Below are 128797 nucleotides of genomic sequence, written 5' to 3' on the forward strand. Positions count from 1 at the left end.
CCCTCCACCTGGACCCCTCCCTCTGGATTCTTACCTTCTCTTGATCTTTTCATTGAGAACTGTCAACGAGACATTAGTCGTCTCAATTTCTCTGCTCCTCTCACCCATTCTAACCTGTCCCTCTCTGAACTTACTGCACTCCATTCTCTCAGGTCCAACCCTGACATTGTCATCAAACCCGCTGACAAGGGTGGTGCTGTTGTTGTCTGGCGCACTGACCTCTACCTTGCGGAGGCTGAGCGTCAACTCGCAGACACTTCCTCCTACCTCTCCCTGGACCATGACCCCACCACTGAACATCAAGCCATTGTTTCCAGGACTGTCACTGACCTCATCTCCTCTGGGGATCTCCCTCCCACAGCTTCCAACCTGATAGTCGCCCAACCTCGTCTCAATTTCAACAAGCTTCTATCTCCTTCCAAAATCCACAAACAGAACTGCCCCGGTAGACCGATCGTCTCAGCTTGCTCCTGCCCCACAGAACTCATTTCTCGTTATCTTGACTCCCTTCTCTCTCCCCTTGTCCAGTCCCTTCCCACCTACATCCGTGATTCCTCTGACACCTTACGTCACATCAACAATTTCCAGTTCCCTGACCCCAACATCTTCCTCTTCACCATGGACGTCCAATCCCTCTACACCTCCATCCCCCACCAGGATGGTCTGAGGGCCCTTAGCTTCTTCCTCGAACAGAGGCCCAAACAATCCCCATCCACCACTACTCTCCTCCGTCTTGCTGAACTTGTTCTCACGCTGAACAATTTCTACTTCAACTCCTCTCACTTCCTCCAAATAAAAGGTGTGGCTATGGGTACCCGCAAGGGCCCCAGCTATGCCTGTCTCTTTATGGGGTATGTGGAACATTCCTTGTTCCAGTCCTACTCCGGCCCCCTTCCACAACTCTTTCTCCAGTACATCGATGATTACTTCGGTGCCGCTTCATGCTCTCGTCGGGACTTGGAAAAATTTATTAATTTTGCTTCCAATCTCCACCCCTCCATCATTTTCACGTGGTCCATCTCTGACACTTCCCTTCCCTTCCTTGACCTCTCTGTCTCAATCTCTGGTGATAGACTGTCCACCAATATCCATTACAAACCCACCGACTCCCACAGCTATCTCGACTACAGCTCCTCACACCCCGCTTCCTGTAAGGACTCCATCCCATTCTCTCAGTACCTTCGCCTCCATCGCATCTGTTCCGATGATGCTACCTTCAAAAACAGTTCCTCTGACATGTCCTCCTTCTTCCTTAACCCAGGTTTTCCACCCACGGTCGTTGACAGGGCCCTCAACCGTGTCCGGCCCATCTCCCGCGCATCCGCCCTCACGCCTTCTCCTCCCTCCCAGAAACATGATAGGGTCTCCCTTGTCCTCACTTATCACCCCACCAGCCTCCGCATTCAAAGGATCATCCTCCGCCATTTCCGCCAACTCCAGCATGATGCCACCACTAAACACATCTTCCCTTCACCCCCCCTATCGGCATTCCGTAGGGATCGCTCCCTCCGGGACACCCTGGTCCACTCCTCCATCACCCCCTACTCCTCAACCCCCTCCTATGGCACCACCATATGCCCACGCAAAAGATGCAACACCTGCCCCTTCACTTCCTCTCTCCTCACCGTCCAAGGACCCAAACACTCCTTTCAAGTGAAGCAGCATTTCGCTTGCATTTCCCCCAACTTAGTCTACTGCATTCGTTGCTCCCAATGTGGTCTCCTCTACATTGGAGAGACCAAATGTAAACTGGGCCACCGCTTTGCAGAACACCTGCGGTCTGTCCACAAGAATGACCCAAACCTCCCTGTCGCTTGCCATTTTAACACTCCACCCTGCTCTCTTGCCCACATGTCTGTCCTTGGCTTGCTGCATTGTTCCAGTGAAGCCCAACGCAAACTGGAGGAACAACACCTCATCTTCCGACTGGGCACTTTACAGCCATCCGGACTGAATATTGAATTCAACAACTTTAGGTCATGAGCTCCCTCCCCCATCCCCACCCCCTTTCTGTTTCCCCCTTCCTTTTCTTTTTTTTTTCCAATAAATTATATAGATTTTCCTTTTCCCACCTATTTCCATTATAAAAAAAAATAAAAAAAATTTTTTTTTACATCTTTTATGCTCTCCCCACCCCCACTAGAGCTATACCTTGAGTGCCCTACCATCCATTCTTAATTAGCACATTCGTTTAGATAATATCACCAACTTTAACTTTAACACCTATGTGTTCTTTTGTACTATTGTTGTTGACATCTTTTGATGATCTGCTTCTATCACTGCTTGTTTGTCCCTACAACCACACCCCCACTCCACCTCTCTCTCTCTCTCTATCTCTCCGCCCCCCACACACACACCTTAAACCAGCTTATATTTCAACTCTTTCTTGGACTCGAACTCAAGTTCTGTCGAAGGGTCATGAGGACTCGAAACGTCAACTCTTTTCTTCTCCGCCGATGCTGCCAGACCTGCTGAGTTTTTCCAGGTAATTCTGTTTTTGTTTTTGTTTTGGATTTCCAGCATCCCCAGTTTTTTTGTTTTTATTTATATGGCTAGTCTAGTTCAGTTCCTTTTTTTATATATTCATTCATGGGATATGGGTATCGCTGGCTAGGCCAGCATTTATTGCCCATCCCTAATTGCCCTTGTTCAGAGGGCATTTAAAAGTCAACCATATTGCTGTGGATCTGGAGTTACATGTAAGGATGACTTATTTCCTTCCCTAAAGAACATGAGTGAACCAGATAAGTTTTTACGACAATCGGCAATGGGTTCATGCCCCTCATCAGACTTTTAATTCCAGCTTTTAAATGAATTCAAATTCCATCAGCCACCATGGTTGGAATCGAACCTGGGTCCCCAGAGCATTACCCTGGGTCTCTGAATACTAGTCCATGGTGGGGGATTCTGCAATGGTCATGCCATTGAATGTTAAGGAGCGATGGTTAGATTCTCTCTCATTGGGAGATGATCGTTGCCTGGCACTTGTGTAGAATGAATGTTACTTGCCAATTGTCAGCCTAAGTTCAGATATTGTCTAGGCTTTGCTGCATTTGGACATGGACTGCTTCAGTATCTGAGTCGTCGCGAATGATGCTGAAAATTGTATGATCATCAGCGAACATCCCGACTTCTGACCTTATGATGGAAGGTTATTGATGAAGCAGCTAAAGATGATTGGGGCAAGGACACCATCCTGAGGAACTCCTGCAGTGATACCCTGGAACTGAGATGATTGACTTTCAACAACCACAACCATCTTCCTTTGTGCTAGGTATGACTCCAACCACTGGAGAGTTGTTCCCCCCCGCCGCATTGCCATTGACTCCAATATTGTTAGGGCTCCTTGATACCACACTCGGTCAACTTTTGCCTTGATGTCAAGCACAGTCACTCTCACCTCACCTCGAGTTCAGCTCTTTTGTCTATGTTTGAACCAAGGCTGTAATGAGGTCAGAAGCTGTGTGACCCTGGCGGAACCTAAACTGGGCGTCAGTGAGCAGGTTATTGCTAAGCAAGTGTCACTTGATAACGTCGTTGATGACCCCTTCCATCACTTTATTGATGATCAAGAGTAGACCAATGGGGCAGCAATTGGCCAGGTTGGATTTGTCTTTTTTGTGTATAGGACATACCTGGGCAATCTTACACATTGCTAGGTAAATGCCTCTGTTGTAACTGTACTGGAACAGTGTGGCTCAGAGTGCGTGAAGCTCTGGAACAGAAGTCTTCAGTATTATTGCCGGGATAGTATCCAGTGCCTTCAGCCGTTGTTTGATATCATGTGGAGTAAATTGAATTGGCTGAATACTGATATGTGTGATGCTGGGAACCTCTGGAGGAGGGGCAGATGGATCATGCACTTGGCATTTCTGGCTAAAGCTTGTTGCAAATGTTTCAGCTTATCTTTTGCACTGATACCCACCACCATTCACGACTGGATGTGGAGGACTTCAGAGCTTAGATTTGATCCATTGGTTGAAGAATCGCTTAGCTCTGTCTATCACTTGCTGCTTATGCTGTTTGGCACACAGGTAGTCCTGTGTGGTAGCTTCACCAGGTTGACATTTTTTTTAGGTATGCCTGGTGGAGCATGCCCTCCTGCACTCTTCATTGAACCAGGGTTGAACCTTTTGCTTAGTGGTAATGGTAGAGTGGGATCTACACCGGACCATGAAGTTACAGATTGTGGTTAAGTACATTCCTGCTGCTGCTGATGGCCCAGAGCACCTCATGGTTGCCCTGTCTTGAATTGCTGGATCTGTTTGAAATCTATCCCATTTCACACAGTGGTAGTGCCACACAACACAATGGAGGGTATCCTCAATGTAAAGATGGGACTTCGTCTCCACAAGGACTTTTGGTGGTCACTCCTACTTATAATGTTATTCGACAGCTGCATCTGCGGCAGGCAGGTTGGTGAGAATAAGGTCCAGTATGTTTTCCCTCTTGTTGGTTCCCTCACCACCGACTGCAGACTCAGTCTAGCAACTATGTCCTTTAGGACTTGGACAGCTTGGTCTGTGGTGGTGTGACCAAGCCATTCTTGGTGATGAACACTGAAGTCTCCCACCCAGAGTGCTTCCTCCAAGTGGTGTTCAACCAGGAAGAGTACTGATTCATCAGCTGTGGTGGTGGTGGTGGGGGGAGGGGGGGGGTGCACTTGGTAATCAGCAGGTTTCCTTGTCCATGGTTGACCTGATGCCATGAGACTTCATGGGAGCTGGTGATGAACACTGAAGCCTCCCACCCAGAGTGCTTCCTCCAAGTGGTGTTCAACCTGGAGGAGTACTGATTCATCAGCTGTGGTGGTGGTGGGGGGAGGGGGGGTGCACTTGGTAATCAGCAGGTTTCCTTGTCCATGGTTGACCTGATGCCATGAGACTTCATGGGAGCTGGAGTCAATGTTAAGGACTTCCATGGCAACTCCCTCCCAACTATATACCACTCTGCCACCACCTCTGCTGATGGATCATTCACTCGACAGGGATGGTGATGGTGGTGTCTGGGACATAATCTGTAAGGTACGATGCCATGAATATGACTATGTCAGGTAGTTGCTTGACCAGTCTGTGAGAGCTCTCCCAATTTTGGCACAAGCATCCACATGTTAGTAAGGAGGACTTTGCAGGGTAAACAGGGCTGGGTTTGCCATTGTTGTTTCCAGTGCCTAGATTCCTTTTGAACTTCCTAGTGGTTTGATACAACTGAGTAGCTTGCTAGGCCATTTCAGAGGGTGTTTAAGAGTCAACCACACTATTGCAATCTGGAGTCACATGTCAGCCAGACCAGGTGAAGACAGATTTCCTTCCCTAAAGGAAGTGAACCAGATGGGTTTTTACAACAATCAACAATAGTTTCATTGTTACCATTAGACTTTTAATTCCAGATTTTTATGAATTCAAATTCCGCCATTTGCCATTGCGGTACTTGAATCCAGGTCCCCAGAGCGTTACCCTGGGTCTTTGGATTACTAGTCCAGTGACAAAACCACTATGCCACTGATTATAGGGTGGGAAGCTTTACTGAGATTATCTCTGGAGAAGATCAGTGAGTCAGAGAAACAATGGCTTGATGTTTGGTGGTGATGCCACCACGTTATAGTCCCTCAACCCCGAAGAGCCTGCTTCTACCTCATTCCCAAAATCCAAAAACAGGACTGTCCTGATAAACCCATTGTTTCAGCCTGTTCCTGTCCCACTAAACGTATTTCCTCCAATCTTGACTCTATTTTTTCTCCCCTTGTCCAGTCGCTCCCCACCTAAATCCATGACTTTTCTGACACCATACATTGAACTGTCTCCTTTTCACCATGGGTGCCAATCTCTCTACTCCATCCCTCACCAGAACAGTCTGAGGGTTCACCACTTCTTTCTCGAATGGAGGCTCAACCAGTCCCCAGCCATCATGACCTGCCTCCGCTTTGTTGAACCTGTTTGCTCATTGAACAATTTCCCCTTTAACTCATCTACTTCCTTCAAATAAAAGGTGTTGCTGTGGGTACCTTCCAGGTCCTGGCTATGTCTTCTTGTTGCAGGATATGTGGAACTTTTCTTGTTCCAGTCCGACTCAGACCCCCTCCCTCTTTTTCCGGTACACTGATGACAGTATCTGTGCTGTTTTCTGTTCTCGTCTGAACTCGAAAACTTAATCAGATTTACTTACAATTTCCACCCTTTTCTCACCTTCATGTGGTTCATATATGAAGGAAAGATTTTTATGAGGAAAGACTGGAGAAGTTGGGACTGTTTTCCTTGGGGAGGAGAAGGCCAAGAGGAGACTTGATACAAGTTTTCAAAATCATGAGGGGTCATGACAGAGTAAATAGGGAGAAACTGTTCCTGCTCGTAAACGGATTGAGAACCGGAGGGCAGTTTCAAAGTTAAAAGCAAAAAACTGAGGATGCTGGAAATCCAAAACAAAAACAAAAATACCTGGAAAAACTCAGCAGGTCTGGCAGCATCTGTGGAGAGGAGCACAGTTAATGTTTCGAGTCCGAATGACCCTTCAACAGTTAACTGTGCTCCTCTCCGCAGATGCTGCCAGACCTGCTGAGTTTTTCCAGGTATTTTTATTTTTGTTTTGGCAATTTCAAAGTGATATGCAAAAAAACTTTTTCACACAGCTAGTTAAGGTTTGGAATGCACTGCTTGGAAGTGTGGTGGAGGCAGGTTCAATTGAGGCATTCAAGAGGGCATTGGATGATTATTTAAATAAAAACAATGTGCAAGGTTACAGGGCAAAAGCAGGAGATTGTCACCAAGTTAAAATGCTGAGAGCCGGTGCAGTCACGATGGGCCGAATGGCCTTCTTCTACATCGTAACAATTCTGTGATTCTGATTCATCTCCAACTCATCCCTTCTTTGACTTCCCCACCTTCATTTCTGGGGACAGGCTACCATGTATAAATGCATAAATTATTATATTTTAGTTTGGAAATTGATAAATGAAAGAATGCCTGGTCTGAGGGGCTGACAGACAGACCTGGGGACAATGGAAGGCCCATGATATGCTAGTGAAGAAAAGTTAAACAATGGAAGCCTTGTTAATTATCTCTCAAGGAGACAGTCTATCTCTAAATGCCTGGGATAGGGCTTAAATTATTCATGTATTCTCCCGAGATCAGAGAAAGATTCAAACTTTAAAGGTAACTTGTAAATAAGGGAAGGCTTTGACATGTCCATATACTGTTCAGATCAAAGGAAAGGTTTGGAATTAAAGATAATTGGTTTGCATTTCTATCTGAAAGCAAACTCCATCTGTCACTTACCAATGGAGACAAGATGCCAGTGAAGCCCAACGCAAACTGGAGGAACAGAACCTCATCTTCCGACTAGGCACTTTACAGCCTTCTGGACTGAATATTGAATTCAACAACTTTAGGTCTTGAACTCCCTCCTCCATCCCCACCCCCTTTCTGTTTCTTCCCCCTTCCTTTTGTTTTTTCCAATAATTTATATAGATTTTTCTTTTCCCACCTATTTCCATTATTTTTAAGTCTTTTATGCCCCCCCCACCCACACTAGAGCTATACCTTGAGTGCCCTACCATCCATTCTTAATTAGCACATTCGTTTAGATAATATCACCAACTTCAACACCTGTGTTCTTTTGTTCGTTTGTCTGTGACATCTTTTGATTATCTGCTCCTATCACTGCTTGCTTGTCCCTACAACCACAACCCCCCATCCATTTCTCTCCCCTCACCCATCCACCACCAACACCACCCCCCCCCCCCACCCCCCCCCCCCCCCCCCCCCACCTTAAACCAGCTTATATTTCACCCCTCTCCTTGGATTCACCTAGTTCTGTTGAAGGGTCATGAGGACTCGAAACGTCAACACTTTTCTTCTGCGCCGATGCTGCCAGACCTGCTGAGTTTTTCCAGGTAATTCTGTTTTTGTTTTGAGAGGGAAAGGTTCTTTGTTTTAATACATCTCTGTTTTCATAGTCTGTGAGGTAGTCAGCCTGGGAGCAGTCTGTGAAAAGACACAGACATCTGCCAACAGCCAGGACAAGAGCAGAGAGACCCTCAAGAACCAGGCATGTTTCTATGGGACACTGTACAGGCATTGATAGCAGGGTCCATACTTAAAACAAAAAATAAAAATTTGAGGAATTAAAGACTTCCAGATCTGCCTAATGAAGCTACAGGAAGAGATCGGCAGTAAAATCCTGAAAGTAATTGCCAGGTGGAGAAATTATGGAAAATTAGGGTGAATCCCTGGGAGCTGAGATACACATTGGTTTGTTTCCAGGAGAAGCAAATGGACACTCAAGAAACTGTTAACATTTAAAAAATGTTCTTGGTTGAAAAAGTAGAATGGGGAGAGCTCTGTTTGAAATTTTGGCTTAAAGTACAAGTGCTCACAAGGTATATTAAATTAGTAGTACTTGTTCTTTTTCTTTTATCAGTAATAGTTTCCCCTATTAAAATGTGAAATTTTGTTGCCTGGCATTTTCATTTAATAACTGGGAATTCAGACTTCTTGTTAAAAGTTACCGGTCTGCACTAAGATCATAACACTAGTAATATTTATTATAAGCCCACCAACTCCCACAGCTAGCTCGACTACTTCCCCACACCCTGCTTCCTATAAGGACTCCATTCCATTCCATTTTCCCAGTTTCTCAATCTGTCACTTATGTTCTGATGATGCAATTTTCCACAACAGTGGTTCTGATATGTCTTTTTCCTCAACCAAGGATTCCTCCTTATTATGGTTAACAGAGCCTTCAAACATGTCCAACCCATTTCTCGCACTTCTGCTCTCACCCCCTTCACCCTCCTTCTGAGAAATGAGATAGGTTCTCCCTAGTCCTCACATTATATCCCACCAGCTTGTGTATCCAATAGATCATCCTCTGCCAATCCCACCTTTTGCGTAATGCCACCAACAAACACATCTGCTCCTCCCACCGGCATGTTCCACAGATCCAGAGGTGGAGGCACAGTGGTGCACAGTCAAGAGGGAGTTGCCCTGGGATCCTCAACATCAACTCTGGACCCCATGAAGTCTCTTGACATCAGGTCAAACCTGGGCAAGGAAACATCCTGCTGATTACCACATAATGCCAATCCTCACTTCAGCTGACGAATCAGTACACCTGCATGTTGAGCACCACTTGGAGAGAGCATTGAGGGTAGCAAGGTTGCAGAGTGTACTCTAGGTCCAGGACTTCAATGTCCATCACCAAGAGTGGCTCGGTAACACCACTACTGACCAAGCTGGCCAAGTCCTAAATGACATAGCTGCTAGACTGGGTCTGCAGCAGGTAGTGAGGGAACCAACAGGGAAAAACACACTTGACCTCATCCCCACCAACCTGTCTGCTGCAGATGCAGCTGTCCATAACAGTATTGGTAGGAGTGACCACTGCACAGTCCTTGTGGAGAAGAAGTCCTGTCTTCAATTAAGGATACCCTCCATCCTGTCGTGTGGCACAATCACCATGCTAAATGGGATAGATTTTGAACAAATCTAGCAATGCAAGACTGGGGAACCATGAGGTGCTGTGGCCCATCAGCAACAGAACTGTACTCAATCAAAAGCTGTAACCACATGGCCCAGCATATCCCCCACTCTACCATTAGCACCCAGCCAAGGGATCACCCTGATTCAATGAAGAGTGCCGGTAGGCATGCCAGGAGCAGCACCTGGCAAAACTAAAAATGAGGTATCAACCTGGTAAAGCTATTAAGGATTGCTTGCAAACAGCATAAGCAGCAAGTGATAAACAGAGCTAAGCGATTCCAAAACCAATGGATCAGATCGAAGGTCTGCAGTCCTGCCACATCCAGTCGTGAATGGTGGTGGGCAATTGAACTACTCACTGGAGGCGGCAGCGGCTCCACAAATATCCCCATCCTCAATGACGGGGGAGCCCAGCACATCAGTGCAAAAGATAAGGCTGAAGCATTCGCAACAATCTTCAGCTGCAAGTGCCAAGTGGATGATCCATCTTGGCCTCCTCTGAGGCCCCAGCATCACAAATGCCAGCCTTCAGCCAATTCAATTCACTCCACTCCATGTGATATCAAGAACAGCTGAGGGCACGACATACTGCAAAGGCTATGGGCCCTGACAACATTCCGGCAATAGCACTGAAGACATGCTGTGCTCCAGGACCTGCCAGCCCCTTGCCAGTCTGTTCTATTACAGCTACAACACTGGCATCTACCCGAAAATGTGGAAAATTGCCCAAATATGTCCTGAACACTAAAAGCAAGACAAAACCAACACGGCCAATTACCGGCCCATCTGTCTACTCTCCATCATCAGTAAAGTGATAGAAGAGGTCATCAACAGAGCTATCAAGCGGCACTTGCTTAGTAATAACCTGCTCACTGACAGATTGCTTTCCACCAGGGCCACTCAGCTCCTGACCTCTATACAGCCTTGGTTCAAATATGGACAAAAGGGCTCAACTCCAGAGATGGAAGTCAGAGTGACTGCCCTTGACATCAAGGCAGTATTTGACCCAGTGTGGCCTCAAGGCACCCTAGCAAAACTGGACTCAATGGGAATCGGGGAAAATTCTCCACTGGTTAGAGTCATACCTAGCATAAGGGAAGACGGTTGTGGTTGTTGGAAGTCAATCAACTCAGTTCCAGGATATCGCTGCAGGAGTTCCTCATATTGGTGTCTTAGGCCCAACCATCTTCAGCTGCTTCAGATGAATGCGTGGCTGGAGAGATGGTGCAAGGGAAAGGGTTTTAGATTTATGGGACATTGGGACAGTTTCTGGGGGCAATGGAACCTGTTCAAGGCGGATAGGTTGCACCTGAACCAGAGTGGGATCAACATCCTTGCTAGTGCTGTTGGGGAGGGTTTAATCTAACTTGGCAGGGGGATGGCATCCTGGGAGGAGGTTCAGCAGGGGGAGATGCACAAATTAGAAGAGAGAGCAAGTGAGTCTGGAAAGCATAGAAATTATCCACCAGTTAAGGCACAAGGGAGCTTGGCAAGGTTGGATGGTATTTATTTTAATGCAAGGAGTCTGACAAATAAGGCAGATAAGGGCACAAATTAACACATGGAAGTATGATGTCATTGCTGTCACAGAGACATGGTGGAGAGAGGGGCAGGATTGGCAGCTCAATATTCCAGGATGTAAGGTCTTCAGTCAAGGCAGTGAAGGAGGTAAGAGAGGAGAGGGTATCGCAATATTGATCAAGGAATCAATTACAGCAATAAGGAGGGATGACATCTTAGAAGGCTCCTCAAAAGAAGCCATATGGGTAGAACTGAAAAACAAAAAAGGAACAGTTACATTGCTGGCAGTGTACTATAGGCCCCAAACAGAGAGAAATAGAAGAGCAGATATGTAGGCAAATTTCAGAGAAGCCTAAAAATAGTAGGGTAGTAATAGTGGGGGACTTCAACTTCCCCAACATTAACTAGGTTAGTCATAGTGTGATAGGTTTAGGGGGAGCGGAATTCTTAAAATGCATCCAGGATTTTAAGCCAGTACATAGATGGGGCAGTCCTGGACTTAATTTTAGGGAATGAAGCCAGGCAAGCGGTATAAGTATCAGTGGGGGGAACATTTTGCAGATAGTGATCATAACTCCATTAGATTCAAGGTTGTTATGGAAAAGGACAAGGATGGGCCAGAAATCAGAGTTCTAAATTGGGGGAAGGCCGATTTTAATAAGATCAGATATGATTTTGCCAAAGTGGACTGGGAGTACAAAGCCAATATATTCCACTAAAGACAAAGGGTGGGCCCAACAAATCCAGGGAACCGTAGATGTCAAGGGATATACAGGATTGGATAAAGAGAAAAAGAGAGGCTTATGGCAGATACCAAGGGCTCAAAACAGCGGAAGCCCTAGAGGAGTATAGAATGTGTAGGGGGATCTTAAAAAGGAAATTAGGACAGCAAAAAGAGGGCATGAAAAAACAGGTAAAATAAAGAAAAATCCAAAGTTATTTTAAAAGTACATTAAGAGCAAGAGGTTAACTAAGGAAAGAGTAGGGTCCATTAAGGACCATAGTGGTAATTTATGTGTGGAGCCGGAGGATGTAGGTAGGCCTCTAAATGAATACTTTATGTCAGTGTTCATAAGTGGGAGGAACGACATGGGTATGGAAATCAGGCAGGACTATGATATAATTAAAGAAATTAGCATAGAAAGGGAGGAGGTCCTAAGTGGTCTGGCAGGCTTAAAAGTAGATAAATCTCCAGGCCTGGATGAAATGTATCCCAGGCTGTTGAGTGAGGCAAGGGAGGAGATAGCAGGGGCGCTGGCAATTTTCAATGCCTCTCTGGCCACAGGAGAGGTGCCAGAGGACTGGAGGACAGCCAGTGTGGTACCGTTATTCAAGAAGGGAGGAAGGGATAAACCAGGGAACTACAGGCCAGTCAGTCTAACCTCAGTTGTGGGGAAATGACTGGAAGCAATTCTGAGGGATAGATTAACCTACACTTGGAGAGGCAGGGATTAATCAAGGACAGTCAGCATGGTTTTGTTAAAGGGTCATATCTGACCAATTTGATTGAATATTTCAAAGAGGTGTGTAGATGAGGGCAATGCATTTGACGTAATCTACTTGGACTTCAGCAAGGCTTTTGATAAAGTCCCGCATGGGAGACTGATAACGAAGGTAAGAGTCCAAGGGATCCAAGGCAATTTGGATCAAGAATTGGCTGAGTGGCAGGAAGCAGAGGGTGATGGTCGAGGGGTGTTTTTGTGACTGGATGCCTGTGTCCAGTGGGGTTCCACAGGGATCGGTGTTGGGCCCCTTGCTGTTTGTGGTATATATAAACGATTTAGATTTGAATTTAGGAGGGTTGATCAGTAAGCTCACGGATGACATGAAAATCGGTGGGGCGGTAAATAGTGAGGAGGATAGCCTTAGATTACAGGAGGATATAGACAGGCGGGTCAGATGGGCTGATCAGTGGCAAATAGAATTTAATCCGGATAAATGTGAGGTGATGCACTTGGGCAGGACAAATAAGGCATGAGAATAGGCGATGAATGGTAGGATCCTGGGATGTACTGAGGATCAGAGTGACCTTGGTGTGCATGTCCACCGATCCCTTAAGATAGTGGGACAGGTAGATAAGGTGGTTAAGAAGGCATATGGGATACTTGCCTTTATTAGCTAAGGCACAGAATATAAGAGCAGGGAGGTTATGCTGGAACTGTATAAAATGCTGGTTAGGCCACAGCTAGAGTATTGCGTGCAGTTCTGGAATCCACATTATAGGAAGGATGTGATTGCACTAGAGAGTGTACAGAGGAGATTTACCAGGATGTTGCCTGGGCTGGAGAGTTTTGGTTATGAGGAGAGATTGGATAGACAGAGGCTATTTTCCTTGGAGCAGAGGAGATTGAGGGGGGACATGATTGAGGTGCATAAAATTATGAGGGGCATAGATAGGGTAGACAGGAAGGAACTTTTTCCCTTAATGGAGGGACCAATAACCAGGGGGCATAGATTTAAGGTAAGGGGCAGGAGGTTTAGAGGGGATGTGAGGAAGAATTTTTTCACCCAGAGGGTGGTGAGAATCTGGAACTCACTGCCTGAAAGGGTGGTAGAGGGAGAAACCCTCATAACATTTAAGAAGTATTTGGATGTGCACTTTCAATGCCATGACATACAAGGCTATGGGCCCAGTGCTGGAAAATGAGATTAGAATATTTAGGTACTTGTTTGACAGGCGCAAACCCGATGAGCTGAAGGGCCTGTTTCTGTGTAGACCCTTATGACTCTATGCTTCATCAGTGGCCTTCCTTCCAATCATAAGGTCAGAAATGGGGATACTCGCTGATATGAATGATGCTGAACAGCGTATTATCAAGAACATAAGAACCAGGAGCAGGAGTAGGCAATTCAGCCCCTTGAGCCTGCCCTGCCATTTAATACAATCATGGCTGATCTCATTTCGGCCTCAACTTCAATTTCCTGCCTTTTTCCCATAACCTTTCTACCCGTTACTAATTAAAAATCTGTCTATCTCCTCCTTAAATTTATTCAGCATCCCGGCATCCACTACACACTGAGGTAGTGAATTCCACAGATTCACAACCCTTTGAGAAAAGTAATTCCTCCTGATCTCTGATTTAAATCTACCACCCCTTATCCTAAAACTATGGCGTATTGTTCTAGAATGCCCCACAAGGGGAAACATTCGCTCCACATCTACTTTGTCTATCCCCTTTAGCATCTTTCTACATCAATTCGATCTCCTCTCATCCTTCTAAACTCTAGCAAGTATAGCCCTAAACTGCTCAATCTCTCCTCATAAGACCAACCCCGCATCTCTGGAATCAATCTAGTGAACCTCTTCTGAACCGCCTCCAATGCAACTATATCCTTCCTCAAGTAGGGGGACCAAAATTGTGCATAGTACTCCAGGTGTGGTCTCAACAATGCCTTGTACAGTTGCAACAACATTTCCCTATTTTTATACTCTATTCCTTTAGCAATAAATGCCAAGATTCCATTTGCTTTCCATTTTACCTGCTGTACCTGCATGCTAGCTTTCAGCGATTCATGCACAAGGACACCCAGATCCCTCTGCACTGAAGCATTCTGAAGTTTCTCTCCCTTTACATAATGTCACCTTCTTATTCTTCCAACCAAAATAGATAACCTCACATTTATCCACGTTAAACTCCATCTGCCAAATTTTGGCCCATTCACCTAACCTGTCCATTTGTAAATTTCTTATTTCTTCATTGCAACTTACTTTCCCACCTATTTCAGTGTCATCTGCAAATTTAGCTATAATACCTTCTATCCCTGAATCCAAGTCATTAATATAGATTGTAAATAGTTCGGGCCCAAGGACCGAACCCTGTGGCACCCCACTAGTTACAGCTTGCCATCCAGAAAAAGACCCATTTATCCCACCTCTCTGCTTTCTGTTAGCCAATCCTCTATCCAAGCTAATATATTACCTCTAACTCCGTGTGATCTTATCTTGTGTATTAATCTTTCGCAACTGGTCAGATACTGAAGCAGTCGATATCCAAATGCCACAAAATCTGGACAACATCCAGGCTTGGGCTGACAAATGGCAAGTAACATTCGCGCCACACAAATGCCAGGCATTGACTGCCCCCAACAAGAATCTAATCATCACCCTTGATGTTCAATGGCATTACCATCGATGAACTCCCCACTATCAACATCCTGGGGGATACCATTGACCAGAAACTGAACTGGACTAGCCCTATAAATACTGTGGCTACAAGACCAAGTCAGAGACTAGGGATCCTGCAGCGAGTAACTCACTTCCCGACTCTCCAAAGCCTGTCCGGCATCTACAAGACACAAGTCAGGAGTGTGATTGAATACTCTCCACTACCCTGGATGAGTGCAGCTCCAACAACACCAGTGAAACTTGACACCATCCAGGACAAAGCAGCCCGCTTGATTGGCACCCCTTTCACAAACATTCACTCCCTCCACCACTGATGCACAGTGGCAGCAGTGTGTACCATCTACAAGATGCACTGCAGGAGCTCACCAAGACTCCTCTGACAGCACTTTCCAAACCCAAGACCACTACCGTCTAAGACAAAGACAGCAGACACATGGAAACACCACCACCTGGAAGTTCCCCTCCAAGCCACTCACCATCCTGATTTGGGAATATATCGCCATTCCTTCACTGTCACTGGGTCAAAATCCTGGAACCCCCTCCCTAATAGCACTGTGGGTGTACCTACACCACATGGACTGCAGCGGTTCAAGAAGGCAGCTCACCACCACCTTCTCAAGGGCAATTAGGGATGGGCAATAAATACTGACCTCGCCGGCGACGCCCATATCCTGTGAATAACAAAAAAAAAATGGGACTTGGGAACACATCAGCTATGATCTAAGATAACTTACTCCTGTTCCACATAAAGAGATGACAACGAGAAAATAAAAGTTAGCAATACCGAACTCATCAAGTCTACAAAATGGGGAAATTGTTGAGGTTTTCCACTCTTTTTAGTTGTGCTGTCACTATCATTTGAAGTGTGCAAGAGGACAGGTTGGGGCTTGGTCATGATGATCCTCACACTTAAATATTCCAACAACACTCAATGTCAAGCCACATACATGAATACTTGGCACAGATGGAGCTGTTGCCCAGTAAGCAATAAACGCTGCAGGAGAATTTTGACAAGAGGTAAACAAGGCTCCAAAAATATAAAAACAGCAGTCCTGCTGTTAACCCTTAATTTAACTCTTTGAGGGGAAGGGAGCAATCTGAAAGAAATAATCTAAGATATAAGGATTTTTCTAACTAATTATTACATACAAAAAGAGTTCCTCTTATAATGTTTTAGTTCATATGTTCAACTTCATTCACTGTCAAGATAGGAAAGTCTTAATCTTTCAGTTTATAATGCTCATCAGGATCAACTTGACATGTTAGATTTCCATTTTTTTAAACTTGAACCTTTAAGGGGAGGGCAGCAAGGGATAAGAGCTACCAACCTTTCAAGTATATTTATCTATTTTTATTCAATGTCTTTACTATCAGGTGCAACGTGCGGATTTAGTGACCCAGCCTTGCCCTCTGCCTCCAAAATACATCTTTTTGGTCCCAAATAGACTTTGAATGATTTGAATTTTTCAAGACTCAGTCAATAGACATTTTTTAGATAAGGGTATCAATGGATTTGAATTAAAGGTAAGTAAAAGAGGTAGAAGTGAACTCCAATTATGACCAACAGTACTGTCAGGTCACCAAACGCCAGTTACCAAAAGCAAGATCATAGCAGAAAGATTTACTTTGAACAGTATGTACAGTGTCATCTTTGTACACAATTTACATCTTAATTACAAAATGTAGTTGCAGCTCCTGAACTCAGCAGCTTAGCAATACAGTTTCTGCATTGGAAATAGATCAGCAATATTAACATCTAAACAATAACATAAATGATGATGATGTAGGCATTAACTGGATTCTTAATGAAATGGGGTGTATCCCATTGTGCTGAATGCAACATAAGCACAAGTGTGAAGGGGCACCTCAGGAGGACACAGACCTAAAAATAAAAACACCAAGAGGATAACTGATCAAGATGCATAGTTCTTAAGAGTTGCCAACCCTCCAGGATTGTTCTGGAGTTACCAGGAATTAAAAATTAATCTCCAGGACATTGCTATGAGCAACCAAATAGAAAAATCATAGGGGCATTTAAAAAATGATTTTTTTGGTTGTTTTCCCATAACACTTCTGTTTACTGGCTTATGATAATATTAGAGACAGGGAGGGAGAAGGCTGTTTGACAGTTAAGAATCAACCGATCAAGAAAGTAGGAATCTGTTCATGTCCAAATTGGTGAGGGAATGCAGTGCGTCCTGAGGATGTGTGTGTCAGGTATCAATTGCAGGAATATGGGGAGTGGAAGATTTTGGAGACACTGGGTCATGTAATGAAATCTCCAGGAGTAAGCATAACCAGAATTGGCAAATTTAATAGCTTTGGAAAGGCCCACACAAGATGGAATTAGGCTCCTGACCCTTGACCAGCAGGCCTGCTGCTTATTCAACTTTCCAAGGAATTGAAAAAGTCAACATATTAATCAATTTGTAAGGTTATTAAAACTGACATGAGCACAGACACTTGGGTGGTCACAGAAGAAATTGTCCAAATGGAGAACTCTGAAAGCTTTTCTCTGGAGCTCCCTCACCAGTTTGTCGTGTCACCGTGGACTGCTACACAGAGGGAGAAATGGCAGGCAAATAAAAGTTAAACTTTGTAAAGACAAACAAATAACCTCACACTGCGCCCCCCCCCACCCAAGTTCATGATTCTGCAAAAAGCATATACTCTTTCACACAGTCATTAATGGAATGGCCAGATTACTACTTCCTCTTCCTGAACAGTAGATTCTTCCATTATTAAATAGTGGATTCAGCACAAATCCACTTCAGCCTTTAATTCCAATTCAGCACCCCATGGACTATGGGCAACCATCAATCCAAAGACATGACTGTTAATGCCTCAAATGATCTTTTCACTCTATGTCATGGATCTTACATAACTTATGATCTGCGGTCAGGCAAAGTTTAACTCTTTCTTCCTGAAGCAATGCACACAAAAAAACATGCAATTAAGTTTTAGTATATACTTTGTGCTCCAGCAAGTACCAGGAGAAAACCAAGCTCTATGAAAACCAGAGGGCCTGGGACAATAGACAGGGTTTCAGAGATCACTGTTCAGGAGGTCTGAGGCAGTGGGAGAATCAAAGATCACTGCTCTGGATGCTGGGTTCAGGAAGCTGAGGGCTCAGATTTCACTGTGCAGGGGGCAGGGACATTGAGGGAACCAGAGGACACGGGTGGGGTGTGGGTTTAGAAAGAGTGGGAGATGAAGAGTCACTGTTGGAAGGAAGGGGTTGTCATGGACAGTGAGAGATCAGAGGTCAACTCAGGGGTGAGGGTGGGTCCGAAAGGTTGGGGGTCCAGGATAGCGCGAGATCAGAGGCCACTGTGCGGAAGGTTGCATGTTCAGGGACAGTGGTGGGGGCAGGAGTGGGATTCAGAGGCCATACCTATTTTGCTATTTGGTTTACCACAGTAGAAATAGGGTGGTTACATCAAGCAGTGCAGCAACCTGCTCACTTCATACAAGTACAATACTGGGCTGCAATCATGCAGTAGAAACAATTCTGGACCTTAGCTGACCAAATTACAAAACACCGAAACAGGAAGCAGGTGCAGAAGTGTTGGGAAAACAATTGATCCACATAAACCAAACTAACATGTAAATAGCTGAATGTTTGTAGTACTAGGGTTACCACATATAATTCTTTCAGTTGATCAGTTCTTTCATGGGACTAGTGGATTCTATGATTCATGAGTGTATCTTTAACTTGGCCACTGTGTATACAGCCAGGAGTAGTGAGGTAGTTCCTCGAATCAAGATACATCAAGAATTTGCTATTCATTTTACAGTCAACATTAATGAGTGGGGTTTAGCTAAAATCATCAGTCACATAGACACTGCCCCAATATACAAAGCTGGAAACCTTATGTTCTCCTTGGAAATATGCTGTGTTTCCTAAGGTTACAAGATCTTCAGGCTATGTATGCAGTGGCTTTCATTAAACTGCAATTGAGAATTAAAAGAACACTGCTCCTCCCAGAAAAGACTGAAGATTGCTGCTGCAGATGAAATGCCTGAAATTGGAGTCCTGTATCCTTAGCACTGGCTAACACACTCCCAGCTACTGTTGAGAAACAAAACAAAACTGTGCAACTCTTGCAAAATCAAGCAAGCCCTGACCCCAGTAACAGTGGCAAAGGGCTTGGGCAAATTACATTTCAGTGCTATGGTTACCACTTATGTTCAAAATTTAGTTCAATAGCACCATCCAGTCAGTTGCCAAACGATTCTTTAGTTTCCAACAAAACCTGCCAATTTAGCTGACTCAAATTACCATAAGGACAATGAAGGATGGCATAGCATTCAATGTGATCAATCCATTCAAGAACTGTCCTACTGAACTTAATTATTTTGTGAACGTTGTGCTCAAGGTGAAAGATGTTAGTGCTAAGAAATGGATCATTTTCCATTTTGAGCATGTAGCGTCACTATCAAGCAGTCTTAGATTAAGTACTGCAGTTACAGAGTAAAGCTCTCTATTCTATCCAGTTATCATGTCTCAGCCCCAGGTCTAAGAGAGAGCCCACTTACTGCAGTAGTGCAACATTCTTTTCAATTTCCCCATACTATCAATTCTGCAAAGTACTGAATGACATTCTCAATTTTGTGTCAAATTCAAGGCGGTTTTTCATTGAACCCATGCCATCCAAACAATAGAATCTAGACTACCAAACTTATTTCAAGTAGGGTGATTACAGCACGTGGGCAAAGGTGTCAGTCTGGGCTGGATATTTACTCAGCTTCCAGGAGCAAAGCCAGCATCTAACCCACAGATCCCCAGTACCCCTATTGAATTTAATTATCACGACTCTTCAACTTGTGGAAGTCAAGTCAAACACTGCACAAACAGTGTGGAAACAGATCAGCAGCAGCAAACCGTGAAAACTGGAAAAGAACTGCACAAACCACTGAGCGGGTAATGCTTCTTCTAAACAAAGACCTGTTTTCCCAATCACAGCTTTAACGATTGTGGTCATTTCAAGTCTGTACTAATGTTAGTTGTGAAACATATTCACTTATACATGCTAAGTGTGAAGGATCACTGTCAACAGCTGGACAGCAATCACCATCGACAGCTGGACAGTGATTACTGCTAACAATGAAACAAAGTTCATTTTAAAAATATGCTTTCATAAATAAAACTTGCTTTTGAATTTGACCATTCATTGTTGCTGTACTGGAGAATACGTGCAAACCATGTTCCTTCACTCTCGAAAGCAGAGTCCAGATAATTTGAAAGTCTGAAAATTTGTCCTAGTGCTCTAGGAACAAAACTCCACTCTCAAAGTTCTCTCACTGATTAAAGTTTCCATATCTCTGTTCAATTGACAATCACAATTTCAATTAAAAACAACACACACACACAATATCCTGGAACACTATTCAAGGCTTCTTATTACGAGCAGTGATAGTCGGCTTCTTTCAGAAGGTGCTCTCAAGCAAACAATGGCAGCCACAGCCCGTGGGGCACACTTCCTGGGTCCGAAACCATTCCATCATATGACTTGTATGGCCACCATGCCCACAGGTGAGACAGAAGTTGGCAGATCCCCGTACAGCAACATGGCAGATGGCACATTGGAAGGTGAAGCCTTTGCAAATAGCACACTGTGTTCCTCGTACTTCACTGCGGCAATGACAGCAGTACACCCCAAACTCTGAAGGAGAAAGCAGATAAGAATTTAACTGTGCCCAAAATATTATTATGCAAAGCAGCCCACTATTGTTCAAATCTTTGTGTCCTAAGCTCAGTTTCAAGTTGCCTCATCTTCCAGAAAATAGAACAAATATAAGCTACATGATCAATCCTTGTAACCATTTCTTCTCCGTAATTAATATATTTAGTTCACCACCACTTCCTGTATTATGTAGCATTCTCCCTCTACCAGCAGCACTGACATGTCCTTCTGTTAGATTGAAGATGTTGGGGGAAAGCTGAGTCCACAACATTGAGAGTTATTGGTGAACAGAGTCTCATGCAAACAGCAACCTGTACGCTTGAAGTGTGTTGTGTCTGGTGGTACAGCACATGCTGGGGCTCTCAATTGCCTAAATTAGAGGTGTGCATAGAAAACTAGAGGATTCCTGCCACTTTATTCAGCAAATACCGCATGGCCAGACTGTTATTTTCAGCCTTCAATGCAGACTTATTTACAAGGTAATCACAGAGAAGTAAAAAGACACAGCAGGAAATTGAGTCTGCATTGCCTAACTTGTACAACACATAAAACTTTTTAAAACAACAGAGAAGTCCTTGCTATTTCCATTACTTCCAAATGAAAAAGTACATAAGGAATTATCTCTCAGGAGAACTATTGGCCCTCTGGCAACTGAGGCACTGTGAACAGCAACTTAGAGACCACTGTGCTGACCCTCAAAAACAGTTCTGTCCTAAATATTAATGTAGGCTGATTTGATGATTAAATAAATTCTTCTCAATTGTCAGGCAATTAAGATTTTAACTTTTTCCCCTTGCTTAAATCGATAAGCTGTGAGCAGTATCTCCTGACAATATGATGCATTTGCTTTTGATTCATCTTAGAATAAAGCTCCCCTGATGGCTCAACATTTTATGGCTAATGTTTTTTATTCCCCATCCAACTCAACTATTCATTTTAATTTCAAAGCAGAATGATCCAGCTGCCAAACATGCTTCAACCTATTCAGTCTGAATATAGATAGTGACACTGAGAACCAAAGACTGTCCGCCTCTCACTGAAACTGGCTTTTTCTGAATCATTGTGGATGCTAGCTCCTATCACAAAGGAAAAGGATCGATTACATATCAGTTCCAGCCATCTGAAGCTGATTTTTACTGAATTGAAAGTCATGTGAAAATATTAAATGTAGAACTTATGCTGAATTGAAGGACAATAACAGCTCCGTTACTAACTCAAATATTTAGTGCAGTCTGTAGGAGGGCATTTGCCAAGGTTATTCAGCAGCAGTTCAACTCCCCAGATCACAGGGCTGAGTTGCAGAAATGTAGCTTTCAATAACCCAAATATATATTCACAAATTTATTTTAAACAGGAACAGGGATAGGCCATTCAGTCTATCAAGATTGTTCCGCCATTCAGTTAGATCATGCCTGATCTGTGATTCAACTCCATATCGCCTGAAGCCCTTACCTAACAAAAATCTTTCGAACTCAGATTTGGAAATTTGAATTGACTCAGCATCCACAGCCGTTTTGGGGGTAGGGGGAGGAAGAAGAGAGAGAGGGAGACAGGGAGAGAGACAAGGAGGGAGACAGGGAGGGAGACAGGGAGGGAGACAGGGAGGGAGACAGGGAGGGAGACAGGGAGGGAGACAGGGAGGGAGACAGGGAGGGAGACAGGGAGGGAGACAGGGAGGGAGACAGGGAGGGAGACAGGGAGGGAGACAGGGAAGGAGACAGGGAGGGAGACAGGGAGGGAGACAGGGAGGGAGACAGGGAGGGAGACAGGGAGGGAGACAGGGAGGGAGACAGGGAGGGAGACAGGGAGGGAGACAGGGAGGGAGACAGGGAGGGAGACAGGGAGAGTCCATATTTCCACTGCCTTTTATGTGGAAAAGTGCTTCCTGATTTCAGTCCTAAATAGCCTAGCTCAAATTTTAACTTGGCACTACCTTAGTCTGGACTCACCCACAAGAGGAAAAGCCTTTCTGTATCTGTCTTATCAAACTAATTCATTGACCTAGGATTTACCTTGTGGCTGTAACTCGGGAGGTTAGAGCTGAAAATGCCATTCCACTAATGTCAAGTTATGCTTAAATTTTTTCATTATAATATGCCGGAACATACAAGTGGCCATAAATTGTGGACCAAGGAAATATTTAATTTCCACAATATATCCCTTCTTTAGATATGAAAATGAAAAACTCAAGTGACTCAACTATCATTCATACACATTAGGCACAAGAGGTTACATCTCTGGCAGTGGCACAAATTGGACGATAATGAGTTGGTCGCTCACTAAACAGTGTCTGATATCAATTCCAATATAGTCAATGGAACCAAGAATCAAGCACTTCATAGATTCAGAATTATACAGCACAGAAACAGGCACTTCGGCCAATCGTGTCCATACCGGCCATCAAGCACCTATATATTCTAATCCCATTTTCCAGCACTTGGCCCGTAGCCCTGTGTGCTATGGCATTTCAAGTGCTCACCTAAATACTTAAATGGGTGACGGTCCCTGCCTCTACCACCCCCTCAGGCAGTGTGTTTCAGATTCTAACCCCCTCTGAGTGAAAAGATTTTTCCTCAAATCCCCTCCAAGCCTCCTGCCCTTTACCTAAAATCTATGCTAAAACAAAAATACCTGGAAAAACTCAGCAGGTCTGGCAGCATCTGTGGAGAGGAATACAGTTAACATTTCGAGTCAGCGTGACTCTTCAACAGAACTAAGGAAAAATAGAAAAGGGGTGAAATATAAGCTGGTTTAAGGGGGTGGGCGGTGGTGGGACAAGAAGAGCTGGATAGAGGGCCAGTGATAGGTGGAGATAACCAAAAGATGTCACAGACAAAAGGACAAAGAGGTGTTGAAGGTGGTGATATTATTTAAAGGAATGTGCTAATTAAGGGTAGAAAGCAGGATGAGCAAGGTACAGATAGCCCTGGTGGGGTGGGGTGAAGGCATCGAAAAAGGCTAAATGATAGAGATAAAACAATGGATGGAAATACATTTAAAAATAATGGAAATAGGTGTGAAAAGAAAAATCTATATAAATTATTGGAAAAAACAAAAAGGAGGGCGAAAATCGGAAAGGGGATGGGGATGGAGGAGAGAGTTCATGATCTAAAATTGTTGAACTCAATATTCAGTCTGGAAGGCTTTACTGTGCTCCTCTCCACAGATGCTGCCAGAACTGCTGAGTTTTTCCAAGTATTTTTGTTTTTGTTTTGGATTTCCAGCATCCGCAGTTTTTTGCTTTTATTTTAAATCTATGCTCCCTGGTTATTGACACGTCTGCTAAGAGGAAAAGTTCCTTCCTATCTACCCTATCTATGTCCCTCATAATTTTGTATACGTCTATCAGGTTGCCCCCTCAGCCTCTTCTCCTCTAAGGAAAACAACCCTAGCCTATCCAGTCTCTCTTCATAGCCGAAACGCTCCAGGCCAGGCAACATCCTGGTGAATCCCCTCTGCACCCTCTCCAGTGCAATCACATTCTTCAATAGTGTGGCGACCGAAACTGCACACAATACTCCAGCTGTGGCCTAACTAGTGTTTTATACAGCTGTGTACAAAGGGCAACTGATCCAATATTGGCAGCATTGCGTCACTGCCTCAGGTGAATTTCTACCTCAAGGCATTAAAAAACCTGCAATCAGAGAAGCTTTTTAATTTTTAATGTGACTTCCATCCTATGTAATTTCTGCTTCTTCTAATGGCAGAGCAAGTCAAGGATAATTTTTTTAAAACTCAAAAATTGCAAAAGAAAACCAGAAAAATTGCTTTTGCCTGTTGCACCTGAAAATCCAGAGTTGATTTTAAGAGAGCCCATGAGCAAGCGCAGTTGCAGGAAACTTGTACATGAGGCTATGTAAACTTGGGGACATGAAAATTTTATTGGTGGAAGGATTGATAGACAATAGTGAAATTTTGACAAGGTTCAGGTGTATTGCAGTTCTGTGCAACTCCCTGTTCCCAATATTCTGAGATCTAGGGTAGATATTCTGAGATCTCTCAGGTCGCATATTTGATCTACGTGCATCCCTGAGCAGAAATACGCAAGGAATTCAAGGCCATCATTTTGAACACCTTAGTTAGGTCAGACCTCAACCTTCTGAACTCAAGGGAATTCAACCAACTTTACACAACCTGTCCTTATAATTTAACCTTTTAAGACCTGGTTCAATCTGGTGAATCTGCACTATACCTCATTCAAGGCCAATATGCCATTCCTGAGGTTTTGCTGCAGACAGGGCGTGATCAGGACTCTGTACAACTGAAGCGTAACTTCCTCCTTTATGTATTCCAGCACCCTTGAGATAAAGACCAACATTCCATTAGCCTATTTGGTATTCGTGTATGCCTGTTTTGGTGATTCATATGCCTGGACACCCAAATCCTTTGCTCCTCCACAGTTCCTCATCTTTCACCAGTAAGAATTTGCAACATCACCATTATGAATTAAGGAGTGACCTTTTGTAGATCAGCCCATTCAACTTGAACGCACTTGAGCCATAAATAACAAGCAATATCATCAGGGCATTCACCAAACACAGTAAAATCATATGGGTATTGAGCATTGAAGTACACCATTTTGAGTTTGCACCAACAAGCATAAACCCAGACCAAAATGAAGCTACTGCTCTACAATCTACACTTACCAATCCCCTTGTGAGGGTCAGGAGGGAAGGAGACAAATTTCAACACCTCTGCTCGCTTCTCTCGCAGGCCCCAGCGATACAGGATCTCCCCATAACACTTCTTAAAGTCATCATATTGCAGCATATTGGCTGGGTCAAGTAACCTGATGATTGAGAAAAGGGAGGTTAAATCACAAATTCAAAACTATACAAACAATAATATCTTGGCATGAGAAATACACTGCCAGGTTTTCCACTTAGTGCTTTGGTTTCCCCCCCCAGTTTCTTCTCTTTGCCCAATTGAATCTTCCCATGTTATGTACCGCAAATTTGACAGGATAAAAGTGCTGTCCCAGGGACTCTGCAAATGATAACAGCCAGTGGATTCTGGAGAAGCACAACACAGGAAAACACCCTTCCCTCTCTGCACAGATACCCCTGGCTTCAGTCCTTGCTCACAACGATGATGTTGAGATAAGTATTTCAAGATGTAGGGATCATGATGCAAGCCATATGCCATATCACTCAATGTTGCTGTGCAATGCTGTTTTGTACAACCCAACACATAAGTGGCACTCTTTCAGAGACCACTGCCCCTCTTTATCATCAAGATCATTAAACTGGAATGATGATACAGTCAGTGCTAATTTTTATTCTTTGAGTTACACTATATTTACTAAGCAGTTGAGAACTAAGGAAGTCCAGGAAAAGCAGACACATCAAAGCAGCATGACACAACTATGGTTCAAACTTCTTTTCATGCCCCACGGCCTATTTTCATTCCTCCAATATAACTCCCATCAAAGCACTCCCAGACCAAATACAAATTGACCAGAATTAAATCAATGTGATAACCAGGTCTTAAATCTTTCTTCCTGCCCCACCCTTAAAAAGGTCACAACACTCAGGGCTCCCTTGATGATTCAACTAGTTTAGCCAGCAAGTAGTTGAACCACAAGACCAACATGGAATCAGGTCTGATACCTGGGCTGCACTAACTGATTTCTGCCAACAGAACTGCTATGATTGGCCTCATCAGCTTGTTTAAGATTGGACATCCTTGCATCTGATCAATATCCGCCAACTCCTCCTGGAAAGTGGACTTCTATGCACAGCATGACGGCAGGATTGGGCTTTCATATGATGCCTTTCACAGTAAAATAGTTTTCACAGTGAACTATGGCCAGCCTTTGATTTCCATCTTTGAATAAGATACTGAGTTGTTAAAAGTATGTTCCTGGATCCCAGTAAGGAGTCAAGGCAGACAAGAAGGAGGGAAAACATTTTGTTAAAACCAAAAAACACTAAAATAAAGCTTAAATAGTTAGCTACCATACGTTTCCCATATTTGTTTCATACCATATAAGGCAGGTAAAGTGCATTTACTCACTTTTTGTTCTTTTCATGTTGCTCCTTCTCTCGTTCTTTTGGATCAGTGTAGATCTGATTTCCATAACGATAGTCATCTGGTGACTCGTAGCACCAAGAGTTAAGGTGTTCTGATTCCCTGCCCACTGAAACAGTGTTAGCGTATTTGTTATACATTAACTGAGATCAGTGCAGCAATAACCCACTGGGTGAGGCCTGAAATTCCTCAGCCAGATTACTGAGCCTAAAAGTCTTGTACAAGCCAATGGCATAAAGAAAAACACTTAGAGCTCAGGGCTATAGTGCAAACATTCATGGCGAGCTTCATCCCCCATTAAAACACTCAGGGTTGGTTCATACAGCAAGTAAAATAGATATCAGCAGTATAGGAGCAGACAGTGGCTTATTAACACATCTGTTGCTGAGGATACCAGGCTCAGTTTGAATACTGAAAACTGGGCTGGACTAGGTTACATGCTGCAACACAATTGGCAGATTCAGATTATAATCACAAACCATGCAATTACAGTTCTCATTATCCCCAAACATTTGGCTAACTTTGGAAAATTACTTTGCAAGTCCAATTATAGCAGCAATGAGCTGCTAAATTGTTTTTGGTGATTATGAATGGCAACTCTTGCAAGTCTGGAATGAGGCACCACAATGGGCTAAAATTTAAAGGTTAAATACCAGCTGATTCATGTGTTGAAGTCCTCTGAAATATCAGTGAACAGTGAGTATCATTACTATAGTGACATAGTGGAATTATATCACCCTGCGCTATCCCATTTGGTGGCGCCAGATGTACAAATATTGAAAAATAAAGGTGGTAACTGTACAAAGAACAGAACAGGTTTTGGAGAGATGACATTATGATGTACTATAGGATAGAGCAGGGTGTTGTAGAATTTACTCTGATGTACTATAGAATAGAACAGGGTGTTGCAGGGAATACAATGTGATGTACTGTATGTTAGGTCAGGATTTGTGGCTATTACTCTGATGTACTATGGGATAGAGCAGGATATTTTAATTTATTTTGCTGTTTTCCACCATTGCAGAAACCACCTGTTGATGGCAGGAATGAGATTTAATTGTCTCCCTGGGCATCCTGTTCCATCCATTCCAACTACCCCAACAGGTCAGAACATATTTACACCCAAGCCACTTGTTCATATTGCTCCATTCTTCTAAGGCTGCTTTACCTATGTTCCATCCAGCAGACCAGACGATAGTTTCAGATGTGCTCGAGTAGGATCCTGAAGAGGCATATCCTGACTGAAAGAACAGAGAAATTTTTAAGTGCTGTACAGAGCAGGGCTATGGAAACACCACTGCTAACAGATTACAAATGTTCATTGGACACCTGCTCATTAGAACTTGAACTCAAGCCACAGACAACATTCAGTAACGTGAAACAATGTTCAGTTCACTTCCCCCTCAAACAGAAAATTAACTCCTTCCCTGCCACAAACAAATAGACTTCGCGATTCAACCCTTCTTCACCCAAAAGGAAATTTAACAGATACAATATAGATGTAATACTTACCCTAAAGGCTGAATTAAACCCATCCCTGCCCCAAATTAAAACGGACTTATCCCCTTGCGAACACATGTGCCACCATATCCAAGAAACAATGGCTAGTGAACAAGCAATGCTGAATGGAAAAGTTTAAATGCTGCTACTTCAGGATTCTTAGACCCTGGGTCAAGTTGTCTCAGGGGAACTATTCAGTCTGGAAGCATCTAATAGGCTGGAAGCCCTTGCTTGGCCCCAAAGTATTCACTGCCATTACTTCTCAACACCCAGAGTTGTGTTCATAAGGAGGTCAGGCCCAACACAGGCATCGAGCATCAGCAACACTTCAAGGCTAGATTCAGTCACATAACTTCCTGTCAGCTTCTTGGTCTCTCCATCAGTCCATTGGGTTGTCATGGGACTTTTATTATGACTAATCGAATTTAAGCTATCATGGCTAGTAGCAAGCAGCTGTAGCACTGGCTTGAAAAATACGGAATTACTTCTATACAATGCAATTTAAAGTAGGAACAGAATGTGGTACATACCCCAGATCAAGCTAGTAGGAAATACACACTTACATAGTGTAAAAGAGGGGTGGAAGTAGAAGTGCGCTGGTAGACCTGCTGTCCTACGCTGCCGTAGTCCTGAGGCCTGGACTGGGCCTCAAACACACTGCATAGCATGGCTAGAGTCTGAACATCATGTATTGTGCTGTAATGAGTCAGGCTGTGAAGAAACACAGAACTAGTTAAATATAGATCAATAAAGCAGTGCAGGAGAAAGAACTAGGCTTCTCTTGCTCATTAACAATCTAGGTTGCACACTACCCAGGTCAGCTGAATAAAATCATAAGGATATAGACGAAGGTGAGCATTTGCACACCTAGCTCATCCTTCCATTGAAATCTACAAAATACGTAGGAACTCTTCATTATTAAATTGTGAGGGGTTAACAGAGTTTGGTTTATAAGAAGATAAGAAATCAAAGAATGAGTAGCCTATATGGTCCCTCGAGCTTGCTCTGCCTTTCAAAAAGATTATGACTGAACTTCTACATCATCACTATTTTTCTGCTCTATCTCCATATTCTTCAATTTCCTTTGTGCCCAAAAATCTATCAATCTCAATTTTGAATACACTCACCAAACAATAGGACAGTAACGGTAGGGAATTTCACCTACCCTAATATTAACTGGAATATAAATCAGTGTGAAGTACAACATTCTTAAAATGTTCAATACTAAATGTGTGGGGAGGGCAAACAAGGTGGGGAATACACAATAAATTGTAGGATATTGGGAACTGTAGAGGAACAGAGGGATCTTGGAGTGTAAGTCTACAGATCGCTTAAGGTAGCAGAACAGAAAGATAGGGTTAAAATGGCATAAAGGATATTTCTCTTTATTAGCAGAAGTATGGGTGCAGAGGGTTGTGCTGGGACCTACAGGGCTATGGTCTGAGAGCTGGAAAGTGAGATTAGGCTGGAGAGCTCTTTTATGGACAGTAAAGCTATGATTATCTGAATGAGCTCTTTCCGTGCCGTAAATTTTCTAGGTTTCCATGTTTCATCGAGTGAGCATGTACAGCCCTTTAGAGTAGAGAATTCCTAAAATTCACAGATTGGAGTAAAGAAATTTCTCACCTTAGTCCTGAATGGCCAGTCCCTTATCCGGCAACCATGACTACCAGTTCTAGACTCTCCACCCATGCGAAATAGCCACTCAGCACCTACTTTGAAAAGCCCTCAAAGAATTTTATACATTTCAACGCACTCACCTTTCTTTTATACTCCAAGGAATAGAGGCCCATTCCACTCAACCTCTCTTCATAAGACAGCCCTCTCAATCCAATGATCAATCTAGTGAACTTTTGTTGCATCATCTCTAAAGCAAGCATATACTTCCTTGGGTCTGAAAACCAAAACTGTACACTGTACTCAAGACGGTCTCACCAAATTCTTATCTAATAGCAGAAAGATTTCCTCATTTACACTCTAAACCCCTTGCAATAAGCCTTCCTAATTGTTTGCTGTACCTGCATGTTGACTTTAACTCAGATTCCCTCTGCATACATTTAGAATAGATCTTTTAGAAAGTATTCAGTTTTTCCATTCTTCCTCCTAAAACAGATAATGTCACACTTCCCTTCGTTATACTTGAAATGTCACCTTCTTGTCCAATCAATTTCCCACCTAGCTTTGTATCATCAATAAGCTAGAATACATTATACTCTGTGACCATTTGACACAGACTGTAAATATCCGAGATCCAAATCCTTATCCTTGAGCCAATCCTTTCGCTGCATCCTGCCATCCAGAAAATGACCCATTTATTCCTAACCTCTGTTCATTGTCCATTAACCAATCCTCAATTCATTCTTCTTTAATATTCATTTAAGGGAAATGGGCATCACTGGCTAGGCTAGCATTTACTGTCCGTCCCTAATTGCCCTCGAGGTGGTGGTGGTGAGCTGCCTTCTTGACTGTTGCAATTCATGTTGTGTAGGTACATCCACAGTGTTGTTAGGAATGGAGTTCCACAATTCTGATCTAGCAACAGTGAAGGACTGACGATATAGTCCCAAGTTAGGATGGTGTATGACTTGGAGGGGAACCTGCATGTGGTGGTATGCCCACGCATCTGCTGCCCTTGTCCTTCTAGGTGGTAGACGTCATGAGTTTGGAACATGCTGTCGAAGGAGCCTTGGTGAGTCGCTGCAGGGAATCTTGTAGATGGTACACCCTGCTGCCACTATGCATCTGTGGTGGAGGTAGTGAAAGTTTAGGATGATGGAGGTAGTGAATGTTTAGGGTGATGGACGGGGTGTGAATCAAGCGGCTGCTTTATCCTGGGTGGTGTTGAGCGTCTTGTGTGTTGTTGGAGCTGCACTCATCTAGGGGAGTCCATCACACTCCTGACTTGTGCCTTGTAGATGGGGAAAAGGCTTTAAGGAGTCAGGAGGCGAGTTACTCTCTGCAGAATTCCCAGCCTCTGACCTGCTCTTGTAGCCACAGTATTTCTTGGCTCGTCCAGTTCAGTTTCTGGTCAATATTGTGAATGTTGATCAATGGGGATTCAGCATTGAATGTCAGAGAGGGATTAGATTCTTTCTTGTTGGAGGTGATCATTGCCTGGCACTTGTATAGTTCAAGTTAGCTGCCACTCATCAGCCCAATTCATGCTAATATATTTAATCCAATACTGAGCCCTAATCTTGTGTAATACCTTTTTGCTTGGCACCTTGTTGAATCCTTTCTGATCCGCTGGTTCCCCTCCTCTAACCTACTAGTTACACCCTCAAAAAACTCTAACACATTTGTCAAATACTACTTCCCTTTCATAAAACCACACTGACTCTCCCAAATCATATTGCGATTTCCCAAGTATCCTGTACCACAGCTTTAACAATAGATTCTAGCATTCTACCGACTACTGATGTCAAACTAACTGACCTATAATTTCCCTGTCCTTCCTTTCTTGATCAGCAGGGTTAAACTTGCTACTTTCCAATTCCTAATGGGTCTGGTGATCAGCAATACATTGGTTGGTTTGGTGGTTGAGGGGGGGCAGTAGCTTTGAGATAGGTTGTGTGCTGCCATCCTTGAAACAGCAGAGCAAAAGAAGGGAAAGGTTTAAGTGACAGGTCATTCAGAGACTGATGATTTTAGTAGTAGATCTGACATACACATTCACAGGGCCTTGCTTTAAACCTGAGGTCACTGAATGTGGCCACCCTTAAAAATGACTGCCTCTGGTTGGAGAGGCTTGCATCAGCACAGAATCACATTCTGGGATGTGGGAGCAAGGATCTATTCAACTCTGAAAAGCAGGATACCTTCAAGTCAATCATTTCCACATTCTCCCAAAAACAGATAACACAGAATTGGAAGGGCAGATTTCTTTTAGCAAATCAAAATTAGAATAGCAATTTAGATCATGATGAAATTTCAAACATTTAGCAGAGCCATCAATATCTGAGCTTCCACTGAAGTCCCTAGTTTCAATATCAGTGTTAAAGTCCCAACAAAAGTACTATGATGATGTCAGATGTGATTCAGGGATAGCACTCTCACCTCTGAGTCAGGTGGTCATTGTTTCAAGCCTGACTCCAGAGACTCAAGAACAAAATCTAGGAAATGCTGCACTCTTCAAGGTGCCGTATTTCAGATGCAATATTAAATCATTCACATGGATATAAACTATACCATGGCATTTCGAATAAATAGATAAATGAGTTATCCCTGGTGTCCTGGCCAATGTTTACCCCTCAGCCAATATTACTTTTTTAAAATTCATGAGATGTGGGCGTTGATGGCTAGTGACCAGCATTTATCCAACCCTAATTGTCCTTGTTCAGAGGCCAGACCAGGTAAGGACAGCAGATTTTCTTCCCTGAAGGGCATTAGTGAACCAGATGGATTTTTACGACATTCGCCAATGGTTTCATTTTAATTGCAGATTTTTATTGCAGTGGCAGGATTTGAACCCGAGCATTACGCTGGATTACTAGTCCAGCGAGAACGCCGCTACGGCGTCGCCTCCCCTGCAAAAACAGATGATCTGATCATAATCACATAACTATTTTTGGAGCCTGTGTGCAAATTATAGAATGGTTTTAACACAGGAGGAGGCCATTTGGCCCACCATGTCCATGCTGACTCTCTGCAAGAGCAATCCACCTTGTCCCATTCCCCTGTCTTTTCCTGTAGCCCTGCAAGTTTTTTTCTCTTCAGATAATGATTGAATTCTCTTTTGAAAACACGCTCAGGCAGTACATTCCACACACTCAGGCAGTACATTCCAAATCCTAGCCACTTGCTGGGTAAAGAGCTTTTCCTCATGCTAATAATGCATCTTTTGCCTATTAACTTAAATCTGTATTCGCTGGTTCTTGATCTTTCTGCCAGTGAGAACTGTTTCTCTCTATTTACTCTATCCTGATCCCTCATGACTTTGCATGCCTCTATCAAATCTCCTGTTAATCTTCTCTTCCCCAAAGAAAACAGCCTCAGCTTCTCCAGTCTAACTGGAGTTAACTGAAGTTCCTCATCCCTGGAACCATTCTCATGAATCTTTTCTGCAGCCTTTCTAATACCTTCAAAATTGCTTTCGACATTTCTGATCTTACTGTAGTGACTATATTTCAAAAGTGGAGCATTGTCTGTAAAGTGCTTTCTGATGTCCTGAGATCATGAAAGGTGCTGTGCGAATGCTAATCTTTCTATGAAGCAGGGTAAAATAGCAAAATGGTTTGCAGAAGTCCTCAGTACTAACTGTTCAATACAATGAGAAATTACAGGATGACAGCACAATTAATTTTTAAGAAGCTTTATGAATGAAGCTTTTGATTTTTCCTGCATTTCCTATAGTTAAAGGAATTTCCAACAGAGATTGAGAGAGAAAGGTCTGAGATAATTTCAGGCAAACCAGACCCCGAATTCCTGTTCAATTTGTCACAATCCTTAATTACTGATGCTACCCAAATCAATCTTACAGCGACTCCAGGAGCTGTCGGCCAAATGGATGTCGTGCCCACGGAGTTTCTATGTCGGGATCAGGGTGAGGACTGAGGAAAGAGTCTGTAGCAACAGCAGCCAGAGACCACACCTAAAACACAAGTAAATGTATAGTGAAGTTAGTATATACCAAGGAATAGGAAAATGTAGAGCTATGCATTGGATTGTGGCACACAATGAGAATGGGGGGATAATTTCCTTCCCATTGGGGAGGTTGGCGATCGGCTGCACACTGCCATTTTACGTGGGTGGGTCAATTAAGGTGTACGCTCCCTGTGTGTGTGTGGGTAGGTGGGAGTGGCGGGGGGGTGGTGGGGGGAGTAGGCTGAGTCGGGGCACAGAGCTGCCTCAGGGAGATCAGTTTGCGTTCCAAAAATTTTTATAAAGAAAAAGAAATTTAGGACATGTCCCCTCATGTGAAACTGTCATGTGAGCTGGGACATGTTTATGAACTTTAATGAAAATCATTACTTCACTTATAAATCATTCATGAAACCTCATCCTGCCCGTGGTTGAGGTTTCATGAAAAATGCGAAGGCTGCCTGGGCTCTTCGTCTGCCCGTCAACCTTAAGGATGGATGGACAGTTATGTTAAGTGTTTAATTAGTTTTCATATGGCTTTAATAGGCCTTTGATGGTTCGGCGGGCGCGCACCGGATTTGGCTGCCTGCCCGCCAAACTGAAAATCAAAATGACGCGCGGTGACGTCAGGATGCACACCCAATGTCGCCGCGCGTCATCTTATGCTTCAGCGAGCGGGCCCCACCTCCGCTCGCCGAGCCAAAGATTCTGGCCCAGGATTAGTTAGTTTGGTTACTAGTTAACTGGTTGAACTGAATATAAAAGTAGAACCATTTTCCACTTTATTCTATATAAACAGAGATGCTAAGCTAACTACGTCTAGAATATGGGCCCCACCGTTGGTCGTTGTGTCCATAGTTTAAAAAATAAATCAAAGTGAAAAGCCAAGGTGCAGATTGCAGGACACCGCAAAGATTGACAAGATTAGATGGTACCAAAGGGGCTTTTAAAATCCTCGGACACAGGAATGACTCAGGGGGGCAAGAAATTGCCAGGAAATAATGGGAGAGTTGGAGATTGCACATCCAATCTCAATTTCATCACAGTGAAGATGGAAGGAAAAAGAAGAGCTCATAAATGTCAGCCTTGGCTCAGTTGCAGCACTCTTGCTTCAGTCATAAGATCATGGGTTCAAGCCCCTCTTTGGAAACTGAGGCATAAACTATGCTGACACTTTGATGCAGTGCTGAAGGAGTACTATGCTTTCAGAGGTGCGGTCTTTCAGATGAAGCATTGAACCAGGGTCTGATCTGCCCTCTCAGCTGAACGTAAACAGTACAATGAGATTACTTGAAGAAGTGGAGTGTTCTCCTGGTGTCCTGCCAGCATTTAACCTTTTACCAACACAACTGCCTATACAGATTAGCTGCTCATTTATCTCTTTGCCGTTTGTGGAATCTTACTGTGATTAAATTGGCTGCTGTGCTTGCCCACATTACAAGAATGACTATACTTCCAGAAAGTAACTAATTAGTGGTGAAGTGATTTGGGAAATTTGAAGACATAAAAGGGGCCGTGTGAATACAATTTCATTCTTTTTCAAGGGTCTACTAACATATCAATGGAGCCAAAGGATAGGACAGGACAGTTCTGTTCCATAACTACTACAGATTAAATTGTTTAAACTGGGGGCTTGGCTGTTAGTGTGTTGTTGTGTCAATGAACTTCATCAGAGTGGATGACTAAAATGATCCAATATGGTCACAGGAGCTCTTTGATTGCCACCCAAGGTACTGGGAGGTGCCAAGCAGAAGGCAAGCACTTCACCTTTTGGAGTGAGACAGAGATACAGAAAGAATGCTTGAATTGCCTCAGTGAGCTTGTCAAATAATTATTCAATTATTTTAGATCAGTATGGAATTGTATATAAACTGAACTATTTTACTTTCTCAGATTAAAAGGAAACCACTAAAGGAATGCAAACATCCGACATGTAACCTAACAACCACACATAATGGATAATTCAAACAATAAAAGATTGGGGTTGGGCGAGTGGGGACAACGGTGGTGGAGGTTTTCCACTTCAAGCTTCCAGGCATGGGCTCAGCACCTATGCCAGTGATTTTCTGCCCATTAAAATTCCCATCACAGGCTGGGAATTCAGAATTTCCTAATATGTGCTTCCAGTACTTGCCTGGGGACGCTGGAGTGGGAAATCTCCCCACAGTCCTTACTTTGAAATATATAAATGTGCTGGGTCAGTAAGAAGTATCGAACAGCAGGTAGATCACACAGTGTCAGTAATGAAACAGAGGCACTAGAGGCAATATAGTCTGGATTACGAGACATAGTTACAGAAAAAAAATCAGTACTGGAATTAATCACTGCAGAGTGCTGCATAGCTGGGAAAGTTAAAGATGGAAAGGGGGAAACGGAGTAGCCGTACTTAATAGAGATAACATATGGCAGTAGAAAAAATGTAATACGGCCATCAGTACAACAGAAATAGAATCCATGTGGATAGACATAAAAGACAATAAAGGATCAATCACACGAATAGGGGTAGTCTACAGGCCATCTAAATGGTGAAAGGGAGGCAGAGGAAGTAACATTCAAAAAAATTAGGGAAAAAAGTAAACAACAGAGTAACCATCAAAGGGAATGTCAAATACCTCCAAATTAACTGGTCAGAAAATTTGGGTAAAGGGGGTCAGGGAATGGAATCCCTACAATGTATTTTTTACAGATGATATGTGCCACAGAAACAGGCGATTTGGCAGATCCAGTCCATGCTGCTGTTTATGCTACGCTTGAGCCCCCCCACCCACCCCCAATCTTTCCTCATCTAAAACCACCATCATAACCATTTATTCCCTTCTCCCTCGAATGCATCTATACTATCCACTTCAACTGCTACATTCTCACCACTCTTCGGGTAAAGAATTAATCTGAATTCTCTATTGGATTTTCTGATGACTATCTTATATTGATGGCCCCTCGGTATTCTCTTCCTGCAACAGGAAACATTTACTCTTGTCTTCACCCTATCACAACCTTTCTTCATTTTAAAGAAGCGTGAACTAAATGGGCCAAATGGCCTCGCTCTGTGTCCTAGATGAATATTGTCACCCCTCAACCTTTTTTCAAGAGAAAAGAGACCCAGCCTGTTAATCTTTTCCTGATATGTATTCCCACACACTTCTTATATGATCCTTGTAAATCTTTTCTGCACCCTCTCCAGTGCCTCTGTATTCTTTTTATAATACGTCAACCAGAACTGCACACAGTAATCTAAGTGTGTATAACTAAGGTTCGATACAGGTTTAGCACAACTTCCATATTTTTTAATTCTTTCCATCCAGAAATAAAGCCTAATACTTGGTTTGCTTTTTTAAGTGCCCATGATAGCCTGAGGTGCAATTTTTAGTGATTGGTGCATATCTACTCTGAGGTCCCCTTCTTCCTCTATTCCACCTAGACTTATACATTACAAGGAATAAGTGACCTCCATTTTATTCTTACCAAAATGTACTCTCTCACATTTACCTGCTTGAACTTCATTTGTCAATTATTTGTTTATTCTGCAAGTTTATTAATGTCCTTCAGCAATTTGTTGACGTCTTCCTCAGTATTGACTAACCACTGCATCCCCCCTGAATTTGGTTTCATCAGAAATTTAAAAATTGTGCTTTTGATTCCAAAATCCAAATCATTAACGTAAATTGTGAACAACAGTGATCTCAACTCTGACCCTTGTACAACACCACTTCCCATCCTCTGCCACTCTGAATAACTATCCTTTACTCCCATTCTCCGCTTTCTGTTGCCAGCTAGCAATCAATTTTGCCACTTTTACCGACTCCACATTCTTTAACCTTATTCATTGGTCTATTATGGGGCACCTTATCGAAGGCCTTCTGAAAATCTAGATAAGTTACATCTACTAGCATTATTTTTTCTACCACTGATGTTAAGCGGACTGATCTATAATTCCCTGGACACATTCTGACCTCCTTCTTAAATACAGGAATTGTGTTAGCTGTCCTCCAGTCCTCCGGCACTACACCTTTCTCTAACAAATCATTAAGTGTGAGTAATAATGCCTCTGCTATCTCTTCCCTAGATTCCAAATAACATGGATATAATCCATCTGGAATAGGGGCGGTGTGTGTACAGGACTCCTTTCTAACCCAGTATGTCAGAAGTACAAGGGTAGATTCGCTCCTGAAGCAGAGCAAATAAAAGTTGGGGGGGGACGGGACGGGGATGACATTTAGACAATAGTGACCATAATACAAAATGGTTTAAGATAATAATTGACAAGGACCTAAGAATTACAAAGACCAGGTTAGTTGATTGGAGAAAGGCTGACTTGGAGGGGCTGAGAATAGAATTTGAATAAGTAAAATGGACAAAAATTTTGGCAAACAATGATGCAGAACTGCAATGGGAAGCATTTAAAACAATGTTCAACAGAATCCAGGAAAAGCATATTACGTTTAAAAAAAAGAACAAAACTAAACACTAATGAGACATCATGAATTAATAAAAACAAATGGGAAAGTTAAGAGTAAGGAAAGAGACATACACTAAGAACATGGACAGCAGGCAAGAGCACAATAAGGGCAAATATGAAGAAGTTACTAGAGAAGTAAAAAAAAATTAGGAAGGCAGGGAGAATTTATGGCAAAAATACTACATAATTATTTTGTTTCGGTATTTGCCAGAGAGACAGATCAGATGGACGTGACATCAGAAGACAAGGTTAGGAATGATGTAAAATAAACAGCAGAAATGTTTACTAATCAAACTTGAAGAGGATATAATCCTGGTCCAGATGTATTGCATTCCTACATTTTAAAGGAATTGAGGTAAAAGATAGCAAAGGCACTATTACACATATACAATAGATTGTTAGGAAAAGGTGCAGTACCGGATGACAAGCGATAGCTAACATTACATAAATATTTAAGAAGGGAAATCAAATATATTCAAAGAACTACAGACTTGCTTAACATGAATAATAGGAAAAATAATGGAATCCATTATAAAAGGAGAAAACAGTAAAACATCTAGAAAATAAAAAGGGAAAGTCTCACTTGACCAACTTAATTCAATTATTTGAAGAGGCAAGAGAGTAAGCAAGGATAGTACAGTGGTACTAGTATATCTAGATTTCTAAAAGACCTTTGATAAGATACCACATAACAGGCTAATCAGTAGGTTTAGAGCATTCAGAATCACGGGGCAAGTAGTAAAATGGAAAGCTAGCTGGCTACGACAGAGTAGGGATAAAAGGTGACTATCAGGGTGGCAGAAGGTCAGAAGTGGGGTGGGACAACTGTTGTTCACAATTTACATTAGTGATTCAAACTTGGAATCGGAAACACAATTTCTAAATAGGTGGATGACATGAGATTTTTTTGGTGGGGGTGGGCGTTCATCACCACAGGAGGAGGACTACGGCAAATTACATGAAGGCATTCGCTAACTTGAAAAATGGACGTAATTAGCACATAGATTTTAACATAGATAACCAAGAGTGTAACATTTTGGTGAGAAAATAAAGATGTCTCAGACCTCTTGGAAAATAAGAATCTAAAAAGGGTGGAGGAGCAAAGGGATCTGGGAGTACAAAGCCACAAGTCAATAAAAGTAGCAATCCAGGTTAATAAGGCCATAAAAAAGGCAAATCAGGAACTAAGGCTTATTTCTAGAGGAGCAGAACTGAAAAGTGGAGAAGTCATGCTCAGCTTGTATTGGACCTTGGTTAGGCCACATTTGGAGCACTGTGTACTATTCTAGCTACCATATTATCTCTTAAGAGGTTCCTGAGGGGTGACCTAATAGAGGTCTTAAAATTATGAAAGGTTTTGATAAAATAGACACAGACAGCACATTTCTACTTCCAGGGGAAGAGCAAAACTAGAAGCCATCAATATAAGATAGTCACAAAAATTAAATAGTGAGTTCAGGAGAACGGTGAGAATGTGAAACCAGCTACCACAGGGAGCGGTTCAGATGAACAGTGTTGATGCATTTAAGACGAAGCTAGAAAGTAGCTGAGAGAGAAGGGAATAGAGGGTTACGCTGATAATGTTAGATAAGGAAGGATGGGAGAAGACTCGAGCAGAGCATAAATGTCAGCAAGTAGCTTGTCTCGGTGCTATATATTCTGTGTAATTCTATGCAGTGACTGAAACTGACCCAAAAGTCAAATACATCCATAAAGCTCTACCCAATCTCATAACCAATGACATAGGGTCCAAGCTACTGATCTTCAATCAGAAATCCTCCCCTCCCTTTTGACTTCCTTAACATCTTAATAGATGGATTAACTGAATAGGATCAGTACCTGTACAAGGTCTAGTCGTCCAACTGACAGAGCTGCCGCAGCATTCTTCTGACACGTCTCTTGAATGTCATTCACATTCAGTCTGAAAGGTATAGAGAGAAACTGATGTCCCAGAAAAAAAAAAGTCCTCTGTGTTTTTGTATCATATCTGCCTCAGTCCAAACTGTTGGAACCATAAAAACCTGATTTCCATTCATGAAAATCTTGTAATTATTGTCACTGGGGTCAAAAGGAGAACTCTCCAGTGGCTGCTGTCATACCTGACCCAAGTAAGATGGTAGTCATTATCGGAGGTCATTCATCACAGAGAATATCATTGTAAGAGATCCCTCAGTGAAATACTCTCAGCCTATCTTATCTAAGGCCTAACCTTTGCAGCACTCCACTAGTTACACCCTGCCATCCCAAATATTACCCGTTCATTCCTATGCTGTTTTCTGTCCGTTAACCAATCCTCAATCCATACTAATATATTACCCCATAATCTCATGAGCCCTTGCCTTGTGTTAAACCTATGTGTGACACCTTATCAAATGCCTTCTGAAAATCCAAATATAATGGGTCGGATTTTGCAGTCCCAAGGGCAGCGAACACCAAGAAGATCACCATTATTGAGGCTGCAATGGCACCGTAAATTCCAAAGGGCCAATAATTCTCATATCTGGAAGTTGCAGTGCACCTAAATAGGGTCTGGACGTTCTACACTGATGGTTCCATCAAGACCGGTCATGTGGGAATTTGGGCTAATTACCCAGCAGTAACACCATTATTTACATTTATATTTTGGGACTGAGTGTGGGCAAGTGGTGAGGGTGGGGGTACTGTAATTAAAAGTACACCAAATACAGAACTGAAAGTCATTAAAAAAAACACTTACCTGTCATTGAGCTGAACACAGACCTTAAAGGGTGCATCTTCAGCTTATGACAATAGAGGATCGTAGTTCTGCCAGCAATGCGACACACCACCAGGCCTCTCCATAGTCAGTTCATTGCTGGACGCATGCTGCAGCTGGGAGAGCAAGTTCCTGCTGCAGCCTACAGAATAGGTAGGAACTTACTTTTTCATATGGTCAGCAGTGAGCACTTCCATTATCCATCTCAAGATCTGGCCCATTAATATGCACTGGTTTCCCCTTATCTGCCCTGTTAATTGCAGTCTCAAGAAGCTGATAAGCTGATTAAATCCGTTGTGTTTTGCTGGACTGTTCACAGTAAGTTTTTGAACAATATGGTATAAAGTCCTTTCAATTCACAAAGTATAAACTGATATCAAAGATCAGGAGGTAGAAATTATGTCTCATGTTACAAGGTCCCATAAGGAAGGAAGATTAATTTTTTTGGATGTTCAATTGTCAAAACCTCAAATATATAGCTATAAAAGACTAAAAAACCATCACAGAACTGAGAAATTGTTGATCTGTTCCCATTTCTGTTGCACTAGGTCATCCTAACTGCTCATTACTTTAAACATGGAGCTTGTGGCAGTGTTGTGTGTTTGGTGGGTAATTACATGTGTACTGTGCAAAAAATGTGGGTTGTTGTTTATCGTAACGGTGCTTTATTTGTTCTTAATTCATTGTTCGTTTTCCTCATTTCCCAAATAAAAATTAATTTCTTTCAAATTTGCCTATGTATTCACAGCATAATTCTTCCCTTCTGACATTATTTGCATTTTTGAAACAAAATAGATGTTGAAAAGCATCCTGGAGATCAACCAAAGGATTTTTAAATTGGCAAGAAAATAGCTTTTAATGACCCCTGGACAGAGGCTAATCTAGAAAAAGGTTAGCCGTGATAACTATCTGGTGGACCACCACCCGGCCCCCACTGCCACCCAAGCACACAGCAAGGTTGAAAGCGGGGTTGCATGTGAGTTACTGGCTGTAGAAAAGATTAGTACCCCCATGAAGGCAACAAGCCATAGTGCTGCCATCACCCATGAAATCACTGGTATGAGTCACTGGAGGGGAGAAAAAATTGGACATTGAAGGGAAATGAAAAAGAATACTACAACTCTCACAGAAGGAGAAATGCTCCATTTTGAAAGATACAACTTGAATTGTTCAAGTGCACTTCTTAATTCATTCTCAAGATGTAGCTGTTGCTAACAAGGTCAGCATTTATTGCTCACCCCCAGTTGCCCTTGGGAACATGGTGGTGAAAATTTAGAGTCAGTTTTCTCCGTACTGACATAGAGAGACTTGCTGCACAGGAGCAGGCATATGTCTGAGCTGTCCATAAAACAGCTTTGCAGTCTAATCCGACCTTGCAACACTTGGCCCATAGCCCTGTAGGTTACAGCACTAAGATGAGGGTTTCTGCCTCTACCATCCTTTCAGGCCATAAGTTTCGGAACCACCATTCAGCCCCCCGACTCCTCCCCAACTCCAACTACTCTCTGGGAGAAAAATGGTTCTCCTCAACTCCCCTCTAAACCTTCCAACAATTACTTTACATCTGATGCCCCCTGGTTATTGATCTCAATGCTAAGGAAATAGTTCCTTCCATGCTCTGTAGGTTCTTCATAATTCTACACACCTCAATTAGATTTTCACTCCGCCTCCCAGCTTGTCCAATCTTTCCTCATAGCTTAAGTTCTCTATTCCTGACAATGCCTTTTTAAATTCCTCTGTACCCTCACTAGTATGATAACATCCTTCCTCTAAGGCAGTGATCAGAACTGTACATAGTACTCTAGCTGAGGTCTAACTAGCGTTTTATACCGTACTTGCATAATCTCATGGTTCTTATACTCTTAAGCTTCAGGGAGGGGAGGTTTGAAGAACAACTGAGTTGCATATCACCATTTACCATTCAATGTAATGGTGAATGTGCCTCAGACACTCACATGTACAATTCACCCAGCGCTTTGTGCACAGGAAGGAGGCAGGAGATGTCTTGGATGATGACTTTCCCTGCAGCTTTGATTGGTCGGTTGTTTGAGTCGGTACCTTCTCGCTTTCCTTTCCATCGACGTGATTTCTGTGAACAGGAAAAGTTTCTTCGTTTTTGTTGTTCTGTCAGTTATGTCAGGAGGGAGGGAGTATGCTTTTATTCCAGTCCATCTAATTTTAGCAAAATTATCAGAAATTTTAAAGCAAAATTATTGTAAATTAAAGAACTCTCTGAGCACCGGGAGGGGAGAGGGCAAAAGTATTTTGCTCCAATTTAGTTAAACCACATATATTGCAAAATAAAATTGTTATTTTCTTCAGGGAGCTACTCTGACATTTTTAACAAGGTTTACAATTATGGGGACAATCTCACATCAGACCTAAGTGAAATCTCACAAGACTTTCTTTGAATTTGAGGTGTCCATTCTGGAACTCATAGCTGAAGACTGAGCACTGGAGACACTACGAGCTAAATGGTCTATTATACCATGCATTCTACAGAATTATTATGACAAATGCAGAAGTGTCTATGTACCTAGAAGACACACACAAGCTCAAACTGTCTGCCAAATAGAAAGATTTTGTTGTTGACAGCATTTACCTAAAGTCCACAACAGTTCAAATCGGTCAATGCAAACCAAAGGAGGCTAATTTGAGTGTCTTGCTTTGTGATCAAAACTAGGAAAATCTAGTTAACAGCTCAATATTGGTACAGTATTTGTATTTATTTAAACCAGGTATGGAGCAATTAACCTCTCACCCAGTGCTCCAAATCAATAGCATTCAAACTGAATTAACAGCAAAGGAAGACACTGAAAAGGAAACAAATCAAGTATGAAGCTTATTACACAAATTAAATCCTGATCTCCACATGTGGAATAGGCATGTATGGCTTGTAAGGTGTTATCATTAAAAGACAAGAACTTACAGGTTACATTTGAAGTTTTGCTCCACTATAGTGATTATACAATATAAAGCAGCATATATGGCCAGTCACCATTATTCTGTGTCATCAGTTGTTATTTGATCACTGTCTTCATCAGGAAGAGGATGCAGATTACATGTGTACAGTGGTTCTAAGGAGGAAAATGAAGTGATGGAATGTGTTGTTGGATATCAGAAAGAGGACGCAGGGTCAAGTGTGTGGCTGTGTACGAAGGATGCTGTGCATGACTAACTATGGCATTTTATCCCTCCTTGAGCTTCTTCAACCTCTGACATGTTGATCATGTCATCTTCCTCCCAACACCTCTCCTCAGACATCTTGTAGCTGAAGGATTTATCCCTGCAACCCTTTCTCATCCTCACCTGCCGCTCCCTGAGGGTGACATAATACCCAATAATTAAAGTAGCTTGCACACTATGCCAGTGTCACCCAGATCTATCTTTCCATCATTTAACTGCCTTGGCACTTGTTTGAATTCCAAACTCCAATCATTATTTCCTTCAGTGCAGCATCAGGAAGAAGCCATTGTCTTTAACGTCAGCAAAATCCCCCTTCCCTCACCGAGATGCTGTGTTAGATTCAACCTAAAAATTTGCAATCTTGGTCTCTTGATGATCCTGAGCTTCATTTTGAAGCCCATATTCTCCTTCCTATAAAGGCCACTTACTTCCAACTTTCTAACATTACTTTCTCTGCTGTATTGCCAGTGAATCCCTAATTCATGCCTTTGTCACCTACAGATTCAATCATTCCAACAATCTCTAAATTGGTCTCTTCCTCTAAAATTGCATCTAGTGCACACACCATGTCCCATGTTGATTCCCTTTACCCTATACTTATGTCTTCCATGACCAATAAGACTCTCCCATGCCCAGCATCTTAAATTTAAAATCTTCAACCAAGTCATGAAATAAGTCATGGCCTCATCAATATTGTCCAAGATTATGTTATGACCCCAAACTCTTTTGACACTGGCCTCTTGTGCATCCCCTACTTTTTGCTCCACCATAGGTAGCAGTGTTTTTATTTGCCTCAGTTCTAATCTCTGTACTTCCATCCTTAAAACTCTCTGCCTTTCCACCTCACACTCCTCAAAGCTTTGCACCAAGCCTTCAATTAACTTCCTAGTCTCTCCTTCCTTGGTTTGTTTGCCATTTTACTTACGGCTTTCTGTAAAACTACTTGGGACAGTCTTTGTATTAAATGCACAATAACAATGCAACTTATTGTGCTGGTTGCTAGGAAGAGGAAAGAGTGTATGCCTGCGCATGCATGTTAGCTTTTAGGAAGATAATGCAGGGATGGAGTGTGTGCAGTGGTTGAGGAGGAGGTAGGAATGGTGTGTACAATACGATGGAAGACGATGGAGGGATGGAATGTGTGACCTTATGATTAAAAGGAGGATGCAGAAATGCAATGTACATCCTGGTTACTAGGAAAATGATAGAAGGATAAGTGTGCTTTTTATGGAAGATGATGCAGGAATTGTGCATGTACAGAGCAAGTTGATTTTGAGAGGATTCAGGGATGGTGTGCAACTGTGCAAGTGCACCGATTGTTAAAAGACCATACATTGATGGGGTACTTATGGAATATTAGAATGAGGAATGCAGGGATGTGGATGATACATGTTGGCCATTTAAAGAGACCTTTGGTGTAAGTAGCTGGTTCTACGTTATTCAGGTCACCGTTATTCAAATGTGGTGTGGATTAGTATAAAAGTTTCTGAACAAGAAATATAAAGAAGAAAAAAAACATAGATTTAGATAGCAGCTTTCACAACCTCAGAATGCCCAAAAACACTTTAGAGTCAATGAAGTACTTCTGTAGTGTTGTACTGTCAAGATAATGGCTGGATAATCTGCTTTAAGGTATAAATACTGGCCAGGGCACCTGGAAGAACTCCCCTGTTCTTCATCGAATTGTGCCACAGATTCTTTTACATCCATCTGAGGGGCAGACAAGGCCTTAGTTTAACATCTCCTCGGAAAGCCAGTATCTCTGACAACGCAGCATTCCATCAGACTGGAATAAAGCATCAGACTAAGTGCTTAAGTCATTGGAGTGGGTCTTGAAAACACAACCTCTCCATCAGAAGGGAGAGCTGAAGGGAAGGCCCATCCAGACCCTGTGAAGTCAATATTTATCCCTCAATCAACATCACAAAGCTAGATTATGTAGTCATTATCATATTGCTGTTTATGAAGCTTGCTGTGCACAAATTTGTTGCCGCATTTCCTACATTACAACCGTAGCTACTTAATTGGCTGTAAAATGCTTTCTAACATCCAGTGGTCATGAAAAAACAATATAAATCCAAGTTTTTTTTACATCAATTATCTAATATCACCAAGTTTGCTTTGTACTGATGATGCTCTGAAATGCAGTTAGTGAGGGAATCACAAATGTTTCAGCAATCATTTGCTGACAGTAGGAGTTGCTGCTCAGCTGGCAGTTTATGAGAAAATAGCACTGGTTTGGGAGTTATCTCACATGCATGATATAGATTCTGTGTATGGAAGACAACAAAATGTGCATCACATCAAGTTCATTGCTACAATGTATGAAAAGTTTATGAAGTCATTACTCTCAGTCTAAGTTAACTCATGGCAACTTTATTTCATGTGGCCTGGGCAAATGCATGGTACAAAAACAAGTTATAATCTTTACAAGCTAACTTGAGAACTCTAAAGACTGTTGAAGCGAAGAAAAAGGAAATTTATTATCTACAGAGATGTGATGATTAACAGGATCTCTGCAAAGTGTTGACACAGATTTGACAAAATAACCAGACAGGGTATAAAGTCCTTAACAGGTCTGAAACTCCAGAAATTTTACTGATCTGCCAAAAGCTCCCACACTGGTGCCACATACTACAGAGAAAACATATCAACATCCCAGCATGTGAACTATACTGCCCAACTTATGAAAACATCCTACTGGTATCTACCAGGAACACAAATTGGCATCTCAACAGCCCCTCAACAAAGGTATTTAGACAGTCACCACAAAGTCTATTCAGCAGATGTCCTCAATCAAGCACAGAAACTAACAGGCTAGGCTGGAGTAGAAAATGCATCAGATTCTTCTAACTGGATTAAAAAGTTTCATGTAGCAGGCGTCTGTGCTTTCTCATGAAGCAAAGTTTTAGCAACATTAGCGGAACACTTTGATGAATCTTCCACAATGCACATACATCTATCCATTTTCTCCAGTGATCTGATAAGTGCAAAGGTGGCCATTTTTCACAGTGCAGTGAGTGAAACACTGGTCATGCCAGTTTATGCATGTAGACTAATGGTTGCATTTTAGTCACTGGTTAAATTCCATTGAAATACAATGTGCAAGGCCCACAAGAGCTTTCACACACAAGCATAGAGAATAAACGGATGCCTCTGAAGTCAAACTCAACTCAACTTTACTGAGATACATGAAGTAACCTAGTAACCTGAATTAACATGACACAGAAACGCTTCTGTACTTTGTGAATGAAAAAGCAAATTCTTAAAAGGCTGCATATATACTAAAAACCCAGCTCCCAGTCAGTAGCATGCAAATTGTGTGGAGTTACTTAGTCATTAGTAATCATCTAATGAAATTGGAATTGCGTAAAGTAACATTCACATGGACAGCAGGGACTGTTTTGAACTGCCCAAGAGTGATGAGATGGCCAGCTGCACCTTATCTCAGACTGATCGAGACAACAGATGCTACTTCACACAGACTAGGAATTTCTGACTGTACTGAATTGGGTGATCTTAACTTGAGTAGAAGCTGAGCTGCTCAATTGTCCTAAACAAGGGAAAAGAAGAAATAAAATCTCAGCCAGGGTTCCTGCCCAAAGGCTATGAGTGACTCCAATGGCAAGTAAGTCAAGTGTGGATGTCAGGTGATGACAGGAGCAAGCCCTGGGACCCCTTCTTACAGAATATTTCATTGACAATTCGTTGTTTGGGTTCTTTCATGAGAAAGGGGTCTCTGAGAGGTCCTGGAGAGTTGCTTACACTCGAAACTTGTAGCCCAACCCCCAACAAGGGTCAGTGACTTGAGAAGTTGGACAAAAAAAGATAAATGAAAATCAGTTTGTTAATGGAGCTGACTGGTGGTGAAGGGATTGTTACTGCTACAGGGCATCTGGCCATCCCAGAGACACAAGGGCACCAGTGTAGGATGGTGATGAGCACAGTACCGGGAACTCATTAACGGCTTGAATGGACCAGCGCCGCCGGGTGGAGAGAGGAGACATCTGCAAGTTTGAACACCATCAAAAAAAGAAGAAACACCAAGAAAACAAAAATAAATCAAATCACAACAGAAAAAAGCACACAAAGATCCAAAATAAAATAACATGCACAAAAAATATAAACTTCATTCACAGGCATTCAGTGAGAAGCTGGCTGAAAAGAGCTCTACATTTAAAAATCTACTCTAAGACAACCAGGGCCCAAGCTGTATGTAACTGCAGATAGAAACCCAAGACAAACGTGGAGACAGGTTTGTCAGTCAACTCTTTTCAACAATAAAAAGTAAGAGACATGCTGCTGAAGCTTTTTGTCTTGCACTCATCAGGACAAACACAATACTAAATATCAAATAATCACAATTTATACCACCCTTTTCTCCTGTGATATAAATTGCGATCGATTGAAACTTGGCATTCTTACGTTTATCCTAATGGGTGCAAGACAAAAAGTTTTGGCAACATATCTCACTTTTCAGCAATATTCAAGTTCTATACTACCAAGCGACTGTTTGTTTTACTTTAACTTGAAGCCCCTCTCCCATCACCAGGCAGATGCAAATTATTCCCATCCATAACTAAAATATTCCAAGAGAGATTTGAACACAGGAGAGATGAGATTTCTGCATTGTTGTGCAAAATACATTAACCAGGAACATACATGCCAATTATTTTAGCCCCACACACCACAGCTCCCTCAGGTGACCCCCCATGTACTGCAGTCCCCTTACTCACTCCTTAACTGCCCCCAACACATTGCTGGGCTTCATAATTTAATTAGCTCTGTCTTCCAGCAAAGGATGCTGAAGGTTCTTCATTAACCCTGTCAGAGACAGTCACTTACCGAATATTTCACAGGCTCTCTCATCTCACAGCAACATCCTAAAACATTAGAACTGGTCTGGACAATTAAAACTGAAGTCAAACATCATCATCTATCCAATTTTGGTAATAAAGGGAATGGAGAACAGAGAGGGTAGCTCATGATTCTCGACACAAAAACTAACTTATCGATGACCTCTGTATTTACAAACTCAGCACTGCCTCAGTCGTGGAAAACCTCAGCACTCTGCAGTTCCTCAATACTATAATGCAGACAACTCTAGTACAGCATTCATAGCCAGTACTGCAATCATACGCTGTCCCATTCTAAAAATAATTTCCTGAACTGCTCATTAAAGTCAGATCTGCACACTCTCACCAGAATGCAAACAGTTACGCCGAATACAGCACATGGGATCCCATGCTCAAGGTTACAAGCCAAGGCTAACAGCAGAACCAGCTATTTTTTGGTGATGGCAAAAGCGTTAGAATTGAAGGACAATGACTGCATACAAGTGAAGGATCCTTTGGGAAGAGGACTTGTATTTCCTTTAAGTACACATGAGGAAGGCAACGGGAAACCACGTCAAGTTTTCTTTCCTTAGTCTTATTGGTCATTGAAATTTAAAATAAGAGGCTACTGTGAGCAACTGCAGAGGAAAGCACAAGACTCAATGTGTGGAGAAATGAGCAAAGAACCCATAGGCAGATCACTACTGCCTGCTTGGGGTTATCATTTGCATATGCACGAGCACGGAGTGTAGGGAAGCGTGAAAAGGGCTGTAAAACAAAAGCACCCCCATATGAAGATGTCAGTTCATACACTACAACAGAGAAACATGGGCAGCAGTAAAAGAATGTCAATGCGGTAGGGCATGAGGTCTCCACTAACAGCACTGTTAAAAGGGGAAAAGGAACAGCAGCCACCATGCCACACATCCCCACCACCCAAACAGGTTTTTATCTGTTGTCACAGCAAAGATACAGCATTGGGTCAGAACCTGTCACAAACATTAGGCTAAGTTAATGCAAGCATTGTTGGCACTAGCCAGACAACAAAAAAACACAAATTCTGCAAGAGAGGTGAAGAGATCCAAGGTTGATCAGAGTGTCATTTTAAGAGACAAGCGATGTCAAACACAGATTTTCCAATTTACGGGCAGCGTTGCCAGGTGTGCATCAGATTTAAATCAAAAAGACAAGCCACATAAATAAAGAGCCCCCATCTGCAAGAGGATACTTGTTGGTTGCAGCGAATGTCTCTGACCAAAGTAGCTGTTCATTATTTAACCAGCTAAAAATAAACAAAACTCATGTACACAGATCAATGGCTAGCCAGCAACGGAGTTTAGAATTTTAAAATAAAAATAAATTAAGCCTTTTTATCTGATTGTGTCTATTTAAATTTTATGCTGTATATATATTTTTCAATTAATTGTTTGCACTTCTACAAGTCCCATCACATTTTTCCTTCTTTCTCCAATCTGGTTTAATGACCATACAAATGTACTTGTAAGGCAACTGGCTATCTGGGACATCAGAAATGGACCACAGGAAGAAAACACAAGACCTGATTACACCAATTCGCTGGAGTCAGACAAGCGAAATCATTCTGGGCGGCAAAGTGACAAAGCACTGCAGCACAGAATTCAGCCACATGGTACTGAAAGCTTCATCGTACCATGCCCGATATGTTCCACTCCTTGCAGAAATGTTGGAAATTCCGGCGACATTGCGATGAATTATCTGCTACTTGAGTGGCATTGGACAGACTACATCTGGGATAAAGGCAGTAGACAATGGATTATGTGGCTGGTCACAGGTACAGTGCACTATACTCACTCGCTCCTTGTAATAAAAGGAGCTAATGGAGACTGGCTCCTTTTCACTGCGGGTTGGGCTCCCACTGTATAGCCTCAAGTTACTCTGTGATTCTGTACGGATCTTCATCGGGGTAATTCCTCCACTGTGATAGGCAGAGAGTGCTGATAGAGATCTAAATGCACAATACAAGAATGTGATCAGTCATGGGCTGCATGAATATTAATAAATTACACCACTCAAGTATCAGTGGTCAGTTGCAGCAACAAAATTGATGAAATAAATATTGCTGGGAGAAAGTAATTGGATTAGCTGACAACACAGTGATAATCTTCCCCGCACTCTTCTATCTCCAAGGCAATAGTGCCACCTTTGTCTCACCATAGGTGAATCCACAGAGAGCCATTCATCAGTAATGTGTTAAAAGCAGAACATACCCAGATATTTGGTTACAGAAGACAAACAACCTTAAAATGCTGAGGGTCTCATTTGTCACCTAAAACTGACAAGCATGTTCAAACTGCAAAGGACCTTGAAGAAAACGGTCCCAATATAATCTCACTGATGATGCACACTTTTTTCTTTACCTGGGTGTGGGCTCTGTTGGAGATACTGTCCGATGAAGAGTCATTGGTCTCATGAAGTACACAAGGTAACCTAAACAACATAACCACATTCAAATTAGTCATAGCCAGATAAGGGACACCAAGCAAGCTAGAGTTAAATTTAGACACTGGATTTAATTCACATTGCTTATCCTTATTCTGACAACTTTCTCCTTTCCTGATTTGTCCTGTTGCAATATCCCACATATGTTGGGAATCTCTGGGACTTTGTCAAATGGCCAATCATCAGGCAAGAACCTTGGCAGTATTCAACTATGAGAATCCTCACAGCTGGGCTCTATCATGATCCTGTGGAGTGGATGGCTATTCATCCATCCCAATGTGAGGAATGCTGGTGCCAACTGTAGCAACCAATCAAGCTCAGCTAATTCAACATGGCCAGATCTGCCTAGACTGTATAAGTGAACTGCTCACCATCCTAAGTAGCTAAGCCATCAGGAAATTGAATTCTTTCAAGTTTAATTTCTTGGGTGAGAACACAAGCCACAAGTGATCATAAAAGTCTGGATGTATGGATATTGAAAAGAGAATGCCAATTCCACATAAAAAACCCCAAGACAGATTCCACCTACATGAGGAGGGAATGAAGGGTATCAATAACAGGGACCTGTGAATCTAAAAAAGGCCTTGCGAAATTCATCAAGATCAAAGCACTTTTTAAACAGGATCCAAACAACATGTTTGCTCTAGATGAGTGAATGAAATCAGCCCACACCCTCCCCAAGTCTAGTTACAGTCCAGTTTTATAGACTTTTTCCCCTTCCAAACTTGTATGTGTTTAATCACTGCCTGGAGTTTCTCCTTTTCTCATCAGTTGTCATAATTGGGACAATCAGGACTCACTCATTGTCAACAATCTACAGGTTAGTTCACTTTGCAGCAAAGAATTAAGCCTGTTCAAATTTAATCTGATCAAGCTTTGTCCCTCTCCTGATCTGCGAGGTTCACCTAATGCTCAGTGAGAAGATAACTTTCTCAGTGGGAAATATTGAGACTCCACACTCTGTTGGTGGCACTGAGAATAGGAGCTAATCTCGTCCAGTCCTCACCCATGTATTCTTGAGCCCAGTGGAGGAGCCAAGCACCATGCGGTAAATAGGTTTTTATCTCGTTTAGTTTATAGGTACTGACTGCAGTTCAAAAGCAGGTGCATGACCATTTAAATTTATCACTTCTAAATGTGCAAAGATCACTGAATTTGTCCAAAAATTCCACAGTAAGTGTACATCCCTAATTATCAGGCATTATGGTCGGTACACTAGCAGTCAAGGAAAGACTAGAATTTGATATGAATAAAATAAGTAACTCATCAGTTTGTACTGAAATCCCTTACATCCCAGCCCTGTGTTGTCTAATTATGTTGCCTGTTAGCATTACTTTAATTTCCGCATGGGATGTAAGCATTGCAGGCAAGGTCTGTATTTGTTGCCCATACCCAAATGTCCTTGAACTTAGTGGTTTGTGAGGTCATTTCAGTTAAGTGTCAACCACGTTGCTGTGGGTCTGGAGTCACATATAGGCCAGGCTGGGTAAGGATGGTAGATTTCCTTCCCCAATGGACATTTGTGAACCAGTTGGGTTTTTAACAACAATCTATGATAGTTGGCATGGTCACCATTACTGAGACTAGCTTTATATTCCAGATTTATTAATTGAATTTAAATTTCACCAGCTGCGATGGTGAGGTTTGAATCCATTTCACCACAGCAATAGGCTAGGCCTCAAAATTACTACTCCAGTGACATTACCACTACACCATCATCTCCCCTAAGGAATCTAGATGTTGTTAATTGCACTTCTGATTAGTTAAATAAAATGAATAATAGTGTCACTAGGCATGGTATCTCCATACTGAATTCATACTCGCAGTGAGTGCATGTGTACTGTGACCGCTATGGGTTGGTTGGCAAAATCCCAAGAGGAAAGTGAGCGTGCAAGTGTATTTTGCAAGTGCATGCTTTACTTCTGTGGTTATTGAATGGTAGTGGATTTTTGTTAAAGATATTCATTTGTGTAAATATTTCCTAAATCCGTGAGTGCACGAAAGGCTTTCCTCTGCTAGAAGTGTATGCGGCTAAAACAGTGCTGTCAGAGCCACACATATGGCTAATTAGCAATGTTTATCAGGCAACACTGTCCAAGCCCATCCTGCCTTCTATAAACTCAAATCATGCAGAAGTCATTTCCAAGAAATGTTATGTGTCACCTTCAACATTAAAAAGGCAGATTACAAATAGGTTCTCATACCAGGTTTATAGCCTTTCCCTGACACTATGCAATTGTCAGAGTTGCAAGATAAGGCAAGGTATTTAATTTTATGTCTCCAGTACCAGTGAAGTTAAGTGGCTACCAAGGCCCTGGTAAAAGTCTATTTTATCAGGTCTACGCAAATTAGATCTCAGGCTAAACAGGATTCATGCTTTATTACTGTAGAATAATTTCCAAGTGCATCCTGACAATATTCAATACAAGTGTACCACAGGTCATTGTACCCATATCCCTCTATCTTACTAGGACAGCTTTCCCGCGCACAATTAGGTGTTGGTATTTTACAATCTACTCCACTCAAGCTATTGCTTGAATTGTATTGAATCTTGGCAATCAATACCAGATACAACAGAAATAACCCAATGCTGAAACACTAAGAACTGGGCAGTAACTTCGCAATGACAGTTTCCCGTAAATGGTTACTAACCAGCTCCACAAAAACGTGCCCCAGAGGTGCGAGGAAAGGGAATGTTGGCATCCTGATAGGAACCATACGTGTTAGTGGCTCGTGGAAAAGTCGGGAGTGGTGGTGTCACAGAGTTTCCGAGGGCAAATGGATTCTGAGAGTTAGCAGATCCATTGCTATCCTGATTCTAGAAAGCAAACATGAAAAATATGATAAAAACAAAAAACTGCGGATGCTGGAAATCCAAAACAAAAACAAAAATAAAAATACCTGGAAAAACTCAGCAGGTCTGACAGCATCGGCGGAGAGGAATGCAGTTAACGTTTCGAGTCCATATGACTCTTCAAAAGAACTAAGGAAAAGTAGAAGAGAGGTGAAATATAAGCTGGTTTAAGAGGTGGGTGGGACAGGTAGAGCTGGATAGAGGGCCAGTGATAGGTGGAGGTTGCCAAAAGATGTCATAGACAAAAGGACAGAGGTGTTGATGGTGGTGATATTAGCTAAGAAATGTGCTAATAGGTAACATTAAGGGTAGAAAGCAGGACGAGCAAGGTACAGATAGCCCTAGCGGGGGTGGGGTGGGGGGGAAGGGATCGAAATAGGCTAAAAGGTAGGGATAAAACAATGGATGGAAATACATTTAAAAATAATGGAAATAGGTGGGAAAAGAAAATATATAAATTATTGGAAAAAAAGGGAATCGGAAAGGGGGTGGGGATGGAGGAGAAAATTCATGATCTAAAGCTGTTGAGCTCAATATTCAGTCCCGAAGGCTGTGAAGTGACTAGTTGGAAGATGCGGTGCTGTTCCTCCAGTTTGCGTTGAGCTTCACTGGAACATTGCAGCAGGCCAAGGTCAGACATGTGAGCATGAGAGCAGGGTGGTGTGTTGAAATGGCAAGCGACAGGGAGGTCTGGGTCACGCTTACGGACAGACCGAAGGTGTTCAGCAAAGCGGTCACCCAGTCTGTGTTTGGTCTCTCCAATGTACAGGAAACCTCATTGGGAGCAGCCAATGCAGTAGACTAAATTGCGGGAAGTGCAAGTGAAATGCTGCTTCACTTGAAAGGAGTGTTTGGGCCCTTGGACGGTGAGGAGAGGGGAAGTAAAAGGGCAGGTGTCGCATCTTCTGTGGTTGCATGGGAAGGTGCCGTGGGAGGGGGTTGAGGTGTAGGGGGTGATGGAGGAGTGGACCAGGGTGTCACAGAGGGAACGATCCCTACGGAATGCCGTTGGGGGGGGTGAAGGGAAGATGTGTTTGGTGATGGCATCATGCTGGAGTGGCGGAAATAGCGGAGGATGATCCTTTGAATGCGGAGTCTGGTGGGGTGATAAGTGAGGACAAGGGTGACTCTATCATGGTTCTGGGAGGGAGAGGAAGGTTTAAATATATGACCTATAAGAAGTGGCAGCTTCGATCAGAACAGGCAAGTACCCAGCTGTCAGCCATGTAATCACAACACTGTACTGCTGCAGTTTCTTTTTACCACAAGTAAATGAAGACCTGAATTCTACAAGGACCCAATTCGAAAATTAGCAAACAACTTATCATGTCATGTTATGACACCTTATGCTTCTCATAAATGTTACTGTGTAGTCACTGACGTTATATGGCAGCTATTCTGCAAAATTCCATTGACAAAATGGCCACAATGTTAATATTGATTGAGAGGGGAATGTTACCAGGACACCAAGAAAACTGCCTGTCCTCCTACACATAGTGCCACTTACATTTACCCAGGAGGGCATATGGAACCTCAGTTTAAGGTCTCATCCAGAAGACAGTACCTTCAACAGCATGGCAGTCCCTAATTACTGCAGTCGACTGTCAGACTAGATTATGTGTTCAAGTCTTTGGAATGGGACCTATCTCAGAACTAAGGGTGCTTCCACCGAACCAAAACTCCAGCAAAACATGAGTATGATACAAACACAAGCTCCATTTTAAGTAATGCCCTAAAATAAATAATGCAGGAGTTGTTATCTTTAAGTGACGACCAACTTCAAGCAAGCTGTTATCTTGCTCAATACAACTTGATTTTTCATCAAATATCATTAGATTTTTTTAAAAGGAAAAGTTACTTCCATACAAAGTGCTCTGAATGCGAAATACTGGTATTTTACCAAGTAAATATTTTCATTAACATGGATTCCCTAATGAGCCTTGTGCAGCAGAGATGATGCAAGGAGGTGGATTGATTGTGGTGGCTGTTAAATGAGTTCAATTACTTTTGAGACTGCTTTCCACCTCTGCACTAACTCAAGAGGGGAAAAATAATGAAGAGTGGGGCAAAATACCTAATTTCCAAATTCAACAACCCTGATGATGTAAAGCACAAAGTTATGTGAATATTTCTACATTGTAAATTTCGAACAAGAAGTAGATGTAAGCGTGTTCACTGACAGATACTTTCCCCATTGTGTTCCGCTCTGAACCGAAATTTTTATTACTCTTACTTTGTGAACGAATTGCTCGATTGAGTTTTGAGAGCATCAATTCTATACAGCCATACAATGGTTTGGATACAGCAGGCTGACATCATCAAGGGACTCCCATTGTCGTGGGGATCAATTTTTACTGTTTGGTGTGATTTAGGGGGTTTCCAATTCTCCAAATACTCATGCTAAATCCCAGCTGAGTATCATCAGTTTTCTTTCCCCTCTGACAATGCTCAGCCGCAGAATAACCTGCCCCTTTACGTGAAGATTTGATGCTATGATGCATGAGACAATCCTTTTTGAAGAGAAACAGAAATCTGCCCCAACCCTGACGTAACGAGTCCTGGCAGCAGATTTTTAGTGTAACAACCATTTATCGACTATTTTCATGTTACATTCACTGAAGAAAGCTAACAAGGTCAAGACGTCATTTTGTACTCATGGTGAACCATAGAAGCCATTTTGTACTCTATACTTTATAAACAAGTAATAATTAAGAATTACTGCACAATTAGCAACCAGCCAGAAACAGTTGATTGGCCAAGTACTGTACCTTGATTAAGTAGTTAATTAAGCCTACTGCTCTTGTCTTTGGGAACAGAGAACACTCAGCTACTGCCCTTGACTGTCTAGAGCAGACTTGTCCAACTTTTGAGCTCGGGGCGAGGGCACATTTGCATATTTTTCCTCACTCAAGAGGCCGATGAGCAAAGGTTTGACAAAACTATAAACTGAATTTCAAAAACAAAGTTGATGTTTTAAGGAAAGAAACATTTGCTGAGCAATAGTACAGCAACGTCAGAGCAATTAATTGTTCAGTTAGAAAAAAGTAATAAAAATGATCCTAGTGTGAGAGGATCAGAGAGTGTGTGGCCAGCTCCCTCCCAGTCTTGGGTTGCCCACTCACTCAACCTCACCCACCAAGAGTGCAAGTACCACCTGTCCCAGGTGGAAAAATTTATGCAGAGAAACACCTATGACCACAAGTCCATCAGGCAGTGGTCGACACGTAACGTCTTAGATGCCCTGCAGGAAAAGGAGAGGGTGGATCCTGTGGGATGGTTCCCCGAGCGGACTGTCAAAGTTATTTGGCAGAATGCTTCATTACCAGAACTTTCCAACAAGCACCAAGACATAGCTTGGCTGGTGGTGAGAAAGGCCCTCCCCGTCAGATCCTTCCTACACGCCAGGAATCTCAACCCCTCTGCACGTTGCCCTCGAGGTGGCTGTGGTGGGGATGAGACCATTGTTCATCTCCTTGTGGATTGTGCCTTTGCAAAGAAGGTCTGGAGAAACAGTGGTTTCTGTCAAGGTTCATCCCGAGCAATTATGTGACACAGGATTGTGCTCTACGGGCTGTTCCCAGGGACACACACCAAGACAAACATCAACTGCAGCTGGAGGATCATCAACTCAGTGAAAGACGCTCTTTGGTCTGCCCGAAACTTGTTGGTCTTCTAGTGCAAGGTGTTGTCCCCGACCGAGTGTTGCAGACTGGTACATTCCAAGGTCCAGGACTACGTGCTGAGGGATGCACTAAAGCTTGGGGCAGCCGCCACAAAGGCACAATGGGGAAAGGTCGCTGTCTAAGACCTTTCTGCCACAGTGCACCGAGGGGCTGAGAACTGTTAAGAGCCCCTCAGGCTGTACAGCTCAAAATGAATGTATGCAGTGAATATCAATTTTATTATAATTGTATTGAAGCACCACAGAGTGCAACATGATGTATGTTGATAACTCCAATACTACTGTCTGATTGTCTGCATTGACCATATTGAAATGATTGTAATATTCATTGACTGTATTGATGCACCTTGTGATACATGTGTAAAAGTTGAATCTGATTGTACTTTTGTGATGGTGATTTTGAAACGGTTTGGAATGTTCTTCCAGATATTTTATGAATAAAGTATATTTTTCAAAAAAAAAACTGAGCTGAGTGAAAAATACTTGGAGCTTGGTGAGAGGGGGAGTTGAGGGAAGGTGGTGTTTGTTTCCTTTTTCTATCTTTCTCACCCTAAAGGGTGAGGCCTGACTACAGGGGAAGGAGCTAGCTGTTTGGTGAGTACCTGATAAGTGAGTAAGTTCTATTTTATCCCTAAAGTTTAAAATAGTGCACAAATTGGAGGCAAAGTTAGTAAAATATATAAGAAAGCAACATAAATAAGCGATTAATATAATTAAGTAATCATTTAAACACATTAAGGATGGCAGGACAGGTGCTGTGTCAAGGCTGCAACATGTGGGAGCTCCTGGATGCCAGTGCGATCTAGGGCAAACAGGTCTACAGTAAACATTTGCGGCTTGAGGAACTTCAGTTCAGAGTCATTGAGCTAGAAGCTGAGCTGCAGACTCTGCGACACATAAGGGAGGGGGAAAGTTACTTGGATACTTTATACCAGGAGGCAGTCACACCACTTAGGATAGGGTCTTCTGATTTGGTCAGTGGTCAGGGACAGGAGGATGTGACTATGAGTAAGGCAGGTAAGGGGACCCAGAGGGCAGAAGTGCAGGAGTGAAAGTTTCTGCTATTGTCCAATAGGTTTGAGGTTCTCTCAGCTTGTTTGGATGAGAGCTGGGGCTTCAGGGTGGATGAGCAAACTGACCATAGCATTGTGGTACAGGAAGCCATCCAAGTGGGGAGAGCAAAAAGGAATGTAGTTGTAGTAGGCGATAGGATAGTGAGGGGGATTGGCTTATCTTCTGTAGCAAAAAGTGAGAGTCAGGACAGCTGTATTGACTGCCCAGTGCCAGGGTTCAGGACATCTGTTTAGGGGTGAAGAGGAACTTGCACTGGAAGAGGGAGGAACCAGTGGTTGTGATCCACGCAGGTACCAACGACATAGGCAGGGTGAGGAAGAAGGCTCTAAATAGTCAGTATGAGGAACTACGGACCAAATTAAGAAGCAGAACCCCAAAAGGTAATAATTTCTGGATTATTACCTAAACCATGTGCAAATTGGCATAGGACAAATAAGATTAGAGAAATGACTGGTGTGGGAGAAGTGGGTTCCAGTTTGTGGGGCACTGGCACCAGTCCTGGGGAAAGTGGGGGGCAGTACTGTCAGATAGCCTACACCTGAACTGTGCTGGGGCTGGTGTCTCGCGAGCCACATAAAGAGGGAAGTTGAGAGGATTTTAAACTGAATAGTGGAGTCAAGGGGTTAAATTTGGGAAGAAGTGGTAAACTAAAGAGTACAGACAAGAGAGAGAGGTATTAATATGGGAAATGATATACAGACCTTGACAGGAGGGGACAAAGAGTACAAATCTTAGAGTCAATCAGCAGATAAAGCTAAGCACTACAAAAATAATAAAAGGACAAAACTAAAGGCTCTGTATCTAAACGCACATAGCACTCGAAACAAAACAGATAAACTGATAGCGCAAATAGAAATAAATAAGTACGACCCGACAGCCATTACAGAGACATGGCTACAGGATGACCTAGATTGGGACCTGAATATTGAAGAGTACATGACATTTTGGAAGGACATGATCAGGAAAAGGTGGAGGGGTGGCTCTGTTAATTAATGGTAGTATTAGCACATTAGAGAGGGATGACCTAAGTTCAGGAAACCAGGCTGTAGAAGCAGTTTGTGTTGAGATGAGAAATGATAAAGGCAAGGAGTCACCTGCGGGGGTGGTGTTCTGGCCCCCTAATTGTAACTACATGGCAGGAAACAGTACAAAAAGAGATAATGAGAGCTTGTCAGTAAAGTACAGCAATAATCATGATGGATTTTAATCTATATATAGGCTGGAAAAATCAAATGAGCAAAAGGTAGCGTAGATGAGGAGTTCATAGAATGTTTTTGGGATAGTTTCTTAGAATAGCACATTCTGGAGCCAACCAGAAAGCAAGCTATACCAGACCTGGTATTGAACAACAAGATAGGACTAATTGATAACCTCCTAGTGAAGGCATTCCTAGGTAGCAGCGATCATAATATGATTGAATTTTACATTCATTTTGAGGGAGAAACAAGTGCGTCCCAGACTAGTATTTTAAACTTAAATAAGGGCAATTATAAAGGCATGAAAGCAGAGCTAGATAAAATGAACTGGCAAATGAGGTTAAGGGATAGGTCCATAGAGATTCAGTGGCAGACATCGAAAGGGATATTTCAGAATGCACAGAATATATACATCCCAATGAGAAAGAAAAATTCCAAGGGGTGGTTAGCTAAAAAAGTTCAAGACAGTGTCAAGTTTAAAGAAAAAGCATATTATTAGGCAAAGGATGACAAAAAGATTAATAAGGAGGGAAAAATAAGAACAAAAGAAAGCTAGCTAATAACAAAGACGGATAGCAAGAGTTTCCATAGATATTTAAATAATTTAAAAAAAAGAGTTAACAAAGTGAGCATTGGCCCTATAGAAAGTGCGTCTGGAGAACTGATAATGGAAAGTAGGGAGATGACAGGTGAATTAAACAGGTATTTTGCTTCGGTCTTCACTATAGAGGACACAAGTAACATCCTGGAAATAGCTATAAACCAGAAAAGGAGGGAGGAACTCGACAAAATTACAATCGCCAGGAAAGTGGTATTGAGCAAAGTGGTATTGAGCAATTTGTTGAGGCTGTGGGCTGCCAAATATCCAGGTCCAGATGGACTTCACCCTAAGTTCTTGAAAGAAGTAGCTAGTGAGATAACTGATGCACTGGTTTTAATTTTCCAAAATTCCCTAGATGCAGGGATGGTTCCATTTGATTGGAAAATAGCAAATGTTTTATTCAAAGAGGGAGGGAGGCAGAAAACAGGAAACTACAGGCCAGATAGCCCAACATCTGTCAAAGGGAAAATGTTTGATGCTATTATCAAATATGCTTTGGCAGGGCACTTAGAAAAATTCAAGGCAGAGCCAACATGGTTTTGTAAAAGGGAAATAATGTTTAACTAATTTAAAGTTCTTTGAAGGAGTCACATGTGCTGTAGATAAAGGGGAACTGGTGGATGTCCTACACTTAGATTTCCAGAAGACATCTAATAAAGTGCCACATCAAAGGCTATTGTGGGAAGTAAAAGCTCATGGTATAGGGATAACATATTGGCATGGATAGAAGATGGGCTAGCTAACAGGAAACAGAGTTGGCATGAATAGGTATTTTTCCGGCTGGCAGGATGTGACGAGTGGTGTGTCACATTGATCAGTGCTGGGGCCTCAAATTTTTACCATTTACATAAATGACTTGGATGAAGGGACCAAAGGAACGGTTGCTAAATTTGCTAACCACACAAAGATAGGTAGGAAAGTAAATTGTGAAGAGGACATAAGGAGGCTACAAAGTGACATAGATAGGTTAAGTGAGTGGGCAAAGATCTGGCAAATGGAGTATAATGTGCACAAATGTGAAATTGTTTATTTTCGCAGGAAGAATAAAAAAAGACGCTCGTTATCTAAATGGTGAGATTACAGAGCTCAAATTCAGAGGGATCTGGGTGTCCTGGTACATGAATCACAAAAGGTTAATATGGAGGTACAGCAAGTAATTAGGAAAGTTAATAAAATGTTATCATCCGTTGTGAGGGGAACTGATTACAAAAGTAGGGAGCTTGTGCTTCAGTTGTACAGCGCGCTGGTGAGACCACATCTAGAGTAGTGTGCACAGTACTGATCTCCTTATTTAAGGTAAGATGTAAATGCATTAGAAGCAGTTCAGGGCAGGTTTACCAGACTAATACTAGGAATGATAAAAGCAAAATACTGCGGATGCTGGAAATCTGAAACAAAAACAAAAATTGCTGGAAAAACTCAGCAGGTCTGACAGCACCTGTGGAGAGGAGGACAGACTTAACGTTTCAAGTCCGTATGACTCTTCATCAGAGCTAAAGAGAAATAGAAATGTGGTGAAATACAAACTATTTAAGGGGGTGGGACAGGTGGAGCTGGATAGGGGGCCAGTGATAGCTGGAGGCAGAGATTACCAAAGATGTCATAGACAAAAGGACAAAGGGGTGTTGACGGTGGTGATATTAGCCAAAGGATGTGGTAATGGTGACATTAAGGGTAGAAAGCAGGATGAGCAAGTGACAAATGTCCCTAGTGGGGGTGGGGTGGGGGGAAGGGATCGAAATAAGCTAAAAGGTGGAGATAAAATAACGGATGGAAATAAATTTTAAAAATAATAATAGGAATAGGTGGGAAAAGAAAAAATATATACAAAAAATATAATAATTATTAGAAAAAAGGGGAATCGGAAAGGGGGTAGGGATGGAGGAGAGAGTTCAGGATCTGAAGCTGTTGAACTCAATGTTAAGTCCAGAAGGCTGTAAAGTGCCGAATGAGAAGATGAGGTGCTGTTCTTCCAGTTTGCCTTGAGCTTCACTGAAACATTGCAGCAGGCCAAGGGCGGACATGTGGGCATGAGAGCAGCGTGGAGTATTAAAATGGCAAGCGACAAGAAGGTCTGGGTAATGCTTGCGGACAGGCCAAAGGTGTTCCACAAAGCGGTCACCCAGTCTGTGTTTGGTCTCTCCAGTGTAGAAGAGACTGCATTGGGAGCAGCGAATGCAGTAGACTAAGTTGAGGGAAATGCAAATGAAGTGCAGCTTCACTTGAAAGGGGTATTTGGGCCTGAGGGCAGTGAGGAGGGGGGAAGTAAAGGGGCAGGTGTTGCACTTTCTGCGGTTGCATGGGAAGGTGCCGTGGGAGGGGGTTGAGGTATTGGGGGTGATGAAGGAGTGGACCAGGGAGTCCTGGAGGGAACGGTCCCTACGGAATGCCGACTGGGGGGCGGGATGGCTGAAGGGAAGATGTGTTTGATGGTGGCATCATGCTGGAGTTGGCGAAAATGGCGGAGGACGATCCTTTGAATGTGGACACTAGTGGGGTGATAAGTGAGGACAAGGGGGATCCTATCATGGTTCTGGGAGGGAGAGGAAGGTGTGAGGGCGGATGCACGGGAGATGGGCCAGACACGGTTGAGGGCCCTGTCAACCATCGTGGGTGGTAAACCTCAGTTAAGGAAGAAGGAAGATAGGTCAGAAGAACTGTTTTGGAAAGTGGCATCCTCGGAACAGATGCGACGGAAGTGAAGGAACTAAGAGAATGGGATGGAGTCCTTACATTAAGCAGGGTGTGAGGAGCTGTAGTCGAGATAGCTGTGGGAGTCGGTGGGCTTGTAATGAATATTGGTGGATAATCTACCACCAGAAATTGAGACAGAGGGGTCAAGGAAGGGAAGTGTCAGTGATGGACCATATGAAAATGATGGAGGGGTGGAAATTGGAAGCAAAATGAATAAATTTTTCCAGGTCCAGATGAGAGCATGAAGCAGCACCGAAACAGTCATCGACGTACTGGAGAAACATTTGTGGGAGGGAGCCTGAGTAGGACTGGAACAAGGAATGTTCCACATACCCCATGAAAAGACAGGCATAACTGGGGCCCGTGCAGGTACCCATGACCACACCTTTTATTTGGAGGAAGTGAAACGAGTTTAAGGAGAAATTTTTCAGTGAGAACAAAAGTTTGGCCAGACGGAGGAGAGTGGTGGTGGATGGGGATTATTTGGGCCTCTGTTCAAGGAAGAAGCGGAGAGCCCTCAGGCCATCCTGGTGGGGGATGGAGGTGTAGAGGGATTGGACGTCCATGATGAAGAGGTGGCAGTTGGGCCAGGGAACTGGAAATTGTTGATCTGATGTAGGACATCAAAGGAATCACAGATATAGGTGGGAAGAGACTGGACAAGAGGAAAGAGAATGGAGTCAAGATAGCAAGAAATGAGTTCTGTAGGGCAGGAACAGGCTGACATGATCGGTGATACAATACCAGGACTGGGGAGGTTGTCTTATGAGGAAAGGTTGGACAGATTAGGCTTGTATCCACTGGAGTTTAGAAAAGTAAGAGGCGACTTGATTGAAATTTTTAAGATCCTGAGGGGTCTTGACAGGGTGGATGTGGAGAGGATATTTCCTCTTGTGAGAGGGTCTAGAACTAGGAGTCACTGTTTTAAAAATAAGGGATCGCTCATTTAAAACAGATGAGGAGAAATTTTTTCTCTGAAGGTCGTGAGTCTTTGGAATTCTGTTACTCAAAAGGCGGTGAAAGAAGAGTCATTGAATATTTTTAAAGCACAGCTAGATAGATTCTTGATTAACAAGGAGGTGAAAGGTTAGTGGGGATAGACAGTAATGTGGATTTGAGGTTACAGTCAGATCAGCCATGATCTTATAGAATGGCGGAGCAGGCTCCAGGAAGAGTGGCCTACTCCTGCTCCCAATTTCTTTGTTCTTATGGTGTGTGGTGGTGATTGAGAGAGAGAGAAATCTGAAACTGGGCGTTAAGATAGACTCTCACTCAGCGCTGCCATTGCTGGGCTCCCTGGGCTCTAGCCCCGCTGTTGCTTCGCTTCCCTCGGCCTGGCAACCATCAGCACACTCACCAATGCCGGTGTTCGCTACTCCTCTATTCAGAGACTGTGTTTCTCTTCCATATTTGCTGCTGATAGGTTCACTAGCCTATCAGCAGCAAACACAGGAGAGAAACAGCCTGTGTTTGGAGGAGCAGCTCCATGCAGAATCTTCTATTGAAACTCACCTGTTTGACCGGAATTTTGAAAACTGGTTCCAGGGCCACAGAGGGACTTCCCAGACCGCATCTGGCCCAAGGGCCATTCCTTGGACAAGCGCAAGAGAATTGGAGACTTTGTCCAAACTCAGATAAAAGAGAGAACATGAACTGTCCTATTGCTCTGGTCAATGGAAAAATGTGCTTAAATGGTTAAATCCAATAAAATTAACCCGGTAACAATAACGTCCAATTGGATAATTAACAGTAAAGGTTCCGAGCAACATCAGAAAGGATCGAAATATCCTCTGTATGGCATCCCAAGGAATGGATGGCAAATTCGAAGGGTTGATCACTAAGGTTTGCCCAAGCCTGCAGATCGTGTTGTTTGAGAGCTGGAAATAATTAAGTTAGTTAAGTATTTAAATTTCACCTTCCGTACTATATTTCTTAATTAGAATCTATTCAGTCTAAAACTTCTTTTCATCAGGAATCTTATGTATTACTTTATTATTCCAGCTTCAAATAAATCTTCCAATTTCACCACTTAAGTCTCATGGTCTACCTATTATGGTTGAAACATTAATTAACTTCTTTTTCAAGGCAACTATTGGCATACTGATTTATGATCGACAAGTTAAACATCCCAAATCCTTCATCTAATCAATAATCTTACATCCCGCAAATAAAATTGACACCAAAGTATTAATTACATACAATTCCACAGGGTTTGACTCTAAAAGTAGTGTAAAAGTAGCACAAAACAAACTATAGACAAAAGAACTTTCCATTTGTTGATGATTCTGTTTTTTTTAAAACTAGTCCCATTTCTAACCCCTTTCGCCTTGCTTCGTCATCCCTTTTGACATTTAATCTCTTCTGCCTTCCACTCTGTACCAAAACTTCCTTTTTTCATACCCCCCACCCTGACACTTTCTCTGTCTTGTACTGGCTTAAAACTTGTTACATCACTAATTATTTCCAGTTCTGATGAAAGGTCATTGACCTGAAACATTACCTCCTTTATCTCTACATACATGCCTGACCTTGAGTATTTCCAGTGTTTTCTGATTTAAAAACATACTTTGGAAATGAGTAAGAAGATACTTAACGAAAAGCTGTATGGCAAGGTTTTCAGCAGTTGCACTTCTTCCAATCATCAATGCAAAACAAAATTCACTCAAGTTCATATAACTCAATTACTGCGCCATTTCTAATTAACAGTCACATTTCATGTGTAAATACGACTACTCAATCACATGGCACGTGCACGCACACAAGCACACCCCTCCCTTTCATAATGACAGCATCTTGGAATTATATCTCCCCTACAGTAACAAGACACAACAATCTCTTACCACAATAGCCTCCAGGCTGGACACAAGCTGGCGCAAACAAGGTTCCAGACAACTCTGGTTTCGTTTCACCTTCTGGAGGGATGTGTCTTTCAGGAGCTGAAGCAAATATGGGAAAAGTTTACAAAAGTCCTAATAGACCGAAAGCATCACCCTGCAACACAGCCACTCATGGCAAAATACAATCCACGAAGTAGAATCACATGAACACAATGAGCACATCACACACATTACATTGATAAAGACACCAGAAGAACTCATGCGCTTTATCATTCACCTGATCCAGTGGAACAGGCAGATGGAATCCCAATTTAACATGTCACTTGAGCAATACACAAGTTAACATAATATTTACAACATTATGTCAAAACATTCTACAATCAAGGGTTCTATTTAAAAATTCTCTACAGCAACCAGTTCTCGTCAGATTAATTATTTTTCACACATGGTCAGTTTACCTTAAGGAGTTTTGTCCTCATGCTTGAGCTGATGGTGGTGGGATTAATGAACTGGAAAGAAGGGGCAGCATTGTTTGGATATTGTACTGGAAACATCACAACCATCTTCACCCGCAGATTGCCACAATGCACTGAGACTGTACAGTTACGATTTACAGCATCCATCTGTACCATACAGAACATGATAGTGTTGGGACCATTCACACAGTTGCAACAATGATTAAAGTCACCATGATCCAAAAGGTGTCCAGGGGAAACTGAATTTTCATTAAACTCAGTCTAAAATGGAACTTGTCTTGCACCAGGTTTGCAACTAACATACTTTAAAGAGCCACAAAGAAAAATAAAAGTCCAAAAGTAACCTAAAACACAAGCCTGAGTGTGGATATATTGAGGGCATATTACACCTAAAGCTCTCACTATTTCTACCAAATTTAGCAGTCAGTTTTAAAAAAGTAAAGTGGCCACTGTTATTCAGAAGCTCTGTGAAGCAATGCACAGTGAGAGGAGGAAACAAAGAGAGGAGACACAAAAACACAGCAGTCATGTGAAAAACATCCAATCTTCCTCTAAACCCAGACTGATATTCCCATTATCTGATCTTCTAAACTCCAATTCATAACCACAGAGCTGACCCCAGTTCCTTTTTTAAAAAAATTGAGGCATCCTGTATGGTAGGCTACAATTCAACAGCAAACCATGTGTCAACATTACATCGTAATATCCAAATAACTTTAAACCCAGCATTACCAATATTTTTGTTCTCATTCGTGGCTTATTTGCTTGGTATTATTAATGCGAGCAGTTAACCAGAATATGAGATAAAGACAAAAAAAGGAACGTGTGATTTCTGTCAAATAGTTGAATTCTTGTCACCCAATGTTATAAGACATGATCACCAAAATAAATATTCAAGAATGGGTAGAGGCAGGAAGGGGCAAAGGAAGGCAGCCCAATCATTGGAGTAGTCATTCATTGCATTCGCACTCACCTCATCAACCATCACGTTGCGAATTTGCAGGTTAACCAACGAGAATTCTTGTTGTAACGTCTGCGGTAGCCCAAGGTAATCGGGTTTCGAGCTGATTGTGACATGGTTGTGAAAATCTTCCCTTAGAACTGGGGTTTCAAAAAAGGACATATGGAGTGTAAATACAGTTCATGCAATGCAAATATCTATCTAAAGGCAAGATATTTGGGCACAGAAAGAAAAAAAGTATTGTTGTCAACAAGCATGGAAAAACAGATGTCTGTCATGTAAAATAAAGTAGGAGAGGGACTGACTGTGGAAAGATTCAGCCAGACCCCTGTTGCTTAGGAGCTAACATACATGGCCTCCGTATATTTTGAATAGACATTCAGTGCCTTGATCCCATTACAAAAACACTCCTATCTCCTAAGTTCACAGGTAAGCCATGCATGCTTCCTCAAAATGGCAGCCTCAAAGTGTTGTGCATAAAATTCAGCCTAACTGTACTAAATAGAAACAAACAGCCAATGTGGGTATATGCCTCCAAATTTACTGCACAGTGCAAATACCTTCCTTTGGAATTATGATCAAAGCACAAAAAGCATGAAAATACCTGCAGCTTAAAAAGTTTTCTGAAATGGTCCATGGCATTTAACAGTCAATCTATTTTTCAAAGTACTGTTTAAGTCAGCTTTGAAGATTAAAAAATGCAAAATTGCACTGAATTCCAAACCACAGCAATGTCAAGAAGTCAACTTGTGCCTTGATGGATACTTTGCACCTACTCTATTTTAAGCCCACACTGGGTTATATATGCAAAATTCCAAAGTGACTTCCCCAGTCTAACTATAGCTCAACTTCACAGGTACTGTCCCAATCAGTTCCAAACCAAGAGCCATTACAGAATTACTGCATGAATCTTCATGGTAACTGAAGTAGAAAGGCAAAGACAGTTTACTTTTTAAATCATAATAACGCTGCCTATGGTTCTATATGGACAGAAAATTGTGCACCTGTGTGCTGAAGCGTTAATGCCACAGGATGATTGTATTAGTCATGTGCCTTATACAGAATGGACACAAACTATTCAAATCAAATAACATTAACTGGCAGGACAGTTGGCATTTCTGCCCCAATTCCTCAGCAGCAACCCAAGGCAATTCTCAAGGTGACCAATGGCTGATAAACTAGATTTAGGTAAACAAAGGCAAATATCCTCCCCACCTCACAATAGAAGACAATGCCTTCTTAATTCCACACAATGCACTGTCAGGACACACCTGAATAAGAATTGAGAAACAATGACAACTACCTGGAAGTAAAGAAAAGCTGGAATTGATTGGGGAAATCATAGATTAGGCCCCCAAGTTATGCTACTTCAAATGTCTGTCACTCACAGTAAACTCCTTTCATCAGCTTCAGTGCTAACATTTGGTCTCCCAGTCTCCACTTTGCTACTGCTTCAACAATAGGCCACAGAAGCAAACACAGTATCAAGAAGTGTGTTTCAAAGTTAGTGACTACTTTACCTTCATCCTCCTCGTTTACATGACTAAGTGTTGGGTGAGAATCAGTATCCTGTGAATGAAGGGCTTTATCTGTCTCTGGAAGCAGGGAAACGCCATCAGTTAACTCATCACCATCCAGCACATCATTTGCACAGAGCTGGAACAAAACAGCTGATCAAAACATTGTGCTGGTGAAGTTACACTGAAAAGTCAACTACTACTTAAAACAAGTAACCACACCATTCACACCACAGTACTGCACAGTTGTAGTCTCCAAAACCACACTTTTTCCTCATTTCAGCTACCATGTAGTTATATCCCTCCCCATTCAACAACCATACAAGGACAACCTCATCATCCTAACCTGCAAACAGCCACACCTTTCCCCACTGAAATGCTACCCAGCCACAGCTTTCCCTCAACAAGCTCGATCCTTGCTCACTCAGTTTGTAACTAAACAGGAAATAAACATCCAGCTTGCCCACCCAAAAGGAAAGAACCTTGAATAGACATTCACATCCTCCCATTTGTTCAGACTTTCTTCTAATAGATATCAACATCTTGTTCTGACTTTCTTACTGCAATCAATACACTAAATAAAGTAGGGCAGGTTAGGGAGAAAGCTCCATGTGCAATACAGTCTAATGCATCACAGAACAAGGTTTTGAGTAAGAACTTAGCTTACCATATAACCGACATCAATTCCAGTCCCAGGCTTCAGATGTTTAGTTGAATGGATGTGCTGATGTTACATTCACCCATTTACATGTCAATCTCACCATAAAATTGCATTCAAATGATTGAATGTAAAATGGAGTTTATCTTCCACCATTAACCTATTTTTTTCCCCCAGTCATGCATACATATGAGAAATGGTTGAGGAAGGAGATCTATATGTAAACCTGCCACCATCGGAGACAAACTAGCATGGCCCTTACTCTACACAAAACTATCTTTGAACAGGTTACTGCACTGAGAGCACTGCCAATTGATATTTTATCAAGATAAAGGTAGGGATGAGATGCACAAATGGAGACTCAATTATTGGAATAATAATTCATACCACCTGATGAGACATTAAATGCAAAACTACTTACCCGTTGTAATTGCATATCAATCCGCCACATCCGCAAAGTCTGGTCACGTGACCAGGTAACTAACTGATAGTCCTTCAATTCTACGAAAAAGCAGGAAACCAGATTTAGAATATTGCCAAACTTGAGTTCCATCTAAAGAATTCCATGCATCTGCAATCACTGTGAAACAAACGATGAACAAAAAGAATCTGTAGGCAAACTGTGAAGGGCACAAATTATTAACACAAGCACAATTATATGAAAAATGGAGAGAAAAGGACATTAAAGTTAAATCTCAAAAACTACACTCAGGATCATCACCCCCAACAACTGCACTTGAGTTTGAGCCAAGTTCAGATTTCAAGATTGGAAAGTTAATGCTTAGTCTGTCAGAACACATCCAAATCTATGGACAGGTCTTAACCATCTATTTCTGAGGCACCGAGTTACTGAGCAAGTCTGCTATAACAAAATTGGGCTCTTCCACTGCAGTGCCCCTTTGCAGGGAGACCAAGGTTGGGAACTAAATATTCCAAGGTTTGTGATTTTTATTTAGAAAACTTAAGCAAAATGGAAAAAGTGTTGGGTAGTCCTATTAATAAAGGATGAGATAAGGATCGTAGAGAGAAAGGATCACGGTCTAGAAAACCAATGTGTAGAATCACTATGGCTGGAGCCAAGAAATAAAGGGCAGAAAACACTGGAGAGAATAGCCCATGAGCCCCCGAACAGTAATCATTTGACAGAGTAAAATTCAGGAAATTAGAGAAGCAGGTCACAAGGGTAATGCAATAATCCTTGTGGCATTAATTTTCAAGTAGACTGGGAAAACCAAATTGGCAAAAGTAGTTTGAAGGACGAGCTCATAGAAAGTATTTGAGACACTTTTCTGGATTATTGTGAGAAGCCAATGAGAGAACAGGTAATTGCAATCTTGGCACTGTGTAATGGGCCAATCTTATGGAAAAGGATCCACATGGAAAGAGCGATGATAATGTTAGATTTCCACATTAAGTTTGAGAGTGATGTGGTTAAGTACAAAACTAGGGTCATAAATTTAAGCTATTCCAACTGCGGTGGTATGAGTGGTGAATTTTCTGAGGTAGGCTGGGACATTAGATTAAAAGATACGATGGTAGATAAGTAATGGTATACATTTTTTTAAAAATCATAATTCTCAACAAAAATATATTCTCATGGAATAAAGACTCCAGTGGAAAAGTGCCACAGCCATAGGTGACTAGACAAGTTTATGGATAGAATCAGGTGAAAGGAGGTTTACAATGTCGCCAAAAAGAGCAGCAAGTCTAAGGATTGGAAGGATTTCATAAATCAGCTAAGAACGACCAATAAATTGATAGAGAGAGAAAAGAGCGTAAGCTAGGAAGAAATACAAAAAAGGAATTCAAGAACTTTTACAGTGTGGAAAAAGAAAGATTAGAGAAAGTAAATGTTGAATTCTTAAAATGCAGAAACAGGAAGCACTACAATGGCAAATAAAGAAATAGCAGAGATATTTAACAAATATCTTTTGTCTATCCTCACAGTAGAAGGCACAAAGGGCTTACTGGAAATTGTGGGCAACCAAGGGCCTAATGAGAGTGAGGAGCTGCAGTAATTAATATTTGTAAATGAAAAGTACTGGAGAAATTAATGGAACTAAAAGCCAACAAATCCCCTGGATCTGATGGCTTATATTCCAGAGTTTTAAAAAAGATATCTGCAGAGACAGTGGATACATTGGTTTTGATCTTCCAGAATTCTCTTGGTTCGAGCTAAGTCCTGTGGATTGGAAGGTAGAAAATGTAATATCACATCACTATTCAAGAAAGGAGGGAGAGAGAAAACAAGGAACTATAGGCCAGTTGCCTGGCATCAATGGGAGATAAAATGCTAGAATATATAAAAGGGCATGGTAACAGGACCATGGGAAATCACTACATGACTAGACAGTCAACGTGGTTTTATTAAATCATGTCTGACAAATCTATGAGTTTTTCTGGGGGAGGTGATGGCATTGTGGTGTGGACTACTAATCCAGAGGTAATGCTCTGGGGGCCTGGATTCGAACCTCGCCACAGCGGATAACGGAATTTGAATTCTGGAATTCAAAGTCTAATGATGACCATGGCACCATTGTTGTAAAAACCCTTTAGGGAAGGAAATCTGGTCTGGCCTATATGTGACTCCGAACCACAGCAATGTGGTTGACTCTTAAATGCTCTCTGAAATGGCCTAGCAAGCCACTCAGTATCAAGACTGCTAGACTAAAAACTACAAAGCCTCAAAAAAGGAATGAAACCAGACAGACCACCTGGCATCGATGTAGGCACCGGAAACAACAAAAGCAAACTCAGTCTTGTCGACCCTGCAAAGTCCTCCTAACCAACAGCTGGGGGCTAGTTGAATTGGGAGAGCTGTCTCACCGATTACTCAAGCAACAGCCTGACATTGTCATCCTCATGGAATCATATCTTACCATCACCATCCCTGGGTATGTCCTACAGAGGTGACAGCACAGTGGTATACAGTAGGGAATCCTCAAAATCGACTCTAGAACCCATGAAGTCTCATGGCATCAGGTCAAACATGGGCAAGGAAGCCTCCTGCTGATTACCATGTGCCAACCTCCATCAACTGATGAATCAGTGTTCCTCCATTTTGAATACCACTTGGAGGAAGCACCAAAGGTGCCAAGGGCGCAGAATGTACTCTGGGTTGGGGATCAAAATTTACGAGAAGGCGGGAGAATGGGGTTAAGAAATTTATCAGCCATGATTGAATGGCGGAGCAGACTCAATGGGCCGAATGGCCTAATTTCTGCTCCTATGTCTTATGGTCTTCAAGGTCCATCACCATGAGTGGCTCAGTAGCACCACTACTGACCAAGCTGGTCAAGTCCTAAAGGACATAGCTACTAAGCTGGGTCTACAGCAGGTGGTGAGGAAGCCAAAAGAGGGAGAAACATACTTGACCTCATCCTCACCAACCTGCCTGCCAGAGGTCCATCTGTCTATGACACTATCGGTAGGAGTGACCACTGCACAGTCCTTGTGGAGACGAAGTCCCGTCTTCATATTGAGGATACCCTCCTTCGTGTTGTGTGGCATTACCACTGTGTTAAACGGGATAAATTTTGAACAGATCTAGCAACTCAAGACTGGGCATCCATGAGGCGCTGTGGGCCATCAGCAGCAGCAGAATTGTACACGAACACAATCTGTAACCTCATGGTCCAGCATATACCCCACTCTACCATTACCACCAAGCCAGGGGATCAAGCGTTCAATGAAGAGTGCAGGAGGGCATACCAGGGGCAGCACCAGGCATACCTAAAAATGAGGTGTCCTATAAAATAGGACCACAATTTACATCTACAAGATGCACTGCAGGAATTCACCATTACTCCTCTAACAGCACTTTCCAAACCCACCACCATTATCATCTAGAAGGACAAGGGCAGCAGATAGATGGGAACACCACCACCTGGAAGTTCCCTTCCAAGTCACTCATTATCCTGACTTGGAAATATATTGCCGCTCCTTCACTGTCATTCGGTCAAAATCCTAGAATTCCATTCCTAAAAGCACTGTGGGTGTACCTACACCACATGAACTGTAGCGCTTCAAGAAGGCAGCTCACCACCACTTTCTCAAGGGCAACTAGCTAGGGATGGACAATAAGTGCTGGCCTAGCTGGCCACCCCCACATCCTGTAAATGAATTTTTAAAAAACTAGCAAAGTAGATATGGGGGAACCAGTGAATGCAGTATATTTGGACTTTCGGGAGACAGATAAGGTGCTACATGATATTCTTAGACAAGAACAGGACTCATGAGAATGCAGGTAATATATTAGCTTGGATTGAAGATTGTTTCATGGACAGAAGAGAGATTAGGCATAAACAGGACATTTCCAGGATGCCAGGATGTAACTGCTGGAGTGCAACATGGATCAGTGCTTAGGCCTCAGCTATTTATGAACCACAGCACTGACTTACATGAGGGGACCAAATGTAGCATCCAAGTTTGCTGATGATACAAAGTAAGGTGAGCAAATAAGCTGTGAGGAGGGTACAGAGAGGCTGCAAAGGGATATAGATGAGTTAAATGATTTGGCAAGAAGGTGGGAAATGAAGTAACATTCAGGTCAAACATGCCAGGCAATGACCATCTCCAGCAAGAAAAATGTCTAACCATTTCCCATTGACATTCAAAGTCATTACGATCGCTAAATCCTCCACCCTCAACATCCTGGGGGTCAGAATTGACCAGAACAGACCAGCCAAATAAATGCTGTGGCTACAAGAGCAGGTCAGAGGCTGGGAATTCCGCAGCATGTAACTCGGCTCCTGACTCCCCAAAGTCAGTCCACCATCAATAAAGATGATTGCGGCTCCAACAACACTCAAGCTGTTTGACACCATCCAAGACAAAACAGTCTGCTTGATCAGCACCACATCCACCAACTTAAACATTCATTTCTACCACTGCCATTGCACAGTAGCATTAGTTTGTACAATCTATAAGATGCACTTAACTTGCCAAATTCTAAATTTGCAACTTTTACCATCTAGAACAACAAGGGCAGCAGATGCATAGGAACACCACCACCTACAAGTTTCCCCTCAAAGACATATACCTTCCTGACTTGGAACTATATTACCATGCCTTCACTGTTGCTGGGTCAAAACCCTGGAACTTCCCCCCAACAGCACTGTAGCTATACCGATACCACATGAATTGCAATGGTTCAAGAAAGCAGCTCAACACTATCTTCTCAAGAGCATTTGGGGATGGGCAATAAATGTTAGCCTTGCCAGCAATGTTCACATCCTAAAAAAATGGAAAAGCAAAATTTTTCTTAAAAGGTGAAAGACTAATAGACGTTGGCATGCAATTTGCTGATCTTTGTGTACGAATTGCAGCAAGTTAAAATGCATGTACAACAAGCAGTTAGCCTTTAATGCAAGGAGGTTGAAGTAAAAGAGTAAGGAAGTTTTGCTGCATTTGCAGAGGGCTTTGGTGAGACCATACCTGGAGATTGTGTACTGTTTTGGTCTCCTTACTCAAGAAAATATATACTTGCATTGGAAAGAGTATAACAAAGGTTCATTAGATTGATTACTGGGGAGAGGGGGCTGTCCCTATGAGGAGAGATAGCATATATTCTCAGGGGTTTAGGAGAATGAGCGAAGATCTCACTGAAACATATAAAATTCTTAGCGGGCTTGACAGAATGATGCTGACAGGCATTTCTCCTGGCTCATGATTCTAGAACTAGTGGGGGTCATAATCTCAGGACTTGGAAAGGAGAAATTTCTTCACTGTGCAGGAGTTTAGAGAAATGGTGAACAAGAAGAGGTCAATGTCATCAGCATACATGTAGATGCACCCATGGGATTGACAATGCAGGAACAGGAAGAGAAATTATCACAAGAAATGCTCTGGCTAAAAATGGATAAGCACGAACAAAATCAAGTAGGGGAAGCCCCACTGAGCTAGACAAGAGAGAAGAGGAATTGGAAGAAGATAGTGTGGTTGACCATATCAAATACAAACAGAGGAGGAATTTTGTAGAGTGTGAACATGGAGAATGTTGTTCATAATTTTACCTCAGACAGAAACCTGATTGGAGGTATTCAAACAAGCAGCTGCAGGAGAGATGAGCTTGAATCTGAGCGGCAACAGATTCATGGGCCTGAGAGGAAAGTGCAGCTAGTGTGCAAGAACAGAAATTAAACCCAATCTCCTAATCTGTAGGATAAACCTAATGGAGAAAACAAATTAGCCAAATCAAAGTTGTAGGGAAACACTCAACTGTCATAAAGCATGAGCCAGGCTAACAAATGGGTTTGTTAACCTTCCCCATAAAACGCAGTAGCAACCGTAACTATTGTTCAAGGGGCCTTTTCTTTGAACGTCATGTTGATTTTTTTTAAATTAGCAAAGTACTAAGGAGCATAAATGTTAAAGACCATTCATTTTGGGTAGTGTTACATCTTCTCTCACAGATGGGAAACGAAGTAGAAAAGAGAAAAATGGGAAACTTATTCACAGGTTAAGATTAGAATAGAAAGACATCTCACAGGTCATGCATCTGACTGAATCTCACCTCAGGTCTTAAGACTGTGGATCATTTGCTTCAGTTTTGGGCCTCTTACCTTCCTTCTGCTTTCGCCACTGAAATTCTAGCACCACATCATCGTGTCCAACAAAAGTATGAACTGGGACATTGAGGTCCAAAACATTCCAGAGAAGGAGACTATTCTCACCACGACGTAGTTGTGGGACCATCACTGTCACCAAGCCATTGCTGAACGGCTGTGAAGGACAGGAAACAATCCTACTGTGAATTACAATAACCAGGTAAACTGCAGTTAATTCTCAAAGAAAACATCATGCCTAATTTTCACACACAAAAATCATCATAGCATCTTCTTCAGGGTAACAGGAGGAAACTAAGGCACCGGATCAAAGTTTCATTATGAATGAAGTCATTCAGCTAATCAAGCTTACTTCTTTCAGTGCATCCTGTTGGGTCTTGGGTAGAATGCCCCTTGGAACCTACTATATGACAGTGCAATGCACTGCACCAATTTGGTAGGATGTGGCAAGTTGAGCCTTCTGCTGTGCTCTGAAAGCAAGGAGTTAAATAGAAGCTGGATGCTTAGCAGAGAAAAGGCAAAGAAAATCAAGTTCTCAGCTGCTCTTGAACAGCACCCTGTACCCAAAACAGTTGGCATCTCAACAAGCAACTACCCTAATTTTTGTGCAGTTGGGAAGAAGGGAAGGAAGGAACAGAGACCCAAATCATAAAAATCCTATTAATTTTCTGGTGAATCTATCCTGTGCTTGAATCAACATGAACAGGCAGTCCTTTCTAGATCCTCACTGTCCAAGATCTAGAGTAAGTTCATCAATACACTCAATACTCAACAAAGCATATAGTTAATACCAAAATGAAAAGGGGAGACGGGGAAAAGCTTTTACCATTAACACCAAGTGGAAAAACTGCTTACTGTGTACCGGGCCTTCCACACTGGCACTTGACAGGAGAGGATGTTCAGGTATTTCCTTGGTTGTCGGTAATCCCAGAACTAGAGATCAGATGATGAAAAATGGATTTGAATAAACAGATGTATACTGTCCTCTTAACAGATATGATCTAAGAATCAAGGGCCTTGGAGCCCAGCACTTACTCTGACAGAGTTGTCTTGGCTTGATGTAACAAAGATGTGCTCATTCTCTGAATGCCAGTCTAGCCCATGGATTTTTGACAAATGAGCAGCTATATATTCCACTGCTGTGTTAGGTTTCTGAGAAAAAAAGGAAGTTTTGTCAAGATCTTATATTAAAATAAGTGCACAAACTTTGTGTTCACTAAGCCTTAATCATCCCTCCTCCCAGCTTCATACCTTACCTGATTGCTGTCAATGTACTTTTTCTGCTCCAGAGAAGCTAATATACATGCCTTAATTTCCATCTATACAAATGTAGATTATACCCACCCATTGATGTTAAACCTGTCCATTCCACTGCCTCATTCAGCATTGTTGCTATTTTCTGGTTTCAATCTATTACCAATAACAACAAGACGATGACAACCCAAACAATTGTCCAATGCAACGCGATGAACCACACTTAAGCATTCTACACATTGTCAGCTAGATTCAGATTCTTTGGCTCCATGATAGCAGTCATGGTATTAAACACTTCTCAGGAAATTGCTATTCTTTGTTCAACTTTTTGATTGTTTCAGCCAGCTGATGTTACTGAACTGTCCATATAAACAATTCTATCTTCTGACTCCGCATTCACATTGTTTACTCTAAAAGGGTATTTTCCAAAGGTCCTCTTTCTTTGCAGTTATTTATTCCCCCAAAAGGCTAGAGAAACCCCTTTGACATGTATTCTTTAATGAAGGAAAAAACTGCTCTATGCCTTACTACCTTTCTTTTCTAAACTAAATACCTGCGCCAACAATTTGCCAATCAAAAAAGTCGCACAATATATTCAAAGAAAAAAAGTAACAATTTTCTCCCAAATGTCCAGTATTCTAAAACAGAGATTAAAATTTCAGTAGTTGGAGCTTAGTGCAGAAACCCACTGTCCTCAACAAGCATAGCCCTAATTTTCTATGACAGCCACTAGTTCTTTGGCCTTCTTCCAGTTCACATACTCGGTAAAGGGAGGTTGGGCAATGCTGAAGAACGTAGCATGACACCACTTTAGATCTGATGTCTGCATGAAGCATTTTTCAGTGAAAATTTTCTTTTACCATCTTCACAGCTCTCTCAAAGCAAGAAATTACTAAATTAGTCAGGGGCAATTAGTACTGCGTTCTGGAGTTCTGCCCATTAGGCCAAGCCAGAACTCACTGCTCATGAACTCTATGCAAAAAACTAATTCAAAAGGGTCCAAACCTTTTATTTTCATAAATCTGCAAGTAGACACAAGCACACCGTCAGAGGTTCAACCACACCAATGCAGGAATTTTATCTCTGCAACACTCACCCGCTTGTCCCAGATACGGACATCTCCATCATGGCTCGTTGCCAAGCAGCATGGATTCTTTTTGTTCCATTTCACCTGAGAGGCTCCAGCTACACAATGTGCAAAAGAGATAAGAAACCTAAATAGGCCACTTGTGCAACACAGGTAAAATACAACCACTTTCTCTTCAATTGCATTGTTTAACCCAATTCCCTATTACTGTCTTCCTTAATATCCCCTTGAAACAATGCAATAGTGAGTGCACCTACCTTGCAAAACCATGGAAAATACTTCCACTGGACCAGCCTCAGCAGAGCAACAGCCATGTTGCTATAACAGGACATAACCTGAGGTTTTTCCAGTCGTTATTAGTTATTTGGTGTAGATGTCATCTAACATTAATCATGGGAGGAAACCCAAGCAACATTATATACCTCTCTGCTATATTATTCAACTTTCATACAATGCTCATGTCAGCTCCTACAAGCAAGGACTAGGGGCTTTCAACTGTCTAATTGGATTGCATGGCTCATCTAAATGTTTGGTGCCGAACCTACGGGCCTCGCTCTTTATAAGTCACCAGTTTATATACACCAGGTTATGTGCTCTACAAAGGTTGTAATGCAATGAAGGTAAGACTATTCATCAAGTCGCTTTGGTATAATTCGGTATATCAGCTGGAGGAACAGAAAGACATGGGGGTTTACATTCAGAAATCTTGGAAGATGGCAGATCAATTTGGAAAGGCTTTAAAAGTCTGCTTGGCTTTATAAAGAGAGAGAGAGAGAGAGTGTGCAAATGCAAGAAAGTGAATCACTGGTTAATCCTCAGCAGGAATAATGCATCCAATTCTGGGCACTACACTTTAGAGAGCACACAGAGGATATTTAATAAAATGGTACGAAGAATGAGGGACTTCAGTTATGTGGAGAGACTATAGAAGCTGCTCTCCTTAGGGCATAGGAGGGAAAATTTAATGGAGACATTCAAAATCATGAAGCATTTTAATAATTTCTTCTTACTTACTGCTTCCACTAACTGAAGGATCAGTAGCCAGAGGACACATATTAAGGTAATTGGCAAAAGGAGTGAGAGGAGAACAGCATCTTTTTTTAAATGCAGCAAGTGAATATGATCTGATATGTACTGCCTAATAGGGTGGCGAAAGCAGATTCAATAGCAACTTGCAAAAGGGAATTGCTGAATACTTGAGGAAGGGGGGAAAATTGCAGGGCTATGGGATTAATTGGGTAGCTCTTTTAAGAGACACAGGCACACGGGGCAAATAGTCCTTTCCTGTGCTGTAAGATTCTACGATTACATTAGTAAGTCTCTAGCAGCCATGAAGTCACTCTAATTGTTAAGCACCATCAGTTTTGAAGAAAGAGCAGTTTTATGCTGTGGGGTGCTAGGCGATGGGAATTGGGCCAGCACAAATTCACTGTTTTTTTTGAACTGCAAACGTGCCTTTTGTAAAGAACATGCTCTTACAGACAAGCACATCATTTCGTGCTGAGAAAGAATACATGCTGAGCTGTCACATTTTATGTGTCAGCTTCAATCTAATTTCACATTTCAAATGCTATTGTTTTACTATTTAACTCATTTCCTATAACTTTTCATCCCTTTCTTTATAAAGGTGATAAATGCAATGTTTCTCCCTCTATTTCCCTCATAGCATGCATCCATACAACGGTCAATATAAATTAGGCTTGTGATTCACTGTGAAGCCAACTTGTACAAACAATTCACTAGGCTTTAACTACAGTTTTGTTTCATATGGTAGATTTTAAATTAGGAATATGCAATTTGGTGTGCGAAATATGCAATATGAACATTTTCAGATAAAGTAATGCAACCCACAAATATGAATACTAATATTGAACTATTCAAATATCTAACTAAATATTTAATTCAGTTCTTCTTACTTCACCAGTCAGACTCATCCAGATCCACTTTCTCCACTACAGCACTGAGTTTTATCCTCAAATCTCAGCACATAGACCCTTTTCAAAGTCACTGGTCAAAACTACATAATAGTGCAGGGCATCATAAAAGGGTTTGTTCAGTCAAATTATAATAAGACCAATGAGTGAATTAAAAAGATTGCATGTGACCAAGGTATGCTTAGCCTATAAGCATTTCACTTCCCAAAGAGATTAGATTGGTACTGTGAGCATTCAGTACATTTTTCTGGCATGTTGCCCAGTTGTTTTTAAACTAGAAGGCATATTATTTTCAGTTTACTCTGGGCTTTAAATCTCAATTTCGTCTCATAAGGGATATCAGTCCACTTACCATAAATGACATTTACCAAGAACACAGTGTGTGTTCGGTGGGGCCCCAATTGTGACCAGGACCTGCCAGCCTTCCAAGAACACTGTCTCCTGCCAATGCAAGATGGCCAACGACACCCATCTGCGTATGTGCACTTGTCCGCAGAAAACCAATGGCAGCACTGGCAGCAAACGCAGTCCGGTTAAAAAAGTTGGAAAGTAAAACGACATTCCCCCGATTATTGTTAACAGAACTATGTTTGTTACAGATTGTCTAAGAGAAAACAGTAGATTGCATTTGCCTTTATATTAAAAAAAGATAGTGCAGAGAATAGCAACATATTTCACGTACTGATGAGTGAGCTGCCAGGGTTTGTATATAATAGAATCAAAATATGCCATAGAAAAAGATAACGCTAAAAGAAATTACCTCGATGAAAATGGGTATTGTATTTTGTTCTGAATAAAGTAGCCCTTTCTAGTCCCAAAATCCATTCTCTGGGATTATTAATTTAATTTTGCTCTTTGGTTTCAGTTCTCATTAGGATTTCTGCGAGTTTGAATTTTGCTCAAAAAAAAACGAGAAACTAAACAGAGAGAATGAGTATGAGGTTGGGGGAAACGAGTAGAGGTCTGATCTCTGTTGCTCACAATGACGTCACAGAGTGAAGCAGTAGAACTGCACATGCACTGCTTTGGCAGCAAATGCAGCCTTCCAAGAAAATTCACTGCTTCTTTTGCTAGTACAGCTACACACACTACTCACCCACAGCTGATAGAGACACTGATGGCTTCCGTGTGTCCCTAAAGAGACAGAAAAACACCTGGTGAGGGGAACTCAATTGTCAGCTGCAATAATAACAGTTAACATTCAAGTACGTCAGTTCAAAGGCAATTTTATATTCAAGCATCCAGCACGCCAGCAAATAGGAGCACCCAATTTCAATTTCACACTAACAATGATGTTTTTTTTAAACATATACGGAAACCCATTACTATGATTCAAAGTCTCCAAATCAAATCAATGGAAAAATTACACTCATTTGACAATCTGTTTGGCCAACATGGAGTCCGTACTGTCTCCCTGTAGGGGCATACTCTATATACCCAAGTATAGGGAGCTTGTTACAAGTTAGCAAAGTCAAAACCTAGGAACCCTAAGTGTACATAGGGGTAGTGTGAGAGTTTAAACTGAATAAACTGCATAGCTTCCTAACAAGATGGCCACCGACACCCGTCCGCATATGTGCACTTGTCCGCACATGCGCAGAAAACCAATGACGGCATTGGCAACAAACGCAGCCCGGTCAAAAAAGTTGGAAAGTACAACGGTACATTCCCCTACTTGTCCAGCTCGGACCAATTTATCCATTGGGACACAGGCCTCATTCATTTCTCACTAACAATGACTTTATGGGTGGGTATCACACTAACACACTAAAGGCCTCATTCAATGAGGGAAGCTGTGAAAGTTAACAAAACATGTATTACAAACCCAGTTCTAATTTATCAAACTTGGTAAGTCTAAGAAATGCATATGCTCAGTTACTGCGTCACAAAAAGAAATCAAAAATGTTTCTCCAAATGAACAGCATGGAACAAATGTGCAGACAGCATTGTATAAAATAACATAAGCTGTCAATTGGATTTGTGTGTATGTAGTCCCTTGTTGGTTTCAGGCTTTTGTGAATGCAAGTGGTCATAACGCTGTCTTCATCCCTCCTCATCACCCAATTCCCCAATCTCTTCTTCAAGGTGAAGCAGCGTTTTACTTACACTTCTTTCAATGTAGTCTACTGTATTTGCAGCTTAGACGAGATTTGCAATCTCCTCTACATTGGGTAGATTAAATGCAGACTGGGTGACCACTTTGAGAAACACCTTCACTCAGTCCGCAGGCATGACCCTGACCTTCCTGGCTGCACGCAATTTTAATTTATTATCTTGCTCTCTTGCTCACATTTCTACCCTTGGCCTGCTGCAATGTTCCAGTGAAGCTCAAAGCAAGCCAGAGGAGCAGCATCTCATCTTCCAATTAGACACTTTTACAGCCTTCTGGACTCAACATTGGGTTCAACTTCAGACCATGAACTCTGTCTGCCATTTTGATTCCCCCCCGCCCCAAGTGCCAGCCTGTACCTTGTTCTCACATTTTGCTTTCAATCAGCACATTCATTCTTTTTCTGTTATTAACACATTTTGCTATTTTGCTTTCAGATGGTGCTGACCTTCATTCTGCTATTAACACTGCTTTAGTCTTTAATACTGTCATTACCACTCCCTTTGTCTTGTGTTCCACAACATCTTTTGTCATTTAATCTCTCCTGACCTCCAACCTATCCCTGACCTCATATTTCACTCCAACTGCCCCTCCCCCCACCTATCTCAATAGCATAAAACCCATCACATTTCTATGTCTTCCCAGTTTTGGATAAAGTCATGAGACTTGAAGTGTTTACTCTGTTTCTCTCTCCACAGATGCTGCCAGACCTGCTGGGTTTTCCCACCATTTTCTGTTTTCATTTCAGATTTCCAGCATCTACAGTATTTTGCTTTTATTATAATCGCTGTCTTAAGTAGGCCATCCCAGTCACGAAGCCAAGGGCTGAAACTGAACAAGAACAGCCACTTCTATAAAGGACATAATTTTTCCAGCACTTTTCTGTTTGCAGAAAGAAATATATAGTACCTTACATATGAACATAGGAATTAGGAGTAGGAGTAGGCTATTCGGCCCCTTAAGCCTGCTCCACCATATAAGATCATGGCTGATTTGATTATGACCTCAACTCTACTGTCCTGCCCATACCCTTTTACTCTCTTGTCAATCAATAATCTATCTAATTCAGCCTTAAAAAATATTTAATGACCTTGCCGCCACTGCTCCCTGGGGAAAAGAATTCCACAGACTAACAACCCTCAGGAAAAAAAATTTCTCCTCCCACCCCTTATTTTTAAACTGTTTCTCCTAGTTCAAGTCTCTCCCATAAAGAGAAAAATTCTCTCAGCATCCACCCAGTCAAGCCCCCTCAGATCTTATATTTTTCAATAAGATCATTTCTCATTCTTCTACACTCTTAATGATTACAAGCCCAACTTGTCCAACTTTTCCTAATAAGAAAGCCTCATCATCCCGAGAATCAGTCAAGTGAACCTTCTCTGAACTGCTTCTAATGCAATTATATCCTCTCTTAAGTAAGGAAACCCAAAACTGTACACAATATTTCAGATGTGGTCTCACCAACACCTTGTACAACTGAAGCAAAACATCCAAACTTTTATATTCCATTCCCTTTGCTGTGTCTGCATAGTACGTGATTCATTTACCAGGACACCCAAATCCCTATGCACCAGATCCCTATGCAGCCTTTCCATGAAAATAATACACTGCTTTTCTCTTCTTCCTGCCAAAGTCGACAAGCTCACATTTGTCCACATTATTTTCCATCTAAAAGATTTTTGCCTACTCACTTAACCTATCAATACCCCTTTACAGACTCCTTACGTACTCTTCAAAATTTGCTCTCCTATCAATCTTTGAGTCACCAGCAAATTTAGCAACTATACATTCAGTCCCAAGTTATTTATGTATACATAAATAGCTGAGGCCCCAGTACTGATCCCCTGTGACACTCTACTAATTACAGCCTGCCAACCCAAATATTAGCCATTTATCCCTACTCTCTGCTTCCTGTTAGCTAACCAATTCTCTATCCATGATAATCTGAGGGATCAAGATCTCACCCTGTATATTTTTATAAAATATACATATAGGTATCCTCAATGTTATTTTGTAAATTTTAAAACAGAACAAGATCCTTAAGATGGCTGAACCCATGTCCACCTGTGACCCCTGAACAAAAGAAGTCATGTTGTAGTTTCAGGGAAACTCTCACCTTGTTATGACTGAGGAACCACTAACAACCACCTGTGGACTGCACAGTCCAGCTTCAAAGAGGGTTATACAAAAGTCATCTGCATTTAATAACCCAGGCAGGCCAGAAGGAGACTGATGGTCTGCTAAAACAAAAGGCCCCGCAAAGTTCCTTTCAATTTGTAACGGCTGTGATTTTAGCAATCTTCAAAACCCAGCTACATTCCAAATGATGGGTATAGATCCTTTGTTAGAGACTGGGTGAAGAGATGGGGGTTATGTGACATAGGCCTCTGGCTTGTTGAACAAATTAATATTGCCTTGCTGAGTTGAGTAGCTCCATCTGCTCTTTATCATCTGACTAGCAGCCTCACAGGCAAGGTAGAAAACATTGCCCCATCTACACTGCTTCTGTTGGAAACTCTGTACCATCACCAACAAGACTGATTTATTTCTGTGTGTCTACCTCAACTTATGAAGTCAGCATCACCGGAAAAGTGAATTATACAGCATTGGTTTTCAACCAGCCAACCTCTGTGAAGGAATACTTCATTGGCCTTTGATTCTGGATTCTGGAATGCATGTGAAACAATATTTATTTTCTCTGTGGTCTCTGTACTGTGAAACCTTTTCCTCCATATCCCGCTTTTAGTGTATGAATGCGAAGGGGTGACGTTGTGGCCCTCCTTTCCGCGTTTTGAGGTATGTACAAATAAAGTAACCCTTTGAGTTCATCTTATCTCAAGTTTGCTGTGGGATTATTTATAGAAAATTGGATCACACCAAAACCAAGATGTTCGGAAACACATCACCACTTATAAAGAGGGAAACAAACCAAAACATCTTTCTGTTTATGGATAGGTAGTGAGAAGAGAAATTAGTGCTAGTTAAGTTAACCCACCTCCTGTCCGTAACACTAATATGTTAACCCTTTGCACCAGGCGCTCTTATTTAGTGAGGTAACCTTTATGTGGCACTTTATCAAATGACCCTTTGATGTGGCACTTTATCAAATGCCTTTTGGAAATCCAAGTGCACCACATCCACCTTAACACAACAATATAAACATCTATGTATTGATGGTGTATCAGAAACAACGAGTGATCTCATCACAATTCTGTAATGGAATTTGACCTGTAGATGGTGTTGTCATGTAATGAATTAATTTCACTGAAGGAGAACTTAGTATTATCCTCCCCCCACCCCTCCCCACTCCTAAAAAGCTAGCATAAAAGATAAGCAACATCTACTACTGAAACATGAAAAATTTGCAGGCCACTGGGAAAGAGCAAGGGTGTGGGCCTAAGTAGAAAATTCCTTCAAAAAGCCAGCACAGGCCCATTCAGCCAAATGGCCTCCTTGTGTGCTGTATGATTATATGATAAAGGTTTGATCCCCTTTCTGCCAAGAAGGATTTCAACTTATTCACTCAACCAATAAACAGAATTGAGATAGTTACACCAGTCCCTATCACTGAGCAGCCCATTAGGTGCCTACAACCCCTCCCTGCCCCCCAACATTTACCACAACAGAGGAGTTCAGATAATCTCTTTAAATACAATGAATTACTTGGAATTGCAATTACTGTTGTGTGGATGAGTTAGTACATCTAGCATCGAATTCAGCAGAACATTTTCCCTAGTTTATCTGTTCATAATTCAGAACATAAAGAAAAATAATTGACCTCTTTCCGACACCAGCAAAGGTTCGTAATTTTTACCCATCTCCCCTCCCACCGAAGTCCTGAACTTACTTGATGTCCCAAATGTATATGTAAGTGTCGACAGAGCTTGTGACAAGCAGCTCCGGTTCAAACCACGACCACTCCAAATCACTACAAATAAGGGCAGACAAAGAAAACAAATTTAAGAATTTACATGCAGAGTAAAATGTCAGTAAAGAGAGGAAGAATCCGTACATGCTCACAAGCAGGTACCTTAAACAGGTAGAACAGAATTCAAACAAAATTGCATTCATCGCATCCACTCACGATTCTCTGCTTTACATATTTTTTGATTATGTATATCTCATTCTGGGAGAACAGCCCTTTCCCCACGACTATCTGAACACACTCACTGTTGCAACAACAACTTGTATTTATATAGCAGCTATAACATAAAACATTCCAAGCCAGTGACATTATAAAACAAAATATGACACCCAGACACACAAGATATCAGGGCAGGTGACCAAAAGCTTGGTCAATTTGGTTTTAATGAGCGTTTTAAAGGAGGAAAGCAAGGTAGAGGGGTTTAGGGAGGGTATTCCAGAGCTTCGAGCTCGGCAGTAGAAGTGATTAAAATTGGGCATGCTCATGAGGCCGGAAATAGAGGAGCACAGGTATCTCAAAGAGTTATAGAGCTGGAGGAGACTATTGAGATTGGGAGGGGTGAGATCATGCCAGGATTTGTAAATAAGGGTGAAAATTTTAAAATCAAGGCACTGTGTAACCAGAAGCCAGGGTAAGTCAGCGAGCACAGGGGTAAAGGGTGAATAGAATCTGGTGAGGGTTAGAGCAGCAGAGTTTTGGGTGGCCTCAACCTTACACATTATAGAATGCAGCAGGGTAGCCAAGAGCACCTTAGGAAAGTCAAGTCTAGGGGAGACAATGGAATAGTGGTAATGTCATTCAACTAGTAATTCAGAGACCCAGGCTAATGCTCTGGAGACCTGGGTTCAGGTCCCACCATGGCAGCTGGTGGAATTTAAATTAAATTAATAAATATAAAGATAATGTAAAATTCCATCCAGTTCACTAATGCTTTAGGGTGTGCCATCCTTACCGGCCTAGCCTACATGTGACTCCAAACACACAGCAATGTGGTTGGCTCTTAACCGCCACTCAGTTCAAGGACAAGTAGGGATGGGCAACAAATGCTGGCCTCACCAGTGATTCCCAAATCCCATGGAAGAATACAAAAAAAAAGGCATGGATGAGTGTTTCAGCAAAAGAGCTGAGGCAGGAGAGGAGATGGACAATGTTATGGAAGTAGAAATAGGTGGTATTAGTGACAGTATGGATATGTGGCTGAAAGCGCATCTCCAGGTTAAATATCTGATTCAGCCTCAAACAGTTGCCAGGAGAGGGATGGAATCGGTGGTAAAGGAGTGGGGATCAAAGACAATGGCTTCAATCTTTAACATTGAACTGGAAGAAATTTCTGTTCAAGACAGGTGGTGGTGAGATAAAGCTGGATGTTGTCAGGATACATGTGGAAACTAATGTTGTGTTTTCGGTTGATATTACCGAGGAGCAGCATGTAGATGAGAAAAAGGAGAGTCCAAGGGTAGATCCTTGGGGGCACCGTGATAACTATGCAGGGATCAGAAGAGAAGTCATTGATTGCAATTTGCTGGCTTTGATTAGATAGGTAAGAAGCGACTAAGGTCCCATCCAGCTGGAAGGTGGAGAGGCACTGGAGGAAGATAATATGATCAACTGCATCTAAGGCTGTAGACAGTTTGCGAATTTGCTTCAGATGGTTGGAGGGTATAGTCCCTATCAATTGTCTATGGAAGGAATCCCAAATTGTCTTCTGTGCTGGAAAACAGACCCCGTGCCCTTGACAGGATTACGATTAGTTCAAATTTTTCTGCACATTTGAAGGGCTTTCATCAAGACTTTCATCAAATTCAGAGAGCTCTAAGGCATAGTACAACACCATCTAAGATCAACTTTAATTTTGGGGATGCGGTGAATTACAAAAGAGAGGGCCATAAGGAATGGGAAGGCAATAGGGCATGATAGTAACATAGTGGTAATCCAACTTTTAAATCAAACTATTAAGGTTCATTCCTCACAGTTAATCTGGATTGATTACTAACTCTTCAGCAAATTAACAGACGATAGAAGATGTTGAGGCACCCTGTACCTCTCATATTTGTGTTGTGTGATATAGCCCTGAAGAACAGAATACAACAGATTGGGACTGAGTGGTGATAGCACTCAGCCTATCGCATCCAAAGCCCAATTGCCTAAAGCAATGACATATGTTCCAGAAGGGTCCTGTGGAGGGTCCTGTGGATGGAGGGATGCAACTGATGTGGGACACGCAAAAAAAGCGACTGGCAAGTTTAAATATCGGTGATGGCCAAGAAGTGATGTCCATGGACTGGCAGAATAGGATAAAAGAATGCAAAGTGCGAGTCCTAATAGTGGGTCTGAGAGTGACTCTTGGGTTGAAAAATGATCACGTACGGGAGAAAATCTCAAAACGCACAAGAGAGATCTTACAGAAGTGGTCCCGAAAGACATCGAAGTGCAAGTAGAGGGCGCAGCTTGAATAGATTAAACAATGAGAGAAAGTCTACAGAACAGCCTCAAGGTAGACTCGATGCAGAGATCCTCATAACCATTAAGTTTTGGTGGCTGCCAATAGACTAGAAGATAAACTAATAAAAGAGACAAGGAAATTAGATAGTAGAAAGGAATTTGGAGTTTATTCTGAGGTACGAGATAAGGACCAGCCAGCCTTGTCACAGAACAAAAATAAAAATACCTGGAAAAACTCAGCAGGTCTGGCAGCATCTGCGGAGAGGAACACAGTTAACGTTTTGAGTCCGTATGATTCTTCAACAGAACTAAGTAAAAATAGACTCTATTTTTACTTAGTTCTGCTGAGGAGTCATAAGGACTCAAAACGTTAACTGTGTTCCTCTCCGCAAATGCTGCCAGACCTGAGTTTTTCCAGGTATTTTTATTTTTGTTTTGGATTTCCAGCATCCGCAGTTTTTTGTCTTTAGCCTTGTCAGAGGTGGATTGTACAGAAAAGGTCCTTGTAGATGGGAATTATTAGGCTAAAGCGAGGCTAGCTGCTCCGAGTTTTGAAGGGTGACTGGGCGATATTAACATTAGAGCGAACTCTCCCACAGCAGGAAAAGCAATATTGAAAGTTTCTTTAGCTCTTTTGCCACATATTCATGGGACTGTGGATCAATTGACAGAAAAGCTATGTTTCTGCAGGGTGAAAAATTTTACTGTGAAATGTTTCTAAAGCGACGTAAAGAGGCAATGCAGAACAGGAACTATGGGAACTAAATAAATGTGTTTATGACCTGAATGATGCTTCAAGGGTGCAGTATTTTTTGGCGAGATCTGTTTTGTTGCAAGTAGACTGTGTTCAACTAAAAACTGATCCTGCAATGCTTTAATAGCATCATAAAGGGCATCTTCATGATGCGTGTCAATTTCCTCTGGGGTGGTACTATGGAATTTGAGAAATGCGTTATTAATAAGATTAAAGTGGAATTTAAAATTGGAAGTCAGGCTTTAGGGGCTACTAAAAATATTGGTTTAGGCATTAAGCAGAATAAGTCTGGAGTGCTTTGCATCAGTAATCCTATCTCGAGAATGTTACTCCTATCTTGGTTAATCATGCTAGGTCATCACAGAAAAATGATGTCTCATCTGAAGAAGAAACATAGCAGTTGTGAAGTTTGATTGGTCAGTTGAATTGATTATGCACTCAGACAAGACGAAATGCTAGTTTTGGTGTATTGGAAATAAGTATTGAAGCAGCCTTAAGTCGAGGATGTTTAAAGGGCAAATTAAACGTTAAAAAAAAATAAATATGGAGAAATAAATATGGAGAAATACATGGCTAAGCTTCCATTCTTAGGTGACCCAAAGAACATAAAACTAGTTATTTTTAGTGATACTTTTCTTGCCAATCTTCCTCAGGGGCATTCAAGTGCAGCTGGTTTCATAATATTTTTAGTGGGTGAAAATAGGAAATGTTGCCCTTTAGCTTAGAAAGCCAAGAAAATAAAAAAAGCATTAAAAGTACTTTAGCAGCCGAAACACAGGCCCTTGTGGAAGCAGTGGATATGGGATTCTACTTGTCAAATATTTTAGGGGAAATTCTATACAAGTGGTGCACTGATAACAGTTTGCCAATTTAAATGTTACATAGATAATCGTTGCTTGTGGGATAACATACAACAAAAATCAACAAAAAGCGTAAGTGAAAAAAGATTAAGGATTGACCTTGTTAGCATGAAACAAACGTTAGAAAAAAGGAAATCTCCAAGATCCAATGGGCTGATGCAAGTCACCAATTATCTCATTATTTCATAAAAATGAGCACCTGTACCTAGAAGAGGGTCATCATGGAATGCAATGCTTTACAGCAAACACTTCAATTTATTCAGTAATATTGTTTGTGAAAACTATTTGTTAAGTTTTATTTAAACGAGAAAGGAGGATTTGTTCATTGTATAAATTAAAGTTGTGTATACAGGTGTGGGGCCTTCATTGGTTAATTATTTATATACAGTCCCTTTAAATGATTAATTAGTTAATTTGATTATTAGTTCATTTATTTTATTGGTATACTCAAGAGATAATTATTGACACTGATGAGTTGTCGAGTTAGGACCAAACATTTGCAGTATCTTACTTTGTGAATAAATCTAAAACTGAATAAAGATTGACTTCTGGCCTCTGCCTTCACAACCTTATTGTTGGAAGTTTAACACAAAGTTGGTTTTTTGAAGGGTGACGACAACAAATTTGAAGGGGAGGGTGAAAGAACCTGAGGAGAGAAAACCATTCACAATGTCAGTTAACATGGGTGCCAGAACAGGGAAATCAGGTGGGAATAAGGTCAAGGCAGGAGTAGATGGGTCTCATGGAATAGAGAAGCTCAGAGAGGGCATGAGAGGAGGTAGGAGAAAAACTAGAGAATGAAACAAGTTCAGGGCTAGGGAAGAGGGGAGCTTTAGAGGGGGTTTGGAATGATGGGCTAAGGGAAGGGAGGGAAGTGACAGAGACAGTGGATCAGATGGTTTCAATCTTGGTGACAAAGAAATCTATGTGCTCCTCGCACTTGTCATTTCAGGTGAGAGTGAAGGGGACAAGGGATTAAGATGATGGCTTTCAGTAATGGAAAAGAAGCTGAGGGTTACTTTTACATTTGAGGATGTAATCAAATAATCAAATCAACATCATCATCCTCATCCCACTCCTAGTTACGCTCACCTTCCTACACAAATGTAAATATGGAAAGGGACAACAGTTTTAGGCTCTCAGAGCAATCTGCAAGTCCCAGTTCCTTGCCTGAGGCGGCTCAAGATTACAAACGTTTAGTATTGAAAACAAGATATTACAGGCAGAGTCATCGGAGCCAACTAAACAAAAACAATCCCTCTCCTTCCAGCCCAGGAATAAGAACATAGGAGCATAAGAAATAGGAGTAGGCCATTCAGCCCTTTGAGCCCACTCCATCCAATGAGATCATGGCTATCTTCTTCTTCAACACAATTTTCCTGCACTCCCTGTATTCCCTTGATGTTTCTGATATGTAGAAATCTATTGATCTCAGTCTTGAACATACTGAACGACTCAGCCTCCACAGCCCTCTGGGGCAGAGAATTCCAAATCGTCACCACCCACTCAGTGAAGAAATCCCTCCTCATCTCAATCCTAAATGACCTGCCCCTTATTCTGAGACTATGTCCCCTGGTTCTCGAACCCCCAGCAAGGAGAAACTTCCTTCCTGCATCTACCCTGTTGAGCCCTAAGAATTTTGTATGTTTGAATGAGATCACCTCTCATTCTTTTAAACTCCAGAGAAAAAAGGCCCAGTCTATTTAATCTTTTCTCATAGGACAATCCCTCCATCCCACAAGTTAGTTTGGTGAACCTTTGTTGATGGTTCAACAATTGCTTCAAATCTAACAATTATTTCTTTAACAGTATATGTAATACTCTAAGAGTCAGTGCAATATATTCACATTACTTATGCAGAGGATGTAATTCTAAACAAAATACCTTATAACACGAGTATGACCCTGCAGTGAAGTGTGAATCTCACCATTTCCATCGTGCCATTTGTAGAGGTCCACTCGCTGGTTGCACTGAAATACACATCCAGATATTACCACACATCAACTACAAAATAGAAACTGCATCAATACACTCTTAGCCAGCTGAGTCAGGGTTAGAACTCCACTCTACTATCCCTGCATTTATCAGGGTCAAAACATTTATACTTGTGAAATATTGATATTTAATCCGAAAACCCCAAGTGGGCTTGAACTACCCTATTTGTGTGTGCATTTTACTTACAAACTCTAGGGGATATATTGACACTAGATATTGATATCAGATTGGGGCATTAGAACTGATATACTGATTATAATGGAAGTACAGATATGGGGTTACTCTCAAGTGGCTCAAATGAGAGAGGCAAGTAAACACAAGATCAGAACTGTGTGTGAATGATTGTAGAACAAATCTGAACAACTGCCACACCTCATGCTGCAGCAATAACACCACACCCACACATTAAGAGAAACAGACAAAAGTCCCGAAGTAAGCACATCTATCTAGTAGGTTGCATTATTACTGATAGACATTTTTGTGTCTTTACGTGGACCTCCATCACCTCTGTAAGGCTGCTATTTGTGAATCTATCAAGAGGCCAGTTATCCTTTCTTTTTAAATTTATTTTATTCCCTCTCTGTTAGAGGGTTAGAAACAATAGACAGTACATTTGTCCCAATTTGACCAATAACAACTTTGTAATAAATCGTCTTATTTTACGAAGCCTAGAGACTAACTGCCTGAAGTCACTTAAATACTAGAACTAATGAAAGTTCATAATCGAAACATAAAATCATAGGAATGTTTAGTTCAGAAGGTGGCTCTCGGCTGGCTCTTTGAAAGACCTGTACTGCTTCATTCCATCACCACCAACCCTGACGTTTTTTTTCTCCCTAACTCTCCAAGTTCCTAACTTCGAGTACCTGTGCAATTCCCTTGAAAAAAAATCACCATTCCAAGATCATGTGTTCCAGATCCCAACAACTCTGGAAAAATTTCTCATCTCCCCTCTCGATCTTTTACCAATGACCTCTAGTTATTGACCCACTCACCAGAAGGAACAGTTTTTTTAAAACCTCATCATCCTTAAAACCTCTACGAGGTCAATTCTTAACCTTGTCTGTTTCAAGACAGCCTTAACCTCTCCTCATAATTGACTTGCCTCATCCCTGGTAAAACTCCTTTGTACATTTTCCAATGCCTTTACATGTTTCCTGAAGTGTGGTGACCAAAATAGTCCAGAATACTCGAACAGAAGCCAAACCAGCTATTTATAAATTTCTTACATGATCTATTTGCTTTCGTATTCCAGTCCTCTTTTTATAAATCCAGGTAACCCTTCAATTATTTGAACTACCTTATCATTTTTCATGCCACCTTTAAGGACCTGTGTCTGTGGACACTAAGGCCTCCTTGCTCATCTACATTTTTCAAAACCATGCTATTTATAGTATAATGTTTTCCCATACTCACCCTCCCAAAATGCAACATTCCATATTTCTCCCCAGTGAACTCCATCTACCATGCTACTGCCCATTTCACCATCCTGCCTTTCATCCTGAAGTTTCTCTTAAACATTATCTAATACGTTGCCAAAGACTCTAAGCTATCTCTCTCAGAATCTGTTTAACAAGCTTTGTATTTCCAACATTTCACATTTGAAACCTCCAATGTTTATAGTTTTTCCTTTTCATCTCAATAATAAAGATGAAGGCAGTTTGTGAAACTTCTATCTTTACTCCCACATGCCAGGATTCCCAATGAGTTAAACCTGATTTAATACTTACTGAAGCTGCAAAATAGTGGGAGGAAGTCTCATGTGGGTTCCACTGCACTGCACCAATGTCCCATTTGCTCTGTCTTGCAATCTTTCTTGGTACTTCTGAGGGAGCATCTAAGTTTATAACATACAAGAAACGGCGCCTGTAAAGAAATAAACATTGGCAGTGACATACCAATACTGCTGCATCTACAAAAAGACAGCTTTCTCCACCTCTACACACCATCCCAATCAATAATGAAAAGCTGTTCCTAATATATTCTAATGAGCATAATTGCATGCAAGTATAGTGACTGAAAATATAGAAAGCAGGTTCCTGCTCTTGCTGAAAACTTAAACAGGAAATGTTTCATCTTTCCAGCACAAAGTGCCCTCTCCTGTCTTCACTGTGAAGTTGTTGAACATTGCCTTGTGCTCCCGATTTCCCCACACATTGCTCTGGTAGCCTGTGCAGAAGCACCCTGCAGATTCAAGCAGCTCTGAACACAGAGGCAGAAATGGAAGAGGAATGTCACTCAGCTTTGAGTGGTTGCATCAGAGAGGCAATGTAAGCAAGGATTGCTGGGGAGCACCCATCTGATCACAACGGGATGAAAGGAGTCTGGGGAATTCTTATTCAGCACAGATCCAGGGCACACAACCACTCAAAATTCAACACAACTTGGTCCGCAATTTTTAATCATAATCAGATAGGGGTGGTTGGGGGGGCGGGGGGGCCATGAGTTATGAAGTAGTGAAATCGACACAATATAATAGGGGGTACTTGCAGATTTCAATAAAACTAGATTGGATGAGGTGGGTACCTTCAGTGTACAAGGACCATTCCAACCCTTAAGAGTACTAAAGATAAATCCTTAAAAATCTACATCATCTCCCATGCCCATACAGATTGAGGAACAGCAATAGATCTTGCTTCACACAATACAATGACTCTGCTTATGGGTACATCAGGGAGCATTTCCTTCATAAAATTTGGAAATGGGCTGAATACCATGCCAGAGGTACTCCTGCTGGGAGACAACTTCTCCACGATCATCTCTATCTGGCAGTTTTATTGCATAAAATGAAACAGCTGAAGGACTGCAAAACACCAGTGATGGTAGTGATTTTCTCCCAAAAGGAGACACTCAGCTATCAATATTGTTTCTCGCAGCACTGATTTCCCATTCAGTCAAAGGTCAGCAATCCCTCAGTATGAAATGGCTTTGTCGTAAAACTACTGAATCACAGAGTACATTACCTGAAGCAAAAGCAGAAAGCGCAATAAACTAGCACTTTTGTTTCAGTGTTCAGAGGATAAGCAGTCTAAATAGAGCCTCCCTCCCCATTTTCTAATTTATACAAGGCTGAAGGTTTGGATCAACTATGACTCTTAATCATAGCAGGAACAGTAGCAAACTTGTAATCTACAGGATGATGCAGAGTCTTGTGCTTCTGCACATTCCCCATCACAGAAAATAAGCTGGTGGGCAATAAAGCTGGGGATAAATTAATGGATGGAAACTAACACCTGGTTTACGCTTGGTACTACCCATCCCTGAACAGCTGCTTACCCAGAGAGCACTGCAAGCTGGCCATGGCAGTTCACAGACATCGCAGTTGCCTAGTATTAAAATAAATAACAAATTAACATTTTAAATAAACATGCATCAAAAGACTTCGTTGTACAACATAAATATGGAAGCAATTGATCAGCTTTTAATGTTGAAATTGTTTCATCTTTGCGGATTGACACTTTGCTGGTCAACAGCTGGTCTTGCAAATTAATGCAACCTGGATAACCAACTGCAAGAGAGCAGTATAAAGAGTAGCACCACACATAATAGCTTTAAAAGCATGCATGTGGTTCTGTACTAAATCTGCTGCTATCATCCTGGTTATATAAAGAGCTTGTGCAATGGTTACAATTAATGGTATATTTTGACTCAAGGAGCAGACACTTGAGGAAGGGATTGAGGGAGACATGGTTCCCAGTTAACACCTTGTTGTTATGGATTAATGTCCACTCTCTTGCCTGGGCCATATCCAGGAATTGTTCTCTTACCCAAACTCTTCAAACATGGTTCTGACTCTATTTGCAATATCCTGAAGGACATATCTACCAGACAGGGCGTGCCTCACCCTCGCCAATCTACCAATTCCAGATACATCTGTTCATGACCATTTTGAGAGGAATGACCACTGCTAATCCTTGTGGAAACCAAGACCCTTCTGTACACTAAGGACACCCTTCGTCGTGCTGCTTGGCATTACCACTATGCTAAATGGGATGGGTTCAAAACAGATCTAACACCTCAAAAATTAGGCAACCATGAGGCACTGTGGGCCATTAGTAGCCGCAGAACCATATTCAACTACACCTGTGACCTCATGGCCTGGCATATCCCTCATTTTACCATTAATATCAAGCCAGGAAATCAACCCTGGTTCAATGAGGACAGCAGGAGGGCATATCAAGAGCAGCACTAGGTATACCAAAAAATGAGATGCCAACCTATGAAGCTACAATACAGGATTAAATGGATGCAAAACAGCATGCAACAGACAGAGCAAAGCAATCCCACAAAGAATCATATCAAAACTCTACAGTCGTGCCACAGCCAGTCGTGAATGGTGGTGGACAATTAAACAATAAACTGGAGGAGGAAGCTTCACAAAGATCTCCATCCTCAACGATAGGAAAGTCCTGCACATCAGTGCAAAAGACAAAGCTGGAGTATTTACAACTATCTTCAGCCAGAAATACCAAATGAATGATCCATCTCAGCCTTCACCTTAGATCCTCAGCATCACAGATACCAGTCCTCAGCCAATTCAATTCATTCCAACTGAAATCAAGAACCAGTTAAAGTCACAGGGCCCTGACAACATCCCAATGGTACTGAAGACTTGTGCTCCAGAACTAGCTGCACCCTTAGCCAAGCTGTCCCAGTACTGCTACAACACAGGGATCTCCCCGTCATTGTTTACATTTGCCCAGGTATGCCTTGTTAAAAACAGCAAAACAAATCCAATCCAGCCAACTACTGCCCCATCAGTATACTCTCAAATGATCAAAGTGATGAAAGGAGTCATCAACAGTGCTATCAAGCAGCACTTAATAAGCAATAGCTGCTCACTGAAGCTCAATACTGCTAAGCATTGGCTCCAGTCCTTATTACGGTCTTGGTCTAAACATGGACAAAAGAACTGAATTCCAGAAGTAAGGTGAGGGGGACTGCACTTGACATGAAGGTAGCACAGAGTGTCACATCAAGGGGATGTAGCAAAAATTGAAGTCAATGGGAATCAAAGGGAAAAGTCTCCACTGGTTGGGATCATACCTAGCATGAAGGAAGATGGTTGTGAATGTTGAAAGCCAATCAACTCAGCCCGAGGACATTGCTGCAGGAGTCCTTCAGGATCATGACCTCAGCCAATGCATCTTCAGCTGCTTCAATAACCTTGCATCCATAAGTCAGAAATAGGGGTTTTCGCTGATCATTTCAGTGTTCATTTACAGCTCCTCAGATGCTTAAGCTGTCTGTGCCCACATGCAGCAAGGCCTGGACAACATTACAAGCATGGGCTTGTAATTGGCAAGTAACATGCATGCCACACAAGTGCCAGGCAATGACCATATCCAAGAGAGAATCTAATCATCTCCATTGACATTCAACAGTATTACCATCACTGAATCCTCCACAATCAACACCACAGGCATCACCTACTGACTCCCCAAAGCCTGTTCTCTATCAACAAGGCACAAATCAGGAGTGCAATGGAATACTCTGCACTTGCCTGGGTGATTCAGCTCCAAGAACACTCAAGAAGCTTGACACCATCCAGGACAAGACAACCCGCTTGTTTGACACCCATTCACCGCTTTAAACATTCACTCCCTCCACTACCAGCACGCAGTGAGTACCATCTACAAGATGCAATGCAGCAATATGTTGTCTCCTTCAACACCTTCCAAACCTGCAACCTCTAGAAGGACATGGACAGCAGACACATGGGAACACCACCACCTGCAAGTTCTCCTCCAAGTCACACACCACCCTGACTTGCAACATTCCATCACTGTCTCTCGGTCAAAAATTTCGAATTCCCTTCCTAACAGTACTGTTTGTATACCTATGTCACATATACCTACGCTGCAGCATTTCAAGGTAGCAGCTCACCGCCACCTTCTCAAGAACTTTAAGTAATGGGCAACAAATGCTGGCCTTTCAGCAACACTCATTCCATGAATAATTTTTTTAAAATTATGCTCAGCTTGGATGCCCACTTTTACCTAGATCTGATTTTATATTTGTTGATCTGTGATTCTGTACAGTAACTGATTTAAGTTGGAGTTCAAAGTCACCAGCCAACATTGTGCTGCTTTGATTTAGTTAGATGGGTGTATGGACAGTTAAACCATGGTAATGCACATTCAATTGTTTGCAACCCTCAATATACTCATTGAAGGAGCAAGCTGAACACAGCAATGTATAAACTAGATCATATTCCTGTGCAAACTGTCCTGATAGAATCATAGAATAGTACAGCACAGGTGGCCACCATTTGGCTCATCAAATCTGCACCAACTTTTTCAATTAGTTTCTCTCCCTTGCTCTTTTTCCCTATACCCTTGCGTTTTTTCCTCCAAATACTTATTCAATTCTCTGACGCTCGAATAAGAATAATGTACTCAAGCATTTTTTTTTAAATATATCACTGCCAATCATAAATCCATAAGAATTTCCAATCAAGCACAAGTGATCCTATTTGTTCTGTTTTGTGCACTTACAGAATATGGTCAACTTTCATCTGTATTTATAGTGTGTGCATGTGCTACAAATCACTGGGTGTCTGAAGTGCCATGGCAACATGCATTGTTACATACATTTTGTAGTCTGGCGTTATGGATAGTGATGGTTGAGGATCCAACTTTCTTTCCATCACACGGTTGACCAGGAATCTCTCCCACTCTTACCATCTGCCATTGGAGTGTTTTGGAAGGATTTGCAGGTTGATAATCATCCTGTTTGACCGCATAATGAATGCGCCTTCCATGGCCATCAAGTCCTGAGGTGAGACTCAAACCCAGAACTTCTGGCTCAGAGGCAAGGGCACTACTGACTGTACCACAAGACCTCCTACATTTGCAGCAATCCAAATCAATTTGTACGAGGAGTTCAGTGCAGTGTTTGCAGTTACTGAGTATCTGAAAAATCCAAACACCACAACCATTTTATCCAACTGTCTTGACATTTCATAGGTGCCTAATCTTGGCAAAGTGGATCCAACATTTAAAGAATTTAACCCACAGCCTTTATCTGGAGGTTTGTACATCACATCCCGATGGAGAAGGTCCATGTTTGATCCCCAGGTAAAGAGATAGATGGCTTGGGTGCCTTTTGCGGCAGGGCTGGGGTATATGGCAGGTCTGTGCCATCTACAATAATACCTTGCACCTGATGACCAGGTTCTTCTCTGCAATCGCCCCCAAATTCCCAGTTTCTGTTTTACTTTAGCTAAAAGCTCCTCCCCGTTCTTGCCGCATACCCTAGCCTCTCCAAATTATTGTTTCCACAACAACCTTCGAGGCAGTTGGCAGCTAGGAATCAAGGTTAGAGTAAGGGTGGGAACACAGATATAGCTCTAAACACAGAGGGTGATGAATGTATGGAGCAGGCTACACAGACAGATAATGGAAATATATAGCACAGTCTAATTCAAGAGGGCACTGGAATTTACCGGTGGCAGAAGCAGAACTCTAAAAGATAGACTATGCAAGGCATAAGAGTGGCCAAAGACAAAAAGGTCTGAAAATTTGAGGCTGAAAAAAAAGGTCTGGAAATTCTTTGTGACAAGGAATCAAGTACACATTGTAGAGCAAAGCAACAAAGTCGCTGAGGGACTGGAAAATTATAACATTGTTTATGATTTGTTCTGCAGCAAAGTGCAAATACAAGTGGGTAAAAACATTAGTTCTCCCTTTGTTTACCTTCTCCTACTGTCAAGATTGTGGGCCAATGCATCTGTATAAATTCAAAGTGATCTCAACATTTCAACATGTCAGCTTTTCATGCAGTTCATACATGTAATACAGTAACAACAGAACATGACCTTGCTGGATTACATACATCATTGGCAAGTAAGCTTCAGCAAGGAGCAAGGTGTCACCACCCATGCGCTAAGGTTGCCATCTGAGAAGGCTCTGTTCATCACCTATGAGGACAAGGTGATTTAGTCCCAGTCATTCAAAGTGGTTAATTTGAGGAGTGCAGGGTCCCTAGTATTTCCTATCCCATTTGGATTCTAAATAAACTTCCAAATTTACAAACACAAAACTAAGATCAGATTCATCTCAAATTCCAACTATTTGATCCAGTGAAACAGAAATCAGACAAGCATAAGCCATTATGTAAAGTTATAACAGGTCTAATGAATTTTTGCATGGTTAATGACTTCTCTTCTCATTTGTCAATACCTCCCCACCCACCACCACCACAGCCTTGTTAACTTAAAAGGTAGCAGTCAAAGTCCCAAAGGCTGAGCAACCTGTCCACTGGTCTCAAAAGTCAGCAAGTTCAAGTTCAAGTTCAATTGCTCATCTGTGCTGCTCAGACAGATCTTGACAGATTCAGTGGAACTATGCTGCAGCCAAGAATCAACACATTTAATTTGATGAAACACCCTGGGAATGAGAGTAGCCACATTCCGCAACAGAATATCATCTCTCACTTAGGATTTTAAATACCACGAGGCCAATCATAGTCTCATGCTCAAAAGATGGTGCATGGGATTGCCTTAAACAAAGAGAGGGGTCCCTAGCATTGCCATGATAATCCCTGTCAGGTTCCCACCCTCGAACACAGAAAGCTTTGCGCATCCAGAGCAGCAGCTGGCCTGGTACAGACCCCCACCCTAATCTGTCCACGGTTTGCAGACTATCACTGAATGCTGCATCTTAAACACAGTGCATTGATGTTGAGTCCTTTTCTACATAAATTAAACCATGAGCTACTTTCACACTCCTTGTTGACACGGCCTCGACACCACTTGAATCTGCTTTGATGACACCCATGAAGTCATTTTTGGTCCAGGCAGCCCCCCTCAGGCCTGCTCCTGATCTTGTTACTGGCATGGATTTTCTGGGTTTCTAAGACTCTCTCCTCCCTGCTTTGGCCACGTTGGAAGCAGAGGCAGAAGGGCTGCCGGAGGCCCCACTGCAAGCCCACCTCCTCTTTTTCCTTGTTCTGCTTCTTCTCTTCAGCCTCCCAGAAGATGTTGAACAGGTCGGACTTAACATCCAGCAGTTTGTTGAAGTGATAGGTGACAGCACAGCCGAAAATCTCCTGCATGACGGCAGCAGATTCAGCCAGAATAATTGCTCCTCAACCTCCAATCACAGATTATGTCTCTGGAAGAGCAGGAATGAAGGAACCTATGATTGGAAGAGCTGGGCCAGTAAGAATGGAAGAGACAGAATCCATGACTGGAGAAGCAGCTCCTCAGAGATTCTCATCTCTCCTACATTTGCTACTCCTCCAATCACAACTCTACATTTGTATTATTCTCCCACTCTGACTGGCACTTGCACTTTCAATGGTTCTGCCCCATTTGGTCTACAGAGGCAGAGGTCTGAGACTAATTTAAAACGGTGGAGTTCCAAAAAGCCAAGGATTTCTCATCGTTGAGCGTAGTTTTTTTTCAAACTTTGGGACTGACTAGATGTGAAGCCAAGGTCTAGTCCAATCCAATAATTGATACACATGCAACTCCTACCTATTATATAATTAGGAAAATTCCAGACTGAATTCTCATTCTGTACAAAGTTAGCTAGTACCAACCAGGCCAAAGATACTAGCCTTCAAAATAACCTGGGCTAGGAAGGGATTCTACTCAGGAACACTGCACAGGATATTGGTTAATGACAGGATAATACTCTGCTTTGTTGACAATCCCTGCATCCCAATCATTGAATAATCCACCAAGATCCATACTATAATTGTGGTCACCTGGGAAAGATATCAATAAAATGTTATAAAGTTTTCAAGAGAGAGCCAAAAAAATTTTTCTCCCCTAACAGAAAAATCATCTACATGCCTTGATTCAAATATCCTATACCATACATATATATAAACCCTCTAAATTATTAATGAAGTATATCATACAAACAAGGCACATTTAATACTATGATCACAAAAATACAATAAGATCATTACTGACAATGCAAACATACAATGGTTACAACACAGTCGGTGGCCTTTCGGCTCATCATTGTCCATGTTAGCTCTCTGCAAGAGCAACTCAGCAAGCCCTTCCCCCTGCCCATACCACAGAGAAAATTTACAACGCTATCAAGGTGCTTATTTAATTCCATTTTGAAAGCTACGATTGAATCGGCCTCCACCACACTCTCAGGCAGTGCCTTCCAAGTCGGAACCACATGTTGCTTAAAAAAATGTTTTCTTTATGTCACCATTGGCTCTTTTTCCCATTCTCCTTAAAAATCACTTCATTGGCTCTAAAGTACTTTAAGACATTGGGTGATCATGAAAAATACAAGTCTTCCTTTATTTTAAATCAGTGTCCTCTGGTTTGTGATCCTTTCACCATTGGAAACAGTTCATCTCAGTCCATTTTATCATGATCCCTCATGATTTTGAGCACATTTATCAAATCTCCTCTCAACCTTTTTATTTTCTAAGAGAACAATCCCAGTTTCTCCATACTATCCACGTAATTAAAGTCCTGGAAATTCCTTATAAATTAAATTCCTGGAACCTTTCTCACTCTTTTTTTCTGCACCCTTTTTAAAGCCTTCACATCCTTCCTAAAGTATGGTGCCCAGAATTGAATGCAATACTCCAGTTAAGGCCAAACCAGTGTTTCACAAAGATTCATCATAACTCATTTGCTTTTGTACGCTCTACCTCTCGTCGAAGATCACATGTGCCTTTTTAAATTTCTCAACCTGTCCTGCCACCTTCAACAATTGGGCAAGAAACACACTGATCAAGAAAATTCCCCTGAATACACTTCAGAAACTCCCCTCCCTTTCTGCCCTTTACACTATTAACATCCTAGTCTATATTAGGATAATTAAGCACCCATTAAAACAACTCCATAGATGGAAGAACTAACTTCTCTTCAAATTTGCTCCTCTATATCTTTCCCACTAGTTGGTGGCCTATTGAATACACCCAGTCAAGTAATGACATCTCTATTAATTCTTAACTCTAATCAAATAGATTGTGTCATTCTGGGCACCACATTTTAGGAAGGATGTGAAAGCATTTGAGAGAGTGCAGAAAAGAATGTGCAGAAAAGAAACGAGTATGTATCCAGGATTGGGGAATTTCAGTTACACAAATAGATTAGAGAAGCAGGGATTTTTCTCCTTAACAGAAAGTTGAGACAAGTTTTGATTAAGGTTTTCAAAATCATGGGGGGTGTGGACAAAGTAGATAAATTGTTACCACTGGCAGAAAAGTTGAGAAATGGAGGACACCGATTTAAGGTGAATAGCAAAAGAACCAAATGTGATATGAGGAAAAATTAACATATGCAGTGAGTGGTTAGGATCTGGAATGCACTGCCCGAGAGTGTATTGGAGGCAGATTCAATCATGGCTTTCAAAAGGGAATTGGACAATTATCTGAAGAGGAAAAAAACGTACAGAGCAACAGGAAAAATAGCCAAGTTTCTCTTGCAAATGGCTGGCACAGACTCATTAGGCTAAATGGCCTCTTTCTGTGCTGCTACCATTCTATGTTCTTCACCTGCAGTTCACCAACCTTATTTACCACACCATATGTTTACATACATACTCTGCAACCCCATTTTAGGCTTTATTGCATTTCCTCTTATTCTGACCTTTCACTTAAACAGTGTGTGGACTCCATAACATTTTCTCAGGGTACACGTTAAGAAGCCATAAGTTAGCTCTCAAGTCAATTCCAAAGAACTTGAACTGTTTAACCCTGTTTATTTATCCACAGATGCTGCCAAACCTGCTAAGCTTTTCCAGCATTTTTTGTTTTTATTTCAGACCATCCACAGTATTTCACTTTTATTTTAGCTCCGTGGAAACACTAGCACAAGCCTCCACCACATTTCCAGGCAGTGCATTCCAGACCCGAAGCACTCATTTATGAAAAAGCTTTTTCTCACATCACATTTGCTTCTTTTGCAAATCACTTTAAATCTGTGCTCTCTCGTTCTTGATCCTTTTATGAACAGGAACAGCTTCTCCCGATCTACTCTGTCCAGCCCCTTCATGATTTTGAACACCTCTATCAAATCTCGTCTTAGTGACCTTCTCTCCAAGAAGAATAGTCCCAACCTCTCCAGTCTACCCTCATAACTGAAGTTTCTCATCCCTGGAACCATTCTTGTAAACCTCTTCTGTACTCTCTCAAACGTGTTCACATCCTTCCTATACTGTGGTGCCCAGAACCATACACAATACTCCAGCTGAAGTCTTATATAAATTCAGCATAACATCCCTGCACTTGTACTCTATGCTCCTATTAATAAAGCCCAGGATATTATATGCTTAATCAACTACTCTCTCCACCTGTCCTGCCATCTTCAATGATCTATGCACATATATACCCAGGTATTTCTGCTCCTGCACCCCCTTCAAAATTTCACCCCTTATTTTATATTGTCTGCCCATATTCTTCCTACCAAAATGTATCACCTCACACTACTCCACTTTGAACTTCATCTGCTACCACTCTGCCCACTCCAACAACTTGTCTATGTCTTCTTGAAGTTCCACACCATCCTCCTCACAGGTCACAACATGCCCAAGCTTCATATTGTCTGCAAACTATGAATTGTCCCCTGCACACCAAGATCTAGGTCATTAATAGGTATCAGGAAAAACAAGGGTCCCAATACCAAGCTCTGGGGGAACTCCGCTACAAATCTTTCTCCAGCCTGAAAAATATCCATTGACCATTGTTTTCTGCTTTCTATTTTTCAGCCAATTTTGTATCCACGTTGCTACTGTCCCTTTTAGTCCATGAGCAATAAATACTCTAAATCAGCATCTTTCGTCAATATATATGAAAATGCACAGGGATAACTTCAATAATCCAAGTTCCAAATCGTAACCAAAAACAGAAGTGCTGTTTGCAGAATAGTTTGAAATTAGGTGACCCCACAATAAGAGGATTGCTTCTTTCAGGAAGGGGGAAAAAGTGTTGACCCCGCGCATGCGTGCTCTCGTTGCCTGGGCCAACCTGAGACAAATCCTCCGGCTCTGGCGGCCCTCGTCCGCGCAGCGCTCATTCTCCAAACGCGATCCCTGAGCCCCATGCAGCCGCAAATGCTTAGCATGGAGTTACCTGCGAGTCCCTGACCTCCACCACCAAATTCTCACTGCTCCAGCGAGCCGCCATGTCATCAATGGAGCCAGCGACCAACAACAATGCATCATCACGCTGTACGTAACGTCTGACGTCAGCCGCAACCTAACGTGTTCCGCCTCGGCTGGGCCTCTTCGTCAGCGAAGTATTTTCGGTAGCCTTCGTATTATTAATCAGTGACAGTGTATAAACATATTAGTCTTCGGTTAAACATTCATTTCATGCTCAATTTGAATATTTTCATCGACGTATTTTTCGTTGACAATGTAAACAGAGTAATGTTGGCTTATGCTGAGCCACTTACATCGCAGTCACATTATCCCAGGATGGCACCATTGGTTGTCCGATTTTGTAGTGTTGTCTGATATCCATGTCACTCGCCACAAGGGGGAAACATGTGGCAAATTGATGCTGTTCTCAATGTGTTCAAGTTGCGGCAGCTGTTATGTGTACGGGTGTTCTTGTTTGACTGCTATTTGTCGTCAGTCTCTATTTGAACAAGGAAGAACCAACCATGTTGCTGCTAAGCAGGAGTCACATATCAGTCAAAAGGGTTTTGCAATCCAACTGTTCTGCAAAGTAAGCCTGCTATACACACTTTCAAAGGGTGGTGACGATCTATTATCTGAGATATTCAGTTCCTGACAGTTTATTTCAAAGATAAAAACAAAAAAACTGCGGATGCTGGAAATCCAAAACAAAAACAGAATTACCTGGAAAAACTCAGCAGGTCTGGCAGCATCGGCGGAGAATTGTTGACCTTTCGAGTCCTCATGACCCTTCGACAGAACTTGAGTTCGAGTCCAAGAAAGAGTTGAAATATAAGCTGGTTTAAGGTGTGGTGGGGGGTGGGGAGGGGGGCGGCGGGGGAGAGAGAGAAGTGGAGGGGGGTGGTGTGGTTGTAGGCAAAAGCAATGATAGAAGCAGATCATCAAAAGATGTCATTAACAACAGGACAAAAGAACACATAGGTGTTAAAGTTGGTGATATTATCTAAACGAATGCGCTAATTAAGAATGGATGGTAGGGCACTCAAGGTATAGCTCTATTGGGGGTGGGGGGAGCATAAAAGATTTAAAATATTTGAAAATAATGGAAATAGGTGGGAAAAGAAAAATCTATATAATTTATTGGAAAAAAACAAAAGGTAGGGGGAAACAGAAAGGGGGTGGGGATGGATGGGGGAGCTCAAGACCTAAAGTTGTTGAATTCAATATTCAGTCCGGAAGGCTGTAAAGTGCCTAGTCGGAAGATGAGGTGTTGTTCCTCCAGTTTGCGTTGGGCTTCACTGGAACAATACAGCAAGCCAAGGACAGACATGTGGGCAAGAGAGCAGGGTGGAGTGTTAAAATGGCAAGCGACAGGGAGGTTTGAGTCATTCTTGCGGACAGACCGCAGGTGTTCTGCAAAGCGGTCGCCCAGTTTACGTTTGGTCTCTCCAATGTAGAGGAGACCACATTGGGAGCAATGAATGCAGTAGACTAAGTTGGGGGAGATGCAAGTGAAATGCTGCTTCACTTGAAAAGAGCGTTTGGGCCCTTGGACAGTGAGGAGAGAGGATGTGAAGGGCCAGGTGTTGCATCTTTTGCGTGGGCATGGGTGGTGCCATAGGAGGGGGTTGAGGAGTAGGGGGTGATGGAGAAGTGGACCAGGGTGTCCCGGAGGGAGCGATCCCTACGGAATGCCGATAGGGGGGGTGAAGGGAAGATGTGTTTGGTGGTGGCATCATCCTGAAGTTGGCGGAAATAGCGGAGGATGATCCTTTGAATGCGGAGGCTGGTGGGGTGATAAGTGAGGACAAGGGGGACCCTATCATCCGCCTTCACACCTTCTCCTCCCTCCCAGAAACATGATAGGGTCCCCCTTGTCCTCACTTATCACTCCACCAGCTTCCGCATTCAAAGGATCATCCTCCACCAACTCCAGCATGATGCCACCACCAAACACATCTTCCCTTCACCCCCCCATCGGCATTCTGTAGGGATCACTCCCTCCGGGACACCCTGGTCCACTCCCCCATCACCTCCTACTCCTCAACCCCCTCCTATGGCACCACCCCATGCCCACGCAAAAGATGCAACACCTACCCCTTCACTTCCTCTCTCCACACTGTCCTAGGGCCCAAACACTCTTTTCAAGTGAAGCAGCATTTCACTTGCATCTCCCCCAACTTAGTCTACTGCATCGTTGCTCCCAATGTGGTCTCCTCTACATTGGAGAGACCAAACGTAAACTGGGCCACTGCTTTGCAGAACACCTGTGGTCTGTCCGCAAGAATGACCCAAACCTCCCTGTCGCTTGCCATTTTAACACTCCACCCTGCTCTCTTGCCCACATGTCTGTCCTTGGCTTGCTGCATTGTTCCAGTGAAGCCCAATGCAAACTGGAGGAACAACATCTCATCTTCCGACTAGGTACTTTACAGCCTTCCAGACTGAATATTGAATTCAACAACTTTAGGTCTTGAGCTCCCCCCTCCATCCCCACCCCCTTTCTGTTTCCCCCTTCCTTTTGTTTTTTTCCAATAAATTACATAGATTTTTCTTTTCCCACCTATTTCCATTATTTTGAAATATTTTAAATCTTTTATGCTCCCCCCACCCCCACTAGAGCTATACCTTGAGTGCCCTACCATCCATTCTTAATTAGCGCATTCGTTTAGATAATATCGCCCACTTTAACACCTATGTGTTCTTTTGTCCTGTTGTTTATGACATCTTTTGATGATCTGCTTCTATCACTGCTTTTGCCTACAACCACACCACCCCCCTCCACTTCTCTCTCTCTCTCTCTCTCTCTCTCTCCCCCCCCCGCCCCCCCAACACCTTAAACCAGCTTATATTTCAACTCTTTCTTGGACTCGAACTCAAATTCTGTCGAAGGGTCATGAGGACTCGAAACGTCAACTCTTTTCTTCTCCGCCGATGCTGCCAGACCTGCTGAGTTTTTCCAGGTCATTCTGTTTTTGTTCTTCAAGAGTAAACTGTTTTGAAATCATCTGAATCCCTACATTAGGAGATGAGAGGAGGACAAAGAATTGACAAATCTCTACATTTTGGTTTCTGCACTCTGACTCTCGTTTATCAGAATATTGTTCACATGTCTGGTTTCCCAGGACCTGGAAACAAGAAAAATAGACCATGATTTGTTACCTTCTCCATTCCTTTAGGTCTGTATGGAGGACCACTCTGAAGTGTTGTGAAATTAGGACGATATTCAGAAGGACGGTGGTCCAATTTATCTCAAAATTTTCTTGGGGAATCTAATGACTCAGGGTTCATTAATTGAAGAACTTGATTGTAACTGGCAGTTGGTGGTTTTCACAAAATAGTTAAGGTGCTTGAGTGACAAAACATGGCAGCATGCATGGTTGCCAACAACGGTTGAAATGTGCAATTTTGGCAAGCTGGGGCCGTGCAGCAACACCCGAACGTGTTCAGCCTTCATCTTAATAGATCTGTTGCAACACGCAATTGAAAGGAATAGGGCATTATAGGCATACAAAGAGATATTACAGGAAGTTTGCCATGAGCCAGAGGTCTTTTAAATGTCCGGACGCTGTGTCCGAAAATGGCAGGCAACAGAGCGTAAACAAGACAAAAATCAGAGTATGGAACTTGGAAGTATTGTGAACTGTGAGGAAGATAGTATAGAACTTCAAAAGGACATGGACTGGTGGGTGGAATGGACAGACAGATGCCAAATGAAATTTAATGCAGTGAAGTGATTCGTTTCAGTAGGGAGAACAGAGAGACAATATGAGATAAAGGGTATAATTCTAAAAGGTGTGCAGGAACAAAGGACCTGGGTGTATTTGTGAATCAATCATTGAAGGTGGCAGAACAAGTTGGGAGAATGGTTAATAAAGCATATGGCAGCCTGGGCTTTTTCAATAGGGGCGTAGAGTACAAAAGCAAGCAAGTTATGTTAAACCTGTATAAAAGGCAGATTTGGCTTCAACTGGAGGATTGTGAGCAGTTCTAGGAACCATACTGTGGGAAATATGTGAAAGCATTAGAGAGAGTGCAGAAAAGATGAGGAATTTCAATTATGAAGTAGATTGGAGAAGTTGGAACTATTCTCCTTGGAGAAGAGCAGGTTGAGAGGAGATTTGGTGGAGGTATTCAAAATCATGAGGAGTCTGGACAGAGTAGATTAAGAGAAACTTCACATTGGTGAAAGGATCAAGAACCAGAAAACACAGATTTAAGCTAAAACAAAAACAGAATTACCTGGAAAAACTCAGCAGGTCTGGCAGCATCGGCGGAGAAGAAAAGAGTTGACGTTTCAAGTCCTCATGACCCTTCGACAGAACTTGAGTTCGAGTCCAAGAAAGAGTTGAAATATAAGCTGGTTTAAGGTGTGTGTGTGGGAGGCGGAGAGATAGAGAGAGAGAGGTGGAGGTGGGGGGGGGGTGTGGTTGTAGGGACAAACAAGCAGTGATAGAAGCAGATCATCAAAAGATTTCAATGACAATAGTACAATAGAACACATAGGTGTTAAAGATTTAAGCTAATTGGCAAAAGAAACAATGGTGACATGAGGAAAAACAGATTCACGCAGTGAGCGATTCAGACCTGGAATGCACTCCCTGAGTGAGGCTGGTTCAATTAAGGCATTCAAGGGAATTGGATTATTATCTGAAAACAGCTGGGCTAGGGGAGAAGGTGGGGGAGCAGCAGAAGGTGAATTTCTCCTTCAGAGAGCCAACACAGACATGATCTCTTTCTGTGCTGTAACCATTCTATAATTCCATTGGAGGCACCCAAGTGCAGAACTTCTCACCAAAGAAAGGAGGAGTCCAGATTAACTGACAAAAAACATGGATGTGTACAGCCTGGTGAAAAGCCCAAGCTGATATAAGCAGCAAAAAAAACGGACTGAAGTTATACTCAAGCGAAGAACAGGGGTTAGTGGAGCAGGCACATTTATGAATAGAGCAAAGAGTGTCCAAAACAGCTAGGAGACAATTACCATAACACTATAAGGTGAGTAAGTTTGAATATAATTTTAAGAGCAGATGCAGAGAACATCAACATTGTAGGAATGGAGCACAGGATCCAGTAGATCATATTAAAAAAAACAATCAAGTAGGTTTAAATAGACCTGCCAGGATCAGTAAGAATCAATCTAAATGCAGGGATAGGCAACTTCAGTTCTGTGGAGAGACCAGAGAAGCTGGAATTGTTCTCAGTAAACCAGAGAATGTTAGGCGAGATTTAATCATGGGGTTTACAATTATGAAGGATTTAGATAGAATGAATGAGGAAAACTGTTCCCACTTAAAATGGGTGGGCCAATAACCAGAAGATACAGAGGTAAAATAATTGGCAGAAGAGCCAGAGATTTGTGGAGAATTTATTTTATATAATGCGTTGTTACACTCTGGAATGCATTGCCTGAAAATAATCTTCTGAAAAGCCTATTTTATATTTGTGGAATGTCAATTTTCGCCAGACTGAAAATAAATCCACATTTAAAAAACTATATTTTTATTTAAAAGTTTACTTATCTTTATTTTAATCTTAATCCAAGCATAATTTAATTTGCTATCTAAAAATTTAAATTAAAAAGAAAGGGTTTCAGCTGGTTTAACTTCCTTATATGTTGTGTCTGCATACTTCAATGTGATTAGCTGCTTACTTGCTTGCTGTCATTATTACTGCTGCACGCCAAGACAGCAATGGTAGGAGTTTCTGGGAGTAATTTGGGAGACACTGCAAAAATTCATCCCTAGGAAGAAGAAGCATACTAAAGGGAAGACGAGGCAACCATGGCTGACATGGGAAGTCAGGGACAGCATAAAAGCTAAAGAGAAAGCATACAATGCAGCGAAGAGCAGTGGGAAACCAGGGGATTGGGAAGCCTACAAAGACCAACAAAGGACAACTATAAAAGCAATTAGGAGGGAGAAGATTAAATATGAGGGTAAACTTGCCAGTAATATAAAAGAAGATTGCAAGAGTTTTTTTAGATATATAAAGGGTAAGAGAGAGGCAAAAGTGGACATTGGGCCGCTGGAAAATTACGCTGGAGAAGTAGCAGTGGGGAACAAAGAAATGGCGGAGAAACTGAACAGGTACTTTGTGTCAGTCTTCACGATGGAAGACACAAGTAACATCCCCAAAGTTCAAGAGAGTCGGGCGGCAGAGGTGAGTATGGTGGCCATTACCAAGGAGAAGGTGCTAGCAAAACTGAAAGGTCTGAAGGTGGATAAATCACCTGGGCCAGATGGATTACAGCCCAGAGTTCTGAAGGAGATAACTGAAGAGATAGTGGAGGCATTAGTGGTGATCTTTCAGGAATCACTGGAGTCAGGGAGGGTCCCAGAGGACTGGAAAATTGCTAATGTAACCCCCCTGTTTAAGAAGGGAGTGAGGCAAAAGACGGGAAATTACAGGCCGATTAGCCTGACCTCGGTTGTTGATAAGATTTTAGAGTCCATTATTAAGGATGAGATTTCAGAATACTTGGAAGTGCATGATAAAATAGGGCAAAGTCAGCATGGTTTCATCAAGGGGAGGTCATGCCTGACAAATCTGTTAGAATTCTTTGAGGAGGTAACGAGAAGGTTAGCAAAGGAGAGCCAATGGATGTTATCTACTTGGACATCCAGAAAGCCTTTGACAAGGTGCCGCACAGGAGGCTGCTCAGTAAGATAAGAGCCCTTGGTGTTAGAGGCAAGGTACTAGCAATGTAGCAATGATAGGAGATTGGCTGTCTGGCAGGAGGCAGAGAGGGGGATAAGGGGTTCCTTCTCAGGATGGTGGCCAGTGACTAGTGGAGTTCCGCAGGGGTCAGTGTTGGGACCACAACTTTTCACTTTATACATTAATGATCTGGGTGAAGGAACTGAGGGCATCCTGGCTAAGTTTGCAGATGATACAAAGATAGGTGGAGGGACAGGTAGTATTGAGGAGGTGGGGAGGCTGCAGAAGGATTTGGACAGGTTAGGAGAATGGGCAAAGAAGTGGTAGATGGAATATAACATGGGGAAGTGTGAGGTCATGCACTTTGGTAGGAAGAATAGAGGCATAGACTATTTTCTAAATGGGGAGAGAATTCAGAAATCTGGAGTGCAAAGGGACTTGGGATTCCTAGTCCAGGATTCTCTTAAGGTTAACTTGCAGGTTGATGCGGTAGTTAGGAAGGCAAATGCAGTGTTGGCATTTATTTCAAGAGGACTATAATATAAAAGCAGGGATGTGCTGCTGAGGCTTTATAAGGCTCTGGTCAGACCACATTTAGAATATTGTGAGCAATTTTGGGCCCCTCTCAGGTATCTCAGGAAGGATGTTCTGGACCTGGAGAGGGTCCAGAGGAGGTTCACGAGAACAATCCCAGGAATGAAAGGCTTAACATATGAGGAACGTTTGAGGACTCTGGGTCTATACTTGATGGAGTTTAGAAGGATGAGGGGGGATCTGATTGAAACTCACAGAATACTGAAAGGCCTGGATAGAGTGGACGTGGGGAAGATGTTTCCATTAGTAGGAGAGACTAGGACTCGAGGGCACAGCCTCAGAGTAAAGGGAAGACCTTTTAGAACAGAGATGAGGAGAAACATCTTTAGCCGGAGAGTGGTGAATCTATGGAATTCATTGCCACAGAAGGCTGTGGAGGCCAGATCATTGTGTGTATTTAAGACCGAGATAGATAGGTTCTTGATTGGTAAGGGGATCAAAGGTTACGGGGAGAAGGCGGGAGAATTGGGTTGAAAAACTTATCAGCCATGATTGAATGGTGGAGAAGACTCGATGGGCCGAATGGCCTAATTTCTGCTCCTATGTCTTATGGTCTTATCCCCTTGACTTGGCACTAGAATTAAACTGCCATTGGGTAAGAGGGATTACAAGATCTTTGCGGACAGCTTTCTTTGAGATCAGAGGTGCCCGCCCCTGCTTCACCACTGACTGCAAAATCCAGGCCAATAATTACTTGCATTTGATGTAGTCTACTTGGACTTTAGCAAGGCTTTTGATAAGGTCCCCCATGGGAGACTGATAATGAAGGTAAGAGCCCATGGGATCCAAGGCAATTTGGCAAATTGGATCCAGAATTGGCTGAGTGGCAGGAAGCAGAGGGTGATGATCGAGGGGTGTTTTTGCGACTGGATGCCTGGGTCAATCGGGGTTCCACAGGAATCGGAGTTGGGACCCTTGCTATTTGTGGTATGTATAAACAATTTAGACTTGAATGTTGGCGGGTTGATCAGTAAGTTCGCGGATGACACGAAAATTGGTGGGGTGGTAAATAGTGAGGAGGATAGCCTTAGATTATAGGACAATATAGACGGGCTGGTCAGATGGGCAGATCAGTGGCAAATGGAATTTATTCAGGATAAGTGTGAGGTGATATATTTGGGCAGGACAAACAAGGCATGAGAATACACGATGAATGGTAGGACCCTGGGAAGTACCAAAGATCAAAGGGACCTTGGTGTACACGTCCACCAGTCCCTTAAGGTAGCCGGACAGGCAGATAAGGTGGTTAAGAAGGCATATGGGATACTTGCCTTTATTAGCCGAGGCATAGAATATAAGAGCAGGGAGGTTATGCTGGAACTGTATAAAACGCTGGTTAGGCCACAGCCAGAGTATTGCGTGCAGTTCTGGAATCCGCATTATGGGAAGGATGTGACTACACTAGGGAGAGTACAGAGGAGATTTACCAGGATGTTGCCTGGACTGGAGAGTTTTAATTATGAGGAGAGATTGGATAGACTGGGGTTATTTTCCCTGGAGCAGAGGAGATTGAGGGGGGACATGATTGAGGTGTATAAAATTATGAGCATAGGGTAGACAGGAAGGAACTTTTCCCCTTGGTGGAGGGATCAATAATCAGGGGGCATAGATTTAAGGTAAGGAGCAGGAAGTTTAGAGGGGATGTGAGGAAGAATTTTTTCACCCAGAGGGTGGTGGGAATCTGGAACTCACTGCCTGAAAGGGTGGGAGAGGCAGAAGCCCCCATAATATTTAAGAAGTATTTGGATATGCACTTGTGATGCCATGGCATACAAGACTTTGGGCCTAGTGCTGGGAAATGGGATTAGAATAGTTAGGTACTTGTTTGACCGGCGCAGACTCGATGGGCTGAAGGGCCTTTTTCTGTGCTGTAGACCTCTATGACTCCAATGTTTCCTGAATTCCTTGATGTTTAATTTTTTGGGGTATTAATTGTGTCTGACTTTATTTTTAATGACTGGCAAGAAGGTTTTGGCTAATTTATTCAGTAGGGTACAACACTGTGATTGACTTGGCTTGGTTTGTCTAACTGTTCACATAAACTTACCACATCAGTTTGATTTAAAATAAACAACAATTTAAGCACCTGATTAATTTTAAACCTTTGGGTGTGGAGTTGAAGGAAAGGTGGTAAATATTTACAGGCCATCTGATAAATATTCTATGTTAGAAGTATGTGTTCCACTGAGCTTTCACAGCCCTGTGGGATAGAGAATTTCAAAGATTCACAAAGCTCTGAGTAAAAAAAAAATCTCCTCATCTTGGCCCGAAGTGGCTTCCCCCTTATTTTGAAATTGTGTCCCCTGGTTCTGGACTCCCCAACCAGGGGAAACATTTTACTTGCATCTTCTATCCCTTTTAAATATTTTGTAGGTTTCAATGAGAACACCTCTCATTCTTCGAAACTCTAGAGAATACAGGCCCAGTTTTCTCAATTTCTTTTCACAGGACAGTGCCGCCACCCCAGGAACAAGGCTGGTGAACTTTTGTTGCACTCACCCTATGGCAATAATATCCTTCCTAAGGTAAGGGGCCAAAACTGCACAGGATACTCCAGGTGCAGTCTGACCAAGATTCTGTACAATTGAAGCAAGACTTCTTTACACCTATATTCAAATCCTCTTGCGATAAAGGCTAACATACCATTAGAGTTCCTAATTGCTTGCTGCATCTGCATGTTAGCTTTCAGTGACTTATTGACGAGGACACCCAGGTCTCTTTGTACTTTCTAATTTCTCACCATTTAAAAATTATTCTGCGCGTCTGTTTCTCCTACATTTTTGCACATTATATTGTTCTTGCTCACTCACTAAGTCTGCCCAAATCCCCTTGAAGTTGCTTTGCATCTTCCTCACAACACATGTTCCCACCTAGCTTTGTGTCATCCACGAACTATTACATTACTATCACAGGAAATATTACATTTGGTCCCCACATCCAAATCTTTGATATATATTGTAAACAGCTGGGGCCGAAGTACTGATCCTTGCGGTACCCCACTAGTCACAGTCTGCCCATGCAAGAATGACCTGTTTATTCCTACTCTCTGTTTTCTGCCTGTTAACCAACCCTTACTCCATTCCAGTATATTACCTCGTATCCTATGTGCTTTACTTTTGCTCACCAACCTCCTGTGGAGGACTTTATCGAAAGCCTTCTGAAAATCCAAGTACACCACATCTACCAACTCCCATTCATGAATTCTGTTAGTAAATTCCTCAAAAAATTCCGACAGGTTCATCAAACATGATTTGCCATTCATAACTGAATATTAACTATGCCCAATCAGATTGTTATTATCGCAGTGTCCATTTATCACATCCTTTATAAAAGCATGCTTCCTATTACTGATGTAAGGTTAACAGGTCTGTAGTTCCTCGCTTTTTCTCTCCCTCCTGAAACAGTGGAGTGACATTTGCTACCTTCCAATCTGCAGGAACTGTTCTAGAATCTATAGAATCCTAGGACACCTTCCCAGGATCAAAAATCTCAAAGGTGAAAACCTCCCTTAGCAGCCCCACCCCCCCGCCCCACCACACCCCAGAACTCTGCCAACAGCTGCCAACCAATCAGAAGCTGGCAGCTGTGCATTGCAATGCACCCACCAAAGGATCAGGATCAGTGAGGGACCCAGGCCACAGGTGAGTGAGAACAGGATGGGGGTCACAAGATGGGGATCATGGGAGACAAGGGCAGGAGGGTGAGTCTCAGTAGGACCACACCCTGCCCCCAACCTCCTCCTCCCTGCACCCCCGCCCGGCTGGGTCTCTCATTCAGACATTGAGTGCTCACCCCGACCCTTCCCCCAAACCCTGGGAGCTGGCGAGAAAACGTGCCCGGGTTTGCTTTTCAGGCTTCCTGCTTGCTGACTGCACTGGTTGAATACCATGAGTCTTCCCTCCCCAGAATTAATCAGGGGACAGGCAGGAAGGCAGTTGAGACCCCACATACACCCATTCACCAAATTAAGTGACCCCTCGTCTCCAAATTCGCCTTGGCAGAGGGCATTAAATTCCGATTAGACAAGCATGCAGAAAAGGAGTGATTTCAATGGGAGATTTTAACTTACATATAGATTGAGATAAGCAGGTGAGCATACATCAGAAAAATAGTGCATTCAGGTGTGTTCAGGATAGTTTTCTGCAACAATGGCCGAGAGTTTACAGGTGGTGGTAGCCCCACCCACTGGCTGGAAACTCAGAAGCAACTCTGTCTCTGCCAGGCATGGAAACCATGACCAGATTTCACGGTTCTCAGGTAGTTAATTGTCTGCAGTCATGGCTTTCACTTCTCTAAGGCAGGATGTCCTAACCCCTGAAGAGCTATCGGCCAATCACAAGACTGGCAGCTATCCAGCCACAGTAGCGCCACCATGAGCGATGGCCACTGCTGGGTCTGCAACAGACTGATGAGCAACAGCAAACAAGGAGGCCCAGAGTGCTGGTAATGGGGTCGAGGATTGCTAGGACCATTCTGGCAAGTCCCAATGAAAGAGGGAGGGGCTGATTACAAGGGTAGGGCGTTTCTTCCAGAAGGGTCAGCCTTTACCGCTGGGGGCCCTCCATGGGCCACAGAGCACCCAATCTGGAGAAGCTCCAAGCCTGCAGGGAGACCGCCAGGGTTTTCTGGGTGGCCTCTCCTCATGACGAGGTGCCCATCCACCACTGGTAAGATACCAGTGGTGACGGGAAGTGGTCCTAGGGATCTCAATTGGCCTAAGAGAGGCTGGGTCTCCATCTATCCCGCCACCTACCCCACCACTGGCAAAATCTCAGTATTGCCAGGAAGGCGATGAGCACACCACCCCTACCAAGCTACCCAACTTTATGCCACTCACCACCTCCCAGCTGCTGCCTGGTTGGGAGGGGCATAAAATCCTGCCTAACGTGTTCTGAACCAACAAGGGGCATGCCATATTAGATTTAGTAATGAGTCAGATTTAGTTAACAGTGTGTGAACATTTACGTAATAGCAATCATAATATAATCGAGCTCAGCACCATGATGAAAGGGAGAAACGTGAAACAACTACTATAATTCAGGATTTAGGTAAGGCTGACTTCAATGCAATTAGATACAGACAGTCTACAGTAAACTGGGCAAATCTGTTCATGAGTAAAATGGTTGAAGATCAGGGAGGTTTTCAAAATGAATTTATGATACAGAATCAGTTTTTACACTTAAGGGGCAAGGGCTCTACTTGCCACAAAGAAACAACCATGGATGACTGAAGAAGGAAAAGACAACATAAAACTAAGAAAAAAAGCATGCAAAAAATAGCACAGATCCTGGAAAATGGGAAAAATATGAAGCACATCAAAGGGATGTGACAAAACAGATACTAAGATACTTCACTCCACATGATATCAAGAAATGGCTGAAAGCAATGGATACTGCAAAGGCTATGGGCCTTGACAATATTCCAGCAATAGTATTGAAGACTTGTGCTCAACTTGCCACGTACCTAGCCAAGCTGTTCCAGTACAGCTGTAACACTGGCATCTACCCAGCAATGTGGAAAATTGCCCAGGTATGCCCTGTATACAAAAAGCAGGACAAATCCAACCTGACCAATTATCACCCCATCAGTCTACTCTCAATCATCAGTAAAGTGATGGAAGGGGTCAACAGTGCTGTTAAGCAGCACTCGCTTAGCAATAACCTGCTCACTGAGGCCCGGTTTGGGTTCCACCAGGGCCACTCAGCTGCTGACCTCATTACGGCCTTGGTTCAAACATGGCCAAAAGATCTGAATTCTACAGGTGCGGTGAGAGTGACTGACCTTGACATCAAGGCAGCATTTGACTGAATGTAGCATCAAAGTGCCCTTGCAAAACTGGAGTCAATGGGAATCAGGAGAAAACTCACAGCTGGTTGGAGTCATACCTAGCACAAAGGAAGATGGTTGTGGTTGTTGGACGTCAATCATCTCAGCTCCAGGACATCACTGCAGGAGTTCCTCAGGATTGTATCCTCAACCCAACCATTTTCAGCTGCTTCATCAATGACCTTCCTTCCATCATAAGGCCAGAAGTGGGAATGTTCACTGATGATTGCACATTGTTTAGCACCATCCACAACTCGCCAGATACTGAAGCAGTTCATGTGCAAATGCAGCAAGACCTGGACAATATCCAGGCTTGGGCTGACAAGTGGCAAGTAACATTCGCACCACACAAGTGCCAGGCAATGACCATCTCCAACAAGGGAGAATTGAACCATCATCCCTTGACATTCAATGGCATCGTCCCTTGACATTACCATCACTGAATCCCCCACTATCAACATCCTGGGGGGGTTACCATTGACCAGAAACTGAACTGGACTAGCTATATAAATACTGTGGCTACAAGAGCAGTTTAGAAGCTAGGAATCCTGCAGCGTGTAACTCACCTCCTGACTCCCCAAAGCCTGCCCACCATCTACAAGGCACAAGCTAAGAGGGTGATGGAATACTCTGCACTTGCCGGGATAAGTGCTGCTCCAACAACACTGAAGAAGCTTGACACCATCCAGGACAAATCAGCCCACTTGATTGGCTCCCCTTCCACAAATATTCACTCCCTCCAGCACCAATGAACAGTGGCATCAGTGTGTACCATCTGCAAGATGCACTGGAAAAACTCACCAAGGCTCCTTAGGCAGCACTTTCCAAACCCACGATCACTACCATTCAGATGGACAAGAGCAGCAGACAATGGGAACACCACCACCTGGAAGTTCCCCTCCAAGCTACTCACCATCCCAATTTGCAAATATATTGCAGTTCCTTCACAGTCACTGGGTCAAAATCCCAGAATTCCCTCCCTAACAGCACTGTGGGTGTACCTACACGACAGGCACTGCAGCGGTTCAAGAAGCCAGCTCGCCACCATCTGCTCAAGGGCAATTGGGGATGCGCAATAAATACTGGCCTAACCAGCAATGCCCACATTCTGTCAATGTATTTTTTAAAAATTGGACTCCAGGGATAACTCCCCTCAAAGCAGAGCCACTGGATCTTTTATGTCCACTTTAGAGAGCAGAAGGGGCCTCAGCTTAAGGGCTCATCCAATAAGACCACATCTGTAATGGTGCAGCATTCCCTCAGTACTGCATTGGAGTGTTAGCCTAGATTTTTGTGCTCCAGTCTCTGGAGTGGACTTGAACCCCCAACCTTGTTCTCAATGATGAGGGTGTTACCAACTGAGCTGCTGCTAACAGAAAATTAAGTGCTAATTGAGGTGTTTAAAATGATTAATGGAGTATATGGGGTAGATAAAGAGAAATTGTCATTTCTGTTGGGGGTATGGGGAGTCCAGAGCTAGGGCATAACCTTAAAATTAGAGCTAGATCATTTTAGCAGTGATATCAGGAGGCACTTCTTCACACAAAGGGTAGTGGTAATCTGAAGATCTCTCCACCAAAAAGCGGTGGAGAGATGGTGGGTAATTGAAAATTTGAAAAATCGAAAAAATTTGAAAATTGAAAATTTCAACACATATAGATTTTTGATCGGTGTTCAGGGATTTGGAACCAAGGCAGGAAAATGAAAATAAAGTACAGAGGAGCTGTGATCTAACTGAACAATGGAGCAGCGACTGACTGACCTACCCCTGTTTCAATGTTTCTAATATATTTTCAGTATATGTCCCTCAATAAAGGAGCTGCAATTTTTAATCTTTTCAAATACTGAGCAATCCCACAAACAACAATGAGATACATGCCCAAAATTTTGTTTTGGCAACATTAAGTGCACGATAAATGGCAGCCAATTTCCTAGTGTAGCTCCCTGACCTTCTAGGAATAGGATATTTTACATCCATCTGAAATAGCAGGCAGGACCTCAGTTTACCAGACAGACGGCATATCTGATAGTCAGCCTGCCCTCAGTACTGAAGAGAATGTGCACTCCATATCAAATAAATAGCAAGACCACTTAAATGAATTTTTCTGGTTTGAAGACTGAGTGGAATCATCCTAGACTTGCACTCAGTGCGGTAGCAGGTGAGTAAAATGGTGTTTTCACGCCATTTTGTCCCGAAACTGCCACATTACATATGCATTCCCAGGAAACACACCATTTTGATGGTGGGCGGGTTCCGATTCGCCTGCCATGCCAACACCTCGCTGCTTCATCACACTAGGCACCACATTTAAAGTACGGCACATTCAGTGCTTCCAGCCTAGGACTGCAGCAAAGAAGACATGGCCCCAAAAGGCATGAAGACTGCAGCCCTCGAGCGCCTTATGGACACTGTGGAGGCCCGCTGTGATGTCCTTTACTCCCGCTCTGACTGCAGGAGGGGCAGCTACATTATCACTCCAGTTGGAAGCCAATGCAGTGGTGATCAGTGCCAATGTTGCACAGAAGAGGTTGGCCATCCAATGCAGATAGAGGATGAATGATCTTATCCATGCAGCCAGGTTATGGCAACCATCTCATCATTCTAAACTCATACACTCAAGCCCATCACACATTCACTGGCATCCCACTCACTGCCAGCTCAAGGGACATCACCATCCATTCTCACACACATACTCTCACATGTCCATCTGGCCTCATCTCCTCTGGAGACTGCCTCCTCAGCCCTCACCATCTTGAGGTCATTTGCACAGATCAACATGTGCCCCCACACACCCCCTGGGATACCCTCCTTCCCCAGTACAGCTCTTGTCCTGTATCCTCTTCCCTTGCCTAAGGCCAATTCTCCAATTTCCCCAAGCAAAACCTTGCCCTGCAGCTGTTGAAAAGCCACCCACATATGGCTAATCTGGCAGGTAGAGACCTACCCATGAGCCCGCCTAAAAGCGATGTTATGCTGCCTGTGAAGCCTGGTGCTGATGACTGCAAGTGCTGACTGAAACAAGGTAGGCAAACAAACCTTGAAGTCCCGATGAAGTCCAGCCCACCAAGTACATGCCTTATATATGCTGTTGTGAAACATGTCAGCATATTTTCCTGCCGTCGTGGGTGGACGATCCAGCAGGGGCGATAAGTCCAGCAGGCTGGCCTTTTAATGATCTGCTGATGTATTACAATGAGGTTCCTGGCAAGCAATGGTGAAGAACACGGCCTGCCATCAGGAGGCGGAACGGCAAATGAAAATTGGTTTCACGACGTCGTGAAACCAATTTTTGGCCTTCTGGCCATAATGTCCTCTCACACCACTGAACACACCTGATGCTGGCGGACACGGAAAATCCCAGCCTGAATATCAGATATCTGACTAAGCAAACATAGTAGCTGGTATTTAAGAAAATCTAACTGACCCTTAGCGCTTCCTCCATTGTGTAAAGATTGAAACACAATGGACACACCTCTTCCCCATTTTCTAAAACAGTTGTAGCTCCTTTAGTAACTCATTATTTCTTAACTCTTCATGTACTTCTTGGAAAGATGGAAATAAAAATTGTGAGGTGTATAACACCAGTGAAAATAAAACCCTTTCTCATTACCAGATACCTGCAGAAGCACTGTGAGTCAGGCACTTCAGCCTGTATTCAGTAATCAGGCGCTACTCCCTCCAGTCAGATATTCCCCTGCATCCAGCTAACTCTCTGTTAAGCAGTCACTCGTGATCCAGAATGATTTGCTTCCATTCCAGTTCAATGGGTTCTGAGATGGCTGATCAGTGCAATGCATGATCTGCAGACTCTGCCACCAGTGGGGCTTGGGTGCTTGTGTGCTCCCTACAACCCGTCAACTTTGTTGTTGCACATTCCCAAAAAAGTCCCTTGATGGGTTCGGTGCCTTCCTGAATGAACCTTCTGAATTTTGGCTGGTCACAAGCCAGGGTCTCTCATGAGTCAGTGAGTATATTTGACCTCTTCAGGGGTGTTTTGAGGGTATCCCAAAAGCATTTCCACTATCTTCCTGGGAGTCTTCTGCTGTGACTGAGTTTCGAGTAGAGCAGTTGCTTCCGGAGTTTGGTGTCAGGCATACCATCTAACTATTAGGTAAAGAAGAAACTTGCATTATATTGGGAGTGGGGTAGATTTTCATTTTCACTGTCTGCATGGCTATATGGTGGAGTAGAGCTGTGTGTTTGTCCTTTGTTTGTTTGTGTGTGTGAGTGTGTGTTTGGACAGTATGTCTGCAACTCTGATGAAAGGTTATTGACCTGAAATGCTAACTCAGTTTCTCTCCACAGATGCTGCCTGATCTGCTGAGTATTTACAGCATTTTCTGTTTTTATTTTTTGTTTTGAATTTCCAGTATTTTGCTTTTGTCTATGAGTTTGTGCGTGTGTGTTTGGAAAGTGTAACTGAGTTTGTGTGTAATTGGCATGTATGCTTTTGAATTTATTTATGTGACTTCATTCACACAATTGGGGCTGGAAGCAATACTGTATTATGTGCCTGAGTTTCTGTGTGTATGTTTGCACCATATAAGTTTGAATTTCAAAATTTTCTGAATTTGTTGTTGATTGTTTGAACTGATGTCTTTGAAACTGTTTTTATGTATGGTCAAAGCACGTTTGTCAGTTTCGGGAGGCACTGGTGCTCCCTCTCTGACCCCCGACCTCACACTGGCCAAGTAATCAACTGCCGGCAGGCAGGAGGTGGGGGCTAACCGTTCTGGGGACAGAAGTGGACATTGAGACAGCAGCCATGGCATCAGCTGGCGCTAATGGATATGCTGGCGCCAGTTTTTAAGGGCTAACATCACCAACATGCAGCTGAAACCTTCCCCCCCCGACCCCCCAAAGCCTACCCGACTCCACCATTGCCCCACTCCCCATGAAGCCACCCCCACTTTTCTTGAAGCCTTCACTCCTACTTTTTTTAAATTCATTTTTGGGATGTGAGCTTCGCTGGCTGGGCCAGCATTTATTGCCCATCCTTAATTGCCCTTGAGAAGGTGGTGGTGAGCTGTTTTCTTGAACCACCGCAGTCCATGTGGTATAGGTACACCTACAGTGCTTTAGGAAGGGAGTTCCAGGATTTTGACCCAGCGACAGTGAAGGAACAGCGATATATTTCCAAGTCAGGATGTGGGTGACTTGGAGGGGAACTTCCAGGTGGTGGTGTTCCCATCTATCTGCTGCCCTTGTCCTTCTAGATGGTAGTGGTTGTGGATTTGGAAGGTGCTATTGAAGGAGCCTTGGTGAATTGCTGCAGTGCATCATGTAGATGGTACACACTGCTGCTATGTGTGGCGGTGTTGGAGGAAGTGAATGTTTGTGGAGTTGGTGCCAATCAAGTGGGCTGCTTTGTCCTGGATGGTTCAAGCTTCTTGAGTGTTGTGAGAGTTGCACTCATCCAGGCAAGTGGGAAGTATTTCATCACACTCCTGACTAGTGCCTTGTTGATGGTGGACAGGCTCTGGGGAGTCAGAAGGTGAGTTACTCGTTGCATGATTCCTAGCCTCTGACCTGCTCTTGTAACCACAGTACTTATATAGTTGTCCAGTTCAGTTTCTGGTCAATGGTAACCCCCAGGATATTGATAGTAGGGGATTTAGTGATGGTATTGCCATTGAATATTGAGGAGCAATGGTTAGGTTCTCTCTTGTTGGAGATGGTCATTGCCTGGCACTTATGTGGCACGAATGTTACTTGCCACTTGTCTGCCCAAGCCTGGATATTGTCCAGGTCTTGCTGCACTTGGACATGGACTGCTTCAGTATCTGAGGAGTCGTGAATGGTGCTGAACATTGTGCAATCATCAGCGAACTTCCCCACTTCTGGCCTTATGATGGAAGAAAGGTCATTGATGAAGCAGGTGAAGATGGTTGGGCCAAAGACTCTACCCTGAGGGACTTTTGAAACCTCCCCCTCCTCTTAAAGCCTGAAGCCTCCCTCCCCAACCCCCCCCAACCCCTCGTTCCTACAGAAGAGAGCCCATGATGCGAAAGAAAGTGTGCAGATGAGCAGCAGGGTCCCAGTTCTCTCTATCCTAATGTCCACGGAAGAGGTGGCTCTGAAACTTGTAGGGCATTATGCCAGACATTCCATTTTGGAGGGTAAGACAGGAATGCAGAAATAAGAAGGCAAGTAGTGCAGGGGATCCTTGAACTAGCCTGAGAGGATGGGGATGAGGAGGATGATGAGGAAGAAGACAATCAGCTGCAGCATCCTGAAAGACATGAAGGACCGCATGGAAGGCAAAAGGACAGCTGGAGAGGTGCTCATACATATATGATTCAGATAGCCCTTCTCACATCATCCTTCAAGTCAAATAAAGATCCACCTTCACCCTCCACTATAGCCATTTACCTGCGTTGTAAGTCCAGGCTCCTGCACCTATCTGCATGGGCAAAAGCACTCAGAGGGTCCAGCATTACATTACTTCCTTGCACCTCTCACCAGCGCAGACACTTGCACATTGCAGGGTACATGTTCATGCCTAGATTCAGGATCACAATCTGGTGAGAGTGCCACACATGTGCCTGACCAGCTGTCAGAGGCTGTGACAGCTCAGAACACGGACACACAGAGAAGTGTGGGATCAGCCCCATGCTGATGACGTGCCTCTGGAGTTGTCAATAAGGCAGCAAGTGCTGAGATTCCTGAAGATCTGGCAGATCTTCCTGAGGGTATCCGCACCCTGGCTTAGACAGTGGAGGAGTCCATTCAGACCATGAGTGCTGCAATCTCTCTCTCATCTGTTGGATGTTTATAAAGATCAATATCAAACAGATTCACTTTACAAAATACATTTGAGGGGAAAAAAATTTTGTTATTAACAGAGGATTTGACATGAGAGGAAGTGACTTGGTACCTTCTAGAATGCTCTACACATGGACTGAAAAGGGGGAGTATGAGAATAAGTTGTTGTAAATATCATTTGAAGATTGCAGCCCATTTTGGAACAGTTTGGATGGACCTGCTTTCATTTTTTTTGAACAACTACATGAGATGACTAACTGTTGCATGGTGTACGTTAGAATGCAATCTGCAGTCACTACAGGGTATGATGTAAGGTTTTATTGTAGGTGATGCCATTTTACATATATACTTCCTTAAAAAAATGTTAATGGTATGATTTTAAAGAATAATCTGACAGTTTCTAATCATCCTCCTCATCTGAGGATGCCTCTGTATCCTCATTATATCCTCACTGGCTAGGTCCACAATCGAGGACCCTTGCTGTGACACACTGAAGTGCACCACTGGGACAATCTCATATTCAGGAGAGCTAATGTCTGCACAATCGTGGCTTGGGTCACCACGTGGTTGGTGTATTCTTCCTCTGTTTCCATCCGAGAGATGAGGAAAGAAGGCTACTTTGACTGGCTCCCTCTCTCTACCTTGCCTAAACTTGTGTATGGCTATCAACCTGTAGCCAGAGAACCCTCATCTGAGTGTAACCAGTCTGCATTTGGGCCTGCAAAACTGAGACCAGTGATGAGAACATCCAGACCTCCACCAGGACCAGCAGCCTGTCTTCACACAAGAGAACTCCAGGTTGACAGCGCCGAGACCCTGTGGACTTTATTCTTTATTTTATAAAGCCCATCTCTGCAGAGAGAGACTCTATCTGTTTGTCCTTTGTTTGTCTGTGTGTGTGTCTGTGTGTGCGCTGGAGGAATTCTTTGGGGAGAGATAGATAGTCATATTTCCCAATTACAATTGTGTGTTAACCAGTACTTGCAACCTGTTAAAGAAGTTTTGTTTTAAAATAATTTAATCATTCTGAGTTTTTGAAAGAAGCCTGGTCAGAGTCTCTTTTCTTCTGGGCACTTGAGGTACATGTAAAAAGTTGGCCATTTTGGAGAGAAAATTAAACATTTAAATTTATAGTACAGCCTGTGGAGTAGTGGGGCTTGATAATTCGCGCACTTCTCCCATCCTCATCGTAAAACTGTGCGGCTCGGCACGATAATGGATGTATTGGCTGGCCCTCTTAAAAAAGGTATGCATCACTATCTTGGTGCAATGATGTGCTGCTGATTGGGAGATGCCACACGTGTCCCCAGTGGGCCCCTGGAAGTAACTAGTGGCTTTAAAAATTAAAGGCTACAATGACCATCACTGACACTGGCATCAGATTACCAATACCAGTGGGGCTCAGCTCATTCATCATCATGGTACAATGATCTGTGATATTCTCTTGAGAGAGTTGCAGTCTTTGTCAATGCTGCTGCTTCAGCATCTACAGGTAGCTCATCCTTTGTCTGTACACCCTTGCTGCAGAATGCCTTCTTCTCCATGCTGGAGTCTGCTTGTGTTCCCCTCTGCGGCCTTCTGCTGCTTCCCACTTCAGGGCTGCCTCAGAAGGTGGCATTTCAGTTGCTGCTGTCTGGATCACTGTAGCGTCAGGTCCTCCCCTCTCAGGTTCTCCTCCTCCCTGGAAGACCTGCCTCCTGAGTCGACAATGCCCATGGTAGGTGGGCTCTGTTGGTCTCAAGGGCCAACAGATGTTTCCACTAATCACCCCATCCCAGCCCCTTTTCAATCCACCCAGGTGCTACTAGCCAGATGGCTACATGGAGGCTCGACCCCAAAACCCTGCCACCTGAACTCTTCCTCCTCACTGCAATATGCTATGGACACCATGCCCTAGCCTTTCTGTGAGGGCATGCTGCCTCACCCAATGGCTGCTGAATTCTGCACTGACCTGACTTGCCATCTCTTTGCCACCCTGATAACTACTGGGGCTCTGACACCCTGTGGCCCCCAAGCACTTCTTGAAAAATTGCAACGGCTCTGTAAAAACCTGTTCAGCTGGCACTTCAAGTGTCTCTTGTACCCATTTTTCAGAATTGTGTGCCGTTCCCACAAGAGATGCCTTCTACTCCTCATGAAATTTGTATCTGGGGTTGCTCTGATGCCATCTCACACAATTCTACCCACCCACCACCCCTCATTCCTCCCCATTGCCTCTCAAGCCATCCACAACGGGGCCAGAAAATCCTGGCCTTTGTGTTTACAGTGTATGTCTTTGAATCTATTGATACTGATGTCTGAGCCTATTTGAATGTAAGCTGTGTGAGTTTGTGGATGTGATTTTACAGTATGTATTTTGAGTGAACACAAAAAATGGTAGCAAGGGTAGGTTATTTGGTCCTTCAGGCCTGCTCTGCCATTCAAAAGATCATGGCTGATCTGACTGTGGCCTCAACTCCACTTTCCTGCTTGCCCCCTATAACCCTTGACTCCTTTGTAGATCAAAAATTTGTCTAACTCAGCTTTGAATATATCCAATGACCCAGCCTCTGGGAAAGAAAATTCCAAGATTAATGTCCCTCTGAGTGAAGAAATTCCTCCTCATCTCCATCTTAAGTGGGAGTCCCCTTATTTTGAAACTGTGCCCCCAAGTACTCGGGTCCCCCACAAGGGAAAGATCCTCTCAGCATCTACCCTGTCAAGCCCCTCAGAATCTTATATGTTTCAATATGATCACCTCTTATTCTTCTGAACTCCAATGAGTATAGGCCTAACGTGGTCAACCTTTCATCCTAAAA

The 128797-nt window shown here is 42.6% G+C and overlaps 1 protein-coding gene across 3 annotated transcripts; it reads right to left on the bottom strand.

The window, feature by feature from the left end:
• Nucleotides 1–16729: 16729 nt before the first annotated feature.
• On the bottom strand, nt 16730–106495 carry wdr59 (WD repeat domain 59). Of its 3 annotated transcripts, none has more exons than XM_041191436.1 (26): nt 106468–106495; nt 96363–96412; nt 94817–94952; nt 92976–93061; nt 86958–87038; nt 82097–82134; nt 79076–79164; nt 77761–77877; nt 77581–77658; nt 76723–76882; nt 70581–70660; nt 69505–69640; nt 67997–68124; nt 67006–67170; nt 66551–66646; nt 54262–54427; nt 51528–51597; nt 50962–51115; nt 43066–43199; nt 40216–40297; nt 33818–33930; nt 28904–29051; nt 28009–28081; nt 26826–26949; nt 25457–25599; nt 16730–20789 (listed from the first exon to the last, which is right to left on the bottom strand). In XM_041191436.1, the coding sequence occupies exons 2-26, from the start codon at nt 96401–96403 to the stop codon at nt 20554–20556; spliced, it is 2874 nt and encodes a 957-aa protein (XP_041047370.1). In that variant the 5' UTR covers nt 96404–96412; nt 106468–106495; the 3' UTR covers nt 16730–20553. The 3 variants fall into 3 exon arrangements, with proteins under 3 accessions (XP_041047370.1, XP_041047369.1, XP_041047371.1); XM_041191435.1 differs by lacking the exon at nt 106468–106495 and adding an exon at nt 106143–106408; XM_041191437.1 differs by lacking the exons at nt 16730–20789; nt 25457–25599; nt 26826–26949; ... (5 more) ...; nt 54262–54427; nt 106468–106495 and adding an exon at nt 106143–106415.
• Between the last annotated feature and the right edge of the window lie 22302 nt (nt 106496–128797).

This window comes from Carcharodon carcharias, chromosome 7 (assembly GCF_017639515.1).
Source record: "Carcharodon carcharias isolate sCarCar2 chromosome 7, sCarCar2.pri, whole genome shotgun sequence".
Lineage (NCBI taxonomy): Eukaryota > Metazoa > Chordata > Chondrichthyes > Lamniformes > Lamnidae > Carcharodon > Carcharodon carcharias.

Bases quoted from the DNA above. Each gene is read 5' to 3' on its own strand.
- wdr59 (XM_041191435.1), bottom strand. From the start codon at position 106,196: ATGGCGGCTCGCTGGAGCAGTGAGAATTTGGTGGTGGAGGTCAGGGAC. The intron at 70,661-76,722 runs GTAAGAGGCCCA...GCTTTTTCGTAG, and splicing joins GTGGCGAAAGCAGAAGGAAG to AATTGAAGGACTATCAGTTA. The intron at 68,125-69,504 runs GTAAAGTAGTCA...TTGAAACCCCAG, and splicing joins TGTAAACGAGGAGGATGAAG to TTCTAAGGGAAGATTTTCAC.